The sequence below is a fragment of the Callorhinus ursinus genome, unplaced genomic scaffold (genome assembly GCF_003265705.2).
Source record: "Callorhinus ursinus isolate GAN/ISIS: 27379988/994484 unplaced genomic scaffold, GSC_fseal_2.0 scaffold126, whole genome shotgun sequence".
Lineage (NCBI taxonomy): Eukaryota > Metazoa > Chordata > Mammalia > Carnivora > Otariidae > Callorhinus > Callorhinus ursinus.
Window position 1 is genome coordinate 510914 of NW_027397188.1, and position 130934 is coordinate 641847.

General features: G+C 63.7%; 9 protein-coding genes and 1 long non-coding RNA gene across 41 annotated transcripts in view; 3 read left to right on the forward strand and 7 right to left on the reverse strand.

Annotated features, from left to right (window-relative positions):
- The window catches only part of CCDC187 (coiled-coil domain containing 187), a 41595-nt gene extending 14646 nt beyond the window's left edge, over window positions 1-26949 (reverse strand). For 2 of the 4 annotated variants that reach the window (XM_073890109.1, XM_073890108.1), the window contains exons 1-14: window positions 26832-26949; window positions 20285-20814; window positions 20089-20187; window positions 17578-17673; window positions 14000-14134; window positions 12434-13464; window positions 12087-12181; window positions 9884-10458; window positions 9420-9507; window positions 6314-6429; window positions 1672-1736; window positions 1310-1423; window positions 159-286; window positions 1-38 (exon numbers count right to left, since the gene is read on the reverse strand). The exon at window positions 1-38 is cut by the window's left edge and continues 54 nt beyond it. In XM_073890109.1, the coding sequence (XP_073746210.1) occupies window positions 1-38; window positions 159-286; window positions 1310-1423; window positions 1672-1736; window positions 6314-6429; window positions 9420-9507; window positions 9884-10458; window positions 12087-12181; window positions 12434-13464; window positions 14000-14134; window positions 17578-17673; window positions 20089-20187; window positions 20285-20814; window positions 26832-26920 (3199 nt within the window). In that variant the 5' untranslated portion in view covers window positions 26921-26949. Of the gene's footprint in view, window positions 39-158; window positions 287-1309; window positions 1424-1671; window positions 1737-6313; window positions 6430-9419; window positions 9508-9883; window positions 10459-12086; window positions 12182-12433; window positions 13465-13999; window positions 14135-17577; window positions 17674-20088; window positions 20188-20284; window positions 20815-22185; window positions 22304-26831 lie in introns of those variants that run through there. The other 2 variants (XM_025860121.2, XM_073890110.1) reach the window with 2 other exon arrangements.
- LOC112814570 (uncharacterized) lies at window positions 21693-23679 on the forward strand. Its single transcript, XR_003205804.2, has 3 exons — window positions 21693-21779; window positions 22489-22996; window positions 23302-23679. It is a non-coding gene; the product is annotated as an uncharacterized lncRNA (long non-coding RNA).
- An 8514-nt stretch (window positions 26950-35463) lies between the features above and the next one.
- Window positions 35464-64593, forward strand: GPSM1 (G protein signaling modulator 1). 8 transcript variants are annotated; one of them, XM_073890054.1, is made up of 14 exons: window positions 35464-35968; window positions 44327-44548; window positions 45286-45421; window positions 45990-46132; window positions 46624-46747; window positions 46931-47046; window positions 47739-47894; window positions 48608-48716; window positions 49868-49991; window positions 55652-55722; window positions 56505-56681; window positions 61203-61359; window positions 61794-62002; window positions 62941-64592. In XM_073890054.1, exons 2-14 carry the CDS (start codon window positions 44328-44330, stop codon window positions 63145-63147), a joined length of 1950 nt encoding a protein of 649 aa, XP_073746155.1. In that variant the 5' UTR covers window positions 35464-35968; window position 44327; the 3' UTR covers window positions 63148-64592. The 8 variants fall into 8 exon arrangements, with proteins under 8 accessions (XP_073746155.1, XP_025715981.1, XP_025715978.1 ...); XM_025860193.2 differs by lacking the exon at window positions 35464-35968 and adding an exon at window positions 36841-37069; XM_025860196.2 differs by lacking the exons at window positions 35464-35968; window positions 56505-56681 and adding an exon at window positions 36840-37069.
- A 2133-nt stretch (window positions 64594-66726) lies between these two features.
- On the reverse strand, window positions 66727-68600 carry DNLZ (DNL-type zinc finger). Its single transcript, XM_025860141.2, has 3 exons — window positions 68266-68600; window positions 67718-67857; window positions 66727-66973 (listed from the first exon to the last, which is right to left on the reverse strand). Exons 1-3 carry the CDS (start codon window positions 68470-68472, stop codon window positions 66805-66807), a joined length of 516 nt encoding a protein of 171 aa, XP_025715926.1. The 5' UTR covers window positions 68473-68600; the 3' UTR covers window positions 66727-66804.
- Window positions 68601-68655: 55 nt separating this feature from the next.
- Window positions 68656-76911, reverse strand: CARD9 (caspase recruitment domain family member 9). Of its 6 annotated transcripts, none has more exons than XM_073890099.1 (14): window positions 76703-76911; window positions 75216-75413; window positions 74902-75039; window positions 74036-74340; window positions 73782-73961; window positions 73482-73625; window positions 73048-73173; window positions 71595-71669; window positions 70995-71036; window positions 70738-70783; window positions 70063-70218; window positions 69435-69511; window positions 68982-69058; window positions 68656-68893 (listed from the first exon to the last, which is right to left on the reverse strand). In XM_073890099.1, exons 2-14 carry the CDS (start codon window positions 75397-75399, stop codon window positions 68794-68796), a joined length of 1650 nt encoding a protein of 549 aa, XP_073746200.1. In that variant the 5' UTR covers window positions 75400-75413; window positions 76703-76911; the 3' UTR covers window positions 68656-68793. The 6 variants fall into 6 exon arrangements, 5 of the variants coding, with proteins under 5 accessions (XP_073746200.1, XP_025715922.1, XP_073746201.1 ...); XM_025860137.2 differs by having other exon boundaries at window positions 71478-71669; window positions 76703-76907; XM_073890100.1 differs by lacking the exon at window positions 70063-70218 and having other exon boundaries at window positions 76703-76906.
- A 642-nt stretch (window positions 76912-77553) lies between these two features.
- On the reverse strand, window positions 77554-98826 carry SNAPC4 (small nuclear RNA activating complex polypeptide 4). 3 transcript variants are annotated; one of them, XM_073890096.1, is made up of 24 exons: window positions 98559-98697; window positions 97781-97827; window positions 96658-96825; window positions 96383-96508; window positions 95772-95850; window positions 95324-95405; window positions 94416-94520; window positions 94257-94329; window positions 93739-93903; window positions 90594-90741; window positions 90252-90358; window positions 90009-90103; window positions 88273-88367; window positions 87219-87298; window positions 86404-86904; window positions 85948-86048; window positions 85525-85660; window positions 85120-85366; window positions 84591-84661; window positions 83990-84100; window positions 83244-83268; window positions 80990-82683; window positions 79785-79908; window positions 77557-78824 (listed from the first exon to the last, which is right to left on the reverse strand). In XM_073890096.1, the coding sequence occupies exons 1-23, from the start codon at window positions 98686-98688 to the stop codon at window positions 79792-79794; spliced, it is 4503 nt and encodes a 1500-aa protein (XP_073746197.1). In that variant the 5' UTR covers window positions 98689-98697; the 3' UTR covers window positions 77557-78824; window positions 79785-79791. The 3 variants fall into 3 exon arrangements, with proteins under 3 accessions (XP_073746196.1, XP_073746197.1, XP_025715921.1); XM_073890095.1 differs by lacking the exon at window positions 93739-93903 and having other exon boundaries at window positions 77554-78824; window positions 98559-98826; XM_025860136.2 differs by lacking the exon at window positions 85948-86048 and having other exon boundaries at window positions 77560-78824; window positions 85525-85608; window positions 98559-98826.
- Window positions 98827-100801: 1975 nt separating this feature from the next.
- Window positions 100802-106953, reverse strand: ENTR1 (endosome associated trafficking regulator 1). Of its 7 annotated transcripts, none has more exons than XM_025860189.2 (10): window positions 106782-106953; window positions 106537-106686; window positions 105783-105851; window positions 104865-104980; window positions 104202-104615; window positions 103612-103685; window positions 103149-103260; window positions 102863-102925; window positions 102353-102492; window positions 100802-101810 (listed from the first exon to the last, which is right to left on the reverse strand). In XM_025860189.2, the coding sequence occupies exons 1-10, from the start codon at window positions 106849-106851 to the stop codon at window positions 101711-101713; spliced, it is 1308 nt and encodes a 435-aa protein (XP_025715974.1). In that variant the 5' UTR covers window positions 106852-106953; the 3' UTR covers window positions 100802-101710. The 7 variants fall into 7 exon arrangements, with proteins under 7 accessions (XP_025715974.1, XP_025715973.1, XP_073746206.1 ...); XM_025860188.2 differs by having other exon boundaries at window positions 106537-106689; XM_073890105.1 differs by lacking the exon at window positions 105783-105851.
- A 64-nt stretch (window positions 106954-107017) lies between these two features.
- On the forward strand, window positions 107018-116246 carry PMPCA (peptidase, mitochondrial processing subunit alpha). 2 transcript variants are annotated; one of them, XM_025860174.2, is made up of 13 exons: window positions 107018-107167; window positions 108256-108458; window positions 108890-108969; window positions 109214-109296; window positions 110157-110251; window positions 111202-111302; window positions 111718-111981; window positions 112655-112747; window positions 112828-112946; window positions 113059-113149; window positions 113295-113357; window positions 114699-114843; window positions 115852-116246. In XM_025860174.2, the coding sequence occupies exons 1-13, from the start codon at window positions 107094-107096 to the stop codon at window positions 116019-116021; spliced, it is 1581 nt and encodes a 526-aa protein (XP_025715959.1). In that variant the 5' UTR covers window positions 107018-107093; the 3' UTR covers window positions 116022-116246. The 2 variants fall into 2 exon arrangements, with proteins under 2 accessions (XP_025715959.1, XP_025715960.1); XM_025860175.2 differs by having other exon boundaries at window positions 115856-115996.
- A 2848-nt stretch (window positions 116247-119094) lies between these two features.
- On the reverse strand, window positions 119095-129699 carry INPP5E (inositol polyphosphate-5-phosphatase E). 4 transcript variants are annotated; one of them, XM_025860170.2, is made up of 11 exons: window positions 129630-129699; window positions 127658-128593; window positions 123713-123836; window positions 122421-122518; window positions 121680-121804; window positions 121452-121571; window positions 121059-121166; window positions 120364-120525; window positions 120163-120278; window positions 119542-119678; window positions 119095-119262 (listed from the first exon to the last, which is right to left on the reverse strand). In XM_025860170.2, the coding sequence occupies exons 2-11, from the start codon at window positions 128371-128373 to the stop codon at window positions 119130-119132; spliced, it is 1839 nt and encodes a 612-aa protein (XP_025715955.1). In that variant the 5' UTR covers window positions 128374-128593; window positions 129630-129699; the 3' UTR covers window positions 119095-119129. The 4 variants fall into 4 exon arrangements, with proteins under 4 accessions (XP_025715955.1, XP_073746202.1, XP_073746203.1 ...); XM_073890101.1 differs by having other exon boundaries at window positions 121059-121205; XM_073890102.1 differs by having other exon boundaries at window positions 121059-121205; window positions 127658-128931; window positions 129630-129673.
- A 288-nt stretch (window positions 129700-129987) lies between these two features.
- Window positions 129988-130934, reverse strand: part of SEC16A (SEC16 homolog A, endoplasmic reticulum export factor) — a 33396-nt gene continuing 32449 nt past the window's right edge. For all 5 annotated transcript variants that reach the window (XM_073890091.1, XM_073890092.1, XM_025860126.2 and 2 more), the window contains one exon: window positions 129988-130934. This exon is cut by the window's right edge and continues 712 nt beyond it. The gene's annotated coding sequence lies outside the window, so the exon portion shown is untranslated.

The window sequence follows — 130934 nt, forward strand, 5'->3', positions numbered from 1 at the left end:
AGGGTGTGGCCGCGTCTCTGCCCAGGGCTGAGTGTGATCTGCGGGGGGAGAGCGCTGGAGACACAGCCCCAGCAGCACCAGCTGCCCGCGCCTGTCCGAGACGGCCGGCCTGCCCGTGGCTATGTTGGGAGGCCGTGGCCGGCCCCCTGCGGCCCCACCTGGGTCTGGTGGTCACGGTGTCCGGAGAGGTTGTCGGCTCCAGGCCTCCACACACCGGTGGCCGCTCCGAAGCTGAAGCCGAAGCCGGTTCTGGCCTGGCCTGGGTGGAGTGTTTCTCCATCAGATGCTGCAAGAATAGGAAGATGGGCTGTGTTGTGGAGGCCCCAACCTCAGAGGCCTCCTTTGTCCATCCTCCACATGGGGCTCACAGGCCCCCCTGCCCCCTAGACCGGGTTGGACGTGGCAGCGTGGGGGAGGGCAGCAGGTGCCAAGCAGACACAGAGCAAGGCCAGGGCTGGAGCACCCCAGAGTTGGGGGATCAGATGGCGGGAATCACAGCCCTGCACCCCAGCTGCAGCAGCCGCAAGCACCGAGCAGGTGTGATGCTGGGAACAAGGAGGGGAAGGAGAGAGCTGGAACCCGGGGCGGGTGTGCATGGTGCTTGCACACACAGGCGCATGCATGTACCTGTGTGTGCACATGCTCCCCCAGGCTGGGGTACCGTCCTGGGAATGGCTCCCCAAAGGTACTGTGAGTACATCCCAACAGTCCCCCAACCAAAGACACAGAGAAGGTTGATCACATCCAACCAGATCCCAGATGCCGGCCGCCGGTCTAGGTGCCATCTGTACCCCACAGAACAGCGAGTACAGGGGGCTGGGCAGAGGTGGTTTGGAGATGTGGGGCCCCTGCCCCTCCTGGCAGACCTGCCAGGGCTGTTGAGTGCCCTGCACACATCAGCTCATGAGCTCCAACAGAGGGCCCCAGACTCAGATGCCAACACACCCAGGACACAGGCTCAGGCGGTCATCTGTCCCCTCAGCCAGGTGCCCCCAGGTTAGTAGTGGGCCAAAACGTCCTGCTTCTGCTTTAAACTGAGCATCTGTGTGTAGTCCACTGAGCTGGCCTGAGCTCAGACAGCCATGCTGTCTTCTTCCGGCCTCCGGCAGGGCCCACGTTTCAGGTGGCACTGTGTCCTCTGCAACCTCCCCAACTTGACCTTCCACAAAGGCAAGTGGCCCCCATGCAGCCAGAGAGCCACCCGGGAGGGCCCCAGGCTCGGGTGGGCAGGCGGGGTGGCACTGCCCCTTGGCCAGGAGTGGGGCATGCCTGGGAAGAGCCCTCGGGCCTTCGGGCTGGGCCGGCTGACCTCCAGTTGATGCTTGAAGAGCAGCTGGTCCAGGGCCTTCTGCGTCTCCCAGACCTCCAGCTCTGCCCGCTGCCGCAGAAGGGTCAGCACCTGCTCCTGCTTCTCCTGGTCCAGCTGCAGGGAGGGCCCAAGCCTCAGGATTCCTGGGGGGGCCCCACCTGGCTGCCCCATGGCTCCCCAAAAGCCCTAATCCCCAGAGGGCAGGTGGTGCCCCACTTCTCGGAGGGATGACCCAAAAGCCCCCCACTCAGGCCTCTCCGCTCAGCCTCCGGGGGGCAAGGGCTGCTCCCCGCTCACCCCAGCCAGGCAGGCCTACCGGGGACACAGCTGTCATCAGCCCGATAGATGGGGGCAGGACACACCTGCAGGGACTTGAGAAAGCTTGGGGACTTCCGGGGGACGTTGGCAAGGTGCCCGGAGCGCTGACCTGTGGGAGCCACGGAGAAGGGGCAGCTGAGCAGCCTCAGCCCTCGTCCTGCAGGAGGGCAGGCGCCCAACTCCCAGCACAGCATCCAGGGAGGGCGGATGGGTGCAGCCTACGGCAGGGGGAGGCAGCCGGCTGCTGGGACTGCTCCACCTCAGCTCAGGGTTCTGCCGCCTGACCCTCGGCCACACTCCCCTGGGAGCGATGCCCGAGTCTGCAGAGACAGCGGGAGCCAAGCAGACAGACCTCCCTGGGTGACCTGGAACAAATCACTAGCCCTTCAGAGCCTCGGCCGGGAAACGAGGTGCCCACGCGCCCCCCACCCCCGGCGGTGAGAAGCCCAAGCACGTGTGGGACGGACAGACGGCAGCTGCTGCTGCGGACTCAGGGTCACAGCTGGGAGGGTCCCCAGGCGTCCCTGGGATTTCTGGGGTTGCTCCAGAGAATGAGCAGAGAAACCTCAGCCTCCCCACCCGGGTCAGGGAGTCCCCCAGGGCAGTGGAGGGGCCAGCTCGGGCTCTGCACACCATTGGTGCTCTGGGCCCCTCTGTGGCTGCCTCTAGGGGCGGCCCCATGGTCGGAGGGGTGGCCGGCTGCACCCTCCTTGGCCCGCCTCCCATCTTCTGGGCCTGGTCCTGGTGGGGGTGGGCAGAGGAGGGTGTGTGGGCTCCCTCCCGGGGCTGGTGCCCTCCTGGTGGCTCTTGGATGACCGTCGTGGCTGGTCAGTGTGCAGGGAGAATGCCGTCCCCCGGACAGTGCTCCTCATCCAGAGCAGAGCGGCCCAGCCTTCCATGGCCCCAGTGGGAGCGGCTGTGGACCTCAGCGAAACCAGCCCCCGGGCATTTCCATGGCACTGAGAAAACTCTGAAGCACGAAGGCCGGGGGAGAAGCAGGGGCTCCGGCCACCTGACGTGTGCTGAGCGTGGGGCAGCCCTTCCGTCCTGCTGGCCTCCACGGGGAATGGAGACCCACTGGGGAGAACGGCTTGAAGTGTCTCTTCTGAGCTGAAGTTCCCTCGAGAAGGAAACATCCTCCTCTGCTTTTGTTTTGTGGCCACGGAAAGAAGCTGGAGCCAGAGAAAATGCCCAGGAACCCCCCGGCCCCGCCAGCCCGAGCGCCCGCGGACCGTCCTGCGGGCACCCGGGAGGCTCGAAGGCTGGGGGAGGGGTGTTCCTTGTTATCTCTGGCCCCACATGTCAGTACCCCAGACGGTCACCATGGAGACACGGGCTCCATGGCCCTGAGCTCCGAGCTGTCCCCGAGGCGGGCATGTCACGACAAGCGTGTTCTCAGTTATGAGGCTGAGCTCGGGGAATCAGGGCCTGAAGCCGGAAGGAGCTGACAGGACACCGCGCCCTGGGTGGGAGCGCCCCCCTCCCCGGAGCTAAAGTCTCCCCGTCTGGCCCGACCGCCGGCCACCACACGTACCACTGACGTTAAATGAAAAGGAACTAACCCTAACACGCCCCCCTTCGGTCCTGCCGGCCCCATTCCCTGGCTAGACAGCCATGTGGCTGATGACTACCACACTGGATAGCCCAGAATCTAGAACATTCCCCTCCTTCCAGAAGGTTCCACCAGACAACGTGGTCTCGAAAATAAGTACTATTGGGTGATGTTGGTCTAGACGTTTGTCTACTGGACAACACTGCCCCCAGCAGGAGAAACTGGGTCCAAACCCCTGTTCTGCCACCGACTGGCTCGAGGTGATGGTGCCTCTTTGAACGCCAGGCTCCTCCATAAGCAGGGGCGTGAGGGTGGGACCCCCCCCAAGTCGCTGAGACCAGTGAGGCCCACGTGGGCACACAGCGCTGGCCCCCGCACTCAGGACGCTCAGGAGTGCTTCCCCTCCAGAGCAGAACGGCCCGGCTTCCCCTGGGTCGCGTGGCTGGCGCACTCACACTCTTGGCAAACATTTCCCAGGCACACACACGTGGCAGGCCGCGGCTGGAACTGCAGGGAGAGCCAGACCCTCACTCAGGTGCTCACGGCCCGCAGAGCAAGCTATGACCGGGTGAGCGGCAGGACCCGGCCCAGCCCGTGTTATCTGGGAGGCTTCCTGGAGGAGGTGTCGGATGCAAGCCCGGCACACGCACACTGGGTGTGCTCGTTGCTCGGTCTCTGGCTACCTGAGATCCTGCTCTCAGCCACTGCAGGCGGGGGCAGCTCAGATTTCAAATGAGTCCTGGGGGCTGCCTGCAGCCTCAGGGTAAAGAGATCCTGCCAGAGGATTTCGGCACAGACATAGGCCCTGTCCCACAGACAGTGTAAGGAGGGACGCGGGAGGGACCAAGAAGCTGGGGTGAGCCTCCACCCCGTCGTCCATCCTGCTTCCCACCTCCTGGAGAGGCAGCCTGGAGGCCGAGCCAGGGAGAGGGGCAGGTTTCTCCAGAAGGCTCAGGTTCAGCCTGTGGAAGCTACCAGGGCCCCTGGCCAACAGCTCCTCCCAGACCAGACTCCGAGGCTCCCGGAGGGCCGTTCGTGGATGTGGCACGGGGCAGGGGACTGGGACAGCTCTGCCCTGTCTCCTTTCTCTGGAAGGCATGGCCAGTGTGGGTGGGAGGCCTAGGGACCCCGAGGCCCCACAGCAGGTGGCATGGTGCCCCCTCTAACTCGGCCCAGCCCCTCGCCCAGCTGAGAGGGGCCTGCGGGGAGGGGCAGCTCTGCAGGAGGGCCTGTCCTTGCCCTGGAGCCCAGGGGACCCACTGACCGCCGCTCCCCGGAATGAGTCCGTGGGGAAGCTCACCCCTGGTTGTGGGAGTCCACAATGCAGGTGTTTTGTCCTTCCAACCAGTGCCTGATGGTTTTCCCCTTGGGATGTGGAGAGGCTCCCCTTCTCTGCCCTAGCTCCGCTCTCACACCCCTCCCCGTGGGCTCCAGGTAGGGCCGCCTGCCCCCCGCAGATGTTGACCGCCCCACGTGGGCAGACACCGCGCAGGGAGCGCAAGTGTGCCGGGCATCCCAGGAGGGCCGGAGGGAGAGGGCACTGCTAACAGCAGCACTAAAAGTTGAGAGCCCCGCAGTGGCTATCCTCAGGGACGCGTGCCTTCTGCCTCAACTCCGCGCTTCACGTCACCCCACTTGACAGTCGAGAGGTGAGGGCCACCTGTGTTCTTCCCAGCTTTCGGGAACATAAATCTGTGCCCAGGTTCCTGGGAGCCAGGACCCCAGGTGTGGAGGTGATGGATGGGGGCGCCATCTCCACTGTTCCCTGAAGCCACTGAAGCCAGTGCCTCCGGGGTCCTCACCCCAACCTCACTGCAGGGACAGCAGTGCTCGTTCCTGCTGGAGCCTCTCGGGGGGCCTCTGGTACCGGGGCCCCCACCGTGGACGTCCCTCCCAAGAGCAAGGAGCCACTCTGGCTGCTCGGCCCTGCAGGCATGGTAAATGGGACTTTAGAGAGGACTAAAGAGAGGGCTGCCCACTCTGGAGGGAAGGCCAGAGCCTGACCCCCTTTGCAGGATCCTGGCCAGGAGGCAGGCACCTCCAGGTGACTAGGACTCACCCTTGACCCTCACAGCGGCCGGCCATCCCCTGGCTCAGCCAGCCTTCCAGAAGAGCAGCAGGGGTGGACAGAGTGCTGGCACCTGCGTCCAAGCCCTAATCCCGGCTCATCCCTGGGTGCCCCTCGGCCTCCCGCTGCCCCTCTCTGGGCCGCACTCTCTGGGACTTGGAAACACGGTGGAAACCCCTACCCGGAAGCTGGTCACGTATCCTTGTCACTTATCGCTCGGAACCTGACATGCTGTGTGCCCTGCCTTGAGCATCTTCTGATGCCTCCCCCACTAAAAGCAGGTGCCTCCAGGGCTGGGCCTGATCTCGGGCACCAGGCACAGCAGGTGCTCAGTGGGTACAAGTTAGAAGAGCAGAGAGAGGAACAAATAAATTAATTAGCAGGCTGGCTGCTAAGGCTCCTGGTGCCTCGGGAGACAGCGAGACGCGGGGCCAGGTGTGAGGCTCCCCAGCAGCCCCCACCACAGGCTGGAGAGTCCCCCAGAGCACGAGGCAGGGGAGGTGGGAGAGACAGGCCGTGGGATGAAGATGGCACAGACCCCCCGCCCCCAGTGGGCCGCCTTCTACACACATCCCCAGCCACTGTGCCAGGCCCCTCCGGCTGCCCCTCCCTGAGTGGAGCACCCCACAGTCCACCATCCCCTTGGCGCACCAGGCAGGGCACCGCCCCACGCACCCCTGCACCGCCCGCTCTGCACCAGCCCTGTGGTCCTGGGTGAGTCTCCTCATCTGAAACCCAGGACAAAACCCTTCAGAAGCAAAAGGAAAGGCAGAAGCCTGGGCCGGCGGGTGCTCGAGGAAGAGGTCCGGGAGCAGGGCCGTCAACGGCCCCCCTGGACCAAGTATCAGTCACAACAGAGGCGTGGCAAGAGCACATAGCCAGCAACTGGGTTCCAAAAGCCTCCAAAAAACTTTAATACTGACGCGTGGACACTCTCCACATAGAAAAGGATCTCTCTAAACCCGTAGGACCACACGGGAGCATCAGGCAGTGGAGGGGGTCCCCAGCGGACCTCCCCGGCCACCCGACCAGCCAGCCCAGGGCCTGTCCGTAGGCTCGCCCTTACCGCAGCCTTGCGCGGTCCAGGGTGTGACCAAGCCTGCCGCCCCTCTGGCCGACGGCATCTCCTCCAGCTGCAGGGAGCCGCAGGTGGGGTCCAACATGGCTGGCACCCCGAGTGAGCTAGGGGCACACAAACACACACGTGAGCAGAGTCGGGCAGGCACATCCATGCGGTACAAGGCAGCTGCAGGGCTGGCGGGGGGTGGGGGGAGGTAAGCCAGCTTCCCTCGGCCTGAACACGCAGCTCTCAGACCCACAAGGTCCCAGGCTGAAGCCAAGGACCAGAGGCCTAAGGGGGATGGGCCTGTGACCAGAGGACCAGGAGGGCAGCAGTGAGCAGGTGGCACCCATGGATGCCGACACCAGCAGTGTCCCCCAGCTTGGGGGGGCGTCATCTGTGAGTGGCAGCAGGGGGCTCCGCACTGGTACCCCAGGGACCAGCAGCCCTCAGGAGCTCAGACAGCTGAGCCTTGGCTTCCACCACCACTGCTGGGCACTGCGCTGAGACAAGAATGCCCTTTGCCTGGAAGCCTGGGCCTGCTCTGGGTCTGCTCCCACGCCAGGCCCTTTGGGGGAAAACAGCCACTCTGGGAATGAGGGGCACAGAGCACATTCTTCATCTCTGTCGTTCCCTCTACCATCTGCTAAGGGGCACTGTCCACCAGGCCCAGAACGGAGAGGGGTGGACACACCAGCCCTAACCCTCACCACCACCTGCTCATGGCCCAAAACGCTGCCCCGTCCCACAGATGGAGCCTGAGCCGGCCAGGTGCCCGAGGACGCAGGGGTCACAGCCGGCCGGCTGGACTCGGAGGCCTGTCCCCGCTCAGGCCACTCTAACCCCTTGCCCTGAGGCTGGCCAGCACATGTCACGGGCAGGATTGGGAGGAAGGCGTCAGGTTGGGCCTTTCTGGAGACAGCAGTAGGCCGGGAGAGCCCCACCCGGGAAACGACTGTGTGAACAGGGCGCCTGTGTCCGCGGTGCACACAGTTCTGCCTCACGTCACGTTTGTCCCCCTGGCGCACAGCGACTCAGGACTGCCCGAGTGACTAAGGACACACCCGTGGGCCGTGGAGACTGACGGGGGGGGGCGGGCATGGCCCTCCTCCAGTCGCCCCAAGTGTTTGCGGAGCACCTGCTATGTGACTGCCCAGTCCCCACCCTGCAGCCCCTGGCCTTGCAGGGGAGACGGCTGGAAAGAGGGTCCTGGAAAGAGGGAGCAGCCCTGGTGAGGCAGTGGACGGGCTAGGGGCTGAATCCAGGTAGACCCCGGGACGGGGCGGGGGCTGCTGCCGGAGTGCGTGACCATCAGGGGACAGGAGAGACCAGGTCGCTGCAGGGGCACTCGGCGGCTCTCCTTGAAGGGAGTGCCCGCACAGCCATCGTTCAATAAGCCAGGGTCGGCAAACACATCCCATAAAGGGACACACGGCAAACACGTGGGCTTTGCAGGCCACTCAGCCTCTGCCTCTGTGGACACGACTTGACTCTGCCATGTGAGCAGGACTGCTGCCCCCTTGCGTGAAGGATGAGCGTGGCTGGCTGCCCATCCAGCTTTGTCCGCGGACAAGCAGGGGCCCGCAGGCCCTGTGGACCTCAGGCCTAGACTTCCCAGTGCAGTGGTTCTCAAAAGATCCTAAGGACTGGCCTCATGCACCGGGTGCAGGGGGGCCGGGGTGGGCCGGGGACTCTGCATGTCTAACGAGTTCTCAGGGCATAGTCTGAGAGTACCGGACTAGGGAATGCGCAGGGAGGAAGAACCTCCCACGAGCTATGTGATCCTGACATGTCACTGTGCTTCTCTGAGCCTCAGTGTTCCTATCTGTAAAATGGGAATGAGAACACATCTCACAGAGTGCTGATGGCACTGCCCGAGGTGCAGGAGGGCCTGCGGGTGGGGACAGGCACCCTGCGGGGGCGTGCCCTCCCCTCCCCTTCCTTCCCCAGATGCTGGGCCCTTGGAGGGTGGAGCCGGCATCCTCACCGTGCCGTGCTGGGGACAGGCTGGGTCCCCAACCAGACGGAGCCCCACGGTGCCAGCAGGGAATGGACAGTGTGGGGCATGGCCCCACCCCAACTCAGAAACTGGCCTGAGAGGCAGCAGGACGGGCCAGGCCCTGGGTCTGGAGAACTTGGGGGGCACCAGATTGGGGCAGTGGAGGGAGGGCCACAAGCTGGACGAGGGGGCACAGAGCTGTGACCTGGGAGCAGCAACTGCTGTTTTGGAAGGGACAGGCCAGGCAGCTTTTTTGGACGCAGAGGGGCCCGCAAAGTCCCTGGGTGCTGATCCCCGCACAGCAAGGCTGCTGGGTCGTCCAGGACAGCACTCTGCACAGCCTGGTCAGAGCCGGGGGCGCTGGGAGGACGCAGCGCCTGGGTGTGGGAATGCCCGGCGGTGTGAGCGGCTGGGTCTGTGAGGCCCTGCCCGCCGTCCAGCAGGGGGACGCGCAGATGTGGGGTGTCTGCCTGGAGCCCCGGGGAACCCGTCAACCTCTGGGGCCTCTCCCCTCCCAGACCACTCCTCCGGGTCCCGGACACAGGCGGTGGAGAACCAGCAGTCCAGCCCAATGCTGCCCCCTGCTGGCAGCCATTATTCTGTTCCACCAACTGGACTCAGGGCCTGCACGAAAGGGCCCCCGAAGGCCTCAGGCCTTGCTGGGGACGAGAGCCATGAGAAGGTGCAGGGTCTGTGGGTGGGTGGTCCTGAGCACTTAGACGCGGGACACAGGACCTGGGGGGGAGGGGACCCGCCGATCACACAGACAAGTGTGGCCGACAGTGTCCGCCTGGGGCCGGGAGACAATGCAGAGGAGCGTGCGGAAGGGGGCATTCGGGGACTGTGCCCCCATCAGTGGGGACCTTGGGTCAGGAGCCCACTGCCCACGGCCCAGCCGGAGTGGAGTCTCTGAGCCACCGTGTGGCCAGCGCCTGAGCCAGCAGGCCCTGACCCAAGTCTGGGGGCTTCTCGCGGTCAGGTCAGCAGCTGTGTCACCCTCCAGCAGCCCGGTTGCACCCGGACCCCTGCGCACCAGCTGTGCACTGCCGCTGGCTCGTGGCTTGGCCGAGGCGTGGGGGGGCGCGGGGGGGCACGGGGGGGGCGCAGACTCACCTTCCGATGAAGGGGCTGAGGGCTTGCAAGGAAGCCGTGTTTCTTGCCAGCCTGTTATCCAGCTCCAAACGCCCGTCCTCAATGAAACCTTGGAGAGATGGACCCCAGGAGTTGGCAGGAGGGGAGGAACCCCTGGCGGGTGGGGGTGGGGACGGAGGGAGGGGCCTGGTGGGCCGTGTCCACTTTCTTGCCCCTCTTTGGAAGGGCCTCAGGGCCAGGCCTCACCCCTCCTCCCGCCAGGGCCAGGGTGCTGACAAGGTCTGTAGCTGATGGAAGATTGAGCGCATGACCAGGCTCTGCCAGGACTGCCACCGACGTCCCCTCAGGCGGCCCAGACACCTGTTGTGGTATTGTCCTCATTATGTCCCCTTTAGGGAGAAGAAGCCGAGGTGCAGGGAGAAAGCGGGGTCCCCTTGGCCACTGGCGGGGCTGGTGGTCACTCGCAGCCCGGACCCCAGCCCTACCTCGGGGCTTGCTGTCGTAGTGGCCTCTTGGGCTCATGCTCTGTCGCCGCTCCCAGTCGGGGCTCCACGGAAGAGTCCTGCCGTCCAGGAAGCAGGTGGGAGGGACAAGTGTCCTGGCCGGCATGTCTGCCCAGTCCCAGGGGGCCCCTCCGCTCCTGTTGGGCACCAGGGCTCCAGAGCAGACTGGGGCTGTGGACACAGTGCTGCGACGTGAGGGTGACAGGTCTGAGACCAGGTCCCCGAGAGTGTCCGGTGCCTCCGACCTGTGCAGCTTGGCCGTGAGGATGTCAATCCGTTGCTTCAGGACGTTGGCCATGGTCTCCAGCGCCTGTAGCCGAGCCTGCTTGTAGCGGAAGTGCAGGGGCCCCGGTGTAACCAGGCGCTCGCTCTCCTCGGGGTCCAGGTAGATGCACATGCCTGGGCGCGGGGGGCGGGTGGTCAGGTCCTGGAGCTTCAGGGGGCCCGGGGAGGAGCGGGCGGATATCAGCATGGGGGCACCATCCCAGCCGTCCTGGGGGCCGTCCATCTCTAGAGTCTCAGTGTGATTCAAGGCTCTGTTCAAACACAAGCAGAAGCTGCAGGGAGAGAAGGCAGAGGGGGTCAGGTCCGGCACATGCATCCTCTGCTGCGTGTACAAAACACGTGTGTGCAGGGGTGAGCCTAGCGCAGCTTCTGTGAAGGAGTGCGTCCATTTGCAGTGACTGTCTCCGGCCGGAGGGGTGGCTACGGGCCTCTATACAACAGGGGCCACACACGGCCTGAGAAAGACCGAGTTCTGGGGTTTAACACCAAGAGCCAGGGCGACAAGAGAAAAAAAGAGCTCAACCAAAGTGTTTCAAAGTGCACAAGTTGTGTGCATGGAAGGACACAGTCAACAGAGTGAGAAGGTGGCCTCCGGGGGGGGGGGGGTGATGGCAAACGCCGGATCTCATAAGGGTCGCTGCCCAGACGTATGAGGAACACCTACAACTCAACAACAACAAAAACACCACTTTTCCATAAAAAGGAAGGAATCCCGACACCAGCTACAACGTGGATGAACCTGGGAGTGAGGGACCAATCCCCGACGATCGACTCCCAGGAGGCCCGAGCGGAGTGGGATCCACACACGTGGGGCGCGGGAGTGGGGGCGGGGGTATGGGAAGGGGGTTTAACAGGACAGAGTCCAGTGCGGGAGGGTGTCCATGTGCTGGGGACGGACAGAGGGGACTGTGCACAGCAGTGTGAACGCACGGACTGGCACACTTAAAAGCAGTGAGGATGGTGAATCCATGTTATGTGTATTCCCCTACGATGTCTTTAAGATGTGGAGGGAGAGGGGCGCCTGGGGGGCTCAGTCGTTAAGCGTCTGCCTTCGGCTCGGGTCATGGTCCCAGGGTCCTGGGATCGAGCCCCGCGTCGGGCTCCCTGCTCAGTGGGGAGTCTGTTTCTCCCTCTGCCTGCCCCTGCCCCCTGCTTGTGCTCTCTCTGTCTCTCTCGGTCAAATAAACAAATACAATCTTCAAAAAAAAAAAAAAAACAACACAATCGTGAAAACAACAAAAACAAGAGAGAACAAAACAGAAAAGGAGGGTTGGCAGAGCACAGAGAGGCTGGCACCCTCCTCCGTTGCTGGGGGAGGGATGCAAAACGACGCAGCCGGTGAGGAAAACCACCTGACAGCTCCCCGAAAGTGAAACGCAGCCTTCCCCTATAGAGGCGCCCGGTGAATCCACTCCCACGTCCATAACACAAGACGGGTATTCAAACCATTCATTCACTGCAGCCCAAGGCGGGAGGTGGCCCAAGTGTCCACCAGCCAGCCAATGGACACAGTGTGTGCAGTGTCATCCAGTGGAGTCTTATTTGGCCGTGAAGAAGGAAGGAGGGCCTGACAGGCACTACAGCAGGGATGAACCCGGAGAACATGCCCCAAGGAAGAAACCAGACCCCAACGGCCACACCTGTGGGACTCCGCTCATAGGAACGGTCCCCACAGATGCCTCTGTGGAGGCAGAACGCAGGCGGGCTGCTGGGGAGCTGCTGACGGGTATGGGGTTTGCTTTTGGGGTGCTGAAATGTTCTGTGAGCAGAGGGGGGGATGGCCCGATGCCCCTGCATCGTGCACTGTAAATGTGCTGTGGGAAGCGGCACCCGCCATGATCACCCGCTCTGGGCAGAGGGAGCCCCACCCAGCAGCGGCAGCCCCCGCCTGCCTACCCACCTGCCCGGGGCCTCCTGGTCCCCCAGCACCATGCCGGAGGTCACCTTGCTCCACTCCAGCACAGGCGACCCCAGGCTCCCGGGAGCTTCCAGGCCCTAAAGCAGAGGAGAGTACAGTGAGATCCTCGTCCCGACCGGAAGACCCCGAGACCGGTCTCTTAGCCCCAGGACTAGCCCTGCCCTCTAGAGGGGCTCAGGCTGGACCCCATGGGGGTCCCCTCTCTAGGGCTGGGGCAGAGGCAGTGGCTCCCTCCTCCACCAGCCCCGGGGAGGCAGGCATTTGGGGCTGCCGGGAGCTCAGGGGCTGAGCTGGCCGGCACCGCGTCCTCACCCGAACCCAGCACCTACCTTGGATGGCGCACAATGCGGGAAAAAGGTCACAATGCCGGGGGTCGTCTGGGAGACCACAGGGACGGCTTTGCCGAGGACGGCCTCCCGTTGCTTCCTGTAGACTTCCTGCAGCCTCTGGTTCCTCAGCTCGAGCGCCCGCACGGCCGAGGCCTTCTCCTCCAGGGCCTGCCGCCTCCGCGCCAACGTCTTCTGGCGCATGAACTCCCGCAGCACCTCGGTGCTGTAGGGGTGGCCCAGGGCACCCCGGGGCTTCGGGCAGGGTGGCGGCACCCGCACCTCGTCCTCCTTCCCAGGGGCGCCCCTGGCGGGCCTCAGCCAGCCGTGCTCCACTCCGGAGGGCGGCAGGAGGGAGCCTCTGCCCTTGCATGGGGTGCCAGTGCCCTGCGTGGAGGAGGCACTCCGGGACCTCTGGGCAGAAGGGCTCCAGGGTCTTCGGGCGGGGCTCTCCCAGTCTTCGTAAGTGGCCCAGGTCCGCTGGGGCCTGGAGGCCTGCCCGGCCGAGGCACTCCAGGGCCGCTGCAGCAAGGAGGTCAGCCTCTCAGGGGGGCTCCCGGGCCTCTGGAAGGAGGGGTTCCGTCCTGGGGCCGCTCCAGTCTGCTGGGGATAGGACTCCCACCCAGCCAGGGTGCTCCAGCGATGCCCAGTGGGGAAGCTGCCAGGCCTCTCTAAGGAGGAGTGCCTCCCCTCCATCCCTGCTTGAGGACTCTTGGAGAAGGAGCCCCGCACGTCTGGGGTGCTCCAGGGGCCCCACTGCCTCCTCCCCGCCAGGTCCTGCAGCCACAGCTTTGACCGCCCCAGCTCTGGCCCTCCCCTGGGGTGGCGGTGCCGGGCCAGCTCCAGCCCGGCCTGGATTTGCTGGCGGAGGTCTCTAAGGATGGCCATAGCGTTTTGGATGGTCATAGGCTGATCGCAGGGAGCCAGGTTGGGTGCGTTGGCAGACAGCTGCAGGTCACCTTGGACAGAGGCTGGACTGGGCATCCGGGGGCAGACAGGGGAGCTCTCGGCAGCTCCAACTCTCTTGCTGTCTCCTGCAGAGACAGGTGGTCGCAGGTGTCAGGGGCCGTAAGGGCCCAGGAGGAGCAGAGCCAGCTCCCTGCCCCAGGCACCCTCAGCCCTGCTCCAGGGAGTTCGCCCCTTGGCCCTTACATGCATCATGGACTTGGACACTGCACCTCTGGGTGCAGGTGCCACATATGGGTGACTCGACCTGGCATAGAGCCACCCACTCTAGACTTGGTGAAAACGGCACGACTGGGGGTTGACCTGTGTCTCCTAGAGGAGCCCCTGCCGCTCCCATCCTGCATTCCCTACCATGGGAAAGCCTAGGTGGCTGTGCCCTGCCTCCCAGGAGCCTAAAACATGTCTCTCAGGGGCAGAAAACCTTTCTTTGGCTTTTAAATATAATGCTTTCTCCAAGTCCCGTCTGATGGCAGATTTGGAGGGCGTTGGACAGGCCGCTGGGGAGAGGTTGCTCCTGCACCCAACGCCACCTCCTTCCCCTCCGCGCCCACCCCCTGATGCCCCAGCAGAGCAGGGAGGAGCACAGGCGGGGGTAGCAGCTACCTAATTCCACGGTAGGGGCCTGGTCTCTTGAGGGAGCCTTGCTCTGGAGTCTGGGGAGGGCAGGAGGGGGCCCAAGCAGGGCCCTCACCAGGGCGGGTCCTTTCCTCCAGGCGTAAACACCAACCAACTCAGAATCTTAAACAGAGAAAACGCACACACAGCAGAGCGGCCGGGGCCTTCCGAATGTGGGCCCAGATGGGGAGGTCTTTGGCCCCGGGCAGCCCACGGAGACTGCTTCACACGCTCCCAGAGGAGCTGGGGTGAGCCTCAGCCAGTGGCCAGCAAGAGGCAGGCCCGAGTCCCAGGATGACTCTGGACGGTGACCTGACTTCTCTGACCCTGGGTAAATGGGGTAATAAAACCCGCTCCGCACGGCTTTGCCTGTAAAACCAAGGCCACGGGCCCAGGTGCACCGCACGTCCTCGGTCAACGCCGGCCCACACCAGCAAGGACTGTAGTCATGAGGAGCGGCGAGTGGGAGGCTAATGCTGCGCCGACCTCTGCCCTGAGCCAAGGAAAGCCTCCGCTTTTATGCTGCTGAGGCTCCGCCTACGAGGGGGCCCCAGGGAACACAGACACAAACGCCCACCGCCTCCCAGCCACCAATGAGCTTTTGTTAACAAATGTTGTCGCATAAGAAACATCATTTATCAAAGCTCTTACTTCATCCTCCCAGATTACACTCTCCAAATGCCAACACCAGCCCCAGAGTCACTACAAGCCAGGTTGCTGGCGGAGGCCAGAAGCGCTGGCCAAGCTTTAGCTCACACACACGCACACTGCATCTCCCCCAGGTCCAGCCCTGGGCAGGAAACTGGACCTCCCAGGCCAAGACCTGTCCTGCCTCCCATAAAGGGGTTGTTTTTGCCAAGCAAGGGTGCCTTAGGGCAGAGGCCATGCAGAAAGCCGACCCCTGGGGTCAGGCAGCCAACAGGGTCAGAGACCCTCCCCCACCGCCCAGACCCCGAGATAGTCACAGGCCTGGAGCAGCGGCCCCAGGAAGGGGAGGGGCCTGCACAAAGCCACGCCCTTCAAGGTCCACACCTGTAGGAAGGGCCTCGGCCACTCCCCAAAGCCGAGGCCTCTGGGACACGACCCAAGGCTATACCACCTTGCAGTCTTGTTCTCCAGGGCCTGTCCCCAAGGCTACCCCTCCACAGGCCACACCCCTCCAGCGAGGGCCCCTGAGGCCACGCCCTCCCACACCAGGCTGCTGGGACACCGGCGGTTAAGAGCCCGTCTAACTCTGGCTCTGCCGATGACTAGCGATGGGCCTTGGGGGGAGTGACTTTTCTTGGTTTCCCCGTCTGTGAGCGCCACCCCACGGGACCACAAACATGAAAGTGGTCCCTCACTGCAGGGCTCGGGCCGGGAGGGGTCAGGATTGGCTCCGGGCAGAGCCAAAGGCCAGGGCTGAGGCCGGCACTGCCCAGCTGGACACACTGGGGTTTTGAAAGGCACCAGTGGGGTTGGGCCCCCCAGCAAGTCTCCTCTGCCCCGGTCCCCCGACACGGCTGAACTGCACAAAATTGCCACCGCGGCTCCCTCCCCAGGGATACCACGCAGGGATTCGCCCCACCCCGGGCGAAGGGGCTGCCCGATGGCCAGGCCCCTCCAACACCGGTCGCTCATCCCCCATTAGCCCACCAGAGGGGTCCGGGTCAGTAAATGGGTCCTGATGGGCACATTTTTTCTTCCGCCGAGCAGTCTAATGGCAATTAATTTTTTTACGAGAGGATTTTTAATCTGTGGAAATGGATGAAGTCCCCAGGTGCCCTGTCAGAGTCCCAGGGCCGACCTAATCTATGGTAAAAAATGCAAAGTGAGGTGCTATAGTCTGAAATTAAATATTGGGCTTCATTTTCCATCGGCCCGGATGGATGAATATTTTATAACTATTGCGATTTAATTTTTTGTTAACTACAGCAAATTCCTAATTCATCCAATTCCCAAGTCCTGTGGCTCTGACCTCTGACCCCAAGCTCATCTCTCCTTAGCCCAGCTGTGACTTGGTCACTGACAGAAACGAATGGTCAAGTCCGTCAGGGTGACACGGTGGTTAACGATGATGGATGCAGCCCGTGGCAAGCCCTCTGACCCAGTGTCAGGCGGAAAGCAGGTCATTTGTCAAGAGAGCCATTGAAATAAAGCAAACCCAAAAGCTGAGGGGTAGGAGGAGACAATGATCCAGAAAACTGTGATATCTCGTGCCTTTTCAGTGGGCCTTCTGGAACCTTCTCCGTGGCTCCCAGCATCCCTCACCGTCAGGTTCAAGTGGAGGCTCTCTCTCCTCTCTTGTTGCCTCCTACCCTTGCTGAATAGATGTGTCTGCCCCAGCGGCCTGCGGCTGCCCGCCTCCCTCGAGGGGCCCTGAAGCCAGCGTGGGAGAGGGGAGACAGTCATGGTCCCGCCAGAGCCGGCGCTGCCCCCAGCAGAGGTGGTGGGTCTGAAGGCGCGGGGCACAGGCGGAGCATGCACCACTGGGCTCTCTTGGGTGAGCCGCACAGGCCTGGAGCTGGCTTGCCTGCGGGGGCCTCTGTGAGCCTCAGCGTCCCTATCTACAGGATGGGGGCAAGCCCGCCTGTGGCGGAGGAGGGCCATGAGGGAGGCCGAACTGGGGTCCGGGGAGTGCAGCTACTCCGCAGTGACCCCCCTGAGGAACAGTGCCGCCTCGTTCCCCACAAGCCACACGGGGCCCTCCTGGGGACTGCTGCATCCAGGGCAAGGGCGTGGCCACAAACCTACCCAGGCTGGACAGCTGGGTCTCTGCCGGACACCGCCACCCCGCCACCCGCCCAGGCCCCAGGGGAGAGACGCCCCAGGTAGAAATTCCTCTGGGACCTCAAGCCCACCACTGTCCCCACGTCTTCCTCGGACTCTCCTGGGACACGGTCGGCCGATGCGCCCCTGCATGACGGCTCCGAGTACCGTGGACACAAGGCCAAAGACCTTTGCCGCCACCAGGGGCTCAGTGAAGCAGGTGTTGTGGGTTTGCTGCCTGGAGTCCAACAAACCAGGCAGATAGGGAAAGCCCTCCCTCCTGCAGACGTCTCCCCCCGGCCACTGAAGGCCGCTGCACGGTGGCTCCCCGGGGATGCCGCCGACGCGCAGCCAACACATCTGTCCACCGGACACCTCACAGCCGCCCACCATCACCGGTGCGTCTTCACACACACGCGTGCAGGCTACAAATGTGTGTGAAGGCACAGTGAGTGAGCGGCCCTGTGTGCTTGGAGACTTTCACAGTCTGGGGGCTCGGGGCTTTTGTGGGCTTTCCCTCCATCATGGGGGTGGGCCCTGCATGGGCAGGGACCCCCAGCGCCACGGTGACGGCCAGGGTCTGCGTTTCCCAGAGATGCGGACGCCAGCGCTGTTCCCTTCCCCTGTGCCCTGCAGACCCACCCCCCCCCCCGCCCAAGCCCCTGCCAATCCCAGGTCCCCGGGCCCACAGCAGCCCAGGCCTCTGCTGTCCCCGGCACCAGAAATCATGCGCCAGAAAGCCGTGTGCCCACCTGGTGAGCTGAGTCACAGACGTTTACACCCAGGACATGTCATGGCCCCAAATGGGCAGACCTTACCTTTGTCTTTGGTGGCTCTTCTGGGGATGGGTGATCTGGGGGCCTTCTCCCTTTTGCAAGGACTGCTTTGCCTCCTTCTGGCTTTCTCCCGCGGAACTTCAGGGAGAGGAGAGGGAGGGAAGGTGAGCAGTCACATTCACGGGGATAGCCACGCTTGTGGACCCGGGCTCCTATGGAGCAAAGCCCCTGTCCTGCCTGCTCCTTGGGCCTGTGCCAGAGTGGGCAGCCGAGAGCAGGGCCGGAGGGATATCCTGGACTGCCCGCCCCGCAGCAGGCCTGGGCCCTCCACACCCTCCCTCACAGGGCCCCGACTGCTCACAACTTCCAGGGTACCTGGGGCCGAGAGCCCCTGAGGACAGGAACGGCCTCCCAGCTGGGTCTGCCCTGCCCATCTCAGGCTGACCTGCGGCCCTTGTGTTGACTCAGTGGGCTGTCAGGGAGCAGCGGCCAGCCAGGCTGGACAGGGGCTCCGCGGGGGGAGGTGGGATCAGAGTGAGGACCGCAGGGGCTTTGCATGGTGGGGTCCGCCTGGCTGGACAGGAGGGGACATGGAGACCCCAAGGGGGTGGAGGTTGTCCGAGTCCCTCGGCAAGCACAGTGGGCCGGCAGGAGGGATCTAGCTTCCCGAGGCCCAGTGCTGTTCAGCCTCAGTGTCTCTGTCCACGGCCGGGGTGCAGCTGCGTTTGGGGGGCACCAAGAAGCCAACCAGCCAGTGCCGTGTAAGCAGGGCCAGGGGCGCTTGGAAAAGCCTGGCCCAAAGGAACTCTCCAGGCCCGGGCCGGTCCCTCAGTCCTCACTGCCGAGAACCTGCTGGCAGGAAGGGCCTCCAGCACCCAAGCCGACAAAAAGAGCCCTAATTCTGTAGAATCCACTGACACGAGGCCCTAGAGGAGTCAGACCCACAGACAAGGAGAGGCGGGCAGGGGCCGGGGGAGGGCACAGGTCTGTGTGTGACGCAAACAGAGCTCAGTCTGGGAAGATGACCACGTTCTGGGGACAGACAGAGGGACGGCTGCACAACGGCGTGAGCGCACGGACGCCCCTGAGCTGTGCATTTACTCGTGGTGAAGGTGGTAAATCTTATGTGTACCTTACTATAATCTAAAAAGAAAAAAAAAAAAAAGACCTAGGCCCTGCCCCAAGCCTGCCTCCAGGGGGTTCTAGCGGGGAGAGGATGAGACGCGACGGTCAGAAATGGTGACCGATGACACTAGAGGCTGCTGAGTCCCCGAGCGACTAGCGGCCAAATCCTGACCTTGGCTGAGGAGCCCCGGTGGCCTCCGTGGGGTGGGGGTGCTTGGGGAGCTGAGGCCGTTGGGGTCCCCGTGGGTGGAGGAGGAGAAGGGCAGGGTGATCTCTGTGAGCCACAGCCGGCCTGGGCACCTGGGCGCGGGGAGCGGCTTCAGCCCACGGCCAGGCCAGAGCTGGACGCTGCCCCCTGGGCTCGGACCGGCAGGCCCCTTGGCCCCGGCCTGCATCTGACTCCGCTCACACATCCAGCTGGGGCGGGACACGAGAAGTACCTGCGGCTGGCACCCCGGGGGTCGCAGATCACATACTGACCAACCTCCGCCCCAACCTAACCTGCTGCTGCCGCTGTTGTCCCCTGGCCCCATACTGTTCCCACATACTGACCAACCTCCGCCCCAAGCTAACCTGCCTGCTGCCGCTGTTGTCCCCTGGCCCCATACTGTTCCCCTGCGCCGGAGACCTCAGCAGCCTCGGGCATCCCAGGCACAGCCTGACTTCTGCTCCAGAGCCCGTCCCCCTGCCCCACTGCGGGGCATCCAAAACCTTGCTGGAATGAGGCTGCCCTTCTAGACTAGAGAGATATCCTCCCCCAGCTCCCCATCCTGCAAACAGTACCGGCCTGCCAAAGCCCAAACCCACTGGGGCTCCCTGCTTAAAACCCTCCAAAGCAGTTCCCAGTGCCCATGGCCAGTGGTGCAATCCAGACTCTTTAAATGCTACCGCCCTCTGGCCCCCAAGCATGGCTCCTGTCTGCCTCTCCAACCTCACCCCTCCTATCTGTTGAGTGAAAGAGTAAGCCAAAACCTTCCCTCGGCCCCCTGGCCCCTTCCGGAACACCGGCAAGAAGTCTGCCTACCCATGACGGAGCCCTCAGCACCTCCCAGGCCCGGCGGAAGGCTCAGCCACAGCCCCTACAGCTGGTATGTGTCCATGCAGGAAAGATGTCACCCGCTCTGTGCAGGAGACCCCCTGCCCTTTGAGCCCCGGGCTGCCTTGCAGGGCCTGCCCGCCTTCCTTCCCCGAGGGGGAAGCAGAGATTTAGAGGAGGTCCCATTCCGGAGAATGGCAGGCCAGGTCCAAGTCTGTGCCTGGCCCTTTCGTGGTGGGGGGGGCCCTCTCTACTGTCCTCGCCTGAGCGGGATCATACTAGCGCCAGTCATATAGAGAGAGGGAAGCCCAGGGTCCAGAACCGCGCCGCCCTCACGGCCGCCGGAGGGTCCGGGCAGGGCTGCCAGCATGGCCAGCCGTGCAGCCCCTCACCTGAGGCCTGGCGCCGGGCGACCCCGGACAGCTTGCACCCCTGGCCGGGGATTGCCCTGTCTTCCACTCCACACGGAGCCACGCTCAGGCCGCCTGAGCCTGGAGAGGAGCGAAAGGGGGCATCGTGAGGACAGGTTCCGGGAGGGGCTTCCATGCTTCCCATGTAGCAGCCACTCAACAGCCCCCAAAACAGCACCTTTGACGGAGGCCCCAGGCCTGAGCGCCTCCCACGGGGCTGGAGTGGGGTGCATCGGCTTCCCGGCCTTCCTCCGGGGGTCTGGCTTGGAGGCTCTGTAGAGGCGTGAGGCGCTGGACAGTGTGGAGGTGCCCAGGGAGGCGCAGCTGGCCTGCCACTGGGCCTGGGCCCGGATCTTGTCCCGCAGCTGCTCCAGCCGTGGGTTGCTCTCCCTGGGCTGCCGCCGGGGCCCCAGCACCTGGGGGGGCCTCTCCTTCCAGGGCCCGGGGGGAGATGTGCAGGAGTCGTGGCCCCCAGAGGAGCCAGAGAGGCGGCCTGATGACACCGAGCTGTCCCCATCCTTGGCCTCCTCGCCTTCCGACCACACCAGGTGGCTGTGGGCCTTCCCCCGGGCGCCTGGCTGCTCGGTGTGGTCGGACCAGGCCACGTGGGGAGCTCCCTGCAGGTCACCTGGCTGTTGGGAGGGCCTGGGCCACCTCAGGGCAGCCATGGCATCATCCTCAGCCGCAGGTGGAGGGAGCCCGGGTTCCCTGGGGACAGAGAAGCAGCCCGTGAGTCAGGTGTGGAGACCTGGCCGTGCTGAGCAGAACATCTCAGACTGTGTGCGCCCCCCCAGTACCCCTCCTGCTCCCTCACTCTCCTGTCTCAGGATGCCCACAACCGAGAAAGGTGCAGGGGGGCCAAGAAAACGCCCCCAGGCACACCCCCTCTCCAATTGCTACCTCGAGCCTTGCAGGCAGTCGCCACCATCAGCCCAATTGACAGACAGGGAGACTGAGGCTCCAGAGAAGGCATGCAGGTGGGGCACGCTGGCCCCCAAGTCCTCCATCCTCATGGTGACCGGATGCCCTCCCAGGGAAGGAGGCTGTCCCTCCCAGGTCCCCGCCTGGCCCAGTGGGCAGGCACAGACGTCTCCAGCAGCGCAAACAGGGTCTGCCCAGGGCCCCAGGGAGCCAGAGTGAGACGGGGCAGCGCCTCTGGTTATCTCTGGGTTGGGGCGGGATCATTTCTCCTGGGTCGGCAGGCAGCGTCCCCATGAGCAAGGTCGACATGGCCACAGGGCCGGGTCGAGGGCAGAGCCCAGTGAGCCCCCAGCCACCACCTGCCTGGGGTCAGAAGGTGCTTTCACGGGGCAGCCCGCCGGTCTGCAGCCTGGTGTCCATCCTTGCTCAGGATGGGCTGGCCACTGCCGGCTGGTCACTGCCGGCTGGTCACGGCCTAGCCCAGCCCCCTGGCCCACAATGGAAACCCTCAGGATAGTCGTGGAAACTGGGTGGGCATGGTGGGCTGCCGGGCCCTGGGCTGGCAACGGCTTGGGGGGCCTTCCTAACAAGCTGCCCCTCAGCAGGGTGGGAGAGAATTCTGGGTGGCCTGTGACAGCATAATAACCCCATTGTCACTCAGCGACAGAGCCGAGGCCTTCGACTCCTGCTGGGGCCACGGGCAGGCCCCCCACCATCCTCCCAGGGCACGGGAGCCCATAGCTGTGTGTGTGGTGAGTGGACTGGCCAGGGCTGGGGGCGGGCTCAGCCAAAGCCAGGGGGCACAGTGCAGGGCTGGGGACAGAGGTGGGGCTTGACCCCAGGCTCAAGCTTCAGTTCCGGACGGGCTCAGCCTGGGGACCCCGGTTCGGGAGAGAGGAGCCAGCCCCGGACACGGCCCCAGCAGCTAGACGAGAGGTTCGGTGCTCCAGCCCGACGCCCACTGGGAACCACCTCCCAGGCCGCTGCCTTTGGCTCCTCGGGGTTGGTCAGGGGAGCTGGCTTCTCAGCTCTCCCTGGCAAATGCTCAGGGCACCCTTTGGCCCACGGACATCCTAGCTGAAGATGCCTGAGCCCTGGGAGCCCCAGGCCCGCTTCCTTGGCCCTGCCCTCCTCAGAGAGCACCCCAGCCTGGTCCACCTGCAGTGGTGTCCTGTCACCTTCTCGCCAACCCTGGCAGGGCAGTATGGTGGAGAGGACTCGGACTCTGCAGTCAGCTGGCTCTGAGCTTGGCATGGTCCCCCAAGGAGGAGAGCCCGTTCAAATCCACACTCCGCCCCTAGCCAGCTGAGTAACCTTGGGTGACCAGAGACCCCACCCTGCCCTGCCTCTGGGTATTGTGAGCTTCTGGTGAGTTCACTCCAGCAGGAGGGCGCTAAGCAGGATGGCCCGCGTTCATGAGCAGCGGGATAGCTGAGCTGGCTATGAACTCTTCGTTTTCAGGATGCCCCAGAGAAAGGGGGTCTGCAGCAAAAGAGCTCCTAATTCCAGGCAGAATGGAGAGCCTCTGTGAGGCTTATTCTAAGAGCCTGTCCTGGGGAACCAGGGATGCCTGGAGCCAGCTGCCACCAGGAAAGGACGCGGGGCGGGGCCCTGAGCCCAACGGGGCCCTGGTCATAGGGACACAGCCCCACATTCAGCCACCAGCAGGAGAGGAGTCACCCCAGGGACAGGCCTGCCTGGAATGTGAGGTGCTGCCCCTTTGACCCCAACAACCAGCTTCTCCTGCAGTTGGGATGAGGGGAAAGACGCATGTGCCTCAGACCACAGAGCCAGCAGAACCCCAAATCCAGCCTTTGGCCCCAGGGCCCTCGACCACACCTGGTAGCCTAGACTGATGACACAGCTCTGCAGGCGGGTCCCCCTGCCGGTGGCACCGAGGCTGCCATCCAGCTCTGGCCAGGAGTCCCGCCCTGCCCCGGCTTGCCTGCTCCACTGGGGACGTCGCCTGGTGAGGCCAAAATGCAGTGGGTCCCACCCTGTGTTTCTTTATGGGATGTTTTCGAGGGGTCGGCATGGCAGAGGGCTGCCCCCGGGCTTTGGAAAAGCAGGCCCTTCCAGGAGAGCCGCAGGGCACACTCGTGTTCCCGTGACATGCTGGGAATACCCGGGGCCTGCAGACGGCTTCTGCTACACGGGGGCTGGCAAGCTCGGGGGACATCACCAGGGGGTGACCATGGTGTCCCCCACACCACCCTTAGAGGCTGGACAACCGAGGAGACTCCCAGAGACGGCTCAGCCTCCTCTCGTTCACAGAGAGGCTCCCCGTCCTGGAGCAGAACCCCCTGCAGCCTCCACTGAAGGACCCCGCGGTCACTGCGGCCCCCGGGCCTCCGCTGAAGGACCCTGCCTCGGCCAGGCCCTGGGGCGCCTACATCGGCTGAGGTGTTGGGGGGCATTCTCCCCAGCGTCCACCCGACTTCCTCAAGGACAGCGGGAGAGGGTCATCCTGAGCCGTGGCGGCCGGAGCCAAGTGCCCGCGTCTCTCTGGAGGTCAGCTGGTGGCCCCGGTTTCCCACGAGCAGGAAAGCGGGGGGTCCAGAGCCGCGGCCCTCTGCAGGAAGCAGCTGTTTCATAAACACAACGAACAGCCGACTGCCACACACCAGAGTCGATAAAAGCAAAATCGTGAAACGAGTGTGTGACAGTGTAAATAACCCCAGTGTCGTGGCCCTGTGAGCTGTGACAAGCCCAGAGCCCCCTCCCTCTCCTCCCGCTCCACTGGCCACACCCTGCAGGCCTGCTTTACCACCCCCCACTCCAGAGCGGCTCTCAATCGGGAGCCGTGCCAGCCCCCCGAGGCCTCTCCCTGCCCAGGATCCTCAGTGCACCCCTGACCCCAGCCCTCTGGCACCTGCTGGGGCGACCACAGCTCTGTGAGCCGGACCCCGGGCAGGGCTCCAAGCAGCAGTGTGGGTACCAGAGGCCACAGCCTGGGGGGGCACCCGCACGCAGGTCAGGCCCCCGCATCTCTACCCTAAGCAGAGAAGTAGGCCCAGCTGGCGGCTCCCCTGGCATGCACCCCCATCCTGACCCCCCCCCACCTCCTCCCTGGCTCACGACCTACCAATGCCACCCCCACTGTGTCCTGGTGCCCGCTCCTCTGCCCCCACCACGGGGCACCAGGGACAGCGGGGGGCCGGGGTGGATCCCTGCAAGAGCCCCCAGCACGCGGCAAGGCTCTGTGTGGTTTTGTCTCCCTGGCAGCGGTCCTGGGAGGGTCAGATCTATGGCCCAGGGTCCTGGCAGGCTCAGAAGCGGGTGGGGGGGTGGGGGACCACAAGGGTGGTGGGCTTCTTGGCCTGAGGCTTACTGTGGAGAGCAAGCTAAGCCTCCGCACGCACCCCTGCCCGGCCCCTCGACATCCCAGGGGCCTGCTGCTGACCTCAGGCAGGTCTTTCGCTCATGAGTGAAGTGGGCAGAGCACTAGCCCCCACCTGGTAAGGTTTCTTCTTTGAGGGTCAGAGACACAGGGAACACAGAGGGCTCACGGGTGGGGGGGGTAGCCTGGGGAGGGGGCTGACTGAGGAAGGAAAGCCAGGACACCTCTGCCCTCCCCCAGCCCACCCCGGAGCCTGGACTGCCAGCCCAGGTCCACACCACTGGCCCGTTCCATGAGGCATCTGCCCAGTGCAGCCAGAAACCGGCTCACCAGGGCCCCTGCCCCTTGCCCCGGGGGGTGGGGGGTGGGGGGGCCTACCCACAGCACCCACAGCCCACTGCACGGTGCAGACCACGCTACTGTCCTGGCCCGGGCACTGCGGAGCTGCTCTCATGGCCTGGGCTGGCTGGAGGGGTAGGGTGGGCAGAGCAGGGTGGGGGCCTTCCTCCAGGAGCAGCTTCTCACGGCTCGTCCCCCGGGCCCCCAGCCCCAAGCAGACCAAGCAGGCTGGGGACAGAGTCCGCGGACCTCGAAGGAGAAAGGCCCACCGTGCCCACAGCCCCGGGCCCCAGGGTTTGAGAGCACAGAGATCTTGCCAGCCACCGTAGCTCGCACGGGCCTGGACGTGGCTGTGACACCCTGCAGCCACCTGCTCAGACCCAGCCCTGGGCATTCGGTGGCCCCCTCAGTGAACACGCCCAAACCGGCCCTGTACCCAGACCAGAGTCTCCAGCCACCACGCGCCCTGCCCACGTGCCACCAAGAAGCACGGGCTGGGAGAAGGTGGGGGGTGGGGGCTCGGAGTTCCAAAAGGAAGCACTTGGGAGGCTGACCCAGGCTCAGGTCATATCTGGGGAAATGATATGCAGGTGACAAGAGCATCTGTCATATTGGGCCCTGCTGCACAAAAGCACACGCCTCCCCTCTGGTACACACCGTACAGACACACGTGTGCACCCCGCCTAGGTCTGCGGAGCGGGACGAGCAGGGCCGGCCTGGGCTGCCGAAGGCTCTGTGTCGGAGTCTGGCCAGGGCAGTGTCCCCAGCCTCTGCCGCCCACTTTGCCCCAACAGCCCCAGTGTCTCCACAGCTGCTCTCCAGAAGCTGATGGACTCCTGGAAGCTGGTCGGGCCCCCAGGGCGGCAGATGTGAGGGCGGGGACAAAGTGACACAGGGCCAGCGATTTGGGAAGACAGTTGGCCGTTGGGAGGAGAGCGCCATCAGGGAAGCCAGATGGAAGCCCTGGTGGGCGAGGTGGGGCAGAGATAAACCCCGCAGATCAGCCTCGAGCAGCGGGCTCTGCGGGCAGAGGAATGAAATGAAGGCTGTCCACACCCCCATGGCCTCTTGGCTCCGGCAACCCCTTCCCCATCCCGGCTACACAACCAAAACCCATGGCATTGCCGCCCATGAAACCCGCTGCCCAGGGGCTCCCCGAGCCACCATCCACTGCTGCCAAGAGGGTCTCACGGCCACACCCACAGAGAGGTCAGCAGGGAGCTCCGCCGGCCCCCAGGCCCTGCCACCTCCTCGTCTCCCCGCCCCGCACGCCCACCCTCAGGCCCGCTGGGTCACTTGTGGAGACCGCTTGGGGCACCTGCCAGGGGCCAGGCCCTGCACCCAGGGCGTTCCCCAGGCAACCTGGGGCTCCTCCCCAAGCCCGTGAGGAGGGCGTTGTCACCTTGCCCACAGTCACACAACACAGAGCAGAGACCTGCCCTCGGCACCCCCTCCTCCAAACCGGGAGCGAGCAGAGTAGACCGGGGATTCTGAGAAAGGACACCCCCAGGGACCAAAACCATCTTCAAACAGCTCAGAACAGTTAACTCGGGGCCGGGGGTCTCCTACCGCAGACTCACCCTGTGACCTGCACTCCTGCATGGAGGAGTGTGGCAGGACCGGACGGCCTGAGGGGCCCTTAGTGCAGGGAGTTAGCTGGATGGGGTCCAGGCTGAGCCTCATTGTCAGATGATGGCCTTGCCAGGTGGGACCAAGGCAGAACCACCCATCAGCCCCATCCGGGCGCTGGGAGAGTATTTATGCCCCCCCCGTACACATGGGGAAACTGAGGCACAGTTCATCAGGGAGAGTCTAGCGCTGGCCTTACAGCAGCACCAGAGCCCAGAGGCAGGGCAGCCCCGGGGGTAGGGCTCGTGGGCATCGCACGCCCAGGGCAGCCTGGCTTTGCCCCGAGGAGCCCCAAACCCCCAGAGGCAACCCCCAGACAGGAAGACCCCTCCTCAGGCAGGCAGGACAGAGAAGGATGGCTACCCTGCACTCAGCCACGTCCATGGAAGAAGGAAAGGCTGTCCCCCTTCCCAACCCGCCCGTGCCCCCACACACCCCTCCCCCAAGGGTCCGGGGCAGGCCAGGCGGGCTCAGGTAGGGCCCCCCAGGTACTCACCAGCTGGCAGACCCCAGGCCTCCGTCTGCGGGGAGGGCGCCAAGCGGGGGCCGCGGCTCGAAGGCCCGCTGCCAGCAGAGCACAGACATGGGGCACCCGCACCTGCAGGTGCGCCAGAGGTTGGGCAGGAGGTTGGGGCACCCGCCCTGATGTTGCCAGAGAAACCCAGGCGTCCATCCGTACAGGCCCCTCCTCTGGGCTGGCTTCCGGGAACCCGGTGGGGGCGGGGGGGAGCAGAGCCTCACCTGCACATCCAGCCCACCTGGGCAGGGGACACACACCTGGGACGCTCGTCCCCACGGGGCCCCATGGCAGTGGGGGCAGGGCAGGAGGCAGGTACGCTCTGGCAGGAAGGGAGGATCTCCAGAGCTGTCCAGAGCCACTCCCGCTCAGCCCTCCTCCCCTGTTTTCTTTCTCTCTCTGCCCCCCAGGGACCCCCCGGGGCTCTGGTGGTGCAGCCTGGCAGCTAGGAGCGGGGGCGGGGGGCGGGGGGGGGAGGTGGGCCTGGAGGCAGACAGGGCCACCTGGCCCTTCGGAAGCACAGTGTGGGGAGGGGCGGGATGTTTGAGACCCTTCAGGCTTCGGGACAGCAGGGAGGTGCCCAGTAGGGGGAGGCGGGAGGAGGCAGAGCCGCTGGGAAGTCCAGTTACCAAACTCAAAACCTGAGAGTCTCCTGCCTCCTCGGAGTCGGTGCGGCTCCAGGAGGGCCCCCCAGGTACTCACCTTGGCAGTGGAAGGACAGGAGGGTCTTGGGGGACCCTGGCAGTGCATTCTGTGCCTGGACCTGCGTGTGGGTCTTGGGGTTTGGTTATTTGGCTAAGATCTGTGCCCGCACCCACCGTCCGTATTATGCGAGGTTTTCAACTGCAGGTGTGGGTCCGTGTGTGGTCAAGGCTGTGCGCCCACACCCCTTCCCAGCTCCAAACTCGTACCTACAGGGGCCCGGGGAGTCTAGGAGGCCCCGGGGGCAGGCGGTCTGCCCGATGGAAGTCAGGGTCCTCCCCGGTGCAGATGACGTGGTGCCTTCTCCCTGTCATGGCCAGGGGCCAGCTCCCCAGGAAGGTCCCCCAACCCTTTTGCCATCCCTACCACCCCCCTACTCCCAGAAGCTAGGTCTTTCCCTCCCAAACAAACTCTAGTAAAAGTCTCCTTGCAGAAGATTCCTCTTGGTGTTCAGGAAATTCGGGTTTGGGGGCAGAGAAACTCAGAGCAGCCTGGTCTCTTAGAATCTCAGGGGTACACCTGCCCCCCAGAAGCAGTATGGGAGCAACAGCCCCTCGGCCTTGGGGAGTTGCTGGGCACTGTCCTAAAAGATCCGGGCACTTGGCAAGGCCACCTTGGCCCAGAGCTGGGCCTGCCAAGCAAGACCATGCCGGGGGGCAGCTGCATTCTGGGGCCCGAGGGTCAGGAGGGCCATGACCCTGCCTTCCCGACCAAGCTCTGCACACTGGCTGGGCCGCCTCAGCCACCACAGCCCAGAGATAGCTGGCACCCGGAGGCGGGCGGTGGGTACCAGAATGGACACACACGCACAGGTGGCCTTTGTCTGTGGATGTCCATGGCAACAGGGCAACTCCACCTGGCCTGAGGTGGCTGAGTTTTGTTACACAGGCCAGGCTGACTGAGACACATGCCTTCTAAAATATAAGTCCTAGTGTGCAGCTGGGCCGCGAGCCCAGTCCTGGCACCGAGCATGGCCATTGTGAGCTGAGTCTGGCCGGGCCACCCAGGCAGCCCGCATGAGACATAAGAGGCTCAGGCAGAGCTGTGCTTGAGCCCGTGGTCCAGGCCCCATGGCACCCACCGCTGTGGCACAGAGCCCTCAGCCTGGCCCTCTGGGGAGCCAGCACGGCCAGGCAGCTGAGTGGGGAGGGTGTGCTGAGCTTGGGCGCCGGGTGGACCCCTGGGAGTCAAGCAGGAGCAGGTATGGCGGCATGTCCCTCTAGCTTTGCCCCTGGTCCCCCTTTGTGTGCAAGAGAGATGGCCGGAGGGCAGTGGCGGGTGGCCTCCCGGCCGGGTAGCCACCTCAAAAGGAAAGGAGGTCTGGGCAGAGGCCCGCGGTGTGCGTACAGTGCTCGAAGGTCTTCCTCTCCCTTAGTTTCCTGCCCACCAGCCAGCACCCTCCGAGAAGCGACCCGAAGCTGCTCAGATGCAGCCCCGCCCTGCCAGCTGGGGTCACCAGCTGCCTCAGTGCTGGCCTAGGGGGCAGTGGCCACGTTGGCAGAGCGGGAGGCCACCTGTGGGCCCAGCACTGTGAACTCTTAGGGACCAAGGTGGGTCAGCTTCCCTGCCTCCAAACGCCCAGCCTGCCAGCACCCGGGGCGGCGCCGAGCCCCTGAGCTGGGCACCAGGCGACTCCGCAGGGCCTCCTTGTTCCGAAGGACAGTGGCTCCTCCTCACAGGAGGGGGCTCAGGGCCTCAGCCAGCACCACCCCCTGGGGTTGCAGGCACGTCTGACCCTCCAGCACGGGATCACCTGTGACACCACACCCACTTTCATCACAGCAAGGGAGGGCACAGCCGGAAGTGTCTGCCGGGCCGGACCCCCACGAGGGGAGGGCGCCTCGCTCAGGATCTCCTCGTGGGGCTGCGTTCCCAGCAGGAAGAGCAGCTGGGCCTGGGGACCGAGGGCTGGGAGCAAGGTCTCCCTCAGCCAGGGCCCCGCAGGCCTGGCCACACGGCAGTCCTCCCTGCCATCCGACGGGTGCCGGCTCCTGATGCACATCGTGCACCCCAAACTCTGCCTTGGCCTCCTAGTCCGAAGAACCCGATCTGCAACAGATGGGGCCAAGATCAAACCGGTCACTCTGAGGGACGGGCAGGCTGTGCACTCCAAACCCTTGGGGCTGGCCAGACCCTGAGAAGACCCCTCCATTCTCCGGCTTGGGAGGAGGCAGAAGGAGGGGGCTCTGTAGGCACCCCCATTCCCTGGCCTTCTGCCTCTGCAGGGTGGGGGGCCCTCAGTCCGGACCTCCAGCTGTGGGGTGTCGCCTCCAGAATCCAGCCTCCCCGTCAGCTGCTTCCCTCCCTCTCCCGTCCTCTGTGTCTTTATGAGCTTAAAACTTAATGAAGAAACTCATTACTGTCATTTCAATGGGGCTTCCAAGGGGATCAAAGTAAATGCATGTGGTTGGTTTGTCCCCAGTGGGTCCTCTCCCTAATTTCCCAATCAGCGTGGCTCTGAGCTCTGACCAGTCCCGTAGGAAGAGAGAGGGACCCTGGAAGCCTGGGGTCCTGTTGTCTGGAGAGGGAGGCCCAGGACTGGTCTCTCCTTCCTTCCTTCTGCTTCTCTTCTCGACTGTTCTGGGCCAGACGCTCTTTCCGGAAATGTCCGTGCTCCCATCTCTGGAGGCTTGCAGTTTGGAGGACCAGAGTGGTAGGATTCCAGATGCCTTTGGGGCTGGGGACTCCCTAAGGCCTCATGTGGACACCTGCTATGCTACACTAAGCAGCTGCCCCCCGCCCCCCTCCGTGTACAGCAATCATTGCCCCTAGATGGATTAGGGCCACTGATGCAGGGGCCCCACACCACGCGGTGCACCGGACCCCAGGGCCCAGTGTCTCCAGCATCCCTCCCTCTCCCACAGATCGGACCGGATGATTTGGAAATTAGGGAAAGGACCTGCTGTCCTTTTCCCAGGGCAACTGGGAAGAATCAAGCTATGAAAAAAACCCCACCCTGAGGCCACAGAGGGCTGGAGAGGAGGCGGCCTGGCTGAGCTTCCCGTGTAACCCGCGGGAGGAGGGGCCGCGAGGATGCGGGGTTTCCATGGCAACCGTAGCTTGTGGGGAACCACAGGGCAGAGGCCCAGGGAACAGACCCCATATGGGCGAGGGTGAGGGAGGTGAGGTGGGGGCCGTCAGGAGGTGTGGTCCCCCTCTCCTGCTTTCCTTGGGCTTCCTCTCTGCTGCTGGACAGACAGCCGGACATTGCAGGGGGACCCCACTGAGGCCGGCGGCTCCTGGCTGCCTTCCCGGCGGCCTGTGGCAAGTCCAGGCATAGGTCTTGCTGACACAGGGAAGGGGTCCTCAGTGCTTCTTGAGATCGTCTGTGGTAGTTGCCCCCGGTCCCACCGTGCCCTGGAGAGCGGGCTGCCTCCTTGCTCAGCCCCAAGTCCTGTGCCCTCCACAGCTGCCCACCCTGCTTCCTCGTGCCAGGTTCACCTGGCACGGCGTCCTGCCCACCGTCTTCCCTGAGACCCCATCCTCACTGTGTAGTGGCCACGGGCCCCCTGAGCACCCCTCCGTTCTCCCCGCCACCCCGCGCCGCTGGAACACGCCGCCCCCCCCCAGCCTGCCTGACCGCCCGAGGAGTGGGTGGGGGTGACCGCGTGTGAGGGCAGAGGAAGGGCTGAAACTGGGGTCCTTCTTCCTTGACACCTGGCAGTAGGTGGGGCCTTCAGGGAGTCTGGCTTCCACAGAGAGGCAGGTGCAAGTGTGCCGGTGGGGGGGCTCCCGCAGCACTGAGGGGGTCCCACGGGACCAGGTTTCCTCCTGGCTCTGTGACCACACCCCAGATGTGGCAGGAGGCACACACAGGTGGTGAGCACCCGGCACTCAAGGGCCAAGGCTGGGGGGTTGCGGGGGGAGAGGAGGTGGGTACTGAGGGTGGAGGCCCCTCCTGCAGGCCCACTGCAGCCACTTTTTCAGGTTCCCAGCTAGCAGGCCAGCCCAGTCCCTCAGCCTGGTGGCCTCGGAGGCCCCCAGCCCCCTCTGGTCTTGCCGCCAAATGGAGCACCTGGGCCAGAGAGGCAGGCTAACACCTAGCTCACTGGCCACACACACAAAGTCTGTGCCCGAGGAGGGCCCTGCGTCTGCCCAGACCCCCGGGCCAGGCAGGAGGGGTCAAGCCAGGCGGTGGGAGAAGGTCAGTGCAGGAGCAAGTTTCCCAGTGACAGCTGTCCCTTGCTGAGGGTGCGATGTGTTCTAGGCCCAGGCCAAGGGCAACACTGTACCCTCCAAGCTTCTGTTTGAGAGAGGAGAGAGACCCAGGGAAGGGCTGGGGCCCCAGCTTGTGAGTCACTGAGCTGGGCCTGGGCCTGCTTCCCGGCTTGTCCCCTGCTCCGGGGGCAGCGTCCGCACGGGCCTGGGGCGTTCCAAGCTCCACACTGCCCCTGCCTGTCCCTGTCCAGGGCCCCGCAGACAGAGGTTTTCTCCCTCCCCGGGGAGCCCAGGTGCTCGGCTTCCATGGAACAGGGGGGACGAGGGGGCAGCAGTGTCCACCAGCGAGGGCCTGGTCAAGGAGCAGTGGTGCAGCCATGGACGGATGTCACCCAGCCTCACCCCCCATCGGGTCTGCGCAAATCTCCCTGTGAGGCCTGGGTAGTGCTCACAGGATATGTTACGTGGTGCTAAGGCCACAAAACTAGGTGACCCGAGTCGTGGAGCAACCATTGAAAGTAAACACCGGGAGGTGAGTGTGGCTGGGGTCCCCAAAAGACATGCACCTGGTGTAAATGTGACCCACTTTGGAAGAAAGGGTCTTTGCAGGTGTAACTAAGTGAAGGACCTCAAGAGGAGAGTGTCCTGGGGCCGGCGGTGCTGCATCCGATGGCCAGTCCTTCCAGGGAAGGGGACAGGCCTGTTGAGGACGGAGCGGAAGCGAAGGGATGCCTGCAGTCCGAGGCGCCGGGACAGGCAGGGAGGACGCTCCCCCGGAGCCTCAGGAGGAAGTGCAGCCCTGGGACCCCTTGATTCTTCGGGCCTCCAGAATGGAGAGAGAACAGCGTTCTCATTTTAAGCCACCCAGTGTGTGCTCGTCTGTACAGCGGCCCCAGGAGAAAACGCAGAGCGCTTCACCCCATCTCGGCGGAGTTCGGTGGGTGCTCACAGTGCCTCACTCACTCCCCTCCCGTGCTCACCGCCCCACGGCCCCCGGGATAAGTGCCAGAGGGTCAGCTTGGCCAGGGTCTCGGGGCAGAACGGCGGCGCTCCTGGAATGGGGAGCTGTGGGCAGAGAACCCCTAAAAGGGAAAAATCCTCTGCCTTTTCTATTTGCCTTCGGGGGCTTCCTTGGATTGATTTGGGGCTGGAGGTTTGCTTTCCTCATTCTGTCTGTTTTAGACGCCCCCTTCCACCACACACCAGTGTGGGTACTCGGAGCCCCCAGACTCTCCACTGCACGGGTCAGGCCTTCTCCCTCCATCTTTCTGTCTCTGTCTCTCTCTGTGTGTTTATCTCACCGCGTCCCCCATCTGCCGGGCCGGGGGTGCACAGACAGGCAGGGGCAGGGTTTCCATCACCGAAGCCGAGGCTGAGCCCGCACAGACTGACCTGCCGCAGGCAAGCGAGTCCCGCCTCACGGGTGTGAGCAGGGGTGTGAGCCGCAGGAATGCCGCGTGGCCAGGTGTCGTGGATGCCATGGGTGGCGGACGGCCTCCCTCGGACCTCCAGCTATTTCCTGGGCACGCGGTCTCCTAGGGAGGCATTGGGACCCGTGGGCGAGCAGAACGTTTCCTGCTGGCTCCCCACGGCTCGAGCCTGTGACCCCATCCGTCTCCACCCCTGGCAGACCCCACTTTCCGAGGACTTTTGAGAGGCCCCGGGAGAGAGGAAACGGCTGCGGGGTGACCCATGGGGGCCTCAGGGCAACGGAGGAGGACACTCGCCCTACAACTGTACAGGAGAGTAAGTTCCTTCTCAGGGTAATGAGATCGTGGGGAACGCAGTAAACCTGAGAAATCTTACTTAAGCACGCGTGTGCACCCAGTGTGTGTGTGTGTGTGTGTGTGTATCTTCTCCTTGTCTACCTTTGTACTCTCTAGTTGGGAATCCATGGCAGAGGTTGGCCAGGAACCTGCAGGTCCCGCATTGGGCTTGGCTGCTCTGGCAGTGCTCCCAGACCCCCCACTGGGCCCTGCAGGAGGCGCCTTGCTGCAGAGGCGGGAGCGGAAGGCAGGCGGGTCTGAAAGGCCATGCGGGCCACAGGGATATCCCCATCGACCCCTGGCCTCAGCCAACAGCTGGGAGCAGGGGGGCGCCTTGGAGGTCACACACCCTGCTGAAGCCTGTGTGCCCATCCTTTGTCCCTAAGATGGCTCCAGGCAGCCTGGATGGCTTCCGCCGGCCTGGCCTTCATCCTGGGCCCATGGGGAGCCTGGAGAGTCCACCAGGTCTCCCCACTTCCAGAGGCTCAGAAAGAACCCCGCAACTGTCCACTGTCATCTCCCGCCAAGCGTGTCCCAGGGACAGATCCAGGGGGCAGATCCGGGGGCAGATCCAGGAAGGGGTAAGACAGGAAACCAGGGCTTGACGTCAGCTCCCCTGCAGCCCAGTCTGGAGGCCTGGGACACCACTGCCCTGTCTGCTTACCTGTACAACAGGAGGGGCGTGCCAACGAGGCAGGATGCCAGGAAGGCTGAGTGGTGGAGGGCAGGCACGTGGCAGGTGCCCTCGGGTGCTGGTGGCACGGATGCTGATGCGTGCTGACAGTAAAGCCTGGGCCCTCCGAATGCCATGTGTCGGCTCTCGAGACCGGGTGCCTCCCAGACCGGGTCCAGCATTACTGTCTGTGTCTACCCATCGCATTCCGTTCAAGGATGTGTCTGGACAAGAAATCGCTTTTCTTCCCTCTAATGCTCCTTTGGGAATGAGGCCCATTAAGGACAGATGGCTGGAGGGGGCGTGCTTGAGGCCTCCCATGGGAGCACTCTGTCCGGCTGGTGCACCAAGCATCACGAAGTGGGGTGGCAGTTATGAGGCAGAATGTAAAGAGGTGTCTCCCCCCACCCCAGGAGGCTGGGGAGGGTGAGCAGAGTGAACTGGGGAAGGCCAGGTGCAGCACCAGTGGGAGGCTGGTGGTGATGGAAGGCTGGTGCCCTCCAGGAGCTCCTCCTGGCCCAGACCTGTCACCCAGGAGCCCCCTGCTCTCTGTGGACCAGTGATGCGCTCCTTCTCACAGGTGGGGGGCTATGTGGGCAATGCAGGTTGGGCTTGTCGCCTGGTGCCAGTCCTCATCACATCCCACCTCCTTGCCCGGGTGCCCTGGGCAGGAGAGAATAAGGCCTCGGCAGGGGAGACACACCTCCATCAGAGCAGCAGGGCTGTCCCGATCCAGCCAGGACCCAGGACCGCCATCAGGGCCCAGTGGGGACCAGGCACAATTGCTCAGGCAGAGTGGCCCCAATGCCGGCGCTCCCCAAGCTCTTACAGTGTTCCAGGAACGGTGACTAGCAGCATCCAGACCCCACAAGCCTTCATGGTCCCTTGCAGGACTGAGCCACTGAACCCTGTTCACGGGTGGCAGAACCAGGGCTCAGAGCGGGAAAGCAACTTCTGCCAGGTGACGTGGTGGGGGGCCTCTTAGCATGAGCCGTTGGCCGGCTCAGCGCACAGCACCCCCAGAGGGTTCCAGCTCCCCCGGAGAGCTCTCATATAAAGCGGAGACTCTTCCAGCCCAGGGACCCCTGCTCCCCAGCCTGCCTCTTTCCAGGAAGGAAAACAAGATGCTTTCCCCACAGTGACCGCTACGGGGCCACACATTTCTCCCTCATTCTGCCATTCATATCACATAACTCCGAGGGCCTTCTTGGCACCAGTCCCCTGGCCGCAGACCCAGGGGACCCAGAGGGGCCAGCAGCCGTGGCCTCCTGAGGGCGCTGAGCTCAGGCCTGCCATAGGTGGGGCCCCAGCCTTACAATGATGCCAGCTCTGGACGCAGGCCTGGGGCTGTGGCAGATAAGGGTGGTAGCCCCGCCCACGCCCCCCCCCCCCCCCCCCCCCCCCCCCCAGCCAGCAGCACAGCCACAGCAGGGAGCAAGGCCTTGCCCAGCTCCTGTGGTCATGGGGGAGGGCGAGTAGGGTGGGCTGCCAGGCCGCCAGCGCTTGGGCACAGATGGTTCTCATTCCGGCTCCTCTCTTCCGTAGGAAAAACAAACTAGCCCCAGGCCAACAGGCCCTTTTTTATCTTCTGTTTATTTTTGTTGCCATTTGCCTTTGCCTGTGGGCTGCGTTCTGCTGAGGGTCCTGCGGGGAGGCCCTGGCATGTCCCTGACCTTAGGGCAGCTTTCCTGGGGAAGTAGCCCACTTCCTGCTCCGAGTCGTCGCTGCCCTGTTGGGCCCCAGTGACTTTTTCCAGGTTCTGGAGTCCTCTGGCCGCACCAGAAAGACTGCCAGACAGAACCAGGTGAGACCCAGGTGTGCCCTGCCCCCGACAGGCAGGCGCCGCCTTTGGGGAAGCGCAGGAAGGTCCTGCAGAGCCAAGAGTGGGGGGCCGAGAGGCCCCGGACAAGCTCTCAGCCGGCAGGGCTCCCAGGCATTCCCGAGGGGAGGCTTCCGCGCCGGGCGTGGGGGGCGTGGGGGGCGTGGGGGCGTGGGGGGCGTGGGGGGCGTGGGGGGCGTGGGCACAGTGTCCTTCCAGGTGTTCAGAGGCATCCACATTTCACAAATAAGACCAAGGTTGGGAGGGTGAGCTGGTCACCCTAGCTTTCAGGGGTGAGAAACAGCAGGGTCGGGGGGGGGGGCTTCCTGGGCCAGGCCACGCAGGTCCCCTGGCCCCCTCAGTCCTCCCAGACCAGGGAAGTTACATGGGGGCCCAGGACGGTCGGGGGTTGCCATCAGCTCCCCAGGTGTCTCTGAAGTTGGCAGAGGGTCCTCCCCCACGGCCAGCACCCCACTGCCAGTCTGGAGAAGGGGGTGGGCATGTTGGGGCTGGAGATGAGGAAGGCAGGGGACCACCAAGGAGGGCTGGCCGCCTGCCAAATAAAGGCAAGGAGGCCTCAGCCGGCCCCTCGTGTGGGGGTGGGGAGGCCGGCAGGGCTGCACTGCCACCCAGGCGCCTCGCGGGTCCCACAAAGAACCCCGGGGCTCAGCGTCCAAGCCGGCACCAGTCCCTGCCCTCATGTCCGTCCCCCGCTCCGGGAGGGGGGCTGGGAGGCAGGGGGCGCGCTCTCTCGGAGGCCCCGCCCCCCTCCCCGGGCCCGCGCGCAGGGGGGAGGGACCCGCGGCTCGGTCCGCGCCCCCTCCCCGCGCGGGCGGCGGTGACATCACGGCCACGGCGGGAGGGGCGGCGCCCCGCGCGCATCACTTCCTCGGCGCCTCCCGCGGGCGGGCGGACAGACCGACGGACGGACGGACTGACGGCGGACGGCGGACGGCGGACGGCGGACGGGGGACAGGCTCAGGGTGGCGCGAGAGCGGGGGTGTGCGCCCCCGGCCTTCGGCGACCCCGGCCCCATGGCCGGCCCGGCCCCGCCCGCCGCCGACGAGCTGCCCGGCCCGGCCCGGCGCCTCTACTCCAGGTAGGCTGGGAGGACCGGCGGGGACCGGCGGGACGCGCGGGGACCGGCGGCCGGAGGCGGGAGGCCATGAACAAAGGCTGCGGCGGGCGCGCAGCGTGGCGGGGACGCTCCCTCCCTGCGGGCTGGGCTGGCGGCGGTGGACGCGCGGGGGAGGAGGGGGTGCTGGGGTCGGGGTGGGGGGCGCCCAGAGTGAGGGAGGGGATGCAGAGGAAGGGGGCACCCCTGGTGGCGGGTGCGGGGGAGGAAGGGGTGCAGGGGTGGGGGGCACCAGGGGGTGGGGGCCCTAGGCCTCCCGAGGCTTGTGCCCTTCTGTGTCCAGGATTAGCGGGTGGTCAGCGGGTGGTCAGGATGGTTGCCTGGGATGGGCTGCTGCTTGCTGGACCCCCCCTCAGCCCCCCCCACTGCCCTGGGACAGGGGAGGGAGACCTAGAGCTTCACCAGCTGCGCTCCTGACAGCTGGGCCCCCTGGCATAGCAGGTGTGTGGAGGGGGGCTGCCAGGAGCTCCCTCCCAAGCCTGGCACCACCTCCCCATTGCCATGGTCTGGGTTCTCGGGAGGCAGCCTGGCTGAAGGGACTGGGTTTCGTCATGGGTGGGGCCTTGTCCCCCATGGACCCACCATGAATCTGGGGTTCAGGGGACTGCAGGCTTGAATCCGGGTTGCAGAGCCAGCCAGCCAGCTGGGGTGTGTGCCTGCCTGAAAAGGCAGCTGCCTCCGGGCAGATTCATGGATGATGCCTGCGGTCTGTGCTTTGTCAGAGATGACACCTGCACGGCATGCCCGCGTGCTGACTCGGCCTGTCGAGGGTGTCGCACACGGTGATGCCAGGTGCCCGAGCTGGGTGGGCACAAGGTCCTCCCAGGGGAATGGACTCTGCCAGGGATGCCAGGGGCCTGGTACAGTCAGCACGAGTGCCGGGCAGGGGCAAGCCTGCCCGCCTCCCGGGCTCCTGACAGGTCCCCAACTTGGATGGACATCATCATTCCTAGGACCTGGCGGCCTCCCCAGCTGCTGAGCCTTCAAGGGCCTAGCCTTGCCTAAGAGGATTCTCCAGCCCCGCTGGGCAGTGCATCAGCAGCAAACCTCTGTTTCACTTCCCCCCCCCCCCGCCCCCCGCTCCGCCCCACGTGCAGAATGAGGCCCTGGTTTGCGAGTGAAAAGGAGGCCTTGCCGCTCCTCCCACCTTGGTCCCTGTGCCACTGGTGAGAGACACAGCCCCCATTGTGTGGTCCCAGGATCGAGTGCCGAGCCCCACCGGCCTGGCTCCTGGGCCCCATGTAGGGGAGGGGTGTGCGGGGGGGGGTTTGCTGGCAGCTGACACTGGAGGCCCGCCCTAGAGGATCCCCTTCACAGCACCCCGGTGGGAAGGACAGGAGCTGACCCGGCAGCTACCGGCTGTGTGTGTGCGCACGCGTGTGTAGGGGCTTTAGCCCTGGGAGATCCTGCACGGCTGAGCATGGGGTCCCTGTTGTGCTAGTCTGCATCCACAGGCTCAACCTGGGAGTCTGGGGTGTGGGCCGGGGCCGGGGCCCAGCAGTAACACGCCAGACAGGACCCTAGCCTAGGGGCGCTGTCCTTGGCAGGGACAGAGCTCAGAGGACAGATGCTGGGAGAGGCCCTGAGCCCAGCCTGGCCTCCTTGTAAGCTGAGAACTGAGTTGAGCTTGAAGGGGCAAGCCCAGCACGGATTTGGGGTGCGCAGCCCCAAGCCCTCCTGCAGGTCCATGAGGACACCCCGGGGGAGTTTGGGTAGATGCAGCCAGCTGTGGGCAGGGCAGTTCCCCCTCAGAACTGGCTTTTGGAGGCTGGCAGGCAGGGGTGGGAGTCGGGGAACCGTGTGTGGGAGCATCCTGGACGGACGGGGGCTGTTAGCTGGAGAGGAGGGGACCGCTTCCTCGGATCCAGCACCCTTGCGCCACGGTGGCTCGGGGCTGGAGGAAGGCATCAGACGGTCGTCCACCCCCTTGCGCTCGGGCCAGGGATGCCCACCTGTGGCAGGGCAGCCGAGGGGTGTGGGCAGCCCAGCACGTAGATGTCCCATGACAGGGTCCGTCTGGTTTGACCGCTCTGCAGATGGTTGTTTGGGGGAATCTCTGGGCCGGGCCCCGCCCACTGCCAGCAGCTCCTTTCCCGTGCCAAATTCCTGCCCGGTGACATGGGGGTCTGGGGACATGGGCTTGGAAGGCCCATTGAGAGGGGCCTGAGCATGAGTGTGCCCATGGGCCCAACAAGTCCCCAGATGGGGCCCTGGGGAGGGGACAGGGTCGGGGAGGCAGAGCCAGATGGGGGCAGTTAATGCTCAGAACTCTGCTCTACTGTGCTGCGGGCCCCGCTCGCCTGGAGCAGGGGTTGGGGAGGGAGGGCCCGACGGCCCTGGGGGAGGAGCGTGCAGGGGGTGGGCAGGTGGCCAAGAGGCCCCTGAGAGTGGGGAGGCCCTGGGGGTTCTTCTCCCCCTCCCCGCTCCTGGAGTGGGTGGTGAGCACCCCCACCGTGGGGTGACCTGGTAGAGGTGTGCCCCCAAATAAGGCGGCTGCGCAGGGGCCTCCTCAGGAGCAGGACGGGCGCACTGGCATCTCTCCGTCCCCCTGTGGCTCCTTCCACCATATCCCCGGGCACTGGCCGCGGCCGGGCATCTGGGGAGTAATGACCTGGCCCCAGGGCTCCCCAGAAACGCAACCCCCAATGCTTTCCCAAGCTAGGTGACACACATGTCCCTCCACCAGCAATTCCTGTCCCCACCATGCTCCCCACGCTATGCTGTCCAGAAACCTCCATGTGGAAGGGAGTCAGGATGGCTTTGCTTAGGCGGCAGCAGGATGGGGGTGAGCAGGGGTCCTGGAGCATCTGCTCGGTGGCCCGGACTGAGGGTGACATCCTTGGAGAGGGAGGACAGTGACTGCATTTAACAGAGAATGGGGTGAAGGGGGACACAGCCCCCGGTTAACCATGTAGGACGGGAGCTAGGGGCCTGGCTTGGAGGCCAGCTGAAGGGATCAGCACTGGAGGACTCCACAGAGGCTGGTGGGGGCAGGAGCCTGATGGGGAGCAGGGCAGTTTGGTCCAAGTGAGGCTGGGCTGATGGCTTCTCCTGGGATACTGTGTTGGATGCCAAGGCCAGGCTGGAAGGGTGTGGGCATGATGTGGTGGCCAGAATAGTGAGGCTGGCCACGGGGGAGTCGATAACCATTTTATTAACCGGTAAGCCTGTGGGCGGGCAGCAGGAGCTTGGCAGACAGTATCCTGCCTCCTGGCCACTGTGGTCTGGCCACTGGGAAAGCTGGGCTGGTGGGCCCTTGTGAGGAAGGGTAGGCTGTGCAGTCCCAGCATCGGGGTGGGTCCGTGCAGGGGGATGGGGCCCCACCCACCCAGGCCTCCACAGACCCATCCCAGAGGTGTGGGGTCTGAGCTCTCCTGGGAAGGTGGAGGACTACACGTCAACAGTGAAGCATCCGTTTAGCCTGGATGACAAATCCCGGGTGGGGAGGCTACCCCTCCCAGGGTAAGGGTGGTGAGGCTGCCGGGGGGCTGAGACCACAGCCCTGGGGGCCCTGCGAACTCTGTCCAGCCCAGCCCAGCCCAGAGCTCCAGGGGGGTCTTGTGCCCCGAGAGTGGAGCTCTTGGTGGCCCACGGGGTGGATAGGCCCCAGGCAGCCCTGCTGGGTGGATGTGTGGCCAGTGGGCAGGAAGGCCAGCTCCACAAACTGGCCCTGGAGTTGGTAGCCCAGGGCGGCTGCAGACCACTCCATCCCTGGTGTACGTGGGCGCATGCCAGGTGACAGGCCTGCGGAGGTGCTGTCAGGGGACAGAAGCTCCAGAATCTTCTTCACTGAGCAGGGAAGTGGGCCTGGCCAGGCTGGGTAGGTCTCAGGGAAGACAAGAGAGGGTAGCCTGCCCTTCAGGCAGGCCCTGGGAGGCAGAGTAGGGGGCCTGGGGTTGATCTGAGGGTGCAGGGTTTGGGGGTCCAGTTTGTTAATAGGAGCCAGATAAAAAGTAGGTGACCCAGGCCTGCCCTATACCTCTCAGCTGAGCTGTCCTGAGGGGTAGACAGGGGGCATCGGCCGAAGCCTCTGGGCAGGGAGGAAAGTACTCGGTCGGGACACTCTGGAGAGCAGGCAGCCTGGGACCAGACCCCCGCACCTCTGTCTTCACCTGCCTGGCCCCTCCTGAGACTCAGCCCTGCCAGACCCCTGCCCCCAGTGTGGGCAGGGCGTCCAGGGCTGATGCTGGCCTTGAGATCCTATATCTGGGATGGCCTTTGCCCTGGGCCTCCCATCCTCCCTCTTGTTCTCGGGTTCCTCCATCTGCTCCAACTCCAGGTAGGTTCGGGGTCAGAGGGAACCCCAGAACTGTACCCCCTTCCTCTTCCCAGGTCCAGAGCTGCACAGCCTTGGAGCCCTCTGCCACCCCAATGCCCGTTGCTGAGCTGGGCAAGTGGCCTGGCAGAGAGAGTCTCCCCCCACCCCGACCCCCCCGGGCCCTGCCCTCCCTGCTGACGATGCTGATCCCCGGCTCTGAGCTGCCCTGATCCCTTGATCCACCTCAGTCCCCGGGAGGCCCTGCGCAGCCTGCCCAAGGACCTGGGGTCTCTTGGAGCCTAGGACACCAGAACCTTTGGCCCACCACTCTGGGGTGGGCAGAGGCAGGGGAACCACGAGGCCGGTGCCTCCCCGGGTCCAGCAGCCAAGGCGGGGCGGGTGTTGGCGGGCCAGGAGGGAGGCCTGGAGCCCCGCCATGCCGGCTGCCTCCACAGAGGGCCAGCCTGTGGCCCTGAGCTTGGCGGAGAAGGCCGTGTGCAAGGTGGTGTATGGCGCCCCCCGCCCCCGCCCCCTGCTGCTGCCCGTGGGCCTGGAGCTGTGGCTGTACGTGCAGAAGATGCGTAACCTGCAGAGGAAGAGGTGCGGTGGGCACCCCGGGCAGCTGGGAGGTGACCGGGGCAGGGGGCTGGAGGTCAAGGTGCCGTGGGAGGCTCTCGGGCTCAGCAGAGGGGGTGGGGCTCCCGGGCCGGACACCCTGCCTGTGGCCTCTCCAGCGGGTGTCCTCACGTTCCTGGGGCCTGGGTTAGACCTGCCCGTCTGTGACTCAGCAATGGCTGCGCCGGACACCCCCTCAGTGGACCCCCCAGGCCCTTCCCACACCAGAATCCTCCTTCGCCGTGGGTTCTCGGCAGGAATGCGGGGTCAGAGGCGGCCGCTCCCCCGGTCGAACCTGTCAGAGCCAGCAGGGCGAGCTCGGCTCTGGATGCGGCAGTGTCACAGACCCCAGTCCCCGGTCCTGCCAGGTCACCTGGGAGGAGAGGTCGGTCCACCGTGTTAGACGGCATGGCGCCCAGCTGGGCAAGGACAAGCAGCCTTGTTTAAGGAGCCCCATGTGTGGCAGTGGCCACAAGAGTGGGCTGCTGGGGTGCTCCCGCAGCGTGGCATCTGGATGGCCCTTCCCAGAGGGTGGAGGGCAGGAGGCCCGAGACTCTGGACCCTGGCTCTCGGAGAGGCCCCCTGCACTCTGCTCGATTCTGGAGCAGGCAGGCCGGTGCTGGGTCCCAGAGCCCACCCCTCCCTGGAGGAGCGACCCCGATGCTGGGGAGTCGAGGCTGGGCAAGGTGGGGGGCTTCCCCAGCAGAGAGCTCTGAGCCCGTGGGGTGTCGGGCGCGGGGCTCAGCGTCTCGGGGCTCACCAGCTGCACCCCTGTCTGTTTGATGTGTGGTGTTGGAAACGTTTAAGTGCCCGTTCTCTTGACAATACAGGGGTGAAGTGGGCGGGGCACTGTGGTTTGTATCAAGGGGGTGTTTCCTTAAATGGTTGAGAAGCACTGCCGTAGACAGGTTTGTTTGTTTGTTTGTTTGTTTGTTTGTTGAGGGGAGATGTGCGTTTCCCCCGTAACTGCCGATCCCATCACGGATCTAACACAGCCCAGAGGGGGGGGTGCCTTGGGGCACGAGGGCCGTTTGGTGTGGACATTTTCACTTCCCTGTGGGCTTTCCACAGACCCCAGTAATCAGGGTTGGCCCTCGGCCGTGCAGAACGTGCCACCCACTTTTCCAGGGCTGCATGCAGGGTCACCTGCCGGGGTGCCCTCCAGCTTGGGGCCCCGCTCCCCCGCCCTAGGGCCGGGCAATGGCCTTGAGCCCGGAACCCATAGAGGACCAGCCGGGAGAGGGCGGAGGAGACTGAGGCTCTGAGTGGTGATGTGGCCTGCTCAGGACCCCACAGCAGGGAGGGCCAGACCCAGGGCCAGCCTGATCGAATGACTCCCACACACGAGGCCCCCCCCCCCCGACAGCCATGTGCTCGGGGCAGCTCGTCCAAGGCCCAGGGGCCCTGGGGCCGCCAGTGAGCAGGGCCCAGGCTAGCAGCTGGGGGGCCCAGACCCCACCTCAGGGGGCAAGCAGGGCCCAAGGGTCAGGGGCTGCTTCTCTGATGCCCCTGGCCCAAAGGTTGGGGCAGGAGGGGCTGGTGAGCCTCCAGTGAGGGCGCTGGTGGTCACGTGGGGCCCTGGGCCCTTGGGGCCGGGCTGGGTTCACGGCCAGGGACCTGGAGCAGTTTCCCGGGGGCCGGGGTCATCCTGGGATGTGGTCCTGTCTAGTCCTCCCGTGGTAGCGCCATGGGGGTGGGGGCTGCTGCTTGTCAGGGGGCCAGCCGAGCACTCCTCAGCTCTCAGGGCTGGCTGACCCTTGGCTCGGACGCAGCCATGCCTCCCCCAAGAATGGGAGGCGAGGACAGAGGACGCCTGAGCCCGCAGTCCCCCATGGAGAGCTTGGAGGGCAGCGGTGCACTCTAGGATGAGGGAGGGGTCAGGTCCTGCCCATGTGGCCTTGGCCAGCTCTCCGAGCCTCTCTAAGCCTCGGCTGTCCTTGGTGAGGCTTAGGGCCCACGGCTGCTCTGGGAGAAGGATGTGGCACTGGGCCCAGGGGTGGCCCTCACCCAGGCGCCTGAGATTTCTCGGGAGGGTATGTTTGGAGCTTGGCCACTGTGGCCTGAGGGTCTTGCTGTGGTCACAGACTCACACCTTTGCCGGGGGCTCCTGAGCCGTGGTAGTGAGGGGCGGGCAGTGAGGTTTGGGCATAGGTGAGGCACACAGGTGTGCCAGCCTCGGATGGCACACCAGTGGACCCGGCACCTGTGTCTGGACACTGTGTGCACAGGCGTGGCGTGGGTCACTGCCGTCCCAGGGCCTCGTGGTCCTCATGACGATGGGGTGGGGAGCATGCGTCCCCTGCGTGACTGCATGAGGGGCAGGCTGTGGCTTTTCTCCCCTCGCCCAGGATGGAGGCCTCGTGCCTGGAGCTCGCCCTGGAGGGGGAGCGTCTCTGCAAGGCCGGGGACTTCAAGGCGGGCGCGGCCTTCTTTGAGGCCGCGGTGCAGGTGGGCACGGAGGACCTGAAGACGCTGAGTGCCATCTACAGCCAACTGGGCAATGCCTACTTCTACCTGAAGGAGTACGCCCGGGCGCTGGAATACCACCGGCATGACCTGCTGCTGGCCCGGTGAGCGTGGCCGCCCTGCCTCAGCGAGCTCAGCTCCAAGGGACCCGAGCGGGTGCCATGGACCTGGGAGAAGGGCTGTGGTCTGTCTGTCCGTGTGTGGGCGTGGCTGTGGCCCGCTATCCCGAGCGTGTCCGCGCGCGTGGGCCTGCCTCTGGGACTGGGTGGGGGGGGCGACCACCTGTGCTTCTGAGGGTCTCCACTCCCCTCTGGCCTCCAGGCCTTGGCTCAAGCTGCTTGCTCTCACCCCCGAACACCCTCCCTTGCTTGTCCCCCACCCCTGCTCCTCCTTCACTTTGCAGTCACCACTCCGAGGCCCCGGGGGCCCCCTGAGAGGGAGTGGAGCTTCTTGGGGCTCCCGCCAGCCGTGCCCACAGGCCCTTCCCCGGCCGGCGAGCCCCAGACGGTGTCCCCAGCACCCAGACAGCTTGTTGAAACTTATTCACATGGCCGGGTCCCCCCCTCCTCCCTGGCTCTCCCAGTCTCCATCCGGGCGCCTCCCCAGACCTGGAGACCTGCAGGCTGGGCCCCGCAGAGAAGTGACCCCAGCTGGGCTCCCTGCCCAGGGGGCTGCCTGAGGGGGCCCTGCCCGCCAGCCTCAGGACCCCTGCCCAGCACTGCCCCAGTCAGCCCAGGGCTGGTCCTGCCAGGCCAACCCCACCCTTGCCCAGGCTCCCTGCTGAGTGCAGCATCCTGAACCTGGCCCTCAGCCTGGCCGCTCACTGCTCCCTGCCCTCCAGGACCATCGGTGACCGCATGGGGGAGGCCAAGGCCAGCGGGAACCTGGGCAACACACTCAAGGTCCTGGGCCGCTTTGATGAGGCTGTCGTCTGCTGCCAGCGGCACCTGGACATCGCCCAGGAGCAGGGGGACAAGGTCGGTCAGCGGCTCGCTGGGGGCGGGCGCCCCCAACCTATGGCCCCATGCTGTTCCCCGTGGGAGGAAGATGGGAGGGTGGCCCACCCCAGCTGCCCAAGCTAGAGTCCCTAGCCTCCCCATCTTCCGTGTCAGCCCTGCCTCTTACCGACCCCCCCGCTCTGGGCTCCAGAGGGACACTGGGTGGCGTGGCAGCCGGGGATGGAACAGCTGTGGGCCCAGGCCTGTGCGGACACTTGACTGCCCTGCTCTGTGACCTCCCTCCGTGACCCTGTGGGGTCAGCACAGACAAGGAAACAGGATGACTCTCCCCAGGTCACAGCTCAGGGGGGCCAGGCCCGGCTGGGAGGCCTTTCCTCCCTGCCCGGGCAGCAGAGACGAGAGGGTGCCCGCGCCAGGCGTGGCCGCACCTCCCCTGCTGAGTCAGTCACTCGGGGTGTCCTCGGAGAGCGGCCATCACCTGCGAGCCCCCCCAGGTCCTTGCCTCGGGGGCCACAGGGACCGGGGCCAGTGAGCTCCTCGGGGGCCAGGTCTGCAGAGGGTCCCCCAACCTCGGTGCCACCCCCAGGTCGGGGAGGCGAGGGCGCTGTACAACATCGGCAATGTGTACCACGCCAAGGGCAAGCAGCTGTCGTGGACCGCCACGCAGGACCCCGGGCACCTGCCGCCCGATGTCCGGGAGCCGCTGCGCAGAGCCTCCGAGTTCTATGAGTGAGTGGGGCGGGCCACGGTGTGTCCACGCGTTCCGTAGCACTTCCTGAGCCCCTGCTGCCGGCCACGGGGTGGGGCAGTCGCCCCAGGCACAGAGCTCCCACATCTGGGACCATCAGCTCTCCTTCCCCACCCCCAACCTGCACCTGCCCTCAGCGTCTGGTGGGGTCCACCAGGCCCCCGGCATCCCCCACACATCAGTCATCCACAGCAGCGTGGAGAAGCCAGCGTGGTGCTAGAAAACATTCGGCTGCAAGAAGGCCAGGGACGTCGGGCTGAGCGTCTGTTTGTGGGAGCCTCCTGGGGCAGGCGAGCCCCTGACTGAGCCTCGGAGCGCACACGGCACCCGCTGGGGCACACTCTTTCTGGGAGGAGCCGAGCGGAGGCCGCCGGCTCATCACCCTCTAGCCTGGGTGGGTGGGTGGTGGGTCACGGGGCCCCTGCTTCCCGCGCACTGAGAGGGACATGGCTCAGACAGATGCGACCCCCAGGAGGAATCTGTCCCTGGTGAAGGAGCTGGGCGACCGGGCGGCCCAGGGCAGGGCCTATGGCAACCTAGGCAACACCCACTACCTGCTGGGGAGCTTCATGGAGGCCACGGCCTTCCACAAGGAGGTGAGTGCCGCGGGGCTCCCCAGCCGTCTTGCTTGGTCTGTGCTTGGTGCGGGTTCCCGGGCTGCCCTCTCTGCACACGCAGACGTTGGGCTGGCTGCCCTGGGCGGGGGGGCTGCGTCTGCCATCCACCTCGGGTCCTGGGGCTGCTCTGTGACCACCCAGGTCTCGGGTCTGTGTCCTCAGCGCCTGGCCATTGCTAAGGAATTTGGAGACAAGGCGGCCGAGAGGAGGGCCTACAGCAACCTGGGGAACGCCCACATCTTCCTGGGGCGCTTTGACGTGGCCGCCGAGTACTACAAGTAGGCAGGCCTGCCCGCGCGCCCCCAGCCGCCCAGCCCAGCCCGGGGGAGGGGGGCCCACCTGGGCACCAGCCTAAGGTCAGAGGTGAGCCTGACCTCCCAGCCTCCCCAGGGGCCAGGTGGGGGGGGTTCTGGGCCACCCCAGAAGGGCAGACTGACAAAGCCCATGTTCTGGGACTGCCAGGGACAAGAAGAACTACCATGCCCTTCGCTCGGTAAGTGCCGGCAGAAGCCGCCGTGTGCCGGGGACACAGCTGGTCTTGGCCGAGGACCTCCCAGGGCCAGCCGTTGGGGAACCCCAGGGCTGTCTTTGCTCTCCACGATGGCTCTGGGGTGCTGGTATAATCGCTCTTGTGTGGACTCAGAGGGTGAAGACCACGTGGGCTCTTGGGCGTCCCTGGCTTGTGCTGGGATGCTCTGTGAGCCGTCTGCGTCCCGGCCTGAGTCGCAGAGACTGGGTCACCAGCCCCGGGTCCTGTGCTGAGCCCTGACACCCTGAGTCAGGACCCCGAGCTGGGGTGTGCTGTCCTCCGGTCCTCTGTGGAGACGCCTGTGGAACCCTGGGGCTGAGGTCACTGAGCAGGTGGACTGCATCGCCATCGCCCACTGTCCACCCCTCAGATGGGGGCCCCCCAGAAAAGGGGGTGCTGGAAACCCTCCTCCTTGGGGCTGACCCTCTGCCCTCTCTGCAGGAAGACGCTGCAGCTGTCCCGGCAGCTCAAGGACCAGGCGGTGGAGGCGCAGGCCTGCTACAGCCTGGGCAACACGTACACGCTGCTGCAAGACTATGAGCGCGCGGCCGAGTACCACCTGCGCCACCTGCTCATCGCCCAGGAGCTGGCTGACAGGTGCGCGTGGCGAGGACACAGGGACGCGCAGGGTCCGGCCTGGACCTGGGGGCTCCAGACGGTCCTCGTGGCCTGAGCCGCAAGCTGCTCCCAGCAAGGCCCCGCCCTGCCCCTGACCGCCGAGAGACTGTGCAGGGCGGCCCACCTGGCCTCAGCCTCCCTCCGCTGCGGGGCCGCGCCGTCCACTAAGTGGGACCAGGAGAGACTGGGTGGGCGCTGGGCCGGCCACTTGTGGCGACCCTGGGGATGGGCTGGCCGGGGGTCGGGCCCCGTCACCAGGTCCGTGCGCCTCTCGCGGGGTGTGGGGCGGAGCGGGCTGCCCGCGGGCCAACCTGTCGGGAGGCTCGAAGTGGCCAGCCCTTTTGCTCTCATGGGTGAGAGGCTTTGGAACCAGATGATGATGGCCGTGGATCATTGAGCGTGCAGAGCCCCTGGGCCTGCACTTGAGTGATTACATTTACATTTTGTGGTTTTTTTCACCTTAATTAAAAGATTAATGATCTGAGGGACCCGCCCCCAAGGGTGGAGGGAGTCACGGGGGCAGGGCGGGGGGGGGGGGGCCTCAGAGCCAGTAGGGGGCGAGCAAGGCCCTGCCAGGAGCTCCAGGCCCGCCCACTGCGCTCCTGTCGGGATGGGCCGGACGACCCGGAGGCTGGTGGGCAGGCTGGCGGGCCGCGGGCTGCACATGTGAACTCAGTTTCCCGCCCTGGCAGAGTGGGCGAGGGCCGGGCGTGCTGGAGTTTGGGGAACGCCTACGTGTCCATGGGGAGCCCGGCACAGGCCCTGACTTTCGCCAAGAAACACCTGGAGATCTCCCAGGAGGTGAGCTCAGCCTGCCCTGCGGCCAGTCCCAGCCGCTGCCTTCGCTGGCCTGGGAGGCCCCCAGGCGCTGCCCAGCCCACCTGAGACCAGCCAGGTGCCTCTGTGCCCTCTGGCTCCTCCCTGGACGCTCCTCCATCCCTTCTAGGGTGTCGTGCGCTGGGCGTGCCTTCAGAGGCCCTGTGGCGGCTTATCTGCTGTAGCCAGGGGGTGGGGGAGGGGAGCAGGGGGCCTGTTTTCCCCCCGTAGAGCGTCAGCACTGCCTGTGCGCAGGCCCATGACGAGGTCCTGTGTCCCCCGATGGAACCCGGCCAGGCCAGGGTGGAAATGACCTGCCGCAGGCAGCCCAGGGGCACAAAGGCATGGCCGCCCCTGGGCTCTTCCCCCTGGAGCCCCCCAGCCGGACGCCTTCCTGGGGATGGTAGGCAGGGTCTTCGAGGGCCGGTCCACCCAGGACCCTCCTACTATGGTCAGGTTGTCCCGGGTGGCCTCCAGCCTCCCAGTTCCTAGCCTGTCCCCTTCTTACCTCGGGGTCCCATCCTCCTTTGGCCCCAGTGACGTCACATCCCCCCAGCACACGCCCAGCACACGCCCAGACCCACCGGAGCCCCATGCCTGTTGTGGGCAAGACCCATAGGAACCCAGGTGGTGGGGCAACAGGGAAGCTTGGGTCAGGAGAGCCCCCCAGCAGGGCCGGCCCCCACGGCCCCCTGAGCAGAGGCGGGAGCACGCCAGTGGCCCCAGGGCTCCATTCGAGGTCCGGCTGTGGCCTCCCACCATTTGGCTTGTTCTTGGGTGGTGCCCTCACTCCTCTGCAGCAGGGTCCTCCTTTTGAGCCTCTGCTCTGAGCTGGAGGCCTGGACGGGGCCGGAGGGGTGCATGGGAGGCTCCAGGGACTGAGAAAGGTGGAGTCTGGGGCAGGCCCCCTGCCTTTGGGAGTGGCACAGGGCTGGCTGCCTGAGGCCCCAGGCATTCCGGGCGTGTGAGGGGGGCTGCCTGGGGCCCATGTGGCCACCCTTACCCAGGGACAAACACCCAGACTCCATCCTTGAGGCATAGTGAGGCCTGGTTCCCTTGGAGGCCCAGGGCTCAGGGCCAGTCTGCCGGAGCCTCCCAGCCCACCTGCCCACTAACCTGGCCCTGCTTGGCTGTAGATCGGCGACCGCAATGGGGAGCTCACGGCCCGCATGAACGTGGCGCAGCTACAGCTGGTGCTGGGCCGGCTGACCAGCCCCGCGGCCACAGAGAAGCCGGACCTGGCTGGTTACGAGGCCCAAGGTGAGCTCCCAGGCTGGGTGGGCAGGGGTGTGGCAGGAGGGCCACCTGGGGTGCTTGGGCTTCTGGGGGCAGTTTACCAGGAGGTGGCCTCTGCCCCCAAGCAGGAGAATGTCAGACAGAGCTGCCCAGTAAGGGTGGTCCGTCCCTGGGGGTGTCTGCATCGGCACCGCTGCTTGGCCCTGCTCCGGAGCGCCCAGTAGGGGTGAGAGGTGACTGGGTGTCCAGGGTGCTCAGGACACAGACGGAGGGGCCCTGTTTCCCCGGGTCAAGTCAGGAGTCAGGAGATTGGAAAGCAGGGGGAGAAAAGTGTTCAGGGGCAGAGACAGTGTGGACAAAGGCGTGGCCTGAACGTGAGGCCTGCAGGCCTGTCCTTCCTGGTCTCTGGGGCAGCGAGGGCCTGTCGTCCCCCTGAGCCCCCCTGGTTTATCACCTGGTGACACCATGGCCGACAAGGAGGACGAGGAGCGGGCGCTCACTGCCCCTGTCTCGGTGCTCCACACGCTCCGGGCCAAGGGCTGGGCTGGGGGACCGGAGGGGGAGGCCGCGTCGGCCAAGAGGCGGAGGAGAGCAGTGTTCGGGGTGCTAAGCAGGTGAGGCCCGGGATGAGCCAAGGCAGCTGTAATGACCTCATTCACGGGCTGCCGGTCGCCCCATACAGGTCAACACTGTTAGGCGCGCACAGGGGCACGCAGGAACAGAATGTTCCTTGCAAAGCAAATGGATAAAAAGTAGGGGGTCCAGGGAGGGGGGCCACCCTGAGCTGGCTTCCCAAGTGGCTGTAGGTGGGTGTGGGGCAGGCTCTGAGCAGGGAGCTAGCTGCCCCCTCCCTACCTGCACGCACCCCAACTTGTGGTTCTTGAGTTTTGGGAGAGTCTGGCCCCAATCCCGTCATGGCCGTGTCCCCGGGGGTGCCTGCCCTGCCCCAGCCTCCAGAGCTTCAGGCCTGCTGAGGAGAAGGCCGGGGGAGGCTCCAGGTTGTGGTGGAGGGGCTGCCGCGTTTCCCTGCCTAATGCCGGGGGTTTCTAAGCCTGGCCTGTCCCGGGAAATGGGGGGCACGCGTTGCTCCCACTCGGGGTGCGGACAGGAGTGAAGGTGCAAAGCCCTCTGGGACCCCCAGTCACCCTGTTTTGGGGTGCTGTGGCTGAAGGGGGTGGGGTGGAGGAGGGCTCCCCCTTCACCCCCCTACCCTGCCCCAGGATGTGTCAGACAGTGTCGACCCTTTGGGTGGGGTTTTTCTGAGGGTGGGCAGCTCTGCTTGGAGCCCCTGGCCCTGCGAGGCCCCCTCTGAGGAAGCCAGCAGCAAGTGGGGGCAAGGCTGGGCCGGGCTTCTGGAAAGGCTCCCACGGGGGCGCAGCCAGCCCCAGGTTCTCCTGCCATTCTCCCTCTTTTCTGGGCTGGGGAAAGGCGGGGCACATCACGGGTGAACGGCTGGGCTGTGCTGGGAACAAGGCAGCCCCAGGCCGGCTCTGCTGCCCTGCCCCGTGCCCAGACCCTTCCCAGCCAGGGCCCCTGGAAGCCCCCTCCCCCGGCTGCCGGCGCTACATGGGCCGATCTCCAGAGCTGCCCGCTCAGGCCATGGAGGCAGGTGTGGGGGCCCTGGGCCGCTCTGGGGGCCTTCAGGCCCTGCAGTGCTCCTGCTGCAGGAGGGCGGACACCCTGAGTCTGGGCAGCCCTGGAGGAGACCCCCGCTCAGGTGAGCCTGGCAGGGGCAAGGGCCTTGTGGAGGGGGCACCACAGGGCTCTCCTGCAGGGGCAGGATCACCCGCTCTCTGATTCCGTGAATGCGCACGGAGCCTGGGTGGCGGCCTGGCCCAGTTTCCAGAACTGACCCTTTGGGGTAGGGATGGGGCACTTGTGTGTACAGCCTGTCAGTTTGTGGGGGGTGCTGAAGGGGGCCGGGGGAGTGCCAGTTTGTGGGTTAACTTTACCAGCCTTGCAGCCCCCATCCCAACAGAGACCCCAGAACGAGTCTGGGTGGACGTGGGCCCCTCCCTGCCACTGCTGCCTGGGCCTGGGTCAGTCCCCCAAGGTCTCCTGCTGTGCCATGCCCCTGCCCTCTCTGGTGAGGGGCCCAGGGTGGATGGGTTTGTCAGATGGAGGTCCCACTGCACCCATCTGGGACGCGGAAGCATGATCAGTTCATAAGCGGATGGAGCCAGCCCTGAGCCCTGGGGAGCTGGGCCTGGCTATCTTCTGTCCCACAGGGTATGGGCCGTCCGTGGACACTGTGTGGCCGCCGTAGCGGACTGGGATGTACAGACTGAACGTCTGAGCCACAGTTTCGGCTTCTGGCTCTGGCTAGAAGCCACAGTTTTGGCTTCGCCCAGTCCTGGCTAGCTGACCCCGTGATTTGACCCAGCTGTGCCCCATGGTCCTGGCCTGGGAACTGGGCCCACTGGTTGTCCTGAGGATAGTGCCTGGCAGGGATGAGGGCACTCCCTGGGGAGGGCTGAAGATGTGGGCGCCTCCCTGTCCCTCTGTGCACTCAGCACGCGGCCTGCAGCCCGTTTGCAGGCCAGGCCCCTGTGACACGCAGCTGAAGACAGGGCCCCCGGGGGTCCTAGCTGTCCTCACGTCTGTCCCTTCTCTGGCTGCTCCTGGCTCGACCTTCCGGGGCTTGCCAAGTGGGCCTGACCCTGGCTCTGCCCCTCCAGGCCCTGTGACTGTGGCTGGAGGTCTCTTTTCTTGAGCCCCGGTACCCAGAGTCTTGGGAGGGCAGCCGGGCGTGACGGTACCTGGGGAGCCACAGACAGGGCCCCACGTAATAAACAGGAAACTGCCTGCTCATCATCAGGCGGTGAGACTGGCCAAGGCGGACAGAGGAGACGAGTGTGTGGCAAACAGTAGTGAACGGATAACACGCTACAGGTGTTGGGGAAGAAGGAACAGCCGTGAGGCTGGGTGTGAGTGTGCGTGGGCCGTGTGGGGCCGCCGTCTCCGTCAGCTCGGGCTGCAGAACGGAGCACCGCACAACAGGCGGCTTAAAAACACGGGTATTTACTTCCGATGCTTCTGGAGGCTGGAGGTGTGAGAGCAGGGAGTCAGCAGGGTGGGGTCTGGGGTCGGAGGGAGCTCTGTGGTGTTTTCTTATAGGGGCACCCACCCCAACACTGGGGCACCCTCATGACCTCGACTCAACCCTGATCACTTTTCAAGGCCCCGCTTCCTAATGTTATCACGTTGCAGTTTGGGTCTTCGACATGGAATGTAGGAACACAAACATTCGGCCCATAGCAGTGACATCTGAGCAAAGGCTTGGAAGGGGAGGAGGGAGTGAGCCTGAACTTAAATGGAGGACAGCTGTGCAAAGGTCCTGGGGCTGGGTAAGCCTGGCTGGGAGGAGCAATGCAGGGGCGGGGGGGGGGCTCCTGTTCTGTGTAAGTCCCTCCCCATGCCAGGGGGCCCCTGCAGGGTGAACAGAGGAAGAAGATCTAACTCAGGCCCTGCGGGCATCTCTCTGGCCCCGCCCCAGCATGGACAGGGGGCAAAGGGAGCAGGGAGGCTGGCAAGGTGCTGCTCGGATCCCAGCAAGATGAGAAGGGGTCAGATTATGGGTCTGTTTTGGAGGTGGAGCTGCTGGGATTTGGGAAGAGATTGAAGGCAGGAAGGAGCTGGGGGACACAGCCAAGCAGTTAGAAAGCGGGTTTGCCCGCCTAAGTGGGACAAGCTGCACACGGGAGGGGCACATCGCGAGCCTGATAGGGCAGAAAGGAATGATGACGAGGGTGCTGGTCAGACTCAGGCGGGAGTGGGGTGGTGCTCAGGGAAGTTTCCAGACCTTGCCCTCTGGGGTGGGAGGGACGGGAAGTGCGCTAGCTCCAGCCTGAATGCCCCAGTGAGGGCAGCCCACTCTCCAGACAGAGGGTGCATTTAGCTCAGAGGGCCATGAGGGGGCCCGCCCCAGAGCCGGACACAAGCTGGGTCTCAGAGGGGCCTTTCAGCCTCCACTGCGGCCTGGGCCTGACTGTCCAGCCAGGCGGGGCCCAGCAGACAAGGTGGGGACATCGAATCAGGACCCCGGGTATCAGGGAGCAGCCAAGGAAGGGGGCGGTAGCCGGCCCGTGGCAGGAGATGGAACCAGCTTGTTGCTGGCTGTGGTGAGTAAAGGGGCCACGTACAGTGGCCTGCCCGTCCTGACAGGGCCACTCGGCTGTCCCCGGAACCAAGGTGCTCCTCCATTACTGCCCCAGCCGGGCGCCGCCCCCAGGCACCAGTCGGTGTGGGACGGATCCTACTGTTTCTTCAGAGCTGCCCTTCTCCAGTCCGGGGTGGGCTGGACGGTGCCGGGGTGGGTGCCCTTATGAGGAAACAAGCAGAGCGGAGCCCCCTCTGGGCCTGCTCCAGCTCATTCGGCCGCACAACACGGGGCCAGGCTGCGTGCTCGGAGACGGCGCTCCCTGGCTCGGCACCTGGGCAATGCTTGCTGGCCAGGGGCTGTGTGCAGGGGGCCGGGGCAGGCTTGGCACTAACCATGGCAGCTGAAGGGATGGGGGAGGGGCAGCGGACAGCCCCAGATCCTGGGCCCAGGGAGCCACCGGCCGCCGTCTCGGTCAGGCTGCTGCAGCTGTCCCCTCCCTGGATTCCCGGGACAGCCGCCACCGACGCCCTCCTCCGAGGACCACCGCTTTTCCACCCAAGGCCTCTAGAGAGTGGGGAACAGGGTGTGGCTTCCTCAGAACCCGGAGGCCAGGACAGGGAGAAGGGCTGGACACCTGCCCCGCTCGTAGGAAGCCCTGGGCGTTTGGTTTGGGCTGGCCTGAAGGACGCCCTGAACCAGCCCCTCTCCCTCCGGAGACCGTGTCTCGGGCAGCGGGTATGGGCCCGGGCTGGGGTCGGGGTGCCATGCTGAGGGCTCGCTGCCGCTATCTGCTGTGGGTGTCACACGTGGAGCTCAGCGCTGTGCTGGGGTGGCCACGGAGGGCCAGCGTTCCTCGCCATGCAGCCTGCAGGCGTCCACAGCACACCAGGCCCTGTAAGATGCTTCTCACGCATTCCCTCTGCATTGCTGGCGACAGGCCCACGGGTCCGGTCTGACTGGTCACTGAGCTTGAGGAAGGGTAGTGGGTCCAGGGTCCGGTGCTGCCAAGACAGGACCCCTGGAGCATCCGCCCACACCAGAGGCCTCGGTCGCTCCACCTGCCGCGTTTCCTTGCCTCGCACAGCCCCCCCTTTGCGCAAGGGCCCCTGGGGCACCCAGTGGGTGTGCAGCTGGAGGGGCGCTCGGCAGTGGGAGGACCTGGGCTGCCCATGTGCGTGTAGGTTGAGGGGTGAACGGAGTGCCACGGATCAGGGTCTGAGGCCCCATCTGCATGGAGGTAGGAAGGGCATTCCAGGAGAGGACTGCACAGAGGCCGGTGGGGAGGCCCCAGGCACGGGCAGGAGCTCAGACACTGGGCCTGTGGGCAGTTCCCAGGCCAGATCCCGCCCAGGCCCTAGAGGGTCTGCCCCGCTTCCACGCCTGACTGCTTGTCCAGTCGGGGGGTGTAAGGCCATGCAGACACCGCGTCTGCCTCCATCGGGGACCATGAGATGGGAAGTTCCCCTGCCACCCCCCAGAGTGCAGGCTGACAGCCTGACCCTTCCCGGAGAGCCCTGGCCCGGGCCAGCCCACCACTCGGCCAGGGGTCAGTGCCAGACTGACCGGGCCTGCTGTCTTCCAGGTGCCAGGCCCAAGAGGACACAGAGGCTGAGTGCAGAGACCTGGGGCCTGCTGAGGCTCCCCCTGGAGCAGGTGAGTGGGGCTCAGGGCGGGCGGCTGGGGCCCCTGGGGCCAGAGGGGCGGCCGCCTGCCGTTAGAAGCAGAGCGCGGCAGCGGGTTCTGGAGGCTGGTACAGTGCTGGCCAAGCTGCCCCTACCCACCCCGGCTCTTGTCTGTACCCATCCCCACCACGGGAGACCAACGTGCCCTCTGCAGCCTGAGACGCTGGACCAGCCATCGACCCCCAGAGAGGCCCCCACAAGGCCCTGTCCCCTCCCACTTCATCCCAGGGTCCCACCAGCTGTGTCCTTACACAGTGCAGACCCCCAAGTCCCCAGTGTGCTGGCGGCCCCCACTCCTGTCTGCTCCCTGCCCGCTCAGACTCTGCCCCGGGGGGGAGCAGCTAGGCCTCGGCAAACCCCAGCCAACTGGAAGCTGGGCAGGATAGGGCTCCAGGCCCACTCTCTACCTGCCAGAGGTGGGTGCTGTGTAGCCCTGGGGGAGTGAGCTAACCTCTCTGAGCCTCTGGGTCCTCCAGTGGGGCTGGGTTCGGTCGGGGGATCTGTTGGGGAACAAGGCTCAGGGCTGCCGTGGTCACTCATTGCTCAGCGTGGGGCCAGCCGTCTAGCTCCCAGCCCCTCCAGCACCCTGCCCTGCCTCTCCTCCCCACCCAGGCCCTCACCTCCTCCTGCCCCGACCCCTGAGTGCCTAGCTGTGTGTCTGTCGACAGGGCCCTGCATCCGCCAGCCCCCCTTAGGGTCCTGTGCCAGGGAGCAGACAGCCTCGCCCATGCCTGGCCTTCCTCCCCTCCCCAGGAGCAGAATGGAGACAGCCACCAGGTGGGGGAGTGGCGGGGGCCAGGCAGGGACGTGCTCCCTCTCCCCATGAGGAGCAGGAAGTACCAGGAGGGGCTGGAGGCTGCTGAGAGGCCCCGAGAGGGCAGCCACTCCCCGCTGGACAGCGCGGACGTCCGGGTGCAGGTGCCTCGCACGGTAGGCGACTTCTCGGGTGCCATCCTGTGCAGCAGCCCTGGGCCGGGCCGGGCCCCCCACCCCCCGGGGGCAGAGGCCATGGCCCTGTGCCGCCCCCAGTCCTGAGCGCAGGGCATTCGGTGCAGAGACAGCATGCCACCAGTTGCATCCGGCCTTGGCAAGGCCCAGGCACGGAGAAGCTGGACCGGAGGCCTCGCCGATGGGGTTCTGTAGCACAGCCTCAGGGGGGCGCAGGCCCTTGGGCCCGGCCGGCAGCCCTGTCCGGGTACACAGCATTCAGAGGTGGATGGACAGCCGGGGAGCTGGGGGAGGGAGGGATGGGCTGGGGGTCGGATTCAGACCGGTGGGACAGAGCAACGGGGGTCTCCGGCTCCTGGCAGGTTGTCCCCCTGCGGAAGCTGGCCAGGGTTTGGGAGGCCCAGCCAAGCCCAGGTTCAGAGGTCAGCCTAGAATCCCCCTTCCCCCCATGCAGAACACCTGGGTCCAAATCTCTGGGAATTAGTCTAAAAACAGTTTCCTCTGAGGGCTTAATGAGCACCTTCCCAGCCTTTGAGGAGCGTGGGCGCCGTGCTGGGTATTCTTAGCCCCAGATGTCTGCTGTGCACCCATCTTTCCCACGAGCCTAGGAGGGCCTCTGCCAACCCCATTTGACCCCGGCACGGCCCTCCAGCCTGCCAGCCAGGGTCCGTGTCCGTGGAGTGAGAGGTGACGAGAGGCCGCAGGAGAGTGGGGCTACTGCCCACACTGTGTGTTTGGGGCCCCCAGCCCTCAGGGCAGGGGCCTTGCCACCATCACACGGGGCTTTGGGGTCTGAGAAGGTGTGGCTGGGTGAGGTCAAGGGCCCCGGGAGCTCCTCCTGGGGCAGGACATGGGGAGTGGGGCTGGGTTCGCCCCAAAGGTCGGGGTCCACCCAGAAAGTGCCTGGTAGGGGAGGGTCCCAAACGCCAGGGAACCACAGCAGGCTTTGGAACAGGAAGGCCTTTTCCACGTGGTAACCTGGCCCTAGCCGCCTTGGCGGCGGGGGGTGGGGGGGTGTGCCTTCTGCCAAATGTGAATGGTAGCCAGTGCTCAGGCTTGCCACACGTCATGCCTTTACCGCAGTCCCAAGAGGGGAAACTGAGGCACAGGGCAGTGGAGAAGGTGGCCTGAGGGCACCCGGCTTGGAACGGTGGAGCTGGGGTTCCAGGGCCGGGGTTAGCTCCTGGAGCCCCAGCTCTGCTCCTCGGAGATGTAGCAGGGCTCCGGGCCAGGGGGGCGCCTGTGGAGGAAATTCCTATGGCAGAGTGCCAAGGCGGGCCACAGCTGGAGGCCTGGACCCCAGTGGCAGACTGGTCCCCCTGCCCTGAAGACATTGGCCCGGCTCCCTGCTGTCGGAACTGCGGGCTGGCCCTCCTCCCAGGGCTCCGAGCTCCCTGTAGGAGCGGGGCCCAGAGTGCCCTGGGGGCTCCGCATCCCCATCCCGTCCTCGCCTCCTGCTGAGGCTCCTAGCCAGTTCCCCCGACACCCCAGGGCCGGCCCCCACTGGGCCCCCAGCCAGCCTGAGGAGGGTTGTCCTGGGGGCCGGCCAGAGGCCGAGGCTCCACAGACCGCCCAGTGCCTGGAAGGGACCCCGTGGCGAACGGCAGGGGCGGGGAGGGCGCCGTGGGCAGTGGTGGCCCCTGGGGCCGCTGTGTGGGGAGTGGCTGCACGACCCGTGCCCGTGGGAGAGGCCAGCATCCTTCTGGCTTCTTGGGGGGGGCTGTGGCGGCCCCGGTCTCGGGAGTCGGGGCTGAAGAAAGAGGCCGCTTCTCCTGGGCTGACCCAGCTTTGGAAGGAAGCCGGGCCCCTGTCAGCAGGAACAGTGCTCCCCAGACAGGTTCCATCGCCCTCGCCCCTCTGGCCTGACCACCCGTGGGCCGGAGCAGGAGCCCTCCGCGCTGGAAATAGTCTCTGAACGTTTACAGAGCGTGTGCGTGCGCGTCTGTGCCTCGTGCATGAGTGTGCGCCCGCCGGAGCGAGGGAGTGCAGTGGGGGGGCCGGGGCGGGGATGGCGCCCCCCCCCGGGGGGGCCTATTTAAGCACTGAGATGACAGGGACGGCACAGCCCACACGGCCGGGCTCGGGGACAGTGAGTGGTGCGCAGTACCTGGCCCCTGCTGCTGGAGGGGAGCTGCGGATCCAGCGTGAGTGTGGGGCCCCGGGCATGGGGAGGCTCGGGGAGCACTCGGGCCGTGTGAAGCTGGATGGGGCGGGGGGGTGGGGCGGAGCAGAGCTGTCCTCCTGGGGCTGTCAGGGTGGGCTCCAGCACCTCTGCTCCAGCCCAGCTGTCTCCCCCAGGCAGGCAGGGGTGCGAGGAGTTGGCGAGACCCAGGGCTGGAAGTCCTGCAGGCCAGAAGGAGCCCGAGTCAGGGGGCAAAGGAGAGTCTGGGACCCAGGGTGGCAGCCTACACGAGGGGAGCAGGGCCTCACCCTGCACACCTGTGGCCTCAGCCCCACATCCCCCCCAAACGAGGGAAGCCCCAGCCCTTCACAGGTGGCCCAGACAGCTCTGCTCTGGGGCCCTCTCTGCCCCACCCCAGCTACAGGGGTGATGAGGCCAGGAGAAGCTTCTGGGCAAACAGCACCTACTTCAGCTCCTTGAGCCCCGAGCTCAGCCCAGGGGAGGTTGGAGGAGTGTGGGTGCCCATGTGTCTAGAGGAGAGGAGCCCCAGGGCTACACCTTTTCCAGGAGGGCCCTGGCTCCATTCACCTGGCCCACAGTCCACCTGGGGTCCCCTGCAGTGGGTGGTGCTGTGCTTACCCCCACCCTTGGCTGAGCCTAGGGCCCCAAGGGACCAGTGAACAGACCTTGACCTTCTGGGGAGGCACCTGCACAGCCCCCACCAGGGCAGGGCTGATGCTCAGCCCTGAGCACCCCGCCAAGTGCAGCCCCCACCCCCACCAGGGCCCCTTTGCACTCAGCACCAGCTTTCAGTTTGCTCCGGGCTCCGCAGGACAGCAGAGCCCTGAGTTGGGGGGATCTTGAACTACCCCAGCCTTGGCTCTGGGCCTGCCCTGGGGGGACAGGGGTGGGGTCTCTGTCCTCTGAGCTGCCAGCTGCTGGCCCAGCTCATGGCCCGGGCTGTGTCGGGACCACCCACTCAGCTGCCCCTCCCTGGGTCACTCTTGGCCTTCGGGGACCGTGCCGCCCTGGGGGCCTAGGCTGGGCCTGTCTGGGGGGGGGGGTCCCCAGCCTGCCCCTTGCTTCCTTGTGGCCTTGGAGGTGTGCAGGCTCCCTGGCCCCAGTATCCACCTCTGCAGCGGGCTGGTAAGGGGTCGTCAGGAGATCTGGGACCTAGCCAGCAGAGAGGTGGACAGGCCAGGGCTGGGCAGGGGGCACTGGCATCAGAGGGGAGGTGAAGGTGGCCTCTGGAAGCTGCCCCATCCACCAGTCAGCCCTCAGGGCCCTGGACCAGACATGGTGAGGCTGGTGGGGGGACCAGCCGTGGCCCTCCCCTCCAGCCTCCCCTCCTATGGATGTGTAAACTGAGGCCCAGAGGGGGAGTGTGTTTGCCAGTTGGGACTCAGCCAGGTCCAGTGGCCTGGTCTCCCACTTCCCGTTCCCCCCTCCCTCTGAGAACCACCGTCCCCTCCCATGATGGTCCCATCAGTGGGGTTTGCCTAGACCCAGCAGGTGGCCCCTGGGTCAGCCCTCACCACCACCCAGGCTGCACACTGATGGCATCTCCCAGAGTCTCTGTGCTCCCAGTGTGTCCAGGCTCTGCCCCCCAGCCACCCAGAGCAGACCCTGGGCACCTCAGCCAGCATGCAGAGGGAGAGGCTGGGGGATGTTGGCACCTTCTCTTTAGCCTGAACACCCCACACCCGGGGTCCTGGCCGCCACACATCTGTCCTCTGGGCCTGCCCACGGGTCTGGCACCCAAACCCCAGAAGAGGTGGGACTAGGGTAGAACACAGGAGCCCTCACCTCCCCCAACTGTGGCTCCTTGCCTTTGGCGATATGACTTGACTTTGCTGGCCCCGGATCCCTCACCACCACTTGCCAGGGCCCTGGCACAGACCACTGTAACACGTAAAACAGGCAGCAGGGCTTCCTGCCTACAGGGTCTAGTCACGCACTCACTACTGGTTGATTTGTCCATTTGGCAGACACCGGTGAGTGCTGTGGTGGGTGCCTGGGCCCCAGAAGGGCAGGCCCAGGTGGAGCTCATGGCAGCGGCTGACACAAGTGTGTGACAGAGTCCCACGGGGCAGGGGCTGGGGGGTGTGGGGCGCAGGGACGCTGCTGGGAAGCGGGCTGGGCGGGGAGCACTCCAGGAGGGCAAGGAGGGGTTGGGTAGCAGGGTGTGGGAGGACAGTGGAGGCCTGGACAGGGCTGATGCTGGGAGAAGGCTGGGCAGGTGGGGCGAGGGTCCTGACCTTATCCCCGGCTGAGCAGCTCCCTCAGTGGGGTCCGGGGGTCGAGGGCCTGGTGACCAGAGCCGCGCCACTGTGGCTGGGCCAGAGCCGGTGCTGACTGCTGCTGCCCACCCACTCCCCCAGAGCATCCCTCGGGCCCCATCCTCTGACGAAGAGTGCTTCTTTGACCTGCTGAGCAAGTTCCAGAGCAGCCGAATGGACGACCAGCGCTGTCCCCTGGAGGAGGGCCAGCCCGGGGCCGCCGAGGCCACAGCTGCCCCCACCCCGGAGGAGAGGGTCGGTGAGTATCCCCCGTGGAGCTCTTGTCTTTGCCTCGCTCCCTCCCTGCCCTGCACCGTGCCCCTGGGAGCCCTTGCTTCTGGGGGGCGGGGCACACCAGCTGCAGAAGTGCCCCTTGTCACCACCTCGTCCCCCGCCTCGCCCAAAGCTGCATCCTGGGAAGCATGTCATCACCCCCGCCCTCCAGAACATACCGTATCAGGGTGCATGGCGGGCTCGGGGCAGGCGTTGGGAAGCCAGGCCTTCCTCCCGTCACCGAGCAGTCCCTGGGGGTGCGCGTGGGGCCTGCAACAGGGACAACCTTGGGCAGCTGGGGTCTGGGGCCAGCAGAGACACCCCTGGGACTCCCATGCCCCTGGGCAGCGTGGAGGGCGGGGCTGGGCTCAGGCTGACCCAGCCCGTGGGGGGCCCCCTCCCTCGACCTTGCCCCCACAGCCCAGCCCTCGCTGACGGCATCCCCGCAGACCGAGGAGCTCCTGGACCTCATTGCCAGCTCCCAGGGCCGCCGGCTGGACGACCAGCGGGCCAGCGTGGGCAGCCTGCCTGGGCTGCGTGTCACCCACAGCAACCTGGGCCGTCTGCGCGGGGACGGAGACCCACAGGAGCCGGGGGACGAGTTCTTCAACATGCTCATCAAGTGCCAGGTGGGCCTGCAGCTGGGGACGCTGGGGGCTCTCACCGCGCGCCCCCCGTGCCCACCCCTGCCCCGAGGCCGCTGGTGGAGGCTCCTCACGCCCGTGGCGGCCTCTGGCCCGTCCGTCTCAGGCTGGCTCCGCCGGTGCCCCCAGGTGCCCCCCGGGTGCTCAGACCTGAGGCCCCTTCCTGGGCCCCCCCTCCCGAAAGCCCTCCTCATCGGGCAGGAGCTCCAGCAGGGGGGCGCCGTCGTGGTGGGGTCTGGCCCCCTGCCCCCCCAGGCAGGGCAAGACGGCAGAGGGGTTTCAGGGACCCCGTGAAAGGCTGCAGGAGAAGCCGTGGCCTGGCTCACACGGGACGGTGCAGTTTCCAGATGTGACCTTTATTCCCACAGAGCAGAGGAAAGCGCGGCCCTGGGCGAGTCTGAAAAGCCTCAAAAGCAGCCCCTGGAGAGAACCCCCGAGCCCCTGGCCCATATGCCCGCACGCTCCAGCAGCTGCACCAGCTCCCAGCCCTCTGCTCCAGACCCTGCTCGGAAGCCCAAAGGCCCCCCCGGCCCCCTGGCCTGATGGCCTGATGGGGGCCCCGGGGAGCTCCGCGCCTCAGGCTCAGGGAGCTGCGGCCCCCAGTCCTGCCCCCGGGGCTCCTGAACACATCCCTGTCAGGTGGTGTTGGGCACAGTACGGAAGGCCGGCCAGCAGCCCCGTGCCCCGGGCCCGCTCACCCGGTGCCTGGCGGTTACTCAGCCCTCCCTCCCGGGGTGGCCTGCGCAGAGGCTCCGAGCACTGCCCGCGGAGCTGATCTTACCGGTAGTTGCAGGGAGAGCGGCTCGCTGGCCAGCAGCCCCTGCCTGGGTGTTATCCCTGAGACCACTGGGCCCACGTGCTAGGCCGGCCCTCCAAGGCGGGGGAGGCCCAAGCTGCCCACCCACGTGTCTGTGTCCGCCCAGTCCTCCAGGATCGATGACCAGCGCTGCCCGCCTCCTGACGTGCTGCCCCGCGGCCCCACCATGCCTGACGAGGACTTCTTCAGCCTCATCCAGAGGGTGCAGGCCAAGCGGATGGATGAGCAGCGGGTGGACCTCGCCGGGAGCCCCGAGCAGGAGGTGGGCGGGAGCCCCGAGCCCCGGCAGCCGTGCCAGTCTGGTGCCAGCTAAGATCCTGCAGCCACGGCCAGGCTGGCCCCAGCCCTACTCGTGGCCTCGGGGCCGGGGGGCACACCGTCCTCTGTGATGCCCACGGCCCCGCGAGAAGCCCATTCCTCTGGAGGCCATGGCTGACGGCAGACCCTCTGGCCCTTCCCACTGTGGCAGATGCTGGGCACACAGCCCCCACGCTGTCCCCCTCCCAGGGTGGCAGGCTCAGGCTTTGGCTGCCCCGGCGGGTGGGCATGCCTCTGTCCTGGACCAGCTCTCAGGTGGGACACGGCTTTCTGCAGGCCTGCCCGGCCCGGCCTTCTCCCGGCGCCCTCCCCGCCCCCTCCCTGCCCCAGGTCCAGCCTGCAGCTTGTTGGTGCAGACCCTCCATGGCCTCTCCCTGCCCCGCCCAGCTCCATCCCTCCATCCTGCCCAGCAAATGTGAGAACTGCTGCCTCCCCTAAGCCCCCAAAGGCCGCTCTGAAGCCTTTGCTCTGCGGTCTGCCAGCGACATGGACGTTTCTTTCCTCCCAGAGGGGGTCCCAGGGATGACAGAGCAGACACACTTGCCCCAGTCCCAGGCCCCTCCCCCCCCCACCGCTGCCTCTGGGCTGGAGAAGGTAGAAGCCTGTGTCAGAAAGCCTGGAGCCTGATGAGGCAGTGCATGCAGGCCAGCTGCCCCCACGCACGGTCGCTGGGCCCTGGCACTCGGCCCCCAGCCCCAGCTGGAGCCCAGTCCTGAGCAGGGAGGCAAGGGGAAGGGTGGGGATGAGCCGTGACACCCCTCAACTCCAAGCCCCGAAGCCCAGGGACAGAACAGTCCTGGTCTGGAATGCCAGCCAGCAACGAGGTCTGCTCCCCGACCACACCAGGGCCAGGGGCGGCCGGCAGAAGCTTGGGGGGGTTCAGCGCAGCTCAACCCTGGGTCCCCAAATGAGCACTTCCCAGCCCTCAGCTGGGAAGATGACATCACTGCCTTCTCCTGTGCGGAAGGTCCAGCCCCCACACGTCGTCAGCCCACGGGATTGGGCAGGAGACTGCCTTGGCTCGCCACCAGCCCTCTGGCGAGCCCCTGGCCCCGTGCCACGACCCCACAGCCCCCAGGGCGTGGAGGGGCACCTCCTCCTCAGGTGGTGCCCCAGCTGGGCTCCTTGGTCTTTCTCTGAGGCTCTCCAAGCGTGGGGAGGCGGCTGGACCCCCACCCCGCAGTTCAACCTGGGGGCCCTGGGCCTGCTGCGACCATGCTCTGAAGGGTGTGGGTGGGAGCCCGGGGGCGGGGTCAGAGGCCAGAACACAGGCTTCTCCTGGGCCGCCCCACATACTTGAATGTACATGCATATTTATTGCTCATGCGTGTTTGCCATGCTGTCAGTGGGTCCTTTCCAACCCAAGAGGTACATTTTTTTTCTTTTTCCCAAAAAAATAAAGTCTGCCAAGTGAATGCTGTCAGAATTAGTGCTAAGGATGAGGGGATGTTGGTCCTTTGGGGGGCCCCAGGTGACTGACCTTACCTGGGTAAGCAAGCCTGCAGCGTGCAAAGGGCCTGGGGCCACCACCTGCTCTAAGCCCCCCGCAATGGCACCAGCCAGCCACTTGGCGACAGGTTGGTTCTGTTGTTTTCAGCCCTGGGAGTGGCTGTCTGTCCTAACTGGACAAAGTCACACATTGTCCAGGCGCGCACTTGCCTTTCCAGGCCTGACTCCTCACGGGCTGCAGACCTGTGGCCCACCTGCCTGGGACCTGCTCGGGGCCCCGGAGCAAGGGAGGTGTAGAGTGCCCATGACCTCACAGCCCTGGCACCACCAGCCGATGAGTGCAATGGAGCCGTCTACAAAGAGAGGGAGCACACCCCCAAGCAGACACCCCAACCCCACAGCTGCTCTGTGGCACTGTGTCCCCAGGAGGACAGATGCGGGGCCTGGGAAGCAGGCACGGCAGGGGGTGCCTCACCTCACTTGTGGTGACCTGCTCGGCCTGGAGCACCCCACCTGACCGCAGGAGGCTGCACAGCAGGGTAGGGGTGGGGGGTCGGGAGAGGGGCATGGGGAGGGCAAAAGCTGGTCAGAAGGGAGGTCTGCAGGTAGGGGCTGCAGTTGGGACACGCCCGCACAGGGAGGCACCCCCAGGGGCCCCGGGAGGCTGTCACTAAATCCCCCAACCCAACAGTTCTCGGTGCTTTGGGAATCCTGGCGCTCTGAGAAGGCTCTGCAGGTAAGCACCACAGGGTGCCACGTTGCCTCTCTATGGCTCCAGGAGCTGTGGTTTTCTTGGGAAGCAACGGCGTGAACCACCTCAGTGGCTCTGGGAGTAGGGACCCCCCCTTGTTGGCTGGTACCTGTCCATGGGGTGCATTCATGGGTGAGTCTTTCACTATCTCTAGGCACTAACCCCAAGAGGGGCAACCCCTCCGGGGTCAGCAGAGCCTGGACATCAAGCATCAGAATACAGGAAATAGAAATATGGTCTCCACCCATGTCCACAGCCCGGGCCTCAGTTTCCCCATCTGTGATGAGCGGGATTGGCCGGGGCCGCCGTCCTCTGTCCAGCTCTGCACTGTCAGGTCCGGTGAGGACCTGGGGACAGTGAGGTGGTCAGGCGCAGGGGCTGGCTCAGCCTCCAGGCCGACAGTCTCCGCAAATGGCACGGGAGGCTCTGAGGCGGAATAATAGGCGGTTGTTAGCCAGGGAAAGACGGGGGGTAATCAAGTCAAAGCACCCAGTGCCCGCGCCCAGGAGAACAACAGCAGAGCCCGGGGCGCTGACGCAGGGCAGCAGTCAGCTCGGATCCTGCCAGGAGCTGCGAGACCGTGGCTGGTGATTAATAGTGAAGGTCACGCTTCCGCAAATACACGCGCTCCCATAAACACAGGAACATCCTGAGCAGGCCGTCAAACAAGGCTGGGAGACAAACCGCATGCCCCTGGGGGGAGGGCACCACGTGGGGCACGCGGCCCACCGTGACTCCCACCCCCCTCGCCACGGCGGCCACCCAGCCCCGCTGTGGCCACAGGGAGCTGCCGGATTTGCTGACTCCGTTTGGCCGGCAGCCAAGGGTCAGGGCCGAGGGCGGCACTGGCTCACCAGCGCTGTCCAGGAGGTGTCGGGGGAAGGCAGGGGGCACAGGAGAAAGGGGGATCTGTAGGAGCTCCCCGTGTCTGGCCAGAGGAACAGGACCCACGGTGGGTGCTGCCCCCAAGGAAGAACAGTGGCTGATCGGCCATGCCTTCCAGGCACCCGCCCCAGACCCAGCAAGACCGGAGCCCTGGCCTGCAGAGCACGTCCACGCCGCCCCACACCTGTGCCACACCTTGTCTTCCTGCCCTTCCTCCTGACAGGGGGTCCCATTAGCATCTTCATCTAATGGGAAGGTGCAAGTTCAGAGGGGCAGAGGGACCGCTCAGAGCTACCGGCCACAGCGGGGGTTGGGGGCTCAGAGTCTGTCCAGCCTCCCCACACAGACACAGCCGTGAGCGGCAAGTACAGGGCCCGTCCTCTGTGCAGAGCGACAGCGCAGCACCAGGACCAGCACCTGGCGGAGGCTCCTCGGAATCATTCTGACTCCGGAACCAGGGACAACAAGAAGGCCCCAGGCCCCACCATCTCCGGGTGATGTGTTTATTGATAGAAAACAGGCCAGCCCGGAAGAGCCGAAGAATCTTCTGGAAGGGAGACGACAGAGTCAGCTGGGCTCCATCTTGCCAGGATGAGTGGGGTCCTGGTCCTCACCCCCTTCTGGAGCAGTGGTGGATTTGGGGTTCCCGGCAGCCTCTAAAACCAGCTCTAGAGCCCCCTCGCCAGCCACTCGGCACACCTTCTCCCCTCTGGCCGCCAGGATTTCTTCAATATTCCTGAGAGAGAGGGCATCATGACGCCCTCAGCCCCGAGCCCATCCTGCACCTTGGGTCTTCAAGTGCACCCAAGGGCACCCCAGGGCCGGGCTGGAGCCGGAGCGTGGGGCCCCACGCTGGTGTGGCCATGAGGCCCCCGCACGCTGACCTCGTGAACCCTTCAGAGCCCCCAGAGGCAGCTGCTATTACTAACCCAGTCTCAAGGGACAGAGCCCCTCAGAAGTCCCACAGAACGGCCCAGGGCCACCGGCCAGGAGGCTCCGGCCCACGAGGGGTACACACTCCGCCTCACTCACACCCCCAGTCTGGTGTGATGACCGACCAGCCAGCGCGGGCAGAGAACGCGCGTGACGCGCTAGGGCCCTGCTCTGGAGCTGACACTCTGCACCTCTGTGGGGACCAAGCAGCCACACGACAGAAGGGAGTCTGTGCTGCAGGACTCAGCCCAGCGTGCCCCTCACTTCGGGGGCGGCCTGGAGCCCGGACACGGACAGGCCAGCGGTGAGGGCAGAGGTCCGGCAGCGAAGCAGGACCACAGGGGGCTGGTCCCATCCCCACCCGCGTCGTCTGCGGTTTTCCCGAAACTCAAACCTAACAGCCCCTCCTGTACACCCAAGGCTGGGGAGGCGGGCTCCACGAGCCTCCCGACAGGAAGGGAGCCACGCGGACGCGGGCTGGGGCCCCAACCCTGCAGGCCAGCCCCGGGCATGGGCTTGTCCCCCCACCCTGCCCACGGGGCCTCACCTCTTCCCGCCCAGGTCTGAGAACCAGCCCAGGTTGTCGGCGATGACGTGGTGCTTCTGGCAGCCGGGGCAGGTAACGATGACAACTCCCCGGTGGTAGGCCAGTTTGGAGATGCGCTTGGAGGACCGGCTCCCACACACCTGGGGGACACCCGAGGCCCCGGTGACGCCTGTGCCTGGTCCCGCCCCTCAGGAGGACCCCGCCCCATCTGAGGATTAACTCCACCCCGGGGCAGGGCCTCCTCCTCCTCCTCGACAGCCTACCTACCCCTGTGTGCCGGGCCCACCCCCGAGGCCAGCTCCACCCCTCCCCCGGAAAGGCCCCGCCCCCGAGGCCAGCTCCGCCCCTCTCCCGGAAAGGCCCCGCCCCCGAGGCCAGCTCCGCCCCTCTCCCGAGGCCAGCTCCGCCCCTCTCCCGAGGCCAGCTCCACCCCTCTCCCGAGGCCAGCTCCACCCCCTCCATACTGTCCTCGGCGCTCGGGGAGCCTCTTCCCGCGGCGCCGGCCGGCACCAGATGCGGACCCAGCTTCGCACCCGTCGCACGCTCACCTTGCAAGTGTAGACAAGCTGGTAGTGCGCGGCCCCGGGCCCCGGCTCCGAGCTCAAACTCCGCCAGCCCCAGACTCTGGCCCCGGTCTGCCTTCTCCCCGCAGCCCCCGGACCGCCCCCGCGTCCCCACAACCACCTCAGGCCCGGCCCCTGGGCACGCACGCAGCTTAGTAGCGGCGGCACGCGGCTCAGCGCAGCCCACAGCATCCCGCCCTCCGACCTCGGCTGCCCCGCCCCGCCCCGCGCGGCTGAAGCCGTGCCGCCGCCATCTTGGAAGCGGGCACGCGGCGTAAACGGCCCTTTCCGGCTTCCGTCCGCCGGCTGGCGGACCGGGCTCTGCTGCCCCCTGCGGGCGGGAGGTGCGCGCGCGGCTGGGACGGGTACGCGGGAGCGAGGCCAGCGGAGGCCACGGTACGGGGACCCCGGTCGTTTATTTATGGAACTGCATTTGACACCCCTGCACGCAGAGCTAGAGCACGCGTGTGCGAGTCCCGGCGCGTGCTCCCGGCGCCCCTCCGGCTGGGCCGGCTAGGAGCCCTCGGTGTCCGTGTTGTCACTGCCCGTGGTGTTGTCCCAGTCCACCTCGCCCTGCCTCGAGCCGTGCTGCATCTTCCTGAGGGCGCGCTTCCTGCAGGGCGAGCGCGTGTCCGCTGGGCCGCCGCGCCCCCTCCGCGGCCAGCCTTCCCGGAGCCCGCCCGCGGCCGCCCCCCGCGCACCTGCGGTAGTTCTCGAAGCTCTCCTTGAGGCGCCGCCGCTCCTTCTCCGGGGGCTCCCCGCCGCTCAGGCCCGCGTCCTGCGGGAGGAGGGAGGCTCAGGCTCCTGCGACCGCACACCGCGTGCGGTCCGGCCCCTCGGAGGTCAGGACGGCGCCGGCACGCAGCCAGCCTGCCCGCGCTCCAAGCCCGTGCTCCGGCCACGGTGCCCTGGGGCCTCGGAAGACAGGCTTTCCGGGCCGCCGCGTCCTGCGCACTCCCCCTGCCCGCTGCCTCAACCAAGAAGGGGGGACTCGGCTTCCTGTTCCAAACAGTGCACCCCAAGAGCGCACGGGCAGAGACCCTTGCCATCACCCCCCGGCATCCCGGTTGGGCAGTCAGCCTTCCTGGGCTCGGTCACAGGGAGGGCCAGGCCAGCGGCGCCCTAGGGCAGCAGGGACCCCAGGGCAGCCTTACGTTGGAAGTCAGTGGAAGCTGCTCCTCCTGCAGAGCCACAAAGGGCTGCTGCGGGCTGCTCCTGTTGGCCGGGCCGCCTAGAACAGAGAATTAGGCCTGTCGGTCCTACCCAGCTGCTGGGACCACGCCTAGCATGGCCAACACCTGGCCACCTCCTGTCCCCTGAAGCTGCCGGGCCAGTCCTGCATCATCTCCCGGGCTCACTTCAACCCCAAGAGGCCTCCCATTGTGTAGACAAGAGGACTGGAGCTCCCGACTCCCTCTGGGCAGGCAGAGGCTGCTGGAAGCCCACCAGGCAGTGCCACACCATCGAACTCTGCTCCCGGGTGGGGGCTGGGGCACTGCAGCAGGTGGGAGCAGAACATTCCAAGCTATCTGGTCCCCTCAAAATTTGCCCCGGGCTCAGGACCCTCAGACAGAAGGTGCTCTGATGGGCTGGCTCCCCTAAACTGGCCAGGATGGGAGACTGGACATCTAGTCTCACGGACATCACAGGGCGAGAGACCCAGACCCAGGTCTCTCCCTGAGGCTGGCACCTTCCCTTCCTCGGCCTCTGACCCAGAAGCCCGCCCCAGCTCCTTCAAGGGGCCACGCCACCCCTGGGTTGGGCTCCCAGGGTCTCCCCTACCATTCACTGCCTGCTGGGTCCTGCCCGCCTGTCCGCATGGTGGGCTCCGTGGCCTGAAGCTCAGGTCTCTGGGCAGCGTTAGACTGACCTGCTCCCTCACTTCTGCACCAGCTGGTCCTCTTTTGCCTCCCTTGGAGGCTGGCGGCAGGCCTGAGGCTAAGGAGGTCTGTCTGGTTTCCCACGCCACCTCCCTGCCCGGACCTCCCCACCTCCCCTCTGACAGCCACCTTCAGAGTGAGCCCCTCAACCCCTTGCCACCCCTCGTCACCCCTCAGGCCATCTCCCTGCCACCTCTGCCTGGCCCGGAGACACGCCCCTTCCCCACTCTGTTTGCACCTCCCACACTTGCTGGCCGACTTCCCCTGCCCCCTGCCCAAGAGGAAGCTCAGGGAAAGCAGGACGCCTCAGCCCTGCACTCCTGGGCCCAGAGTGGGCTCTGATGGAGGGACGCGCTCTCAACATCAGAGCTGGGGCATAGGCCCCACACACGGCTCTTGTTGGCTTGCTGGGGAGCCTGGGGGGTTACTCGTCCCTCCAAGCCTCAGTGTCCCCATCTGTAAAGTAGGGTTGTGAAAGATCAGTGGCACAGAGCTCTACCCTGCCAGGACTGGCGCCAACTCAGGTGACAAGGTGGCCTTGACCAGACTCGTCCGTGAGAAGCTGCCCCCTCCTCACCTTTGTCTGAGAGCTGGACGGCCTCCAGGTCCAGGGGGAGTGAGAGCTTCCAGGGAGAGAGACGGGCATCCAGTTAGACTGCCACCCTCCAGGAACCCACCCAACTTGCCGCGCTGTTCCTCAGAGACCTGGCAGGAAGGCCCGCCCCAAGGGCCAGACGGCAGCCAGCCCGCCCAGGTGAGGCCTGGGAGGAGAGCAGCTGGCTCAGCTCCCGCAGGGGACGGTGGCCTGAAGCCCACCCTGAGGCTCACACTCACCTCCTGGGAGTTCCTGGGTGAGCTGTCCTCCAGGTCAGAGCTCTGTGGTCACAGAAGAGGGTCGGTCAGCAGACTGTGGGGAAGCCCAGCCACCCCCAGGGCCTGGGGTGGGGTGGGGCTTGGTGAGGGGTCCCCGGCCAGCCCCTGTCCTCAGGCCCCTCTCCAGCCCACGGTTGGCCCTGGCCCCTGCCCAGAACACCCCTCCCTCCCCCTCCTGACACCCAGAGTGGCCTGCGGAGGAGGGCCCCTTACAGAGGCCAGAAGGGGCTCGGGAAGGCCTGCGACCAGCCCAGGGTCACCCTGGAGCAATAGCCGAGCCAGGCCTGGACCTGGGCTGCCTGGTGTCCCCTCCTCTGGGCTCTGGTGTCTCTGGGGACACACTTGCCCCTGAGGGCCAGTGCCCTGCACTCTACTGTGGCAGGGCTGCAGCTCTGACCAGCGTGCACAACAAAGGCCCCCCCAGCCAGCCCCTGGGAGGCCCACCAGGATGAGCGTGTCCAGCTGCTGCCGCTTGAGCCTGCCCTCCACGGCCAGCAGCTGGCCCTCACACTGGAAGAGCTGGAGTTGTAGCTCGTCTGCCTTCTCGGCCAGCTCCCGGACCTGCTTCCGCAGCGCGTCCTTCTCCTGCAGGCTTCGCGAGTGCTGTGCGTGCAGTTCCTCCCGCGTGGTGATGGCCTGTGGGGACGGCACAGGGCAGGCTCTGTCTGGGAGCTGGGCGGCCGCTGGGAGACCTCAGGCCGCCCCCGCCTCTCAGCCCGTGGTCAGTGTGTGCAGGAGCAGTAAGCGTTCCAAAGGACTCCCAGAACGTGAAGATAAAGCCTCAGGCCCCAATCCCAGAATAGCCCCTGCCGTCCCTGCGCCCTCCCCCAGTCCTCCAGCCCAGTGCATGGCCGGCACGGGCTCACGCCCTTCACACGGCTTTTATCAGTCTGCCGTGTGACTTGGCATCAAGAACACGGTTGTTACTGGCCATGTCATGTGCTTTACTGCGCCCATCCCCTCCACGCTCTCCGGCCAGACCACACCTGAGGACACAACTCTGACCCACACCGAGTGGCCCGCTGGGAGCCTGCCCGCTGCCTGGAGGCTATAACCCACGTGCCCTGGAGCCCTCGGCCCCAAACGGCCAGGACTTGATGAATCACTGAGAATCGCCTTCATTTGTGTCCCTGCTTCCGACTCAGGACCCACCGGAGAGAATCCTAGCCGCTCACTTGGGCTGCCCGGCCCCAGCGTCCCTGGCTGGTGGCCTGCCTTTGGTGGCTACCGCGCTCTCCCCTCCTCTGCCTGCCCCGAGGGAAGGTGGCAGCCGGGCCCCCTGTTCTGGTCGTGCTGCTTCCCTCAAGGCAGGCCCCGCGCACGGGGAGGCTTTCCGACGTGGGACTGCGGGGCCAGAGGCTCCGAACGCAGGCTGCCAGTCCCCTCCGGACGGGCGCCGAAGCGCTGGCCATAACCTGAGCAGAAAGGACCCCGCGTGACGTGGCGGGAAGGTGGTGGAAAGCAGTGATGGGGACACAGTCCAGACGGGCTTCCGCCTCGGGGCCCCAGGAGCGCAGCCAGCCAGCCAAAGTGCCAGTGGTGTTTGAAGTTAAAAGAGCTGTTGGCTGGGGCGCCTGGTGGCTCCATCGGGTGAGCGTCCCACTCCTGATTTTGGCTCAGGTCATGGTCTTGGGGGTGGTGAGATCGAGCCCCACTCAGCGGGGAGTCTGCTCAGGATTCTCTCTCCCTCTGCCCCTCCCCACCACACGCGCTCTCTCTTGCTCTCTCTAAAATAAATAAATCTTTAAAAAAATAAAAAAGCTATTTACAAGCGAGACAGCTTCTGTTTTTATAAGACAAAAATGCAACTATACATATATTGAAAAGAATCTGAAGGTACAACCCGCCAGTGGAATAGTTTTCCTGGCAGTGGGAGAAGGGGTCACCTTCACGATTGTTCACATTTTTCAAGGAGCTCTCAGACAAGTGCCCTCCCCCAAAAGGGCAAAGGGCAAGGCGCCGCGGCTCGGGGGAACGCGCCCCACCCTGGGGTGGGAGGTGGCGAGGTGCCTACCTGGTCCCTCTCGATGGCCACCTCCTCCATCTGCTGCAGGATGGCCTCGATGCGGTCCTTGTACATCTTGGAGTCCTTCCGGAGGGCCAGGCACTGCAGCTCGAACATCTCTTTCTCCTCCACGCACTACGGGAGTCAGCAGCTAGCCCCCACCCCCCGTTCTGGCCCCTGGTCAGTCAGGCCCAGTGGAGGGAGGGGGAGGCTGCTTGAGCCCCGGGGTCCCTGCCAACCCTGCACTTCCAGACCAGAGCCTGGGCCTGCCCATCCTGGGGGAGTACGGGCCAGGAGTGGGGGGAGGAGGCCAAGCGCCTGCACCTCCAGGGAGGGGTGAAGTTGGAGGGTGCGTTCCAGGGGCTGCGTGCACACAGGGCAGTCCCCCAGCCCACCCGGCCTGGCCTGGCCCAGGCGGAAGCCCACCCGCCCCGGCGGCGTACCCGGGCACGCAGAGCCTCGCCCTGCCGTAGGTCCTTGCGCAGAGAGAGGATGGTGTTGGCTTGCTCCTGGTGCTCCTGCAGTGCCTGTCGCCAGTCCTCCTCCAGCACCTGGATGTAGGGACTGCTCTTGTCTGGCTTCCCCTCCTGTGGGTGGGTGGTGAAGGGGAGAGAGTGGCAGAGAAGCAGCTAGACTTGAGGGGACCCTGCTGTTGGCACCAGCATCCTGCCAGGCCCCTCCAGCTCCCATGAGCACTCACCCCGCCTGCGCGGCGGCCCCTGGCCCCCGCACGTGCGCCTCACCTGCACGGTGGCCTCCAGCTCCCGCACGCGCGACTGCAGCAGTGTCTTCTCCTGCTGCAGTTCCCACATCAGCTCCTGGCTGGGCCGCTGCTCCATGGCGTGCCTGAGCTTCAGCGTGTGCTTGCGCTCCACCCTGCAGTCATCCTCCGCCTTCATGAGGCTGTGCTTTAGCCGCTCAATCTGCGGGGAGACCCCGTCAGCCGGCCAGCCTCGCCCCACGCCCCGCCACCCTCCAGCCACGGGTGCCAGGGCACCTCCAGCTGCAAGTCGCGGCTGCGCATGAGCGCGGCGCCCTTCTCCTCGCTCTGGCGGGCCAGGCGCATGGCCAGGTCATAGTTTTCATCCTTGCAACGCTTGAGCTCACGGCTGCCCGCCTCACATTCCTCCTTGAGCCGCTGCACGCGCTCCTGGTGCTTGCGGAGCAGGCTGTCCTTCACCCGCAGCTCCTTGATGAGGTCGTCCTTGGAGCTCAGCAGCTGGGTCAGGTCCTGCACTTTCCTCTGCAGCTTCAGCACCTCGCTCATCAGCAGCTGTGTCAGGCCCGACTCCCCGGATGCGTCTGCAGACAGCTAGGCCGCGTCAGAGGGCCCGCCCGGCCCTCGGCTGCCCTGCCGCACCCCCTCCTGGGCTCCAGGCTTGAGGACCGGCCACCGCACTGCAGGAGGCTCGGGGCCCGGCCGAGGGGCCGCCCAAAGGTGCTGGTGCTCCCCTTCGAGGAAGCAGGCAGAGCTCCTGACTCACCTGCGGCCCCGTCCCCGGCCCACCCTCAGGACAGCAGCCGTGAGGCCAGGCACCCTCCCCCTTCGGCTCATTTTGTCATGATCTTGATTGTGAGGTAAGAGGACATGCAGGAAAGTGTGGCTTCGCCTGTTGCTGGGGCCAGCAGACACCCGTCCTTCCAGGAGCCGAAGCTTTGGTGGGGTCAGAGGGGTTCTGACCCAGGAACCCATGGGGGCCTCTGTCCCCCACCCCAGTATGGGTCTGCCTTCCTCCAGCAGCGAGAGAAGGAGCAGGGCAGAGCTGCGGCCATCCAGTGTGCCCCTTCCACCTCCTTTTGTCCCCAGTTTATCCATCAGGAGGCCAGCCATTAGCAGCCTGCCTGCGGGGTCCCAGGCCTCACCGATGATCATGGAGAAGACACGGGTGGGCTCCTTGCCCGTGACCTTCTTGTAGAGCTGTGGGTAGTAGAGCTCCAGGCTCTCAAGGAAGGCCACGTAGCCCTTGTGGCCGGTCCGCTGCAGGATGTCCAGGAGCACGCCTGAAACCCACAGGACCTGGCTGGGGCCGTGGCCATCCTGCCCACCCGCCCTGGGCTCTCCCCGGGGCCTCTGCTGTGCACGGAAGCACCACTGCTCCCAGCAGGAGGGACAAGGTATGGGGTGCTGGGGAGTGCCCGTTCCCGTGCCTGAAGCTCCTGCATGAGGCGGCACTGACCGACTTTCCGCTTGCGGATGACTAGGTTGGGGTCACTGAGCACCTGCTCCTCGTCGTCGGGGTTCAGCACCTTGCACTGCCTCAGGTAGGGTGTGATGCGCGAGGGGTCGATGACAGAGATGAGCTTCACGCGGAAGCTCTCCAGAGCATTCCAGCACTGGTCTTCGTTCTCGTAGTCTGACATGGCGGTGGCCGCGGCTGCGGGTGGTGGGAGAGCCGCTGGGAGGGGTTGTCCAGGACAGGGGTGCGGCCTCACCTGCCCCGGCCCTCCCTCCTCGGTGCTGGCCCTGTGACCTGGGGCACCAGCTCAGCCAGGGCGGCCCTCCCTGGGCCCTGCTACCCGCCGGCCCTCCCCCCCCTCCATGGGCTTTCCCTGTCCGTGGGTCGCCCTGATGAGAGTCGGGGGAGACGTGGAGGGCTCCAGGGATGGGTGGCGTCTGAGAACACTGCACGAGCCACATACTGGCCCTGCTCTGGACCCTGCACTCCCCATCCCGGAAGCGTGGGGCTGGCAGGCCACCACCTCCTACCCACTGGCAGGGCCCCCCAGGCACGTGTGGGTAGGCAGGCACCCAGGCTGGGGCGGCAAGCCTGGGGCAGTGACCCACCCGCCCACGCGTGCGCGCCAGACAGGGCTGTGGGGGACTTCCTCCTTCCTGGACGTGGCAGCCGCTCAGAGCTTAGCCCCACTGCCCCCTCCTTCCGGCGGCCAGCTGGTGGTGCAACAGTGGCACAGGCGGCTCGCTCGGGAAGGGTGACTGTGGACCGCCCACAGGAGAGCCAGGCCCGCCGCATCCGGAGGCCCGCCCCAGCGCCGTTCTGGCGCCCTCTGCAGGCTCTCAGGTCCTGGGCACCAGCCACCGTGGGGCTCTTCTCCCTTCCCAGACGAAGCCTGTTCCCATGCACTCAGGCTCCCCAACAAGGGGGCCATCCGTGTCGGGACCACCCAGTGCTGCTCCCTTCCACCAGTGGGGGTGGGAACCACTCTCTTGAGGCCTGGGCCAAACCAGAAGCCTCCTCCTGGTGGCGGGGACGGAGACGCTGACCCACCGCCACCTCAGAGCACCCTCAGCCGGTGTGGGAACGTGGTTTCCAGCCCAGAGGGGCTAGACCACGCTCCCAGAGGTCCAGGTGGCAGCAGGCAGGGTCTTTGCAGGAGTTTCTCTGACTTCCCATGGCCCTTGGTCATCCCATCCAGCCAGAGACACACACTAGCACTCAGTGGATGGCCCTTGGAATGTTCAGCCTGCTCCCTGCCTCTCCCGCCTAAAATCCACAAGTCCCACACCTGACACCCTGCTGTTAAGTCCATTGAGACGAACAAGCAGGTACCACGTGGCTGTGAAAGTGGATAGGCAGAAGAGTTGAGGCCACTTACTGCCCTTCTGGGGTAAGTGCCCCAGAACCTGGCTCCCTGCCCCAGGAGCCCTGAGCAGAGACACAGGTGTCTTCCTGGCACCTTCAGAAAGGGCAGCAGCCCCGCCTACCTCAGGGTCCCGGAGAGGCACCTGCACGGTGGGACACTGGTCAGCCTGGGCCAGCCCGATCCGATGAACAGGAGGAGGTGCTGCTGGCTGGCTGGCAGAGCCCGGGAGGAAAGCTGTGCACTTCCTGATGGTGCTGTGCTGGTTAGCTCCACGGAGCCCGGCAGGTCCTGCCCAAGGGAGCCAGTCCCTGGGCCTGCCTTCTGATTCGTCTGCCTGGCAGGGCCCGGGAGGCGGGGCGGAGGAAAGTGGAAGTCTTGCTCAGAGGCCTGGAGGCCCAGCCCTGCGCCCACTAAGTGGAAGTGTGAGCAAAGACCCTCCCCGGAGCTGGAGGAGGTCAGTGCACTGTCCAGTCTGCTCTGGCCTGGACACGGGCTTCCGGAGGCTTCTCCAGCAGGGGTCGGCTGGGGACCAGCAATGCAGGCAGCCTGCAAGGTGCAGGTGGGGATCCCAGGGCTTTGGGCCCAACTCTGGGCTCTCCGCCAGGGGCCCACACACGCAGCTGGCCAGCAAGGGGCCTTGATCACATGAGGGTTGCAGTGTAGCATCCAGAGGGCACGTGGCTGGAGAGGCCGCTGCGGCCCCCAAAAGGCCAGGGGCTTGGCCACGCTTGCCCCACAGGGCCACCAGCCCGCACCACAGCTAGCCCAGCACACCCCCGCCCTTCCGGGAAGAGTCTCCCCTCAGCAAGCTCTCTCCGCCCAGGACACACGGGACTGTGACAGCCGGCTTCCAGGACCCTGAGGCCACTCTCCACGGCCCCCCAAACCAACCCCCAGGCCAATGCCTTGCCGGGGCAGCTGTGCTGGCGGCCGGAGACGCTGGCTGCCAGGCCGAGGGAACAGCTAGGGAGAGGCCGGACAGGCAGCGCAGGTCCTGACCAGGGCTCCTGGCTCCACCTTCCCAAGGCAGCTGCCTTCTGCCTGACCAGCTCCCTGCCTGTGGGCTCTCCATCCTCAGTCCCTGGGCTTTGCCTCCCGCGCGTCTGAGTCACGGGGTGGCGGGCAGCCTGCACCCCCCTGCCCCCCGCAGGTCTCTGGGAGGACAGAGGCTGACATCATGCCTCCAGAAGCAGCCAGTCCTGGGCCTGGAGCGGTGACCACCGGTGTCCCCATTTTGCAAAATGAAGCTAATAAAAGGTGTCTCCCTCACAGTGGGTGTTTGCAAAAATTCAACAACAGAAACATCATGTTTTCCATATCAGAAACTAGAAATCAGTAACAAAAAGCTAACTGGAAAATCCTTAAACGTTTGAAAATTAAACAGAAACCTCTAAACAACCACAGGTCCAAAGAAGCCCCCAGGAGAAGTAGAAACGAGCCGAAAAAGCACTGGGCACAAACTAAAAAGTGAAAGCACATTCACGAGGCTGTGTGGTGGTGGGTCAGTCCCAGTGGGTGCGGCACCCTGCGGGAGGGTCACATGCAGAGAACACAGGAACAAAGCCTCTAGAACCAAGTGCCTCAAAAGGCTGCACACCAAAACCAAGGCTGAGCATCCCTCCGAGCTGTGGAGGGTGCTGGGGCTTGGCATCCTGCCAAGCAGCGGCCTCTCAGGAGGAAGGCGGCACTGGCCTGGGGCTGCTGCACCACTTGTGGCAGCCTGGCTGCCGCTGGTTCCAGGAGCCCACCTCGGCTGGCAGTGTGGTCAGAAGGCAGCGAGGCGGGGTCCACCCCAGTCCCCGTGGCCGCACCACGACCAGTGGCCACCTGGGAGCTCGTGGCAGGCCCCTCGGTCTGAGCCACAAGCATGTCTTGTGGAAAGGGCACCCCACACCCAACACTGAGGCCTGGGGTTCAGGGGGCTCCTCGGATCTCAGGGCCCAGCCAGCCGGCTCCCGACGTGGCCAGAGGAGGCCCCAACCCTCTGTACACTGCCCGGTCTCTCTCAGGGCAACATCATAAGAACCTGGGGACTTGCTTTTTAATAAAAAAAAAAATAAGCCATTCCTTTATTCCTTCAAACATCCCAATTTGTGCCTGAGGACCAGCCAAGCCCCTCTGGCCTCACAGTCCTGCTAGCGGAGCCTCTCCCAGTCTCCAGTTGCTTTGGCCTTCTCTGGAAGGGTCGGTGAGGGGCTCTCCGGGCAGGTGGGCTCACCAGGGTCCAGCATGGCTCCTGCCTCCTGGAATGCAAAGATGCCCTGATGGTGGGGATGCCCAGACTCCCAGCCAGACCCCATGGACGGTGCTGTAGGGCAGGAACCAAAGGTGGCACCATGCCCCCTTTGAGGGCACAGCAGAACCAGGTTGGCTGCCCACTTGCAGTCCTCACAGGGGCCATGCTGAGGGCAGACCCTGGGGCCTGGGTAGACTTCCAAAGGACCCCCCTACCCCATTGGCATCCCCTCTGTGGACCCATCTGCCCTATTCCAGGACCCAGGACCTCTCAGGGCACGGCCCCCACCGTGCTCAGAGGAGCTGGCTCCTGTCTCCGGGACCTGTGGACCTGGACAGGGTCCTTCCCCCGCATGGGTTCTCCACTCCGTGAACTCAACTAATCCGTGCTGAAGGCCTACTTGGTGCCTGTTGTCCGCACACTGAGGCCCCAGCAGCAAAAACTACATTACTCCCCATAAGGGCACACGTTCACGGCAGAGATGACAAATATACACCTAGACCGTGTCAGCTGCAGAGAGCAGAGTGCGATCAAGACAGACGGACTCTGGGACAACAACGCTGCCTCAGAAGAACAGTCATAGAGCATCTCTGAGGAGGCGACCACTGAGCAGAGATGTGATCGGACAAAGGGAATGAGCCTCACAGACACAGAAGGAAGCTAGGCAGAGGGCCTAGTAATGCAAAGGCCCTGAGGCACATGTGTGCCAGCAAGAAGGAAGCACAGAGCCTGGGGTGTGGAACCCAGTGGGTGAGGGCTGCACCTGGGGGAGGGGGATTAGATGGCCCTTCCCCCGGGGGCCTCCACAACCCTGGGCCTGCCCCCAGAGGCCTGTATATGCCCACACCCCACCTAACACCATCACATTTGGTGCGAGCGAGCTCCTAAGCGCCAGCCTGCCCTGCATCTGGACAGCTGTTGGCCCCCACATGCCCAGAGCAGAGCCACAGGGAAGACCCACGCTTACCCTGCGCTCACACCAGCCGCCTCCTCTTCCGGGCATGCCAGGCATGCCGGGTTCTCAGCACGTCAAGGTTGTCAGAACCATCCAAGCAGGAAGAGTCAGCGCTCTGCCCAGGGTCTGGGGCTCCCTGAAAACAAAACCCAGGCAGAGAAGAACAAGAGTGACTCCCTAGCAGAACAGGCAGGGAAAGCGGGGGCAGTGAGGAGTCACACCAGGGAGGAGGCTGCCAGGGATGTGCTGCTCCCCAGACCTGTCCCTGCAGACACACTGTGGCTTGCAGATGAACTGAGACTCCTGCAGGAGAGACATGGCCACACGCGGGCTCTGGTTCCCCACCAGCCCCCCATCCCACTTGCAGACTCTAATCCCCTTGGTGATGCCAGGGAGCCAGCCTCCCATGTCACGGTTCTCCCAGCCAGGCTTGGCAGGGCAGTGCCGAGAAACACAGGCAGATGACAGCGAAGAGCCTGCACGCAGGCCAGGGGACAGGAGGCCCTCCCCCCTCAGCCCCCAGCCACAAACCCTGCCTCCGCTGTCCTGACGGCACAAAGCCCCAGCTGGGGAAGGGCCACCACCCACAGGAGACCCCACAACCTCCCTGATGTGACACACGAGGTGGCCCGGCTCTCCTGCTGGCCCCAGGAACAGGGTCAGAGGACACTTGCTGGGAGCCCCGTGGGCACACGCAGCCACAGAGGACATGGGGACACCTTCCTGCGTGTTTGTATCAGGCTTCTTGCTAGGGAACAAGGAAAGCGGTTGGCCTCCACAGCTCAGAAAGCTCTTCCAGGGTACATGGTACCAGAGCTGCCAGCTGGAAGGATCTCGGTGTCCCCAGATGTGCAGAAACAAGGGCAGGCCCACCTCTGTGGAGCTAGTACCCCAATGCAGGAGCCTGTATGTGCGCAGGGTGCACAGGGCCTGAGGTCACCCGCTCCCTCAGGCAAGGCTTTGTAGTGGGGGCGGCAGCCCCAAGAGGGGCCAAGGGGTTTCGTGAGTGTAGAGGTTCCTTCCTCTGTTTTCCACACTGGCCTCAAGGGAGGACCACATCCGCACAGACTGAACAGGCCTGGAGCCAGCTTCCTCCTCCCCAGCAACCGGTGGGCCAGCCCTGCTGGCCGAACTCCCACCCACAACTGGGTGGGGGCGCTGCAGACGGCCACCGGGGAGCTGGGGGGGGGGGAGCCTCTGTGCCCATGGCCGCCTACCTGAATGGGGATGGTGGCTGCCGGCCCTGCCCAAGGACCACTTGTGGAGCAGCCATCAGTGAGCTCCAACTCCCCCAGGTCGTCCTCGCTCTCTGGCTCGGCCCTTGTGGCCACCGACAGGGTGGTGTGGACGCCGTGGGGAGACAGCGTGGCCAGGAGCGCAGGGAGGGTGAAGGCTGCCAGGAACCGCGCCTTCAGCAGCAGGTAGGCCGGGCTGTCCTGGAGCCGCCTCCGTACCTGTCCCAGCGAGGCCTGCAGGGCTCCGGCTGCCCCACTGGGCACGAGGGAGGTGGCTCTCTGCTCCAAAGCCTTCTTGTGCAGCAGGAGTCCAGACAGGGCCCGTAGGCTGCACAAGGCTGGGGGCTGGTAGGGCAGCCTGCTCCCTAGTGGGGGCACGCACACCCCCTGCTGTCCCCTCAGCCAATCCCGCACGGCTGCCTCACTCTCCTGGGACAGGAGGTCCAGGTCCAGGGCACCCCTCTCAGGCCCAGGCCGGGGTAGGGGTGGCCTCTCTAGGCCCAGAGGTCCCATGAGTCCCCCTGGCCCCGGGGACCCCGGTGTCCCTCCTGGGCCACTCCCAGGGCTAGTGCCAGCTTGCAGAGGGGGTTGGCTGGACCACGGGGGTTTTGCTTCAGGGTGGTCAGCCAGAAGTGTGGCCTGGGAGGGTATCCTGGGCGCAGCTATTTCCCTGGCCACTTGGGCCTCTCCAGGGAAGGAAGGTCCCCCAGGGACAGGGGCCACGTCACTGCCCACTTCCACAGAACTCTGGGATTGGCAAAGCTTCGGAAGGGTCGAGAGGTCTGCCCTGGAGGAAGAATCTGAGTCTGTGTCCACGTTGGCCGGGGGCTGCCAGGGGTGGCTCAGCCCAGGGAGCCTGGGGCCCTGGCCTAGCTGCATCCCAGGCAGGGAGGACGGCAGAGTCACGGACAGTCCCTTGGGATCAGAGGGTCCTGCCGCCCCAGGAAGGCCCACCACGGCTGGCACAGGGAGCAGCCCCTGGGCTGTGAGCACCCAGGTGACAGGCAGAGGTGTGCTGGCCGCCACGTGAGGCCCACCCTTGTGCATGCCCAGAGCTGGCGTCAGGCTGAGGGGCTGCATAGGCAGCTGAATGGGGCTGGGTGCTGCTGGGAGAAAGAGTGGTGCCTCAGGCAGGCCCTGCTTCCGGGACGTGGCGGGGGCCGGAGACTGTCCCAGGCCACCCTGATGGCCACTCACAAGGACCCGGCTGGGAACCGGAGCTCTGGAGGCAGCAGGGGCAGCCTCCGTGGAGGCCAGGGTGCGGTCCAAGACTGGCAGGGTCGAAGCCCTCTCGTCCTGGCCTGGAGTACTCAGCCCCGCTGCTGCAGGGATCCCAGGCCCAGAGCGCGCCGTGTCTGCGGCAGCGGGGCCCGGGGCTGGGGGGCTGGGGGGCGGCTGCGGTAGACGGGGCTGGAGGATCAGCGGCGAGGACAGCAGCAGCTGCGGTGGGAGAGCCACGGTGCCTGGGGCAGCGGCCTTCCTGGCCCGGGCCTCCCGAAGCCGCTTCTCGCGGAGCAGCTCGGAGACGGTCTTGGGCTTGGGCCGAGGGCCACCCGGAGCTGGCGGGGGCGCCGGTGGACTGGACTCGGCACGGCAGAGCTGTAAACCCCTGCTCCCTTTGTGGCTGGTGCTCTGCTTTGCAGCTTCTCGTGCCGGTGGATTCCGGAAGCTGCGGCCTGCAGGGAAGACACAACACACATGTGGATGAGCTCCATGCGTGCGGACCGGAGACAGGCCTCCCCCCTGTCCCATCGGAGGGCCCTCCTGGAGGGCGGGCAGCTGCTGGGAGTACAGAGCAGGAGCTTTGGCATCTGATCTGCACGTCCCAGACCTCCTCGAGCTCCTGCCGCAGCCAGGACAGCAGGGCCTGCCGGGTACCGGCCGCCAGCCCCATGCCTTCGGCATCTTCAAAACAACCACCGCTGGGCACCACCGTCCTCCTCACGTGGTCTCCCAGGCCCCCAGAGCCTCAGAGCCGGCCAGCAATGCTGCTGGTGTGGGGAGGCTGGTGGCAGCCAGCAGCAGAGGCCCCTCCCGGATGCCCGGGGCTGGCTTACGTGCAGGGTAGGTAGGAGCTTGAGCTGCCTCTGCCCACTCCCGCCTGCCACGCTTCTGTCCCTGCCGTGGGATTCGGACAAGATCTGTCAGCAGGGCCACAGCTGTGCTACCCAAAACCCGAAATCCAACACCCCTTTGCCGTTAGGTTAGATGGTGCAGACAGGAACAGAGAGAGTACCTGGGGAGTCCCGCGATGAAGACATCTGAAAAACAAAAGTGTGCGCCTCAGGGAAGTTCCAGGGCCCAGACCCACTCTTCTCTACCTGCAGCAAAGCCTTCCTTCTGCTCTCTCACCTGCAGTGGGAGCAAGGCCCAAGCACCAGGGCCGGCCTCCCTCCCTCCCCACATCCTCCTACAAGCACCACTGGGTGAGCTCATCATGGGGAGATCAGGCCTATGTGGGATTTGAGGGAGAGGCAGGAGCTTGGCTCCCCAGGCAGAAGGACTCGGGGTCTCTGGGGCCTGAATGGCACCACAGGGCCAACCTGGTCATTCTGTCATTCCCTTCAGTTTTAACTAGACACAGGAATGCGACGGACCCCACGGACCCCACACCTGGCATCTCACCCCAGCAAGGCCAATGCCCAGAGCAGTAGATGTCCAAGAGCTTGGAGGCCTCCACGCAGGGGCGGCACGGTACCAGCTCTGCCCCCTCCCACCCCGACATGTCGTGAAGCCCTCAGGGCTCCAAGCAAATGGGCGGACACCTCCTAGAAGGGTTGCCGTGAGGGGGCCAAAAGCCAACAGGGCTGCTCTCAGGGGCTGGACCAGCCTGTAGGGGGACTCAGGAATGCCTCCTGTCTCTTACTCTCCGGCTGGACAGCTGCTACCCACCCCAGCACTGACCTTGCCGTGTCAGGAAGAGGAGGGAGGGTGGCAGAAACCGGGTGAGCCTGTGCCGGGTGCTCACTCCCTACTTCTCACCTGTAGGAGCCCAGGCACTGGGTCCCGAGTGCCAGTCTGGAGCAGGGCAGGGGTTTGGGCCTTCCTCTCTCGAACGACCTCCATGCAGCCAGCAGTGTCAATCTGGAACAGCTGAGGGACACGCATGACACATGCATGGCACACGCACAACAAGGGCCTGTCCCTCTTCCCCGTCCAGGACCAAGATGACAAGGGTGTCTGCGATGAACTTGAGCCAGCTCTGACCACTGCTCGGGGTAGGTCCGGAGCCCGGCACAGCCCCTCAAGGCCATGACCCCTTTGCTCAGCCCCGGCCTGGCCTCAGAGCCTAGGTGCGTCGGAGCAAAGCTCCCTCCGGGCCGAGGTCTCCTCCCTCTGAGCTTCCATTTACGCACTGGGGTCCCAGCACCCCCGTCCCTCCTCAGGATGGGGTTTAACTGACGGTGGCAGGGACGGGGCTGTCCCTTCCATAGTGACTGGCCTACTAGGTGTTGCAAGGCACCAAAAAACCCTTTCCAAAGGTCTGAAACTTCAAAAAGTTAGATTTTAAGAAGTGAATCCACCTTTACCCAAGGAAAACCAAGCATAAGATAGAAAAGCTCTGCCTTACGGGGCTTCTCACCTGGATAAAAACAGTAAACGCAGGGGTGCTGGCCAGCCGGGCGTCTTGCAGCTGCTTCCTGATGCCATCCGCTGAGAAGACAAAGGCACACATGCGCAGTTACCAAGACCCCTCTCCCTGAGGCCCCAAAGAACCCCGCATCCATCTGCCGCCATGCTCAGCCAGAAGGAAGGGCAGGAGCCCAGAGGGCAGGCCGGCCCTGACTGGCCTGTGGAGCCCCCCCGCCCCCCAGCCCCGAGAACACAACCAGCTCTCCAGAAACCTGCATGCAGGCACTGCGCACCCAAGCCCCGAGAAGACCCTTGCTAAGGCCCAAATGGCTGGTCATTTCCAGACTGTCCCTCGTGTGCTAAGCAAGTCAGAGACAAAACCCAAACAGCCCTCCAAAGGGATGCTTTCTAGAAAGATGAGATTGGCACAGGGGTCCCTCCCCGTGCACCCCCTCCCCAGCAAGGTCACCCCGCATCTGCCCTGTGTCTCCCCCACCCCAAACCCACAGGAGGCTCTCAAAAGAACCCTGGGGCAGTACCTCGAGTGTGCACGACGGCAGGCCTCCGGGGGGTGCAGGGCAGGACAACGTCGCCCACCCACGGGCTCATGGCCACCAGAAGCTGGCGCTCAATGAGCCTCCTCTGCAGGGCATGTCCTCGCCACTGCCGCCTGTTCCCGATCGTCCTGTGCCACAGCCGCCGTGCATGGGGCCCGGCCACACCACTGTCACTGGGGCTGGCCCCCAGGGACGGGCTGAGTGGGCACGGGTGTCTCAGTTTCTCCTTCTGTGTAAGGAAGAAAGACCCCTGGGCTTCCCAGTCAGCCTGGGCTCCAAGGCTGCCCACAGCCCCACACACCGCCCTCCACTCCTTCCCTGGACTGGGGAGGGGCCCTGGGCCGACAGGGCGGTGGCAGTGGTGGGCGATGGGGGGCCAGCTCCTACCAGCGTCTGGCGCCGGCGGGCTGTGTTGGTCCTGAGCACCTGCAGCACTGTCTCCAGTGGCACCTTCAGCAGACAGCTCCCACTCTGACGAAAAGACGGCGTGAGGCTGGACACGTGGGAAGCCCTGGTGCAGGGCCTGCAGAGGCAGCACACATCCCTGCGCCCGGGTCCCAGTGCGGGGTGGCGGAAGCACTCTGAGGCATCACGGCCTCAGGAGGGTCCCTAAGGCCTGGCCACCCACCTGCCTGCCCAGCTTGGCTGCAGCCAGCACCAGCAGAGGGCCCCTGCTCCCCCGGCCAGCCCCCCCGAGCCGATGGCACCGCAGGGGCTGGCGTGTGCAGTCTGCCCGGCTGCCTGGACAGCCCGCTGTCCCCTCAGGTGCCACAGTCTCCTATCTCTCCCAGGACAGGCCAGCCTGCTCACCGCAACTCCGCACACAGCCAGAGCCAGGGAGGCGGCCAGGGCCCTGAGAGCTCAGACGCCGACCGGGACAGGCATACACAGGGCTGGTGGACAGTGAGACCCTACACAGGAGAGGTGTCCGGACTTCTGCGAGCCAGGGGAACACCCTCCTGCTTGCTGCCCCCTGCCGACCCCCCCACTCAGGGACAGACAGGTCAGAAATGGCTCCAAGTCTGTGGCCCCACCCGGCAGGGCCCCTGCACGGCTTGTAAAGCAAACCTGGGGAAGTAGAGGCTGCTGCTCTGGACACGAGTCTCCTGCGCACCAGAAGTGAACGTTCTCTGGAGCCAGGACGGGTGTCTGACCCACTGCGCCCAGAACGCAGCTGACGCGAGCGCAGGCCGGCCCGCTGTGCCTCAGCACCAGCTAAGTGACCCCCGAGCAGCCATGTGGGGTGCACTGAGGTCTGGGGCCTACCTTGTCTGCCAGCTCCTCTGAGCTCGAGAGGTGCGTGTCCGCCGAGCCTGGGTGCCCGATGCCTCTCGCGCTGGTGCTGTGGGTCCCGGAGGGAGTGTGCGTCTGGCCTGCCTCCTCTGCGGGAGCCGAGGCTGTGGGGCCAGCAGCTCTGCTGTCCTGAGCCTCGCTGGAGGCCCTGGGAGGGCTGGGGGAGGCGGCACGGTGTCCTGGCCAGCCCCGGGCTCCCCCTGCGCACAGCTCACTGGCGCTCTGCCTGGCAGGCACCCACAGGTCCATGTCCGGCACGGTGTGCTGTGCTGACGGCAGCGCCTGGCCACCTGCCCTGGCCTCTGGGGCTTCCTCTGGCTCCGAGTCCCCACTGCTGCCGCCCCCACTGCTGCCGCCCCCGCTGCTGCCGCCCCCGCTGCTGCCATCCCCGCTGCTGCCGTCCCCGCTGCTGGAGCTCCACCGCATGCTGCCAAGGGGCCGCCGCCGCCGCCTCCTGCCCCGACTCTGCTTCTTCTGTGGGGAAGGGCTAATTGGGGTCCTCGGCCGCCCAGGGCTCACGGACCAGGGACAGCAAGCAGGCAGGCCAGCCCTTTGGGGAGAGACCCCAAGCAGGCTTGGACACGGCGCACTGGGAGCACAACCCCCCGCTCCCCCGAATGCTCTGAGAGGACAGCAGCTATCGGAGAGGCTGGGGCTCTCTGCCCTTGACTTCCAGGAAGAAAAGATGCCAGGGCCAGAAACCAGATGTCCTTCCTCCCCTCCCCGCCCAGCAGTGATGCCGGTCCCACGGGTACAGGGCCTTCGACTGACTTTTGGCAAAGCCTCACCCTGACCATGATCTTCCACTTGCTCAGACACTGGGAGCCCGTCCGATGGGGTAGTTCAGAAGCTATTTTTGCCCAGTGACCTACAAAAGCAAAACAACGCGGAAGTTGCTTCCCATGGTCTTTGATGACACGTTTACAGCCTGAACAAGAGGCTCTTCTCGCAGATGCGTGGTCTCCCGTAGAAGACCTGCACCGTGTTCCGAGGGAACGCGTGCTCCACTGCACACTGCTCCCCACGTCGGAGCAGCTCAGTGACAAGTGGGCCTTCGGATTCTCAACGGATAATCAGCCCTTTAGCAAGACTCTAGAAAACACACAGACAAGAAGGAAAAAACCATCTGCGTTTATGTAAACACAGCCCCTGCGATCCTGCCACACCCCGGCTTCTACACCAAACGTGGCAAACTATTCTCTCTCCCGACCCCACAGGCAGGAGGACACTGGTGCCTTGTGTTTAGGGCAGTGTGACTCCGTGCCACACTCAGGATTCTGCACACACTTGAACTCAACAACACCACATCTAGGGTCTGTTCCTGAGGAGATGCTGCAGATAATGAGCAGATGCAGTGACCAAGCCCTTCGCTCCTTCCAGGAGCAAAAGGGGCAGAAATGAGAAACAACAGAAACATCCATCGAGAGACAGGCGGCTGAGGAAGTTCCGTGCTCTTTCTCAGGGAGACAGGATGTGACTGTTGACAACAACGGGAGAACAAAGGACGCATGGAGACAGAAAAACATTCACAACGGACAAGAGAATGCTAAGTGGAAAGTGGTGGACTCCATAAACTCACACCGAGTGACTCAACTTTAAAAAAAGCTGCCCTAGAAATGGGCCCAGAGAGCGGGCTGCGCAGGTGCATGTGGCCGGCAGCAGCCATCCCCAGGAGAGCAGGGACGGCGCTCCTGAACTTTGCATCCCGACCGTTCGGCAGTGCGCAAGGGAGAGAAGCTGCTGCCCGCTGAGCCGGGGAAAGGCTGCGGACAGGAGGGCAGCTGGGGTCGCCGCGAGCCGTGCCTCCTGGGGGTTCAGGGCCTGCAGAGGCCCAAGACTCACCCACACCGTACTTCTCGATCAGCTCAAGCAGCTTCCCCTCTTCACTTGCGTTCCATCGTCCCTTTTTCAAGCTGAAGTGCAGCCGTCTGAGGTACCTGAAAGTGGCAAGGACACAAGGGTGTCTCGGGCGCCAGAACGCCCTCCCGCGGCTGTCCCCACGCCGGCAAGGGCTCCCGAGACCCGGCGACAAAAGCTCAGGGGACGAACAGAAAACACAGAATAACTGAACTTCATGAAAATTAAAACCTTGATGTGCCTCACAGGACGCCACCGAGAAAGACGGGCAGATGAGATTTCGGATAAGGGACTTGTAGCCAAACACGCATCAACTCACACAAACCGGGACACAAAGACAACTCGGTTTTTTAACTGGGAGAACGACAAGAACAGATGTTTCTCCAGAGAAGACATGCAAAGGGCCGGTCTACACACAAAGATGCTCAATGCCAGGAGCTGTCAGGGAGCCACGAACGGACGCCACCGAGACGCCACCTCACACCCCATGCCTGCGGGAGCCGGGGTTCGTGGGGGCTGGTGAGGGTGTCTCCCATGGGGGCACAGGGCAGGGCCGCCGCTGCGGGTAACCACAGCATCACATGCCCTGAAAACCCCACTCGCAGGCACACATCCAAGAGCAACGAGCGTGCCCGTTCACACAGACACTGCCGTTGCCAAGGCGAACCCACGAGGCGGGGGGGGGGTGTCAGGACGTCATGCACTTATCTTTTCAGTCCTCTCTACACCCAATGCGGGGCTCGAACCCATGGCCCCAAGATCAAGAGTTGGGCACTCCACTGACCACGCCAACCAGGTGCCCCGGGGCTTCGTCGTTAAGACCAAACAGTACTCTAGTGTCTGTCCAGCTTGAGAACAACTTTTGTCATCAACCTGTTCCTCCACTGACATAGTCAGTTCCCCCCATGGGGCCCCATGACCAGCGCGGTTACGACCACACGTGTGTAGGTGCCCGTGTGAGGCCTGGCTTCCGGTTCCCGCGGGCGGGCGGCAGTTTGCCGGCCAACAGCGTGCTTCCCTGGCTAGCTGCCCAAGGAAGCGGCACCGCACCACGCACGCTCCACACCCTCGTCTAAACTTGCCCTTTTGCGCGGCCTTAAAACCACCGTCCCGACGCGCGCAAGGTGGCATCTCGCTGCTGCTCTCCCTGTGTTTCTGTAACGACTAACGACGCTGAGCCCTGTCTCGTGCGCTCTCTGGAGAAAGGTCTATTCGAGCCCTTGTCCCTTTCCTCGACTGTTTGCTGTTGTTGGGAAACAGCGTTTCTCTGGGGGGTGGTCACTGCGTTCTGAAGTTGCCTGGGGTGACGGCTGCACGGCTCACCAACAACAGTAACCCCCCAGAACCCCTCACGGGAGTATGTTGCACGACATACAGATTAAGTTATCATGAACCGTTAAAAAAAACAGGCTGAAGAAAGGACATTCCCAAAGCAGCCTCCCAGAGACCTTGCCGTCAGGGGTCTGGAACAGGAGCTTCAACAACAGAGTCAGGGAAACGCCCCCTGGGCCACCTCAGGTTGAGCCCATACAAAAGTCTGCTTCAAAAAAACCAACACGCATCCTGCTTCCTGACCAGATACCCTGGCTACGCAGGGCTCCCCCAGGTCACCCCAGCCTCGGCCAGCAGATCCCCTGGGGCCGCAGGCTGCTCGCCCACCCTCTGGCCTACCCGGAAGCAACCCCAGCAAGGCCTCCCTCACCCAGCGAGGTCCAACTCACCGATCTCGGCACTGGGCATCGCTCCTACCTGGCACCTCTTCCCGGATTTTAAACCAATCCTGCTCCCCATATTTGGCAACTGCTCGAAGCAACTTCTGCAGTAAAGGACAGCGAACAAGTAAGGCCTCTACAGGCAGCCGTAAGCTCCCCAGCCCGCACCAGTCCATTTCAGAAGGGACAGTGGGCGCCGAGGCTCCCATCCCGGAGCACGGCTCTCCTTGGCTTCTGCGACCGTATACTCACCGCGTCTTCCTCTGGGGCCCAGAACCCCTTCTTCAGGCTGGGGTCCAAGCTCTTGGTCCACCGATAGATGAGCTGCATGGAGTCTCTCCCTTCCATGTAGTAGACAACTGGGGACAAAGGGGCCTGATGGGCACCGCGCTTCCTGGGTCACTCAGCAAGGAGCTGCTCTGGTCACTAGGTCATTGGGCCGTGGGGTGCAGGGGCTGGGTGACCCCGGGCGTCCCCCTCCAGCCCCTCCAGCCTGTCATGACTGAGGTGCCTCCACCTGTGAGGGGCCTTGGGTCCAGGGGCTTGCGAGCCTCAGCGGGGGGCACAGGGAGCAGGGCCCACATGGACACTCACTTCTCCGGTAGGGGATGTGGCTGCCGACGCGCATCTCCTGGACAAGCTGGGTGAGCAGGCGGTCCTCCTCCCGTGTCCACTCCTTGCGCTTCAGAGCCTTGTTGTGCTGCTGGTACTTCTGCAGGCACTGGAAGGCGCTGCGGTTGGTCTTCCGAGGCCCCAAGACCAAAGCAAAGTGGGTGTTACTGGGTGTGTACCCCCCGCAGAGGGACGGCCAGGGTGCTGTGAACCAACGACCTTATCGCCCCTAGCAGACCCTGCAGGGACAGTGGAGACCCTGACAGAAGGAGGCCGCGAAGCACCAGTCTGCAGGTTCAGACACACAGCGTGTCCAGGTAAGTCCGTTAACGCTGCACTCACATGACCCCAGAGCGACACTGGAGTCCTCAGTGGGCACCGCCAGCTCAGCGGCCTGGAGGAGCCTCCCTGCAGAGCACGCGCCTCTGATGACGTAGGGGCTGCACAGCGGCCCTAATCCTGGGGCCCCAACGGGCCTCTCTGGGGACGCCACCCTAGGGAGAGCTCCGGACTGACTGTATCTCGGCTTCCATATGGGCTCCAACTCAGCACATAAACCACCAGTCTCCGTGGCAGATGCGGTCGCCCAAGCCTGTCCCCTCACTCATCGCCTTATGGGGAAAGTATTTCCCAAAAGCTAATCGATGCGATTTGAACTTTTTTCCTAAAGAAAACCCTTGAGTTACAGAGAACATGTATGGTTGGACACATGCAGTCTGCATGCCTATGAGGTTTGGGTTTGGGGACGCCTTTTAAGACACAACACCAAAAGCATGGTCCTTGAAAGAACGGATCAGCTGGACTCGACTAAGACCTTTTGCTCAGTGGAAGACGTCAGAAAAATGAGAAGACAAGCCGCAGACAGGAAAAAGTGCTTGTGAGACATGTCTGGTAAAAGCTGTTCTCCCAAATACAGAAGACTTTAAAACTCGGCAAGCGGCACCTGGGTGGCTCAGTCGGTTGAGCGTCTGCCTTCAGCTCGGGTCATGATCCCAGGGTCCTGGGATCGAGTCCCACATCGGGCTCCCTGCTCAGCGGGAAGCCTACCGCTTCCCCTGCTTGTGCTCTGACAGATAAATAAACAAAACATTTTAAAAAAATAAATAAAAAAATAAAACTCAGCAAAAAAACAATCCGATTAAAAATAAACCAAAAACCTACAGACACTTAGCCAAAGAAAACATGCAAATGAGAGCTAAAGCAGCCTGTATCTGTCATCACGGAGATGCAGAAGTGCATGTGATGCTAACACACGTCTGGGAGCACCACCCGAGTCTGGAGCCCAGATGCCACCACAGGCTGGTGAGGGTGCAGGGCAGCAGGACCCCTGCCTGTGGCCGGGGGTGCACAGCACGGGGTGGCCACTCTGGAGAACAGACCCAAACATCCTCTCAGCATACGACTGCTCCTTGGTGCTTACCCAAAGGACCTGAACACTCACATCCACACAAACGCCTGGGCGCAGACGTTAACAGCACCTTCACAACTGCCAAATCCTGGAAACGACCAAGATGCCCGCAGCAGGTGGAGAGACAAAGTGAGATAGATCTAGACAATGGGGTTTTTTTTTTTTTTAAAGGTTTTTTTTAAGATTTTATTTATTTATTTATTTTAGATTTTTTATTTATTTGAGAGGGAGAGAATGAGAGATAGAGAGCACGAGAGGGAAGAGGGTCAGAGGGAGAAGCAGACTCCCCGCTGAGCAGGGAGCCCGATGCGGGACTCGATCCCGGGACTCCAGGATCATGACCTGAGCCGAAGGCAGTCGCTTAACCAACTGAGCCACCCAGGCGCCCCGACAATGGGATGTTTTTAGTGCTAAAAAGGAACACGTGGGCAGGCTGGGAAAAGGCCTGGAGACACCTCAGTTCCCGAGAGGAGGAAGCTGCGGGGACAGGCCCCCAGCTCTGGGCGGCCCTGAAGAGGCACAGCATAGGTGGCAGAGCACTAGTCTGCAGGAGGCTGCCCCGCAGACCTGTGTCCCCGTGCACTGTGCAAGCCCACATGGGGCAGCCCCCCAGCAGCACAGCCCTGACGTGCACATCGGCTCTGGGTGCGGCGGCGTGTCAGCACAGACCCGTCCTCGGTTGAACAGAAGCACCGTTCTGGGAAGGGATGATGCTGGTGGGGGCGCGAAGGGCACAAGGGGACTCTCCACCCCTTCCTCTCGCTTTTACCGAGAACCAACGCTGCTCTAAACCAAAACCCTAAATAAAACCCCAGAAACTAAGAAAACAAAAACTAAAAACGACTTTAAAAGCCCAACTTACCAACCGTACGAAGCGTAAGCGTACGTGCGCCAGCTTACTCAGCAGCTCAGTACGTGAAACACAACTATTAGACACGCGGGGGGGGGGGGCGTGCCTTTCTGATGTGGGCACAGTGCTCCGGCCAAGCGGCTCTACAGACTGAGCTTGGCAGGACAGACGGACCATCTGCCACCCTAGGGTCTATGCTGGTCTCTGGGCAGCTTCGGTTTAATCGGTTCGCTGCGAGCGTGTGCCTGTCTGTAAGAGTGCTCCATTCAAACATGGGGACTTTACTCATCATCCTCTCAGGCTGTGAGCCAGTGAAATTCAAACAGAGCACAACACAAAGGATTCCCGAGACACCTAACCACGTACAGATGAGAAGGACCCTCCTACACAAACTAAGGTTTGAAGGGGCGGCAAAGGGTCCTAGTTCACAGTGAGCTGTTCTCAGAGAGGCGAGCTTCCAACACCTTCATGGTGCAGACAGAAGCTGAGTGGAACTCTTGGTCCTCACCTTAGAAATGAGGAAAACACCACAAGAACCCAGAGAAAGCCGGGAAGAGCGTTCCCCTCGAAACCCATCAGAACCAACTCCCGACTTGACAGAAACCAGGAAGGGCCCAGATAAGACAGGCCCTGGGAGGGCGAGGACGAGTGAGCCCTCGGAGACAGACGGAGGCGGAGGGGCCAGAAGCGCCCAGAGACGTGGCCCAGAGAGGGGTGGAGAGGCTGTTCTCCCTGTAGGCCACACCCTCAAGAGCGGCGTGATGAAGCCATGTGCCGGCTCCCAGTACTGGGCGGTGATACTCAGCCCGTGGTGACCCCAAGCCCGCCCAGCCTCCCAGCCATGCACCTGAGGCCCCTCCGGTCCTCACCCCCAGCTCCTTGGCGATCTTCTGCCACTGCAGATGGCCATGCTCGGCCGCAAGGGCCTTCAGCTGGTCTACCTCCTGCCCGCTCCACTCCTGCTTGTTTATGCTCGGGTGCTCGAAGTTCTGCCAGAACTTCCGGATCTCCTCCGCACTGCGGCCACCCTCAAACTGCACCAACAGAGAAACCCAAGCTGCAGGGGCTGTTGCTCGCGGACGGCTGGCAGCTTGGCACCCAGGGAGAAGTGGGGTCCCAGCCCGGGTTGCCAGGAGTCACACACCCAGAAGCGGGGGGTCGGCTCCAAGCAAGAAGCCTGAACCTTCGTGCTCATCCGTCTCTGAAAAGGCAGCTCACCCCGGTGGGGCAGGCCTGACACTCACCTGCCCAGAGGCGCCGCAGTAAGTCTGGCGGCCACCAGGGACTTAGCCTGACTGCCTGAATCTGACCTTGCCGATGCCAGCCCACGCCCTCGGCTACCAGGACGGCCATGAGCCGCCGTCGGCCCAGTACTGCCCCGACTCACGTTAACGTTCGAGATCTTCTCCCAGTCGTGACTGTCCAGCCTGTTGCCCAGCAAGGCCTCCTCTGGGAGCTGCCTGGAGACAGGAACAGGCTGCCAGGCTCACACCGGGCCTTCCATGCCTCTCCCCAGGCCACAGCCTCCCTGTAAGACCCAGCTCACCGAATGTCCTGGACTTCCCTCTCCGCCTCCCTGCTCTGCTTCTCCAGGACCTGCCTCTCTGCCTCACTCGTCACCCTACTCCGTTTCTGGTGCAAGTACTCAAGCCTACGGGGCAGGCAGAGACACCAGGGTTACCCACATCATGGCTGTACTCGGGGGGGGGGGGCGGGGGGGGGGGGGGTGTCTTGGGTCCAGTGCAGTTTCCCTGAGTACTCAGGCATGCACATCACTCCATAGGATGAAGCTGCGTGTCAGGAAGCACACACTGGAGCCTGGCTCCGACTCCAAGCCTGCCTTGTGCAGGCAGGAGGCTGCCCGGCTTCCCGCCCACAGAAAGCAACGACACTCCCTCTCCTGCTGTCACTGCAGTTGTGAACACACAGACAGTAATTGACACCGCTGGTTCAGCATCCCAGCTACCTGCCTTGGACCCCGCACGCAGGGAGGTGTTCTGCGGGAAGCCTGGTGACAAAGCCACAGCCTACTTAAGCCTGCAGTTGGCCCTTCTGGAGTCCAGGGAGAAGAAAGCCATCCCTGAAGCAAATCCTGACCCACACATCAAGCCTTGAGACTAGGGGCAGCCCCTGGGACCCCTGGCCCAGCCCCAGGTGCTGTGATTTGGTCGCATGGTGTCACCCCAGCACAACATAAAAAGTCTCACGCACGGTCCGCATTCAGACCAGAGAAACCGCCCGAGCTGCATGACTGACTGCGGCCACTCGGCCTGCCCAGCTCTCGCATGCCCGACCTCGAGCCCAGATGCCTCTTTGGGGAAAAGTTCCAGGGATCAGCACCTCTTCCGCTGGGAGCAGGGGACGCGGCTGCACTGAGTGTCCGTGACAAAGCATCGAGCCCGGACTCCCTCACTCGCCGGGGAGGCCGACGTCCATGACTGTGCTCGGACTTACTTCAGTAACTTGGGCTGAAGCAGGCGCTGCAGGCGGTCGCTCACCACTGATCTTCGGAGCAAGGCCTTTTCCCAGTTTTTCCCTAACGAGAAACAATGACATCAGCAACGCCTTCCCCTACTTTCACGTGAGGAAGCTGTGGGCACATGACCAGGCCAGAACCACAGAGCTGGCAGGGGGGCTGGGCTGTGGGCCCAGGGCCCTCTGTCCAGCAAGCAGGATGCCCTGGCCCAAGCTCACAGCTGGGCCCGTGGGGCTGGGTGTTCAGGGATGAAAAGGGAGACCAGACAGTTATCTGTGGGGATGGTGGCCCCACGTGGCCTGGGACAGGCAAGGGCTTTGAGGGGACAGTCCCAGTGGTCAGGGCCCGAAGAAGCCCACAGAGCCACAGGAAGGCATCTGAGGAGAGGCAGGGCTGTGGTGCTGAGGCCCCGGCCTGGGCACTTACACTTAGTCACCAGGAGCTCCTCGAAAGCCTTGATGCCCTGGGCAGCCTTCTCCCGCGTCTCTTCATTGGCAGGAGGCCCCTGCCAGACAAAGCAGTGTCACACCATAGACAGAACCCAGGTATGCTCACCTCACGGGCCAAGCATGTCCCGGTGGGCCTCACTAAGACTCTGGAGCCCTTTCCTTCAGCCTCCTCGAGCAGTTTGGCCACGTGGGAGGCCTGGCACCAGACACTTGGGCCCAGAGCTACTCCCTGGTGAGTGGCTGGGGGCCGTGAGGAGCATGGGGCGGTCTCAGTGGCTCCACAGGACCTCGCTACCAGGCCACCACAATTCTGCCAAGCTGCCCCACCCATGGTGCCACCTCTTACGGAAATGCCCCCGGGGTTCATCTGTGGAGCTGAGGTCAGCTTGCCACATTCCAAGGCTGGAGACCCTGACTTTCACCACTGGCAACCAGAAAGAGTTTGAAAGAGGCTAAAGAATATTATCCTGAACAACCCAAGGGAATTCACAACAGCCACAGGAGGTTTGGAAACGAGAGCTCCTTCCCGTGCAGCCTGACCCCCCCCCCTCCACCCTCCCTGATGAGAGCAGGGCCCCCGCTACTCACCACTCCGGTCACTCTGTCCTTGAAGTAGGGTTTCATGAAGTGCCCTATGTACAAATTCGGGGGCAGGCTCTTGCCGTCCTTCACCTTGGAGCCCTTGGATCCTGCCAGGTCACACATGATCTCCTCCTGTGGCAGATACAAAGGGCCCATCTGGGGTCAGGCAGCAGCGACTCCCTTTGTGAATGGGACCCGGGCAGTCAGGGAACAGACAGAGCTCAAAGCCCTATTCTGGGGTGTCTGGCCATGGGGGTTCTGAAGGCCAGGCCCTGTCCTACCTGCTGCTCCTGGTTCTGGGCCAGCAGGAGGCTGACCTCCACCAGCCTCTCCTGGATGACCTCCTGGTAGACCATGTTCAACTGCAGGCAGGTCTCTGGGTCTTCAGGAAGGGTCTTTTCCTTGGGGTCATCCTCACCATTGCTGGCCTCACCCCACCTCTCCTCTTCCTGGTTACAAGTGGGAAACTGCAGGTGAGGAAGGAGGCATGCAGACGCTGCCCCACCTCGTGACCCAGGGCAGCACAACGAGCCTCTGAGCTCACGCTCCGGTCCCTGGGCCAGCAGACCACCCTGATGTGGGACTGTGTCCAGCATATGCATGTTCCACAACTTGAGACAAAAGAAACAAACATCTGGAAATATATCTTGGGTGGGAAAACGTGAAAAGCTAAATACCATCCACTTTCCACAATGTTTCTATGGAACTCGAGGCTCAGAATGGGCTCGTGCGCTCTCGTCACTGGCAGGGAACGGTGAGCCCCAACACGTGTGAGGACGGCCACTGCAGCACCAGCAGGACTAAAACCCAGGAACAACCCGTGGGACCGTCAAGTGAGGAACTATGATAAATCTAAGCCAAGGGCACTACCTGGCCATTAAAAATCAGAATCAACTCTGTACCTGCTGCCTTCATTAAAAGACAAAAAACAAATTGTAAAAATTCTCCAAATTAACACGAAATTCTAAAGTAAAAAGTAGCAATAAAAACTGGCCTGACTGAGGAACTATGTGCCAGACACCGTCCTGGACAATGAGACGTGCGGACTGACTTGCGCTGTGACTACCCCACTGCACGCTGGAAACTGAGGCAGACAAGTAAGCTACAAAGGGCCAGACCCAGGCAGCACGCTCAAAACCTTCCACGCATGACGCCATGCCCAGACACATACGCGTCACAGAGAGCTTAGGAAAGTCAGGAGGCATGAACGCCAAACCTCGGACAGATGTTATCCTAGGAACAATTTTAATTTTGGTGACAAATACTTTGTGACGCGATGCTTCCGGTAACAAACACCTGGAAAAACCGAGACGTGCTCAGAGCACTCCCCGCTTGGTCTTGGGCCCACTGGCAGGGTGGTGTCTGCCTTGGTGGGTACCACAAACAGCCCAGGCCAGTAGTTACCGAGCCTGGGGAACCAGTAGCCTCCGAGTCCTCCTCTGGCAGTGAATCTGTGGGAACACAAGCACACCGTGTGAGCGACCAGCAACAGAATCCCGTATCTGCTAAAGAGATGTCCCGTAGGTACGGCACAGGGTTTTTCCTGATGGCCACGGGCGGGGGAGACGCTGAAAGGCCTCAGGACAAAACCGGACCTTCCTTCGCCATCAGCCAGTGGCTGAGCGCCACTCACTGACTAGGCAAGACAGGCCCTGAACCGAGGGCAGGGTCCGCCAAAGAGAGAAGACGCGCCAGGACCATGAGGGCAGGCCTCGAAGGAGCCAGCCCCATCCTGGGGGTGCTGGAGTTAGGGGCGGGGGCATGGCTGCGGCCCTGATTACAGGGAAAGGCAGGCCCTGGCGTGGTCCGAAACTCAGAAACAGCCTCAGACCTGCACCTGGCGCCAGGGAGAGGCCTGAGGGCCCCGTCTCCCGTAGGTTCTGACCACGTGGGCAGGCCTCTAATCAGAGCTGTGGTGAGGGGCCTCAGGGCCCAGGGGAGCACCGAGGACAGCATGTGGGGGTGACTCCCAGCTGGCCGGCATGGTGGCAGCGGACAAACTGAGCTCTGGAACCTCTGACGCCGGGGGACAGCGCGCTCACTCACAGCCAGCAGGTCCTCGGCCGCCTGAGGAGCGCTAACAGGCCGTCCCGGGGAGTAAGGGCAAGGCCAGTGTGGCCGAGCAGCACGCTCGCCTGCAGGGCAGGTGGAGGAGCTCCAGCCGTGGCCTGTGAAAGCGTACCTGCGTCAGAATCCAACGTGAGACCAGACTCCGGGACCCCCGCTCCGACGCCCGAGGCCGTGGGGTCCAGAATCCTCTCAAGCTCCGCGATCTCCTTTGCTATCTTCTCTCTCTCGGCGTCTAGGTCCATGACTTCCACCTGCCGCCGGGACGCACCGCAGAATCTCACCGACCCGCCCCTGACACGTGCACGCCCCTGGGGGCCCCACGGAGGCCTGACCGAAGCAGGCGGTCCCGCTCCGGGGAGCCCTGGACCGCTGACCTGACACCTCCCTCACCCGCGAGAACACCCAGTTTGCTCCCCGGGGCGCTGACGCCACGTGGACGTGGCCGGCCCGCTCGAGGCTGTGACCCACGGGGGCGCACGGATGGGCACCAACATGGCCCCAGAGCCTGGTCTCCGCCCTCCCCGGCCCGGCCGGGCACCCGGGGCCCACACGGCGGGGGGTCGTGGCTGCGGCACGCGGCCCGGGCCCTGGGAGACCCGAGCCCAGCAGCACAGCGGAGGGCACGCGGACGCAGGGGGCAGGGTGTGGCGCCGGGAGGGCCGCGCCCGGGGGGCAGGGCCCCCGCGTCTGCAGGGGCGCCGGTCCGGGCGGCCGCGGCGGGGCCGAGGCCCGGGAAGAGAGGGGGGCTCATGAGGCTTCGCGGAGGGACGGCAGTGCCGGGGGCTCCGCACGGACCCGGGGCCGGAGGCCAAGCCACAGAGGGACGCCGGCCGGTCCCGCGGCGCCAGGTGCACCCTCCGAGCGCGAGCGAGCCGAACCGGCCGAGAGCCCGGCCGCCACCAGCGCCGCGGCCCGGCCCCCCGGCCCCCGGGCCCGCCCCTCCCGCCGCGGCCCGGCCCCATCCCCGGCGACCGCGCTGCCGCCCTCACCCTCAGCCAGCGCCACCGCCCCCCACACTTCCGGCGGCCGCACAACCGGAAGTCCCGCCCCGCGGCCGCAGCGCGGGGCACGCCGGGACGGGGTCGGCGAGCGGGCGAGTGCTGCCCCCGCGCGGCCGCCCCCGGGACTGCCGAGCACTGGCCGGGGCGGGGGTGGTCGGCCGGGCGGGACCTCCGCATCGCCGAAACTCCCTCGCTCGCTCGTTTCTGCCTGTGCTGACTACATCCGCGGCTGTTGTTGCGCAGCCAGTGAGCAAGGTGGCCAAGGGCTCAGTGCTGCCGCTGCCTGGCCCGGGGCAGGCGTCGCGCAGGGCCGGAGCCCGCCCCAGCCCCCGGTCCCCACGCCCAGCGCGTACCTCTGGTTCCGTCTGGGAGGCCGCTCCTGCCCGAGCGGGGCCGGCCTGCAGTTGCTCCTCCTATAGGGGCATGTGCGGGGCGGGGGCAGAGCAGGGGCGCCACCCCCAGAGCGCGGTGCGTCTCAGGGATGGGGGCGGGGGGCGTAATGCTGCCTGGGGCTCGGAAGAGCAGCCAGTGTCCGCTGGCAACCAGCAGTGCGCCTTCGCCTGGTGGACAGAGCAGGCGGAGATTGCAAGGCGAGGCATGGGGTAAGGGACGTCCCCGAGAGCCAGACTGGAGAAACAGACGGGTTGCACGGGGCCGGAAACCCAGAGGCAGAGCTGGACGTCCATACAATTTAAGTCTCTTACCGGGAGCGCTCCAAACACACGGGGGACAGCAGGAAGAGCCTATGTGTGCACCGGGCCGCTTGCTTCATCTAGACCCTTCCGGCGCCCGCAGCCCCTCTGCCTGCCCTTGCAGAGGTCAGGGCTGGCTCAAGTGCAGCATCAGTAGGTGGAACACCCCAGGGGGGCTCTAGGTGCCCATCCCGCGCGCACCCCCTTAAAATGCTGTGCCTGCATGCAGGGCTGTGGCTGGAGGCATCCTCCCAGGAAGCCCCGTTCCTGCACCCAGAAGAGAACCGCATCCTAGCGCTTTCCTAATAGGCCGCCAGAGCTCCGAACCCGCTTCTCACCAACAGGCTGGAATGAGGTGACGTGTCCCAGTTTAAATGTCTTTGAAAAAAATTCAACCACGTGACTGAAGAATGCTCCCGTACTAGATTCCAATCTGTCCAACTCCAAAACAGGCAGCTCTGACGTCTAGTGTGCGGGCCACTGTGGTCAGACGCAGCCCTGGTCTGAGTCTACCCTTGACCCCACGGGCCACGGGACTGCTGCTGAATTTCTCAGCACAAATCACCCCTTACGACTAGATGCATGCCCTAAAGCCAAAGGACAGTACCATGATTCTGAAGCATAAAGACCTGGTTAAATCAGAAAAAAAGGTACAGTTCATAGAAGTTTTACAATTTATTAAATAGGAAAACTGTCAATTTGAACAGAAGGGAAAAGGGAAGCTTACTTAAAAAAAATAACGTCTACAGAAAAATAGGCAAGAAGGCACGTAGTGCATGTTCTGCCTTCCCTATGTGGGGGAGCAGTTGGAAAGGCACTGTGGACAAGCCTTGTGCTAACACAGGAAGGCTCTGCACACTCTAAATTCCTGAATTCTAAACTTCATCGTATAAAACCCCACTTGAAACATATATCAAAACCCTCCAGCCAAAGCAGTTTTTCAAACCCAAGGCCCACGTGTGCATTGTGATAGCTGCACACAGTGGCCCACCTGGGTGACCCGGGGCCCCGCATGGGGCATCCGCGCTCAGGTCTCCCGGGGCGGGGCAGGCACCTCCCGCAGGCCCGCAGGCCTGCAGGAGCGCACTCCAAGCCATCAGGGGCACCAGGTGAGGCTGGAGAGGCACTAGGACCCTTCTGAGGCAACCACTCACTGCGGCTCCCCTGCTTTCTCTCCTGTCGAAATTAAGGACGAGCAATTGACTTATCTTATAATTAACGTTCCACAATGACAACGGAAAACACTCATTATAGAACTGTGGTTTTCAGGTTTAGTAACTTCAAAAAATCACTGGCTTCTATAGAAACCTCTTCCGATAGAGCGTTAGTTCGTGGAGTAGCTGGAGCTCCCCCAGAAGGCTCGCGGAGAAGCCACTGCGGCTCTCACGCGGGGGTTGCTTCTCCCTGCAGAGCGCTGCTCACACTGTGTGGTCATGAAATTAGCATGTCATGATAAGTATCTTTACTACGGTGAGGACGACATATTTAAAGACACAATGGCATTTCCAAATCCAGTGAGCAGGGACATCCGGGTGTGAGCGGAGCTGTGACCCGGAAGCACCTCAGGGTTCTCAAGACTCCTCCTCCTCATCTTTAATTTCAGAAATTCTGTCTATAGATTTAAGGATTTCAGCAACAAGATTCAGCGTTTCAGCTCCAGAAACCAGCTGCCTAAAATGGAAACGTGGACGTTACAGGCCTGCTACCGCGACTGTCCAACGGCCCCGACAGAAGCCAGAAAACAGCTCCTGGGGTGTCTGGTGGCTGCTGCTCTTCCCCGGAGGGGCCCAGCCCCGTGGCAGGCAGACAGGGCGCTCACGGGGAGCAACAGAGCGGCCATTTCTGGGGGGGGGGTCTCCTGCAAACTCATCTGCTTCTTATGACGGGAGGGAAACACTGTTACTCCTCTCCGTGCAGAACTGAGGTGTTCGGCAGGTGAGGGAGCTGGGACTCTGATCTGTCTGAGGTTAGTGCTGTGGTAAAACCAGTGATTACCACAAAGACGGTTCGAGAGCCTGCTAGTCTGGCACACGACCTGCAGCCTCGGGGTTACCAGCACCATCAAGTGCTCTTCTGCTCCCGGAGCCCCATCTGCTGTACGCGGTGTGGTCAGGGTTTCAAACACCAAGCTGAAGACCGCCCCCCAGGCCTGCCGGCCATCTCTGCCTCACCCCTGTCCCATGTCCAGGCACCTTCAGCTCCCCCGCACTCACTTTATTGAGGAGTGGGCATTGTTCATGACGACGCGGAGGTTCTGCAAGGCCACGTCGGTGTTCTGCTTCACCACCGTCAGGCTGGCGCCCTGGCCAGACCGCAAGGCTTCATTCTCACGCTTGAAGTTAGAGACCTGTGCCTAGAGGTGGGCGAGAGCAGTAAAGCACTTTGACGGCTTCAGGAGAGAGCATCTGAGAGGCAGCACGAGCCCAACTGAAGCTGGCAGCCTCGGCACAGGCAGTGAAGGGATGGGGGCTGGCCCTCACGGTGGGCATCTCCTGAGGGGGCTCTCGAGGGAGCCGGGCTTCCTCAGTCTGCCCTCAGCACTCATCCACAGAAACGGGAGATTCGTGTCAGGGTCCGTGCTGTCCCAGACAATACAGTCCATGCCCACCACTCTCCTGCTAAGCAAAGAAAACAGGGCTGGGGGGGAGAGCCGGCGTGGCCTGACTGCGGGAGCCACCACTGTTGGGAGGCTCCTGGACCCTGTGCCCATGCTGTCCAGTCACCTGGAGCAAGCTGATCTCCTGTTTTAGCTTCATGACATGGTTTTCTGCCTTCAGAGCCCGTTTCTGTCACAAAAAAAAAAAAAAAAGGGCATCAGCACTGTGTAACACGGCGAGACATGGACATGGAATGGAAGCGGGCTCTGCCCCCACCCAGGGGCCTCCGGCTCTCACGGACCGGCAGGTCGGCCCATTGTGAGGGACCCCTCCTGGCACCGTGCCCCTGCAGGCTGACAGCAGAGGAGGGGGCGCACCCGGCTCGACACAATGCCCCCCCAGGCCCCCATACCGTCATCAGATCCAGGTTCTGCTCCACCTGCTGCACCACTGACTCCAGATCGTGGTAGTCACTTTCCTCCTTGATCATTTTGGCTTCCAGCTTCCGCTCCAATGTCCTCACCCTGGGGACAGAGAAGACCAAGCTGTCGACCCCTCACGCGTCTCATGCTCAGAAGTCATCTGAGAGGCAGTTAGGCGGGGCGGACAAACGCCACGAGAGCGCCAGGCCTCGGGAGGCCGATCGGAGGCGTCAGCCGCAGAGCGCGCTCCTCAGCTGGCTCGCCATCCACCGCTCTGCTGCTTTTAGCAAGCGCGGCCGTGTGGGCCGGGTATTTGAAATCAACCTTCACTGGGCACATGAGGAGGAACGTGTGATGCTGATGACCCACAGACAATGAAAGCCAAGCTCGGTTCCACCCCCAACGCTTCGTTATTGACGTCTGAAGCGCGGCGCTGACTCAAAGCTTACGTACATTTCTGTTTGAGTCTCAGAGAAGCTCTGAACCTCAGTCAGCTTTCTTCTCAGCTTACAATTTTCATCTTTTAACTGCAGAGGAAGAAAATCCTTATTAGAAACTCTGGGTCTCACCCAAAAGGAGTCTACACCTCTACAAACTGGCTCTGGAACGTCTCGATAAACAAACGTTATAGAGTGTCAACCTACTGTTTGCTTATAACGGAAAACCGTGAGTGGAGAAGTCTCCCTTTAAAGGCCTCCGGTCACGAACACCAATTTTACTTCTAACTCTCTTTTAAGTAATAATCATCTCTAAACGTATTTCTTCTCCTCAGAACGTAACGAAACGTCCCTGAGCCGATGCCTGAAGCGGACCCTCTCCTGACAGGGGGACCTCGGAGGGTCTCCACGGCTCCTGCCTGAGATGGGCCGCACCCCACCACCCCGCACACTGCTCTTCCAGGGGCACGTCACGCGCGGAATCTGTCAATTCGGGAGACGGCCGCACCACAGACCACCTTGTCCTTGGAGCCGAGACCCCAGGCCACCAAGGCCACCGGAGGCTCCAGGTCGCCTGCGTGCACGCTGCAGAGCCCCCTCACTTACTGCTTCGTAGCTTATCTGCAGTGTCCGCAAGTGCCTGTCTCCCAGAGACTCTCCGTGGGCTGCGAAGTCTGTGCCGGGGCTCCCCACCGGAGAGGCACGAGAGTCAGAGTCGCTCCGTGTCCACGGGGGCAGCGTCTTGGGCGCCACCGGCTCCGACGCAGCAGAGAAGAAGGAGACGTACGTGCTGCAGGGTGACGTGCTGGCGGCGACCCCGGAGGAGCGGGTCTGCTCCACAGCGGAGGGCAGGTACGCCCCGTCCCACGCGCCGTCCTCACCCTCGTCTGTGTCCTCGTCCAGAAGATCACCAGCCCCCGTAGGGTCTTCAAAAAACGGCTGCTGATATTCTAAGCCATACCCCATGGTCTGGGAGGTCGGGGAGTTGCGGCCAAGCCCCAGTGAGTGTCTCGTGGCTTCCTAAAGAAAACAGTTGGAGGCACGGGTCAGACCCAGAAGCCGCCGGAGGCCTGTCTTCTGAGGGGCTCAGCAGTGGAGCTCCCAGGAAAGAGGAGGGCTCCCGGCAGCTTCTCCACCCGATGCTCCCGTCAGCTTGAGCTGCGGGCTCCCTCTGCCCCCCAGCGCCTGCAGCGTATCCCACGTCGGAAGAGAGATGTCCTCTGGACGTTTCTCTGTGTACGGTCATCGCAGACGACGCCTTGGATCTACCTTTGAATAAATCCTGTCGTTGGCTGTATCGTCTCCTGACAGGCTGAGGTTCTTGGTTTTCAGAAACTCTTTAAAGGAGAATGGATTGGCCTCTGCAAGATCTTCAAGTTTATCGTCTAAAACGATATGACACAACGCAATTGGAAAACGTCTCTCGAGTCATTGACGAGAAACTTCCCCGTTAGTTTTTCTAAAACACAACCACATCTAAATTCAGGACCGCCACCCTTCTCATCCCACCGGAATTCAGTGACACTAGGAAATGAAAAACCTAGCCAATAAAACAGATTCACTTTCACGTTCTGAATTCTCCTTCCCAGGGGCACCTGGCTGGCTTGGTCAGTAGAACGGGTGACTCTTCACCTTGGGGTAGTTTACTTATGGATTCTTCCCACTCCCAACCCCCTGGTTCCCGCTCCTTGCTGCCCATGGAGATCACCCGGGGATCTCTGGGATGACAATGCACCTCCACTCCCACACAGACTCAGTTGGCCTAGGACATAACCTGCGCTGGGGGCCGTCCGAGAGTTCCAACAGTGCCGCCAGGTTGGGGATCACTGCTCCACCTCTATCCATTTCCCTGCTCACCCATCCTTCCCTTCTCTCTTTCCCTACCTCCTTTCCGCTCTCCCAGCAATGACCATCTGAGCCCAGGCGCCAACCTTGTGCAAAGTGTTCTAGCCCACGCTGCCTCTTCAGACCCCTTTGGTGTGCCTTCCCACATCGCTGTCGTGCACATCAGGCTCATCTGTCCTTGTACCCTCTCTCTCTCTACCTTGGGGCCAAGACTGAATCCGTGGGACTCCACCCCCACTTGGCACACTGATTATATGCTGTCAAACTGACAACCAGCCACAGGGCATGTGCTTGGCGCTTTGTGTTGGGGAGAGGAGAGGGAGAATTGCCCAACTACCCTACCTCCAAAATGTGTCTCTTGGGCTCCTGGCAGACCTTGCTTAGTACACTTCCCCTTTCCGTAGCCAAGATCTGCAAAGAGACGTCATCACCTTAACGTGATCACAGAGGCCTCTGTGACAACTCGTCTTCAACACAGGGTCTCTATCGCAGTAATTCTTACAGGCTGGGGAACTTTTCAAACACAAGCTCCCAGCTCCTACCAACGGAGACAGCATGGCCTCCGCGGGCCCTGGCATGTGTGATTCAGGAAAAGCTCCCGGGAGGCTCTGATGACCAGCGTGGCTACGCGTGCCCTCCTTTGTCTTGTGAAGCCTTCTGAATGCCCTCACAGGTTGCCATTCTCCTCTGAGACCCTGACGAGACCCCCACCTAAAGTCTCGCCCCACACCCTGGACACCCTGCAGCATAACTGCTCTGGGGAGGGTGACAATGACCTAAAAAGCTGTGGCCAGTGCCCAGCAGCTCCTCTGCCTCAGCCCCACCCCCACGAAGGAGTGGCTTTCGGTGCCCCCGCCGGGCACACCGCTCTTTTGGCACTCACCATCCCACACTGGGGGGCCTGTGTTGGGGAGGGGGCTCCCCAAGGCCCGACCGCGAGCTCCGGGCTGGCGGGGCCTCTCTGGACCTCTGCGTCCCCAGGGGCCGGCCCCCAGCGGTGCTCGGCGCCCGCCGCTGGGTCGCGGAGCGAGGTAAGACGACAGCGAGGTCGCTACAGGCAGTGCCGGCGGGGGGCCCCCTGAGGCTTGTCTCTCACCTGTGTCTCCCACGGAAGCTAGCACCGGGCCGGGCACATAGCACATAAACGTCGGCCGAATGCCGAAGAGGTGGGGGTCGAGGCCCCCGCCACGGGGGCGCTCACAGTCTAGCCGGGGCAGCCAGGAGCGGCGCTCATACAACGCCGGAGCTGCTGCAACAACAACGACAGCGATTGGCCGCGCGGCCCGCGGCCCGCCTCACCTGCCGCCCGGCCCGGCGGGGCGGGGGCGCCCGGCCGCTCACCGTCCGGAATGACGAGGCTCCGGGCTCGCGACAGCGGGGGGACGCCCGGGCGGCGCGCAAAGCCCGCCATCGCCGCGGGCCCGGCAGCGCCGGCCCTCCCTAGCCTGGCAGCGGCGGCCCCATGGCCCCGGCTCCGCCGCGGCCGCGGCCCGAGTCGCCCACCCGCGTCGCCCGCCGCTCCCAGCCTCTCGCGGCGGCTTCCGCTCCCGGCACCGGAAGCGAGCGCCCAAACGCCGAGGGCCGGCGCCGCAGGGGCGGGGCGTCGGGGGCGGGGTCGGAAGTGACGACAGAAGCAGGGGGCGGAGACCCAAGATGGCGGCCATGGCCTTGGCGACGGCGCGGCTGCTGCTGCGCGGCTCGGGCTCGTGGCGCCGCTCGCGGCTGAGGTGAGCCGGGCGCGCGTCGGGGGCCGGCCGGGGGCCGGGGCGGCGGGCGTCCGAGCGGACGCTCAACCTCTGGCTTCCCCACGCGCAGACGGGGCGCCGCTGCTTCGGGCTCGGGCTTCGGGACCCCGGCCTTGTCTCCGGGGCGCCGAGGGCGCTTCCCTGCCGGGGGCCCCGGGTGCGGGCCCCGAGCCCCGTTCGCCCGACCTCTCCCGGTCCTGCCGCGGGGCCTCCGCGCCCACTCGCTCTCCCGCCTTCTTGGCCGCGGGCACGTCCCCTCGGGCCACACTTGGGGGCGGCCGGTCCCCGTACACGCCGGCCAAGCGGGGGCGGTCGCGTAAACGCCTGCAGCCTGAAGCGGGGTCCGGCGATAGACGGGGTGGCGGGAGAGTCTGACTTCAGGGGGGCGCGGGGGGGGTCGCCTTTAGCAGCCGACGGATGGGGATCGAGAGCGGGGGCAGCCGCTGGGGAAGCGCGGCCAAGAGCCGGCCAGGACGGGAAGGGCCGGGGCTTTGGCGGTAACCAGCGAGCGTGGTCCAGGGTCGGCCCAGCGGGCCGCTGGGGCCGGGACCTTGCGGGGGTGGTGGAGGGCGCTCGAAGACGCGAGTCCGGGGACGGGGCTGGAGTCCGGGCCGCGCAGGGCCTTCTGGGCCCGTTCAGGGTGGAAGTTAAGGCCCAAAGAACTGGCCGGCTTGGGATCTGTACCCGCAGCGGTGTCCCTGATCGCTCCGAGCGCTGCCTCGAGGTGTCTAGAAACAAGTCTACAGAGAGGGGCACATCCAGTTTTTCTTTTAATAAAGATTTTATTTATTCATTTGAGAGAGAGAGAGAGAATGAGAGCTAGAGCACGAGAGGGGGAGGGTCGGAGGGAGAAGCAGACTCCCCGCCGAGCAGGGAGCCCGACGCGGGACGCGATCCCGGGACCCCAGGATCATGACCTGAGCCGAAGGCAGTCGCTCGACCGACTGAGCCACCCAGGCGCCCGGCACATCCAGTTTTAACGTGGACAAAACGTGACCGGCTGGGCCCAGATGGTCACCACAGGCTCGGTGGCCTCGGGTTTGTTGTAACTGGGTAACTTCGGTGTCTAGGTCCGGAGCTCCTCCACACAGACAGTCCAGTAGTGGCAGCGCCTGTGCCAACATCCCGCTCTCATCCCCCTTACCCGGAGTGCCTGAGCCTGTTTTTGCTACAGTCGATGGACAGGAGAAGTTTGAAACCAAAGTCACCACGCTGGATAATGGGCTTCGCGTGGCCTCCCAAAACAAGTTTGGACAATTTTGTACAGTAGGAAGTAAGTACTGTTGGTGGTGGTGTGGGTCATCCCGTTTATTTTCACGCCCACGTGCCTCAGTCGATTGTTACGCTTCATACATCGTCTGTGAATCGTGTCCTGAGTGGAAAAGTACGGCATGGACCCTGAAAACAATACACAAAGCATGAACCACCCCGTTGGCGGTGGGCTTTTTTCCCTTTCTACCTTCATAGAAACCTAACACTTTTCCACCATAAACATGAAGCCTACAACTAACTCTGTCGGTGTCAACGTGGGTGTGTGCAGCTGTGGAGACGTAGCCCAGGTAGTGGACACGTCGTCACCCTCACGTAATTAGGTCAGCCTGTCTGATCACATTCAGTTTTAAAAGGTTTCTCTTGATTAAATCATCCTAAAACCTCCCCTTTTCAACGTTTGGTTTAACCTGTCAATTTTCTTTTTATTGCCAGTTCTTATTAATTCAGGATCAAGATATGAAGCAAAATATCTTAGTGGAATTGCTCACTTTTTGGAAAAATTGGCATTTTCGGTCAGTGTCCTGTTTGTAATCTTTGAGCCTATACTTGAGGAGTCTATCAAATTTTACTTTCTTTAGAATGGTTATTTTAATAAGTGATTAAGCTGCTAAGATAATCCTACTAAAAGATCTTTAGATTAAAAGATAGTTTGATTTCACATGTTATCAAAGTAAACATAAATTTTTTTCTCGGAGAACATATTTTAGAGGTTGTTTTGGATCGTGTATTTAGGTTTACTTATTTATTTTTTAATAGTCGACGGATCGATTTAACAGCAAAGATGAAATTCTGCTTACGTTGGAAAAGCACGGGGGTATTTGTGACTGCCAGACATCAAGGTACGCCAGCGTATTTTGCATCCACGTGGAACTGTGGTTCTTATCCTTGGTCAGAGTCCCACTGAAACCTACCCCCTGGAGAGGCTTGTGGAGGTTAGGGGTGAGAAGTGAGCCTGGCCTAGGCCGGGTTGGGTGGAGAATTTGGTGGGAGAAACATGCAGGCAGCAGCACTTAGAGTAGAGAACACGTCGGAGGGCCAGGCAATTCCCAGAGACTGCCAGCTGGGCACTAGGGATGCAGCAGGCCCTGTCCCCACTATGCTCACGGATCTGGCAGAGGGCTGCACCACAGGTAACGGATACAAGAGCCAGAAACAGACTGGTGGGACACAGGCAACTAATCTGGAAAGGAATGGTAAACTCATGATTGGACTGGTCTTGAAGAAGTTTGCCAGACCAACTGAGGGGAGGAGGTGGCGCAGAACAGCATGGGGAGAGGCTCAGCCAGGAAGAGGCAGTGGTCTTTTTGGGGACCGGGAGAGGTCCAGGATGTAGCCAGCACACAGATGGAGGGGCGCTGTGGATAGGGCAGGTGGTGTTTGTCTGCCACATGTGGCCTGTCCCGCAGCCACATAAGGCCGTGCATACTGCATGTTGACCGTGAGTCGGGGCAGCTGATGCTCAGGAAGCAGGTGAGAAAGAGGCCCCCGTGGCAGAGGGCCTGTGCTTGTGGAAATGTCTCAGGATGGCTCCTGTCCACCTTGGCTGGGCAGCTGCTGTCACTCCGGTGCGTACTGGAAGTTGTCCTGTAAGATGGGACATAGCAAGTGTGTGCTGGTCCTCAGTGCAGCGGGGGGAATCAGCCCCCGTTGGTGTGTACCTGTGGTGACCTCAGTGCCTCATGTCGTTGCTTCTTTCCAGGGACACCACCATGTATGCTGTGTCTGCTGACTCTAAAGGCCTGGACACGGTGGTTGGGTTGCTGGCTGACGTGGTCCTGCACCCCAGGCTCACAGGTAGGCCCAGGGCCGCGTGAAGGGGCTGGGGGCTGGGCCCTTGGGAGGCACATGGAAGCGCTGCCCTGAGGAAGAGCGTTGTATGCAGCCCTTGAGCTCAGCTACCAGTGAGTTGGCATGATTTCCTTGGAAATAACACTGATGGTCAGAAAAGTCCTTCAATGAGCTCAATACTTTGACATAACTTTGTGCCTTTTGACGTTTTTAGTTAAATTGGGTCTTTCATTTCTCCTCTTTTTTTTTTCCTTTAAGTTTTTATTTGCTAACTTAAGTACTCTCTACACCCAACGTGGGGCTCAAACTCACAACCCCGAGATCAAGAGTCGCACGCTCCTCTGACAGAGCCAGCCAGGCAGCCCTGGGTCTTTCACTTCTGAAAGGCATTTCAGACTGTCTTTAAACACCGGGCTGGTGTGCCACCAGAAGCTTCCACGTCCCTGTGTCCATCCCCTTCCTTGGCCTGGTGGTGGCAAGACTTTGAATTCTGTGCCCGCAGTGGGCCAGAGAGGGCCCTGCTGCCCGTTGCTCCCGCCCTGGCTGTGCTCTGGTCACGTCAGTCTGGCCTTGTAGTTCTTCCAGTACTTACTCCAGGTTGCGGATGAAGTGGCAGCCGTGATGCTGGATGGTGCCTCTCTTGTAAACACCTTCCCATTCCACGTGACTATCCTCACAGCAGCCCTCTGGGGAGACGGGCCAGGGGCCTGAGTGCCTCTCTTGGGAAGGAAGCCGGGGCTTGGGGCAGGTCAGGTGGCTAAGCTGGACAAGAGGCCCAGTGCCTCCAGGCCCTGCCCCCTCACTCACACAAGTGCCCCCAGGTCTATCCCAGATGAAGGCCGAGGAGACTGCCGGTGTCTGCCAGCCAATGACCCTTGGCCCAGCCTGGCAGCCTAGGCCCAGTGCCATTTCCCTCCTGGTTGGTACGGTCTGAGCCTTATCTGGGTTCTTTGCAGATGAAGAAATTGAGATGACCCGAATGGCTGTCCAGTTCGAGCTGGAGGACCTTGACATGCGGCCTGACCCAGAACCGCTTCTCACGGAGATGATTCATGAGGTACTAGAAAGCCCGCAAGCACCCGCCTTCGCGGCCCTCCCAACATCAGCATAGTTGAGAGGGCTTGTCTGCCCTCCTGAGGCTCTTCACAGGTTATAGGTGTGGACAGAAGATTCTTAATTCTCAAACCTGCAACTTATGCAAGTGTTTCACATTCTCATTCTTACAGTAATAAGATTTTCATCCGCTTCTAGAATGAGCTTTTTATTTTACATGGGGTTTTTTTGAGATTTCATTCTGGAGAGAGGGATTTTACTGCTTTTGTAAGCAAACAAAATTGCTCCTGCCAAATTAGCAAAGCTAAGCAACCGTGAGCTTTTCCTGCCACAGCTGGGGTCATGGCAGGCCCGGCACGGCCAGGACGAGACCTGGCCGTGGCCTCTCTGTCACCTGTGTTTCTCCCTTCTTTTGTTAGGCTGCTTATCGGGAAAACACAGTCGGCCTCCACCGTTTCTGCCCCACAGAAAACATAGCAAAGATTGATCGAGAAGTGCTTCATTCATACCTGAGAAACTACTACACCCCCGACCGCATGGTGCTGGCTGGAGTCGGGGTGGAGCATGAGCACCTGGTGGAATGTGCCAAAAAGTACCTCCTGGGAACCCAGCCGGCCTGGGGGTGTGAGAGCGCTGTGGACGTTGACGGATCGGTAGCACAGTACACTGGGGGGGTTGTCAAGGTAAAGCCGCGATGGGGTGTGTGTACTTTCTTTACTTTGTTTTTGGTACGTTCTCAGCTTTATCCCACAGGTGTTACAGTGAGCTGTGCATTCGTGGCTTTACCGTAATACACATTGTGGTGTTAGGGCAGGACGTGTTCCTTGTTTAAAGCAAAGCTGAGAGCTTGTTAAGAATGAGTTTAGGGGCGCCTTGTGGCTCAGTGGGCTCAGGTCATGGTCCCAGGGTCCTGGGGTTGAGCCCTGCATCGGGCTCCCTGCTCCGCGGGGAGCCTGCTTCTCCCTCTCCCTCTGTGCTCTCTTTCTCTCCCTCTCTCCTCCTTAGGTAAATGAGTAAAACCTTTAAAAAAAAAAATGATTGCGTTTAGCTTCACTGGAAGGTTAAAGGATTATTCTTTTCTCTAGAGGGAGTTTACTGATGTGCGTGTATGATTTCTGTAGAACCATGATGGGGTCTTTTGCCTTTTTTTTTTTTTTCTCAAAGTAGGCTCCGCACCCAGCACGGAGCCCAGTGTGGGGCTTGAACACACAACCCTGAGATCAAAAGTTGGGACACTCAACTGACAAGCCACCCAGGCGCCCCGCTAGAACTCTTTGTAGGCTGATCTGACCTGAGAGGTTTTTGAGGCCCGCTTGTCTTCCGTGTGGGTACACCATTCACTCTCTTTGCTTATAGCTGGAAAGAGACATGTCCAACGTCAGTCTGGGTCCTGCCCCGTTTCCTGAGCTCACGCACATCATGATAGGACTGGAGAGCTGTTCCTTCTTGGTAAGTCCCAGCCGGGTCCTACCATGTCCTAGAGCCGGGTGTCACCTCCCGGCCAAGCTCTGCCCTCATGTCTCCCGCAGGAGGAAGATTTCATCCCCTTCGCCGTCCTGAACATGATGATGGGGGGTGGCGGCTCCTTCTCAGCCGGTGGGCCTGGCAAAGGCATGTTTACCAGGCTCTACCTTAACGTGCTCAACAGGTAGGTTGGATTCCTTTCACTTGGCTGTCCCCAGGGTCACCAGGCCCAGGTGAAGGTGCTTTTGGACTGTGACACCACCTTCCAGGTGTCCCTTTGTCCCTGCTCCCTACAGGCACCACTGGATGTACAACGCGACCTCGTACCACCACAGCTATGAGGATACGGGCCTCTTGTGCGTGCACGCCAGCGCCGACCCCAGGCAGGTGAGCGCCGGCCCCTGCTTCCTGTGCAGCTCATGTCCCCGGACACAGAGCTGGTTTCTTGGAGCAGGGGTGTCATTGTCTTGAATTGGAAGAGACAGACCCTTAGGTCCAGATCACACTCTTCATCTTTCCCTTTTCCCTAAAGGTTCGAGAAATGGTGGAAATCCTCACGAAGGAATTTATTTTAATGGCTGGAACTGTGGACGTGGTAAGTACAGCACAGAGCTGAATCCCGACATCCCCCACGGTGTTGGCAGGTTAGAGTACACGGTGTGGGCATGGCTGGCCTCTGTGCTCCCAGCACCGCCAACATCCCACCAGAACAGTGTAGCCCCGGGGTGACCCAGACCTACAGCTGAGCTCCTCTCCTGCTCCTTGGTCTCAGCACCGAGAACAGTTGTTGCCCCGCCAGCACTGGACCTGCTCGCACCTGCCTGGCCCCGGCCCTCCTGGAAGAAATGGTACAGAGCGGTCTCGTGTGCCCTTTTCAGCCACCCTGCAGAACCATGGGAACTAAAGCCACATCGCACAGGATGAGCGGGCCTCTCGGGGTGGTTTTCGAGCTCTCCCCTAACTTCCATTTTATGTTTTATTTTGCTTTTTTGGTTTTGTTCTGTTTTTGAAGATTTTAGTTTTAAGGTAATCTTTATCCATAGTATGGGGCTGGAACTCACAGCCCCAAGACCGAGAGCTACGTGCTCTGTGGACTGAGCCTGCTGGGCGCCCTGAACTCTATTTTGTGTTTTAATCTAAGTCTTTGTTTCCTTGTTTCTTTGGCTTAGTTTTTGTCATCTTACATATTTAGAGATCTTGTTTCTTCCTGGACTAGTACTGGTACAAATAAGCAGGTTCTGTGTGCGTGCTCATAGGAGGCCTGGGAGGAGAGGCCCAGCGTGTGGGCTGAGTTGGCGCCCGGCCTTCACCTATGGATCTTTCCTGCTCAGTCCCTGCTTTTTGCAATGATCACGTATTCCCTTTTTAGTCAGAAAAATAAGCTTTTAAAAGTATTTCAAAAAAGTAATTTTACAAAAACGTGTTTAAAAATCTGTTGGGGGCGCTCCATTAGTGGCCTGCTAGGAAGTACTTCCTGTTAATGTGAAGCTAGTTTGAGGTAAGTTGTAAGTATTTGCCCGGAGTTGGCAAAATAGAAAGGACTCGTCTGCAGTTAGGAGTCCTCTTGCTTAGACGGCGACACGGAATCTCTGCAGCCGGCCCGTCTTCCAGCACGTGTGTACTGCTTTCACCAGCCACTCCCGTCGCTCACCCAGTCGTGTTTCCCTGCCCTCCGGTTTCAGGCTGAGCTTTGTGGACAGAACTTGCCGGCGAGTCCCATTGTTGTCAGTTTCACACTTGGTCAGAGAGGCTCGAGGCCCAGACTTGGTAGATCGAACTGGTCCCCTCAGAATTTCCCCGGGGGCACGCCCTGTGCCTGGGGTCTGCGTGGAGCCCCTGACTCTTGGATTTGTCTTCCCTGTGACGTGGCTGTGACTGGGTGATGGTGTGTGAGCTGTTGTGAACCGAACCGTGTGACTTGGTGGTTGAATCCCAGGTGGAGCTGGAGCGGGCCAAGACCCAGCTGATGTCCATGCTCATGATGAACCTGGAGTCCAGGCCTGTGATCTTTGAGGACGTAGGGAGACAGGTGCTGGCGACCCGTTCCAGGAAACTGCCTCACGAGCTGTGCACGCTCATCCGTGAGTACCTTGCTGGGGGCACAGATCGGGCTCCCTCTTTTCCCTCCCAGGAGACTGCCACAGACCTGTTTACCTGTGGCTCCTGCACCCGTGAGCCCTCACCCTGGACCAGCCTTGCCTTGTGTCCCTGAGTACCGACCCCTGTGACCCCAGCTTTTCACCCCGTATAAAGGGGCCTTTCACCACCGCTCCAGGTTTCTAAGCCGACTCGGTGAGCTGTTGGAAATGCTCCACACGGGGCTCGCGTGGTGGTGCCCTCTGTGACTCGAGCCCAGGTTTCCATGGCCTGCTGTGAGTGAACTACAGGAAGTCCTTGAATTTCTCTCTGTGTGTCCCGCTTTGGGGGACGAGTCTATGCTTCCATCAGCTCAAAGGGTCCGTGACCCCACAAGGGTTAGGCCAGTGGTTGTTTGGTGATGATAATTACCTCGTGGCAGCTCCAGCATGCATCCCGTCCACAGGTGCATCCTTACCCCCCCCACCACCCCGGGGAGCCCCTCAGACCATGGAACACAACAGTGTACCCGATGTCCCTAAGGCTTCGTCTTCTGTAGCAAAACCAAGTTACTGGTCAGTGTGTTCCCACGGTGTGTTTTTGTGCCCACACAGGCTGTGGTCCCAGGTCCCTCCTCGGGAGGCTGGGCTGCGTGAGCAGCTGCCGCCCTACGAAGCCCTGGGAGGGGGTGTTTTTTCCATCCCCGCAGCCTCTCCATGTGGGTAGCTCTGCAGACAAGGAGCTGTTGCATTATAGGTGTGTCAACTTTTCTGGGTGGGCACATGTCTGCATTTGAAAATCCTTTTAAACCACTGGTATTTCCCCGTTTACCAAGAAAAACCCGGTATTTCACCCTGACTCACAGTGTAGTCCGCACAGCTGAATCTGGACCCTCTAGAGTCTGCAGCCCGGCCTCAGACCCCCAGGGCCTTGAGGGGCTGCAGCCACACATGGAGATGGAGTCCGTGCAGGAGGCGGGCAATCCCCTGAGGTATTTTTGTCCCCTGTGCCAGGCAGCGTGAAGCCGGAAGACATCCGGAGAGTTGCCTCTCAGATGCTTCGCAGGAAGCCCGCAGTGGCGGCCCTGGGTGATCTGAGCGACCTGCCAGCCTACGAGCACATCCAGGCGGCATTGTCCAGCAGAGATGGGCGCCTGCCCAGGATCTACCGGCTCTTCCGCTAGAGGCTGCCGGACACGTGGCCCGACTGCAGCTGCGGGAGCCGCGTGTGTTCATATGTTTCTCTGTGGGTGTGAGTTTACTGCAAAGATTCATAAATGGTGCAAACCACGGGACTCTTAAACTTGGACAAATTTAATGTCGCTGAGCACAGCTCAGTTTCCGGTTCTTTGCTGTTGAATAGGCCACTCGGTGGAATAAAGGTTTGCCCTCACTGTGGCTAGAAACCAGTGGAGTGCAAGAAGGTTCAAGGCAGACTGTTGTCAGGGAGCAGGTCAGCGTTCTTGCTGCCGTCCTGCGCTCCCGGAGATCAGCAGTGCCACACTGTCTCCCCACAGTCGGCCCCCGGGGCAGGGCAGGAGCCCCTGGTCTGCTTCGTGGAGCGTTTTTCTCAGCACGGTTTTCCTTCACCTTCAGTAAGGATGGGGTGTCTGCAGTAGCAGCAGCATCCCTGAAACGGCTGGAAGCGGGCAAGTGGGGTATCTCCCTCAGGGTCGTCCGGTTGGACCCAATGTTGCGAGGCCTCTTGTACTTTGTTCTGATTGCGGGCATGTCTGAGCACACAGGACGGGAGGCAGACTCAGTGGCCAGTGGGGAGAGCAAAGCCGGGAACGTGCTGGAAAGTGAAGGCGCACTAGATTCAGCCGGTGCGCGTGGCCGTGTCAGGAGTGCCGCAGGGCCCGGTGACTAGTAACATGGGCTAGCTTTGTTAGCTTTGTGGTTCTCCAACATGAATGCGTGTAGAGTCCCCAGGAGCCCGTGTGGGCCACCTCTTGTAGCTGCAGGGCTGCTGCTGTCCCCAGCATTTGGCAGCTGGGGAGAGAGCCGGCCGCACGGGCAGGAGGGCAGGGCTGTTCCGAGATCGACATGTAAATGTTACTTGGGTTATTTGATCCACTTATTCTGCCGGAGCCCATTGTCCTGTTTAGGTGCCTTTCCAGCACACGTGCCAATGACTACATTTGCTGGGGGGGGCGGTGCACAACAGGGATGCCAGGCCCTCCATGCCCGCTGGGGTGGGGCCCGAGGGAGACGAGCCTGAGTTGGAGGGCGGGTGGGCAGCAGTGTGGACTGCCTTGTCGTTTCTGTGGTTACCCCAGGGGGAGGGCAGCACCCAGGGGAGATAGAGGGCAGGAGTTTGTCCGCACTGCAGGCATGCAGTGGGGTGGGGGGTGGGGGGGGCAGGGCTCGTGAAGACATGAGGCCTGGGTGGATGTTGGGGCCAGCTGAAGTGCTGCCCAGACCCAGGGTCAGGAAGCTGGTGCTAACCTGCCTGTACTACTTCCCACTGGCTTCTCCCCTGACCCTGTCATGGCCTGGCACCTCTGCTCCCCTTGGCATGCGGCTGTGCCCCCTCCCTGTTCTCGGCTCCACGCAGCCTTTGGGGCTGGCTGCCGCAGGCTCAGCAGGTGCCCGAGGGAGGCCTGGCGCCAGCAGAACGCATGGAGGCGATGAGAGCCGGGTCATGAAAACCACCCTCATGCTGTGCTTCTCGATTCTTGGTGAAGCTGGTTTTCAGAGACTGGCCCGTGTCTTCATGCATCTGAATCTTAACCCCACTTTCTAAGTGAAACCTGTTCATCTCAAATCTCCTGGCTGCTCTTAAAGGAGTGTCCTGACTTGGGACCCGTGACCCCTCATGTGTCAGCGATCCCCATAAGACACAAAGCCCCGTCTCAAGCCAGACTCCATGCTGCGCCATCACTGTCCTGTCGGTCAGAGATGGTGCCTGGGAAGATGCATAAAAATGCCTCCTCTCCAGGCCCCTCACCGCAAAAATCTGTAACAGACATTTTCAGATCATGATTCAAAACTCAACAGCACATTTCTTTGAGTAAAATTTTATACAGTCAAGTTTCTTGAAGTCCGATGGGGTTGACTGGACCTTCTCATGAACAGACTCTCCCCTCTGTGTCAGAGACTGGGTGTGCCTGGTTCCGTGTTGTGGAAGTGGGCACTAATAAGGGGGGTACACATGCCCTGTGGAAGTGACTTCATTTCCTCCACTCAGGTCTGGGGTGTCCCCTTCTCCCTTAAAACTCCCCTCCAGCCAGCCCCACGGTTGAGGTGGCAGCTGGGTGCAGAGCAGATGGCCCCGGGGAGCCACGGTGTACCCCAAACTTCCTGCCATTGAACTGGACACCCTCGTTTTCTGAGAACATCAGAACAGGCTCAGTGTACAGGTGATCTCTTTCTAGGACTCGATCTTTGGCCAGAAAGAGTTTAAGATTTAATATATGGATTTATTTAAAAATATAAATATGGAAAAATAAATAAAAGACTAGATTGAGTGCCCCTTGGTTTTCCCACATTCAGAGCCTGTCTTCAGAAGCCATCGTGGGCAGTCACGCACTCAGCCCTCGAAGAAAGAAGAGACCCGGAATGTGGTGGGGACACCCTAAGCCCCCCCTGCTTTCTCAGGCCAGGAAGTGCACTACTTAGGCTAATGCTATTTGAGGCTGGCAACGTGTATGCAAACGGTCTTAAATCACCAAAACCAGAAGAGGAGAGGGAGGTGGCTTCATGGCTGGATGGGCCCAGCCAGCCCCCCAAGATGAGAGGCGGCCCTGAAGCAGGCCAGGCCGCCTTGTCCCAGCAGGACTGGGTTCCCTTCTTGGAAGTCGGCTGGTTCCGGCCTGACCAGCCGGGCCTGGCCTCAGTCCTCATGTGCACCGGTGGGACAGGGACCACCCCCCCTCGGCCACCTGACCCCGAGCAGCTTACCTCTTCGGTACCGGGCCCGCTGTGCTCAGAGGGGGCAGGGCACCTCCCAGTTTGCACTGGAGCGGCTGCTGGGAGGCTGCCAACCCCGCTCTGGGTGAGCAGGCCGCTCCAGGCCCCGCCCCACCCAAACGCCTGCCTCGCGGCACCGCACGTGTGGCCGGCGCGGGGCCTGACGGGACGCGCTGTAAATGAGCGTGGCTGGTGTCGTTCCGGGCGGGGGCCCCGGTGCCTCAGTACCGCCTGGCCGGTCTGCTGGCCTCCCCGTGGGGTTCTTGGTAAGAAAGCGTGTCAGTCTCGAGCAGTGGTTCGTCGGCAGCCCAAAAAGAAGTCCCACACAGCAACCTCTTCGTAACCTCCCGGTGGAGGTGCCAGAGGCCCTTGGGCGGACCTCAAGAAACAGTACAAATAGTACTCGAGTGCTGATTCTTCAGAGCCTGCTGTCTCTGAATTTCTTTGGAAATCCGTCTTTTAATTCCTATTAAGTACAGTTCTCGGTCAAACTTGCCAGCAGCTAGCGGGATGCTGTGGAGGAAAGAGTGTCAGCCAGGAGGGCCGGCTGTTTCCGCAGCCTCCGGGAGGCCGACTCTGCCACCCGGTCCCTGCGGGGCCGCTGGGACCCACCGCGTACCGAGCGTGACCACCACCGCCCGCGAGCAGAACCCCCTCCGGAGCCCGGGCCAGGCCCGGCCGCATGCGTGTCAGGAACGGCCGGCCAGCCCTGACCCTCCCTTCAGATCAGGAATCCCGCCCCCCGGCGCCCCGAGGGCAGGACACGTGAGGACATGTGGCCAGGGTACTGACTTGTCTCTCCCCGGCCTCACTTTCACCCGGAACAGGCCGTACACGGGGCGATGGTCAGACGTCTTGATGCCAGGGCAGGAGGAATACTTGATGGGACAGATGTCACCCTTGTGGCGGCTTCTGTACATGACCCGGTCCTGCAGAAAAGAGCCCACAGACAGGGGCCCAGATGCTGCACAGTTTTGCTGCAGGGCTCGACCTGCATGCCCGTCACCTCGGCTGTGCTTGAGCAGAGTCCTCACGTCAGATCCCCCCCCCCCGCCCCGGAGCCTGTTCCTGGAGCCCCTCCCCCGAGCCCAGTGTGGGCACCCAGTGTGGAGGGGGTGGAGGCAGGAGCTCAACCAAGTGACAGCGTGGGGCGTGTGCCTCGCTGTCCCGGGACCAGCAGATGACTCTCAGAAGGGCCTTTGTCAGAGGGCACTGCCCCCAACCCCAGCAGTCTCGGAGAGGTGCGGTCACTAGCCCGGAGCGGCTCAGGCCCGAGTCTGATCGCACCCTGCAGGCCCCGCAGCTCGTGGGCGCTGCCCTCACGGCCAACCTCCATCCTCGGCCCACGTTCCAAAGCGCGAGCGGACCCAGACCTCGGCCGCAGAGCCGGGCTGGCGCCAGGGGCATGCTCACCGTGTAAGAGGGGGTCCTCTGCTTGGAGGTGGTGTCATAGGAGTCCTTCCCAATGTCGAACTTGTACGATGGAAGGAAGTGAATGTCCGGCTCCTGGAAACCCTTGAAGATGGACCCTGGAACAGTCACAGCCCCATGTCAACCCCGCAGGCTGTGCCTTCTTGGGGGTGGGGAGGCCACACCTCCTCCCTGAGACCTCACCTTTCTTCATCTCCTGGGTGAGCTGGTCATGCTGGAGCAGGGCAGACACCTTCTCTCCCAGGTCCTGCTTCAGGATGGCCTCCACGGCCACACGCCCACCGCTCAGACGGAAATTGAAGTCTCCAAACCAGAACACCCCATCGAACCGGGTGGTGACATCCGCTGGCCAAAATGGGAAAGCGTGTGAGTCCGGCCCTCCGTGCTGCCTTAGCGACAGGGACTGGTCTGTGTCCAGCCAGAGCCACAGGCAAGGACTCCCCAGGGAAGGGGGCGCAGCCCGTGGGGGTTGTGCCCTGCAGCCTCCTGGGTCGACAGTTGGGGTCACGATTCTCTCTCAAACAGCAACAGACATCCGGGGACGCATGGCGCCCTCACGCTCACAGGAGCCCACACTTGCCACGCACGCCGCCTCCGCCATGGCGCCGTCCCGCGGGGCAGCCAGGGGGCAGGGGAGCCTGGGGGGGGCGGGGGGGGAGGATGCAGAGCCGGGCTGGAGAGGCCAGGCTCCTCGTGAAAGCAGCCGCCAAATGCGCCGACAGGGTCACAGCTCGTGAGGAACCCAGCGCCAGGCCTCAGCGGTTTTATTTCCATTGGCCAATCTAGACTTTTCTGACCTCGATTCTCAAAAGCTCTCAAAGTTTACTTTCACTAAAGTACCCGGAGAAGAAGGCGGTGGTGCGCGGACGGGGGCTCACCAGCGTCGGAGCGGAAGGGGCTGGTGTCGGGCACGCTCTTGGGCAGGGCCAGGCCCTGGACGGTTCTGCTATAGTCCAGCAGCCTCTCGCTCACCTTCCCGTCTCCAGCTGTGAGAACAGAGCGTGGGGGGGGCCTCTCCAGCAAGGCTTGAGGACACGGGACACCTAGGTGGTCACTGCCCCCCAGCGTGCTCTACCACAGCGTCTGTGGCGGCCTGCCCCACCGGGTACTCTCGCTCTGAGCCCCACGCCCTCTGCCACACCAGCCTCCTCAGCACCCAGACTGGAGCTGAGCACTACTGGAGGGCATCGTCTCAGTGGGGCGGGGCCTCTGCCTTCCGGACTCTCCCGGCGGACATGGGGGGAGCGGTGTCCCTAGCGCCTGGAACTTACAGGTGAAGTGGGACGTGATGAAGAGGAAGGAGGTGCCAAAGAAGGTGAAGCTGACGCCCAGGGCCCCCTTGGTCTTGATATGAGATACGATGCGCGTGGTCACCGTGGAGCTCTCCACCTCTGTGGGATGGAGGGGCGAGGCTGACACGGCCGCCCCTGCCCGCCCCACGCGCACCTGTTGGGTGGGGGCGCCCAGGGCACCGGCGCAGAGCAGAGCGGCCCGCCTACCTGAGCAGAACCAGATGAGGTCCCTGCGGATGAGCACGGACATGTAGAGCGCCCCGTGGGCCGCTGAGTACAGCGTGACGTAGTGGGGGCCCAGCGTCTCCTGCAGGCGCGTCTCCCACTCCCGCCTGCAGAGGGAAGCCAGGACAGCCTGGGAAGGGGGCTGGAACCTCCCAGACCCACCACGCCTCACCCTGCAGCCCAGACAGCCCCGCCATCGGGCCTCGCCCTGCAGGGAGAGTGGCGGACCCACAAGCAACACGAGGTTCCCTGGGCGGCTTCCAGGCCGGTGCTCTCCCGCTACCCCGAGGGCCTGGAGCCTGGCCCCTTCCCCTGGGTCAGGGGCACCTGCGCACGGCAGGCCTCCTGCGGCTTCCTGAGGGGTGGGACTCCCGGGTCCTGCCCTCGCCCTGCAAACCCCAGCCGTGTGGCCAGGGCGCTACAGACCTAGGACCCCACGGAGGGGTCGGGCTTGAGCCGGGGCTACCACAGCTCTTCACTGCCGTTCTTAGATCAGCAGTGAGTCAACAAGAAGTGAAGCTCACTTATTCCAAGTTCTCTGGGCCGCCCACAGACCAGGAAGCGGCTCTGGCGGGCAGCCCCGGCCTGCTGTGGCCTCGGGCCTCACCCCACATGGGGCTCTCGGGCCACAGCAGCTTCCGCCCCGAAGGCCGACCTCAGCGCCGTTCCCAGGGACTGGGGGGCTGACGGGCTGGGCAGACGTGGGGCAGGGGTGCACCTTACCTGTCGGAGCAGCCCTCCTGGACCCCGACGACGTACAGGTCCTGGGCGTAGTCGGCCTCGGCGGGCAGCAGGAGCTCGTCCAGGTTTGGGGGCAGCTCCTGCAAAGAACCGTGTATAGCAAGAGGCTCCCGCAGAGCCAGCAGCCCCAGCCTCTCCTGCAGCACGGGGACCAGCGCTGCCCGTGGGACGCGTCCAGGGGAGCCTCAGGTCTGGGCAGGCCGCCCTCCACCCCACTTGGTCACCGCCACGCCTGCATCTGTGCCGCGCCCTCACCACGTGGCCCGTGCCCCCAGATGCACTCCGGTGGGGAGGTGGTGCTGCCCGGGCCGGGCGCCCTGATCCTGCAGGTGAGCCCTCCCCCACCCTGCGGCTGCATGTCATGGCCTCCAAGCCCTCAGGGCCCTGGACAAGAGCGCCGTCCCATGGACAGTGGTGCCACCGGCCTGGGCACCTGCCTCCTTCAGCCCGAGGGAGAATCACTTCTGTCTCCTTCTGGGGGCTGTGTCGTCAGGGCCCCTGGTTCTTCAGCCAAACTGTGCTGGTGGCGGCCCTGCCTTGTTTCCCCTGCAGCGCCCATCCCCCAGTGCCAGCCTGGGGCACCACTGTGTGGAGGGACGGGCCTTCTGTGATGTCACCATGACAACCACCGTGCCCCCTCGCCCCACCCAGGGGCGTGCTGGGCACTCCACGCCCAGCCCCCAGAAGTCAGAGCACATGCGGGGGACGGAGACCGCCGACCCGGCGACAGTCCTTGCTGCAAGGAGGGAGGCCCGGGGAGAGACGGCTGAGCTGGAGACAAAGCCACCTGCACAGTGTCCAGGAGCCCCCAGGAGCACAGGCCAGAGATGAGGGTGCAGACTTCTGGCCTGTGCGTGGTCAGGACACAAAGCACCCGTCTTGGCAGAGCGGCTAGAGGCCTCCGCTGTCACCTGCTCACAGAAGCTGCCGAGTGAACGTAACCCAGGGTGACCCCAAGTTGACAAGGACCAGACCAGGCTGTGCAGGCTCCCGGACGGTCAAGGCTGGCCCAGCGGTGGGGTGTGGACGGGGAGGTTGTGCGTGGGGGCGGGGGCTCTAGGGAAATCTCTGTTCCCTTCAAATCCGCCGTGAGCCTAAAGCTATCCTAAAAACAAACATGCATGTGTAAGAAAACCACGTTCCGTCCCCAGGCAGTGGGGAGGTGGGTGAGGCAGGGGCCTTCTGGGTGACCCAGGTGTTGGGGAGAGGCCAGGCAGACGGTGTGCGGCGCGGAGGCCCCAGGAGAGAACCCGAGTGGGGAGTGGACGGCTTACCTTCTGGCCCTGCATGTTCCAGGTGGCCACGAAGAGGGCCATGTTGCGGTCTGGGAAGTACCGGGCCAGCTCCTCTGCCCCCATCAGTGCCCCGCTCGCCAGGAGACTCCCCTCCAGGTAGCTCCTGTGGAGAGAGGGCAGCCGGAAGTCGAGGGTCTGAACGGGCAGACCCAGGGAGGGGCCAGGTGCAGGGACACACCTGCCGGCACACCTGCAACCTCAGGCCCCCGCAGTTGTGTGGAACCCCAGTTTTCGGGAGGCTTCCCTTCTCAGGGGTTTCCTGAGAGCCCACGGGTTGGCAGGAGGCATAGCGCGATGGTCCACTGCCCTCTTGGAAAACCCGCTGTGTTCACAATTCTACAAACACCAGCACGCGTTCAACTTTTCGGTCGCCTCCTGAGACCAAGGACTTGAAGGTGACATCTGGGCTCTTGGCCCTGGACAGCAGCGGCCTGGGGCAACGCGCGCCCTGGGCCAGGGGCTTGCCTCCACCTCAGCGTGGCCTCGGGGGCCCTGAAAGCTACAGGGGGCACGTCCACCCTCACGACAACCGCCGGTCACAACTCGTTTCAAGAGTTCCGGAGCACGGCGTGCGCATGGTTACGGCCCCGGCCCCGGCCCTGCTGGGCTCCGCGGACAGCGGGGCGAGCCCGTGCGGCCACAGAGCTTCATCTGGGGACTGCAGAGTCTGAGTGTCCTGTAATTTTCACGTATCGTGAAACAGTAGCACCGTCTTCTCAACCATGAGAAAACCGTCCTCAGCCGACGGACCGAACAAAAAAGGGCTAAGACTGCGTTTGTGCCCTTGTCCAGCCGGTGGCCTCGTGGCTGCTCTCGCCTGCACAGGTGGGCGAGCCCAGCATGTGCACACAGGCCCGGTCACCCGTGCTAGGGCGCGACACCAGCCTCCCTGTGTCACCTCTCCTCTTGCACGGTGTCCACCTGTGGCCGCCTGTCTTTCTCCAACTGTCTGTGGTCCTCCTTTTGCTGGGAGCTCTCCTTCCAGAACCTTCTTCCAACCCAGCTTGAGATCAGTCAGGACACTCCTGGAATCAGAACCCAGGCAATGGCCATTCCTGTATTTGGTCATTTTGTCTCCTAGGTCTCTTAGTGCCATCCATCTGCTGCAGACACTGACCACCCGTCCCCCTGCACACCCAGAGGGGGCCTCCATCGTCTCCTGAGTGTTGGTCATATCAGAGGCTGATTAGACTCCATTCCTATGTCCTGGCAGATGTACCCCAATAAGCTCCGTGGGTCCTATCCCTACTCCAGTGATGCCAAGATGGTGGCCTGATCAGTCCACAAGAACAGCCCTCATTGTCAGCCATCACCCTGATGGCCGCGTGCCAGTGAGGGCTCTTTCAAAGTGCTCTTTCCAGCACCCGGGGTGGCTGATCGTTCCTTCTGAGGCCCCCCCTTGTTCCCAGCAGGCAGGGCTGTCCAGTCCCGTCTGTCAGGGGTAGGCCAAGCGGGCTGTGTGCCAAGGCCTGGCAGCCGGGCACTGCGGTGCAGGAAGATGGGGGGGGGGCAGTGGGCTGCAGAGGGGGTGGGGTCCGAACACTGGGGGGGACCACCAGGTGCCGCTGATCGCACCTGGCTTCCGCCCTTCTCCCCACCCCGCGCCCCTCCACGCTGCCCCGCACACACCTCCCCCGCCGGCCTCCACCTTCCGGAACGTGGGAGAACCTTTCCCCTGCGGCCGCTCGGCCCGGCCCCGCCACCGCGGCTTACCCGGGCTTCATAATGGACGGCTCGTTCGGCAGCGTCCTTGAGAAACCGGCCCAACGTTGTTAACAGACACCCCGAGTACTTTCCAAGCCTCTGACGACTCTCCACCCCGCGCCCCGCACCGTCCACAGCAGCTGGCCGGTTGAGCACGGGGGTCTCCGCTCTGACCTCGGCCAGGTCCCGCCTGTTTGTGGCCAGTCTGTGAGCTAAGAACCGTTTTCACGCTTGCAAACGGTTCGGCGAAGAAAACCAGTGTTTCGTGACACGGGAAAATGACCTAAAATCCAAACGTCGGTGCCGTTAAATGAGGCGCCGCCCCGCCGCGGCGGTCTGCTTCTCCCCGACCCCGGCAGATGTGCGCACGCCCACGGAAGGGGGACGCTGACTCTCCAGCTCTTCTCAGAGGAAGTGTGCTCATGCCCGTTCTAGAGCACACCGAGGGGCTGAGACGGGGTCTTCAGGCCGCAGAACTGGGGTGAGGGATCCCCATCATCCTGCTGTTTGCTGCTCGTCTGAAAACAGTGAATCGAGGACCCGATTCTGAGACGAGAGTCCCGTCTTCTGGAACGAGCGGTGTGCGAGTCACACACCGCTCCCGTGGGGGTGACACTGCAGGTGCACGAAGCCTCGCCGGCTTCCGGAAACCCTAGCGGAGGAACCGGTTCTGTCCGGCACGGCAGGGCTCGCCATCAGCTTCCTCTGCCTCCTGACCCTCAGAACCCACACGGGGGACCCCTGGTGGCCACGGGGGCTTTGCAGCGTGGTTAGTTAAGGATGGCAACGTGGGAGCGTCCCAGATGGAGGGTGGGCACTAGATCCAATGACCAGCGCCCCTGTGGGAGGAGAGATGGGTGAGGGCAGAGGCCGGAGGGGCACTGGGGCCGCCGGGAGCTGGAAGAGCGGGAGGGACCCTCCCCTGGAGGCTCCGGAAGGAGCGCAGCCTTGCGACACCGGGATTTCTGACTGGAGGTCTCCAGAACTGGGAGAGAATATGGTCCTGTTGTTTCAGGACTTCTGGTTTGGGGTCCTGGGTCACGGACACCAGTGCAGTGACCATCCCACCATCTGCTGGCTCTGGTCCAGCTGGGCTGGTGCTGGCCTGGTGTGGACGGGAGAGGGCAGCAGGTGGAGTGGTGGTGAGGAATTTGGTGAGGGAAGTGGGGCCAGGGCCTCACCCGGGGCCTTGGGTGCCATGCTGGGGAGTGGGTGGTGCGGGGACCCCCAAGTCAGGGCCTGTGTGTGCTTCAAACAACCCGCCCAACCCTGGTAGGGAGCAGCGGCCTGGGCCAAGTGGCAGGAGAGTGGCAGCGGGGGCCCCACGACTGAGGTCCCCGGGGAAGACCAGACTTGGACAGGCTGGGCTTGGAAGTATCCGGGACCCCCGGTCTGTCGGCTGGAGCCAGAAGCATGCCCAGGAGTCACGAGCGAAGGAAAGGCATCAGGGGGGGAAGCGCCTGGCTAGGTTCTTTGGAAGCTATAATAAAGTCAAAACGCATTAGCCACTAAAGTCCCGTAAAGCCTGGAAACCAAGCGTCCTCTGTCGTTGTAGGGCCAAGTGGGAGCTGATGGACTACGGGGCGCTCAGCAAACAGTCTGAGCCGCAGAGAAATTGCGACACTCCTGGAAGCAACGTGCAGCCAATCGGGCCCTGCACGCCCTCCCTGCAGCCAGCGAGCGGCCCAGGGGGCCCCCTCTCTGAGGCCCGAGAGGCCCCCTCCAGCTATCTGTCCCGGCAGCCTGGTGGGCGCACAGAGCTCCGCCCCGGCTGCTCGCGCTGCAGGCCTACAGCACCAGCCGGGGCCCGGGAGGCCCCTCCGCGACGGAGTGCGGAAGTGACAGCACCGCTCAAGGCTACACGGCGGGACCCTGCGGCCACACAGAGGGCAACACGGACACACCCACGCTGACCCAGGAAGCTGTCCCGACGCTCAGAACCAGAGAGAGCCAACGAGATACGGCATTGTGTGCAGAAGGTCACGGATGCCTCTGAACCATGGTTCACAGGCACGCGTGCTCTGAGTGATGCTGAAACACAGAGGGAAAGTTCTGGAAGGGGTGTCCCTCTGGGAAGGAGCTGGGCGGTTAGCCTCCACACCTCCACACCACACAGTTTTACAAGAAAACCTTCACGTGCTTCTCGAGGAGGCTGCACACGAACGCTAAAACAAGCCACAGAGGATGCCCCCCACCCCCCCGACCCCCTGGAGGCCCTACCTGCTCCGGACGTCCTTGGCGCGGATGGGCGCCAGGAGGCTGAAGGATTTGGCATCACAGGCCAGGGGGCTTGGGGGCCGGCTGGGGCCCAGGCTGCTGTGGGCCCGGAACAGTCTGCTCTGCAGGCGGGACTTGCAGTCGGTCTGAACCGAGTCCACCCTGTCTGTTGACCGCAGGGCATTGGAGGCCACCTTCTGGCCCACAGCCGGCAGCCTGCTGGGGCTCCCAGCCAAGGCCCCGTCCCGGTGCAGGAGGTCCAGGGAAGTGCCGATCATTCCGGAGATACAGTGACCCCACGAGTTCGGGCTCCCTCCGGCGCTGCCCTGGGCCCTGCGGGATGTGGGGATTTCCTGCAAGGAGGTGCTCAGGCAGGGTGGGGAGTCGGTGTGGGTGGGGGCCCTGGGGACCTCGTCCTGCAAGGAGCCCCTAGAGGGGCTGGCCCCACTGCGTGCGGCCAGGTCCTCGTGGCTGGTTTGAAAACGCCGCCTCCTCCATGCCTTCTCGTCCAGTGACAGAGCTCGCTCCAGCCGGGGCCTCGTCGGTGGCTTTGGGGTGAAGGGTGTGGCCTTGGCTTGTGGGTCCTCATTGCTGATTTGTGCTGGAAGGTTCAGAGGGAGCACCGGGCTCTTCTCAGGGCCCTGACCGTTGTTGGTAGGCGGGGACCCTGGGTGGGCTGCGAGGCCTCTGCCCGTGTTTGGAAGCTGTCCCTTGAGCATTCTGTCTTCAGGCTGCAGATGCCCCCAGGCGGCAGGCTGCGGGGGAGATGCCTCTGAACGGCCCAGGCCCGCTACCTTGGGACAGTCTAGGGGCCAGAGCGCAGGTGCTGGCAGCCCAGCCCCCCCGCCCCGGGGGGAGGCCCCAGGAGACAACTCCCGCTGGGCGCTACCGGTGAAGCCCAGGGTCAGGGATGCACGGTCAGACGTCGGCAGGCAGTCACTGAGGAGAGAAGGCACAGGGGCTCCCCTTCAGGCCCGGGCCGGCCGGTCGGGGCAGGGCCCGTTGCTGCATGGCTAGGAGCCCTGAAGTCCCGCTGTCTCCCACAGGAGCCTACAGGAAAACCCAGCTATCGGCCTCCCACAGCCACGGCCCCCATGCCAGGTGAATGCTCCCACGGCACCGCCGTGGTCCAGGGTGACAGAGGGACAGGCCAGCAGCAGTCTAGCAAGAACACACACTGAGACGTTCGCCCGTTGCCTCCTCCTGGGAGGTGGGCGCAAGCGGCTCTCTCAGGATGGGAAGCCACCACGCCGACCGGCCTGCCGCTCCGTGGGGTGCTAAGGGTGACCAGGGGAGAACCATAACCCCAAGGTCAAGGCCAGTGCCTGTAGCCTCCGATGGGGATGGGGGGGGTCCCTGCGCCCTCACTCACCTGCGTGCCCACCCCCATCGCTCCTCCCGCAGACCCCGCCCCAAGAGAGGTACCCTCTGCAGGTTGGAGGCCAAGCCGCCACCGCCACCAAAGGCCCGAGGCTCAGAACCTGGGAGCCAGTGAGGCCGCCGCGGGGTCCCCAGGGCAACGACCGCAGCGCAGTCGGACCCCGCCCCCGCCCCCGCCCAAGGGTCAACTTGAACTCCGGACTCCTGCTCCTGTCCCCGCCCGGGGGTCACCCCCACGCCCTGGACCCGCGCCCCCGCCCCGTCCAGGGTCGCCCCGCGCTTCGGACTCGCGCCCCCGCCCAGGGGTCACTCCGCGCCCCGGATACGCGCCCCCGCCCCGCCGAGGGGTCGCCCCGCGCTTCGGACCCGCGCCCCGCACCCCCGCCCAGGCGTCACCCTGCGCCCCAGATCCGCATCCCCGCCCAGAGGTCGCCCCGCGCCCTGGATACGAGTCCCCTCCCCTGCAGAGCGTCGCCCCGCGCCCTGGATCCGCGCCCCCGCCCCGCCCAGGGGTCACCCCGCGCCCCGCATCCCCGCCCAGGGGTCACCCCGCGCCCCGGACCCGCACCCCTGCCCGGGGTCGCCCCGCGCCCACCTCTCTGCGCCGCCGGCTCCCCGGCCCTGCGGGCCCGGCCGCCGCTCCCCGGCAACGGGCGTCTGCGGCATCCCGGGCTCGGCCCCCGCAGCGGCCCCTAGCGGCCGGAGGACCCAGCGCGCCCGCGAGCGCCGCCCCTCCCCCACCCTGCGGCTCCCCAGGCTCCAGGGGTGGGGGGGCCACACCGGGCCTGCCCAAGGGACGCACCTCACTTGCTGTCAAGGCGGGGGTGGGTGGGTGTGGGCGTGGGTTCCCCAGCAGACCCCCCCTCCTGCCCCCACCCGCAGGCAGGGGCCTTGTCCCATCCCCCCACACCACCCCTGGTGACCCACAGACAAAAGGGAACAGATGAGGGCGCTTGCGAGCGCAAAATACTTTATTTACCAATTTGCAGTGTAACAATTTGCATCTAGGAAAAATAGCAGCTCCCGCCTGGCCTGGGAGGGAGCTTCTTGAATCAAAAGTTGCTGGCAGTCGGCGCAGGCAACGGCGGGCAGGCCAGGTGGAGGAAGCTGGGGGGTGCCCGGAGGGTCTGGGGTCCCAGGACCCCACTGAGTTTGGACCAAGGGACACAGAGGCTGCTGCCCGGGCAACCGCCCCGGCCTCTCTCAAAGTGACAGGGGTCATGTACCCAGACGTGCACGTGGGTGACCCTTCCTAGATGACCCAGGGCCCCAGGGAAACGGGAGGCCTGCGCGAATTCCACAGTTATACCATTTCTGCACTTAGATTTAAAATACCAAACTACGTTCCCCAGCAGAACCTACAGAAATTATTTTCTAATGATTCTTATAAATATTTAAATCTTTTCTGCAGTTTCTTCAGAGCTAACAAGAATGTGAGTAATTTTCAGAACAGTCGATGAAGCCGTAAAGCTTGGAGTCCGGGGGGAGGGCTCTCCCTTTGTGGTTTCAGGTGGCTGGTGGTCGGCACACGACCGGCGGAAGATCTGGTGTGGGAGAACGGAGGCAGGGCCTCAGACTCGGAGCACGTGTCAGCAAAGTCGTCTCCGCCCTCTTCAAGATGTCACCGACCCGAGAGGACGTCAGGCGAGAGAAAGCAAGGCAAGTGGATGGCGCCGTGAAGACCAGTCACGACCGAGCACAGGGTCGATGATCACACACAGGTCGTGGCAGCCCCTCACGGTTCTCTGACGAGGAGTCTGATCAGGCTATTCACAGCCTGGAAAAACCCAAATCCAATCTGTTACAGTGACAGTTTTAGTACTGGTGGGTCCATGGGGACCAGTCCCGTGTGGGACGCAGCTGTCAGAGGCAGGACCGCCTCTCGTGGACGGGCAAAGCC

What these genes read in the sequence shown, in the direction of transcription:
- GPSM1 (XM_025860193.2), top strand. Translation starts at nt 37,005, where the DNA reads ATGGCCGGCCCGGCCCCGCCCGCCGCCGACGAGCTGCCCGGCCCGGCC. An exon ending in ACCTGGAGATCTCCCAGGAG is followed by an intron (nt 48,717 to 49,867) that starts GTGAGCTCAGCC and finishes GCTTGGCTGTAG; the next exon opens with ATCGGCGACCGCAATGGGGA. An exon ending in CACCCCGGAGGAGAGGGTCG is followed by an intron (nt 61,360 to 61,793) that starts GTGAGTATCCCC and finishes TTGCCCCCACAG; the next exon opens with CCCAGCCCTCGCTGACGGCA.
- DNLZ (XM_025860141.2), bottom strand. Translation starts at nt 68,472, where the DNA reads ATGCTGTGGGCTGCGCTGAGCCGCGTGCCGCCGCTACTAAGCTGCGTG. An exon ending in AGCTTGTCTACACTTGCAAG is followed by an intron (nt 67,858 to 68,265) that starts GTGAGCGTGCGA and finishes GGTGTCCCCCAG; the next exon opens with GTGTGTGGGAGCCGGTCCTC. An exon ending in TCAGACCTGGGCGGGAAGAG is followed by an intron (nt 66,974 to 67,717) that starts GTGAGGCCCCGT and finishes CCTCTCTCTCAG; the next exon opens with GAATATTGAAGAAATCCTGG.
- CARD9 (XM_025860137.2), bottom strand. Translation starts at nt 75,399, where the DNA reads ATGTCAGACTACGAGAACGAAGACCAGTGCTGGAATGCTCTGGAGAGC. An exon ending in GCCGCGACTTGCAGCTGGAG is followed by an intron (nt 73,962 to 74,035) that starts GTGCCCTGGCAC and finishes GTCTCCCCGCAG; the next exon opens with ATTGAGCGGCTAAAGCACAG. An exon ending in GCGAGGCTCTGCGTGCCCGG is followed by an intron (nt 73,174 to 73,481) that starts GTACGCCGCCGG and finishes TGACTCCCGTAG; the next exon opens with TGCGTGGAGGAGAAAGAGAT.
- SNAPC4 (XM_073890096.1), bottom strand. Translation starts at nt 98,688, where the DNA reads ATGGACCTAGACGCCGAGAGAGAGAAGATAGCAAAGGAGATCGCGGAG. An exon ending in AGGGAAGTCCAGGACATTCG is followed by an intron (nt 94,330 to 94,415) that starts GTGAGCTGGGTC and finishes TCCTGTCTCCAG; the next exon opens with GCAGCTCCCAGAGGAGGCCT. An exon ending in GGGCCCCAGAGGAAGACGCG is followed by an intron (nt 90,104 to 90,251) that starts GTGAGTATACGG and finishes CCTTTACTGCAG; the next exon opens with AAGTTGCTTCGAGCAGTTGC.
- ENTR1 (XM_025860188.2), bottom strand. Translation starts at nt 106,851, where the DNA reads ATGGCGGGCTTTGCGCGCCGCCCGGGCGTCCCCCCGCTGTCGCGAGCC. An exon ending in AGCTTCCGTGGGAGACACAG is followed by an intron (nt 105,852 to 106,536) that starts GTGAGAGACAAG and finishes GTCTCTTTGCAG; the next exon opens with ATCTTGGCTACGGAAAGGGG. An exon ending in AATGCCCACTCCTCAATAAA is followed by an intron (nt 101,811 to 102,352) that starts GTGAGTGCGGGG and finishes TTTCCATTTTAG; the next exon opens with GCAGCTGGTTTCTGGAGCTG.
- PMPCA (XM_025860174.2), top strand. Translation starts at nt 107,094, where the DNA reads ATGGCGGCCATGGCCTTGGCGACGGCGCGGCTGCTGCTGCGCGGCTCG. An exon ending in TGTGACTGCCAGACATCAAG is followed by an intron (nt 109,297 to 110,156) that starts GTACGCCAGCGT and finishes GCTTCTTTCCAG; the next exon opens with GGACACCACCATGTATGCTG. An exon ending in TGGAGAGCTGTTCCTTCTTG is followed by an intron (nt 112,748 to 112,827) that starts GTAAGTCCCAGC and finishes TGTCTCCCGCAG; the next exon opens with GAGGAAGATTTCATCCCCTT.
- INPP5E (XM_073890101.1), bottom strand. Translation starts at nt 128,373, where the DNA reads ATGCTCAAGGGACAGCTTCCAAACACGGGCAGAGGCCTCGCAGCCCAC. An exon ending in GGAACATGCAGGGCCAGAAG is followed by an intron (nt 122,519 to 123,712) that starts GTAAGCCGTCCA and finishes GGTTCTTTGCAG; the next exon opens with GAGCTGCCCCCAAACCTGGA. An exon ending in AGAGGACCCCCTCTTACACG is followed by an intron (nt 119,679 to 120,162) that starts GTGAGCATGCCC and finishes TCTTTTCTGCAG; the next exon opens with GACCGGGTCATGTACAGAAG.